At 34.2% G+C, this 144,179-nt stretch overlaps 8 protein-coding genes across 13 annotated transcripts; 1 reads left to right on the plus strand and 7 right to left on the minus strand.

The window, feature by feature from the left end:
* Positions 1-767: 767 nt before the first annotated feature.
* LOC138318144 (protein FAM133-like) lies at positions 768-15,098 on the minus strand. 3 transcript variants are annotated; one of them, XM_069260275.1, is made up of 10 exons: positions 15,027-15,098; positions 13,590-13,677; positions 12,371-12,469; positions 11,950-12,003; positions 11,577-11,634; positions 10,492-10,553; positions 9,914-9,957; positions 8,566-8,631; positions 2,727-2,822; positions 768-962 (listed from the first exon to the last, which is right to left on the minus strand). In XM_069260275.1, exons 1-10 carry the CDS (start codon positions 15,042-15,044, stop codon positions 912-914), a joined length of 636 nt encoding a protein of 211 aa, XP_069116376.1. In that variant the 5' UTR covers positions 15,045-15,098; the 3' UTR covers positions 768-911. The 3 variants fall into 3 exon arrangements, with proteins under 3 accessions (XP_069116376.1, XP_069116375.1, XP_069116377.1); XM_069260274.1 differs by lacking the exon at positions 15,027-15,098 and adding an exon at positions 14,867-14,888; XM_069260276.1 differs by lacking the exons at positions 11,577-11,634; positions 15,027-15,098 and adding an exon at positions 14,867-14,889 and having other exon boundaries at positions 10,492-10,554.
* Positions 15,099-22,092: 6,994 nt separating this feature from the next.
* LOC138319614 (uncharacterized protein PF3D7_1205000-like) lies at positions 22,093-23,367 on the minus strand. The gene has a single exon (XM_069262762.1). The coding sequence runs from the start codon at positions 23,365-23,367 to the stop codon at positions 22,093-22,095; it is 1,275 nt and encodes a 424-aa protein (XP_069118863.1).
* Positions 23,368-24,719: 1,352 nt separating this feature from the next.
* On the minus strand, positions 24,720-32,143 carry LOC138318147 (mitochondrial amidoxime-reducing component 1-like). 2 transcript variants are annotated; one of them, XM_069260281.1, is made up of 7 exons: positions 31,829-32,141; positions 29,260-29,439; positions 28,147-28,321; positions 27,522-27,662; positions 27,365-27,426; positions 26,330-26,404; positions 24,720-25,544 (listed from the first exon to the last, which is right to left on the minus strand). In XM_069260281.1, exons 1-7 carry the CDS (start codon positions 32,056-32,058, stop codon positions 25,427-25,429), a joined length of 981 nt encoding a protein of 326 aa, XP_069116382.1. In that variant the 5' UTR covers positions 32,059-32,141; the 3' UTR covers positions 24,720-25,426. The 2 variants fall into 2 exon arrangements, with proteins under 2 accessions (XP_069116382.1, XP_069116383.1); XM_069260282.1 differs by lacking the exon at positions 29,260-29,439 and having other exon boundaries at positions 31,829-32,143.
* A 1,244-nt stretch (positions 32,144-33,387) lies between these two features.
* LOC138318146 (coiled-coil domain-containing protein 175-like) lies at positions 33,388-50,919 on the plus strand. 3 transcript variants are annotated; one of them, XM_069260278.1, is made up of 26 exons: positions 33,388-33,545; positions 33,811-33,896; positions 34,230-34,341; positions 34,517-34,652; positions 35,118-35,195; positions 35,460-35,514; positions 35,651-35,749; positions 35,864-35,919; positions 36,148-36,211; positions 36,477-36,586; positions 37,051-37,132; positions 37,431-37,503; positions 37,638-37,701; positions 38,063-38,173; positions 38,434-38,505; positions 39,544-39,777; positions 40,998-41,133; positions 41,426-41,557; positions 41,967-42,105; positions 43,378-43,457; positions 43,719-43,871; positions 45,059-45,161; positions 45,265-45,308; positions 47,183-47,345; positions 48,131-48,155; positions 50,598-50,790. In XM_069260278.1, the coding sequence occupies exons 1-26, from the start codon at positions 33,485-33,487 to the stop codon at positions 50,656-50,658; spliced, it is 2,529 nt and encodes an 842-aa protein (XP_069116379.1). In that variant the 5' UTR covers positions 33,388-33,484; the 3' UTR covers positions 50,659-50,790. The 3 variants fall into 3 exon arrangements, with proteins under 3 accessions (XP_069116379.1, XP_069116378.1, XP_069116380.1); XM_069260277.1 differs by lacking the exon at positions 48,131-48,155 and having other exon boundaries at positions 50,598-50,919; XM_069260279.1 differs by lacking the exons at positions 39,544-39,777; positions 48,131-48,155 and having other exon boundaries at positions 50,598-50,916.
* A 1,781-nt stretch (positions 50,920-52,700) lies between these two features.
* Positions 52,701-68,782, minus strand: LOC138318148 (sorting nexin-6-like). Its single transcript, XM_069260283.1, has 14 exons — positions 68,754-68,782; positions 68,607-68,657; positions 66,717-66,821; positions 66,288-66,398; positions 65,884-66,005; positions 64,997-65,120; positions 63,463-63,558; positions 63,054-63,159; positions 61,430-61,505; positions 59,628-59,667; positions 59,277-59,459; positions 58,727-58,790; positions 55,281-55,366; positions 52,701-54,995 (listed from the first exon to the last, which is right to left on the minus strand). The coding sequence occupies exons 1-14, from the start codon at positions 68,757-68,759 to the stop codon at positions 54,942-54,944; spliced, it is 1,224 nt and encodes a 407-aa protein (XP_069116384.1). The 5' UTR covers positions 68,760-68,782; the 3' UTR covers positions 52,701-54,941.
* Positions 68,783-87,561: 18,779 nt separating this feature from the next.
* LOC138318149 (NPC intracellular cholesterol transporter 2-like) lies at positions 87,562-89,542 on the minus strand. Its single transcript, XM_069260284.1, has 4 exons — positions 89,334-89,542; positions 88,682-88,789; positions 88,094-88,269; positions 87,562-87,788 (listed from the first exon to the last, which is right to left on the minus strand). Exons 1-4 carry the CDS (start codon positions 89,419-89,421, stop codon positions 87,702-87,704), a joined length of 459 nt encoding a protein of 152 aa, XP_069116385.1. The 5' UTR covers positions 89,422-89,542; the 3' UTR covers positions 87,562-87,701.
* An 11,909-nt stretch (positions 89,543-101,451) lies between these two features.
* LOC138318151 (NPC intracellular cholesterol transporter 2-like) lies at positions 101,452-106,452 on the minus strand. Its single transcript, XM_069260286.1, has 4 exons — positions 106,320-106,452; positions 105,486-105,593; positions 102,861-103,030; positions 101,452-101,706 (listed from the first exon to the last, which is right to left on the minus strand). Exons 1-4 carry the CDS (start codon positions 106,393-106,395, stop codon positions 101,599-101,601), a joined length of 462 nt encoding a protein of 153 aa, XP_069116387.1. The 5' UTR covers positions 106,396-106,452; the 3' UTR covers positions 101,452-101,598.
* A 1,949-nt stretch (positions 106,453-108,401) lies between these two features.
* Positions 108,402-135,057, minus strand: LOC138318150 (uncharacterized). Its single transcript, XM_069260285.1, has 6 exons — positions 134,928-135,057; positions 117,713-117,758; positions 117,067-117,256; positions 110,310-110,554; positions 109,593-109,904; positions 108,402-109,391 (listed from the first exon to the last, which is right to left on the minus strand). The coding sequence occupies exons 1-6, from the start codon at positions 134,958-134,960 to the stop codon at positions 108,535-108,537; spliced, it is 1,683 nt and encodes a 560-aa protein (XP_069116386.1). The 5' UTR covers positions 134,961-135,057; the 3' UTR covers positions 108,402-108,534.
* Between the last annotated feature and the right edge of the window lie 9,122 nt (positions 135,058-144,179).

The following is a 144,179-nucleotide window of genomic DNA, read 5'->3' on the forward strand; positions in this document are numbered from 1 at the left end:
AACCATGTATATATGTGTTATGTTTATTTTGTTTGTATCACTTGTATAAGTAGAAGACTAATATAGGCAATCTTGGTGTCCAATCCTATTGACATTTAACATTTTTTGTCAATACAATGTTGGGATATTGAAAAAACCCATTGTTGTTGACCTATAAACTCACCAATATAGTATTAATATTTTCGTTCAAGCTGTTACTTATATAGCTAGATATTGTATTTACCAATCAATTATAATTTCTACTATGTGTTTGTCAAAATATCGAGGAGATATCAAGTTCATAAAAAATATTTGTATCAGTTTCTTAGCAAGCACTGGATTGGATCTGCTGAAATGAGTCAAATCCAGAAGCAAAAACTCGATTTTTAATTACTGTTATTTCTTTTGATATGTTTGATTTAAATGTTCCATGGAACAAATAAGTAAATGGTTTTGGAATAATTCAATAATCACTGTTTTTTTGATACTTTGTTCTACGTTTATAATAATATTTTTTTTATTATCTCACATCTATAAATACTTAATATGTATTCTAATGATTTTCAGTATTCTAGAATATTGAGGTTCATAGTGTTTAATGAAAAACTATGACATTAATGTCTGTCTCGCGTACATGTACTACAAAACGCTCAACCTTTAGGAGTTCCTAGTCATAGCCATCTTTTGCATAACTGTCTGTATCCTTATATACTTCTATGTTTAGCACACATTAACCCCTCGTTTTAAAACATGAACTGTTAAATAATAAATTAATCAAGCAAATCCACTTCAAATAAAATCATTTTTTTATTTTAAAGTGTTTTTAATATCTGTAACAATAAAATTCTGCAACAATCATATTCTTCTCATAATAATAGTATGCCGTTACACCGTTGGTATCCCGATGTAGCCACTTGCAAGGGAGATGTTCGCTACAACACTGCATTTAGAAAGTCTAACTTCTGAGCACGGTTTTTGGCCATCTGTAAAAAGAAAATGTGTAAACAGGCAAGTCGAATATCACTGGTTCTGCCGAAATTGCTGAACAATATTGTCGTATGAAGGATCATTATCTAGTGTTAATATCCAAGGTACCATGAAAGAAACACGTTATATTTATGTAATACAATATGGATAAAAATCGCTTATTGATTAAATGCGAAAGTTTCACATATTTCCAAAATTTTCGAATTTATGTATTCAGCATGACTGATACCGCGGAAATTTCCACATCGCGAACTGTTTGAAGTTTGAATTGACAATTCCACGCCCGAAAAATCCATTTTTTAAGTAAATATATTTAGTGCATTAAAATCAATCTGTAAAATAAATTTAAATCGCTCAAATGTTACACACCGAGAATTCTCACTTACGAAATGCAATAAAAATACATTGCACATTTTACTGGACAATTAAAATGCTGTGTTAGTGTGTAGGAGGGAGAATGAAACAGATCACATCCGACTACCCTACAGATGAACCTAACATATTGATACACAGATGTAAGTCTTTTTACCTATTATGGATATATAAAAAAATATTTACATATATGAATCATTATAATCTGGTATCTTCTACTGTATACGTGGGTTTAGAAAATAGGTAAAAGCGTATTAAACTTCAACATTTACGTGTGTATTGATTCCATAAGTAACTACTATATCTAGTTTACAGATTATACCGAAAAGATTTCAAAACAAACTTTAATATTCTATACTATAAGATCCAAAAACACATTCCCGAGATATTAAATTTATGACATAGATGCATTTTACGAGTTTTCGCGAGATATCATGAGGCTCAAAATAAAATTTTGAAACGAATTTCATCACAACATTGAATTTGAATTAAAAAGAATTTGGGACAAGTTAAATATATACCGTCTAAAACATTCAATTTACAGGTCCTGGAGTTAAATAAGAAATACGGTTGACGAATTCGAGAATTCTACAATATTTTTCATAGTTATATGTGCCGTATTTTTCATACTCACTAAGATCAGCCTTTTATGTTATTCGTCACCAAAGGTTACCAATATTTTGAGAATTACAATACTTTTAATGCTGCATTGGTTTTAATTTTACAAATACAAATATGAGCAGAAAATGATTTTGCATTATTGCCAAAAATCATCTTTACATCTTAAATGAAGTGAAATGAGTACAGATATTTTAGGTCAGACCATGAAGCCAAATCGTGGTATATGATTTCAACAAACCTTATGGTTTCCAATAGATTAATGAAGAGAAAATAACATGTCAAAATGTTCGCCCAGTTAGGGCACATATAACTTTGATTTATAACTAAATATCAGAGTCTATACAATACACGTAACTTATTTGTAGGGATCTATTCACAAATCACGTTATAAGTTAATATTTATCATTTCATAGAAATACTGCGTTCATCAAGTCTACTGCGTCTTTGTTACTGTATATTCATTCGTTTCCTCTTCTTACCAATTTTCATGAAACCAATGAAAAGGCTGACGACACTTTCTATTATTGGATCATATACTGCAAGTGCTTTGATGTTATTCTTTCATAAATTTTGATAAAAATAACTGATGCACTTTAATACGAATGATTAATACCTATGCATTGTAGGTATTGTTACCCTCAAAATTTTTGCAACTTTTGATTGTCCGTATGAAAATTACGGCACGTATAACTTTATAAAGTTACTGTTCAATAGACAAAGCAATATTGATACTGTAAATTAAATTCATGATACACTTGAATACTTACAGCTATGTCTTTCTTTGATTTCTTTACTTTCATCTTTATCTTTTTTCCAGAAATCGCGCTCCTATTTCCGTCCTTGCTGTGTGATCGTTTTATGAACTGCAGCAAAAGATGATAATGATACTGATTTCCGAGCACTAATACTTGTTCACATTATCGAATATAAAAATAATTTCTTTACGAACATATGTAATGAAGATTATGTATCACGTGAAGCATCTGGTATATTAAGTTACCCAATGCTAGCATTAACATTTACGATATCATGTTTTAGGACATTCTCACTTGTCAAAACGTGAATATAACTAAAAATGAAGCAGTGAAGTACTGTATTGAAATGATTGCTAGCAAAAGCATTTGTTTCAAATTTAGTTTTAGCTGTCAGTAGTCCTTAAATGACACTTTCAAGTCTCAGTACCATGTCCTATCAGTATTATGGTGCGATCGACTCCGATATATACGTATTCTATTTCTTAAATGTGTATTTATATTGCATGATTATGTTGGGCTTATTCATTCTTTGAGTACCGCTTAAGGGACCACAAATATGATTAAGTTTTCCCATATGTAAGCTGGTCTTGAGAAGTTCTCCCCTTCTGTCAAATGTTTTTGAGAAGACTTTTTTGTGCCTGAATGTAGGACCATCTTCTGCCATTATCTTACACTAATCGATCGTCCAGTGTATCATACTGAAGAAATTTATTGACTAGTCACCTTTTAATGAGTTATTCGACTATTTTTCTGACGTGTAATTTTTAAGTATTATGTACATTTCATATCCAAACACCCTTTCGGTCATTGATGCCTTTTGGTAATACCTAATATTAGTCATCGTTTGTGTTGAAGATTCTAAAAAAATATTTCATAGATAACATTAAAATTCGTCGGACTTTTTTTCTATTTTCTTGTTTGTTACATATTTCATACAACATCGCCCTTTTCAATGAGTCTTATAAAATGACAATATTTTATACTGTGATAACGTCAGGATAGGAGAAAGGGAGATAACACGGACAATTGCTTGTCCTTCTTAATCATCGATTTGGTCAGATGGTTGGAAACTTGGGAGGTAATTAAGTGTGTAATTCAATGTCATTAAGAACTTTATTCTCTGTTTTTATTGGTAATGCAATGTATGGAAGTATGAAATTTCATACACGTAGTCTTTCCTTGGTAGTAAAAAATAGTTTTATGGAATCATATTTTAGTTATAAAGTTACTTCACATAGACACTTAGCCACCAAGCAAATCCCTTATCTTAAATCAAGACATTGTATTGAATATTCTGTATTTAACAAACGAAGCTAGAAAATATTTCAAAAGCAATTAGATAGTCAGTTAAAAAGGATACTGTTTACGAGATATTTGTGATAATCATATTTCGGTGCTAATTATAAGATCACCTTTAGGTAACAATCATAGTTTGGTGCTAACAACACAAACATGAATTATGGAAAACACTGTCTAATATGTGCTATAGCATTTTCTCCAAATACATTGAGTAAACACTGTTTTTTATGATGATTTAGAGGAGTGAATCAATTGATATCACATATAAGGGTATTACATATCAATAATTTCCTTTGACAACTGTACATGGCCACTATTTAACAATCCTTACCTTTGACCACTGTACAGGGCCACTATATAACAATCCTTACCTTTGACAACTGTACAGGGCAACTTTATAATAATCCTTACCTTTGACTACTGTACAGGGCCACACTATCTAACCATCCTTACCTTTGACAACTGTACAGGGCCACCACTATATAACAATCCTTACCTTTGACAACTGTACAGGGCCACACTATATAACAATCCTCACCTTTGACCACCGTACAGGGCCACACTATATAACAATCCTTACCTTTGACTACTGTACAGGGCCACTATATAACAATCCTTACCTTTGACTACTGTACTGGGCCACTATATAACAATCCTTACCTTTGACAACTGTACTGGGCACTATAACAATCACACATATAACAATCCTTACCTTTGACAACTGTACTGGGCCACTATATAACAATCCTTACCTTTGACAACTGTACATGGCCACACTATATAACAATCCTTACCTTTGACAACTGTACAGGGCCACTATATAACAATCCTTACCTTTGACAACTGTACATGGCCACACTATATAACAATCCTTACCTTTGACCACTGTACAGGGCACTTATAACAATCCTTACCTTGACAACTGTACAGGGCCACTATATAACAATCCTTACCTTTGACACTGTACAGGGCCACTATATAACAATCCTTACCTTTGACACTGTACAGGGCCACTATATAACAATCCTTACCTTTGACACTGTACAGGGCAACTTTATAACAATCCTTACCTTGACAACTGTACAGGGCCACTATATAACAATCCTTACCTTTGACCACTGTACAGGGCCACTATATAACAATCCTTACCTTTGACAACTGTACAGGGCCACTATATAACAATCCTTACCTTTGACAACTGTACAGGGCCACTATATAACAATCCTTACCTTTGACAACTGTACAGGGCCACTATATAACAATCCTTACCTTTGACCACTGTACAGGGCCACTATATAACAATCCTTACCTTTGACAACTGTACAGGGCCACTATATAACAATCCTTACCTTTGACAACTGTACAGGGCCACTATATAACAATCCTTACCTTTGACAACTGTACAGGGCCCACTATATAACAATCCTTACCTTTGACAACTGTACAGGGCCACTATATAACAATCCTTACCTTTGACAACTGTACAGGGCCACTATATAACAATCCTTACCTTTGACAACTGTACAGGGCCACTATATAACAATCCTTACCTTTGACAACTGTACTGGGCCACTATACAACAATCCTTACCTTTGACCACTGTACAGGGCCACTATATAACAATCCTTACCTTTGACAACTGTACAGGGCCACTATATAACAATCCTTACCTTTGACCACTGTACAGGGCCACTATATAACAATCCTTACCTTTGACAACTGTATGACAGGGCCACTATATAACAATCCTTACCTTGACACTGTACGGCCTATAACAATCCTTACCTTTGACAACTGTACAGGGCCACTATATAACAATCCTTACCTTTGACAACTGTACAGGGCCACTATATAACAATCCTTACCTTTGACAACTGTACAGGGCCACTATATAACAATCCTTACCTTTGACAACTGGACAGGGCCACTATATAAAACAATCCTTACCTTTGACAACTGTACAGGGCCACTATATAACAATCCTTACCTTTGACAACTGTACTGGGCCACTATATAACAATCCTTACCTTTGACAACTGTACAGGGCCACTATATAACAATCCTTACCTTTGACAACTGTACAGGGCCACTATATAACAATCCTTACCTTTGACAACTGTACAGGGCCACTATATAACAATCCTTACCTTTGACAACTGTACTGGGCCACTATATAACAATCCTTACCTTTGACAACTGTACAGGGCCACTATATAACAATCCTTACCTTTGACAACTGTACAGGGCCACTATATATAACAATCCTTACCTTTGACAACTGTACAGGGCCACTATATAACAATCCTTACCTTTGACAACTGTACTGGGCCACTATATAACAATCCTTACCTTTGACAACTGTACATGGCCACACTATATAACAATCCTTACCTTTGACAACTGTACAGGGCCACACTATATAACAATCCTTACCTTTGACAACTGTACAGGGCCACTATATAACAATCCTTACCTTTGACAACTGTACTGGGCCACTATATAACAATCCTTACCTTTGACAACTGTACATGGCCACACTATATAACAATCCTTACCTTTGACAACTGTACAGGGCCTCTATATAACAATCCTTACCTTTGACAACTGTACAGGGCCACACTATATAACAATCCTTACCTTTGACAACTGTACTGGTATCACACTATATAACAATCCTTACCTTTGACAACTGTACAGGGCCACTATATAACAATCCTTACCTTTGACAACTGTACATGGCCACACTATATAACAATCCTTACCTTTGACAACTGTACAGGGCCACTATATAACAATCCTTACCTTTGACAACTGTACTGGGCCACTATATAACAATCCTTACCTTTGACAACTGTACAGGGCCACTATATAACAATCCTTACCTTTGACAACTGTACAGGGCCACTATATAACAATCCTTACCTTTGACAACTGTACAGGGCCACTATATAACAATCCTTACCTTTGACAACTGTACAGGGCCACACTATATAACAATCCTTACCTTTGACAACTGTACAGGGCCACACTATATAACAATCCTTACCTTTGACAACTGTACAGGGCCACTATATAACAATCCTTACCTTTGACAACTGTACAGGGCCACACTATATAACAATCCTTACCTTTGACAACTGTACAGGGCCACTATATAACAATCCTTACCTTTGACAACTGTACAGGGCCACACTATATAACAATCCTTACCTTTGACAACTGTACATGGCCACACTATATAACAATCCTTACCTTTGACAACTGTACAGGGCCACTATATAACAATCCTTACCTTTGACAACTGTACAGGGCCACTATATATAACAATCCTTACCTTTGACAACTGTACAGGGCCACTATATAACAATCCTTACCTTTGACAACTGTACGGGCCACACTATATAACAATCCTTACCTTTGACAACTGTACAGGGCCACTATATAACAATCCTTACCTTTGACAACTGTACAGGGCCACACTATATAACAATCCTTACCTTTGACAACTGTACAGGGCCACTATATAACAATCCTTACCTTTGACAACTGTACAGGGCCACTATATAACAATCCTTACCTTTGACAACTGTACAGGGCCACTATATAACAATCCTTACCTTTGACAACTGTACAGGGCCACTATATAACAATCCTTACCTTTGACAACTGTACAGGGCACACTATATAACAATCCTTACCTTTGACAACTGTACAGGGCCACTATATAACAATCCTTACCTTTGACAACTGTACTGGGCCACACTATATATAACAATCCTTACCTTTGACAACTGTACAGCCCACTATATAACAATCCTTACCTTTGACAACTGTACGGGCCACACTATATAACAATCCTTACCTTTGACAACTGTACGGGCCACTATATAACATCCTTACCTTTGACAACTGTACAGGGCCACACTATATAACAATCCTTACCTTTGAACTGTACAGGGCCACTATATAACAATCCTTACCTTTGACAACTGTACAGGGCCACTATATATAACAATCCTTACCTTTGACAACTGTACAGGGCCCCACTATATAACAAGTCTTACCTTTGACAACTGTACAGGGCCACTATATAACAATCCTTACCTTTGACAACTGTACAGGGCCACTATATAACAATCCTTACCTTTGACAACTGTACTGGGCCACTATATAACAATCCTTACCTTTGACAACTGTACAGGGCCACTATATAACAATCCTTACCTTTGACAACTGTACAGGGCCACTATATAACAATCCTTACCTTTGACAACTGTACAGGGCCACACTATATAACAATCCTTACCTTTGACAACTGTACAGGGCCACTATATAACAATCCTTACCTTTGACAACTGTACAGGGCCACACTATATAACAATCCTTACCTTTGACAACTGTACAGGGCCACTATATAACAATCCTTACCTTTGACAACTGTACATGGCCACACTATATAACAATCCTTACCTTTGACAACTGTACAGGGCCACACTATATAACAATTCTTACCTTTGACAACTGTACAGGGCCACTATATAACAATCCTTACCTTTGACAACTGTACTGGTCCATCTTTCTCATCTCTGGAATGTCTGTGGTGTTTCTTTGATTTTTTCTTTGGAGTCAAATATGTTCACACATGGAGTTGTTCATGGTTAGTTTTACACAAAGCCACATTTCATCACCAGGTCAAAGGTCAAGGTTGCCATGGTTTATGCAACAGAGACAAAAACTAATAACAACTTAATTAATTCATAAGTATGAATACAAAATACAGAATGAAACAAAAACATATAAACACATTAGGTTCTTGATGATATCAATTTAACCTTTTAATCTATATTTTGTATGAAGAGTATTTGGCTCCATTACATCTGTTACATTTCCTATGAAAATTAAGCAAATAATACTTATAAATGTGTTTTCCTATATAAACTAAATATAGCAAATTTGACCCCTCCAAGGGGAAAACTGATACCCCAGGCCATGAAATTCACAGTTTTGGCACAGGGGGCCAACTCAATGAAAATGGATGTTGTCATACATTTTTTGTATTTGGAGGATGGACTGATGAGTATATAAGACAGTCATGTGATTTTTTTTTCAAAAAATACAAGATTTGAAAAATTATTAATAAATCGGGATATTTACTATAAATTTATACTAGTAAATATCCCGATTTTTTAAGAATTTTTCAAATCTCATATTTTTTGAAAAAAAATCACATGACTGTCATATATACTCATCAGTCCATCCTCCAAATACAAAAAATGTATGACAACACCCATTTTCATTGAGTTGGCCCCCTGTGAGTTTTGGTAGTGGTCCTTAAGACCTTTCAATTTATGAAGAGTATTTGGTTCTACCTCATCTGCAGGTTGAGAAGAAGATTTTTTTTAAAATTTTAGCCATTTTGACCCTTTTTGATCCCGTCCGTCTGGCCCCTGGGGGTCAGCAAGAACCTTTATGGATATGAAGTTAAAATGCTATCTCAGACTTATAATTCTAACCAAGTTTGACTCATTTCTTATGAAAATTCAGCAAATTATACTCATAAATGGTTTTTTCCTCTTTAAACTAGTTAATTTTACCCCTTTCCCAGGGAAAAATCTGAGACCCAAGGTCATGACATTCACAATTTTGGTAGACGGCCTTGAGACCTTTCAATCTTTGAAGAGTATTTGATTCTACCATATCTATCAATGGTGAAGGGGTGGGAACCATATAATTCACAATTTTGATTGGCCTTATGCCTTAGAAGGTTTGTGAAAAATTTCATTGAATTTACTTTAGCAGTTTTGGAGAAGAAGTCGAAAATGTAAATTGTTTAAGAACACACGAGGTCACTTGAGACTTTGCCTCAGGTGACCTAAAAACGATTTCAATATATTAAATACCTTATGTTTGTGACCATGCTTCTTCTTTCGCTTCTTCTCATTTTCTGTATTTAAAAATTCATATAAATCTACTCAAAACACGTCTGTTTTCAAATGATGTTTATACATTTACTTCAAATGATAAATAAAATGGTATTACTTATCATCATGTGTTTGAAACTGCTTTATTGGAGTAACTTTTATATGCATTTAAAATTATTGTAATATATAAACTGTTGCTAATGGGAAATTATGTAAGATAAGCTATTATCATATATTGATACAACAAAATTGGAATTTGAGTTTATTTATGTATTTGTTATATCATCATCTGGTTTATCAGACAATAAAACGTTTTCCTTTTTTCAATTGTTTCAAGCAATCTCAGCTACTGTCATACTCTCAAAATTTACTGTCAATCAAAACACAATCAAAGTAACTTATCACTGATTCACCTATCGCTCTATAAAATTTAGTGGAGAATTCTGAATTGATTGAAAAATATATCCCCTATCCTGCACATCTATCAGCACCAAAATCACAGTTTGATAAGATATTGAAAACAAGTCCTGTAAAAACTAGATCTATTATATACTGACCTGATGAACTTGAACTAGAAGATCTGCTTCTTTTGTGCATTTTCTTCTTTGAAGGTCGATATTCTGGTTAAAACAAAAAAATCAAATGTTGATTAGATTTGTCAGAAATAACTTGCAGCAAGGAAATAATCTGAGTTTTTATAAGGTTTTCTAGGGGGAAATTCTTCAGTGCATTTTAGCACAGCCGATACATGTCAAGATCTCTAAATTAGAAACAAGAGGCCCATTGGGCCATGTATCGCTAACATGTTCCAGGCTAAGAACACAAGCTACCAACTTGTAGGCATTAGATTTGAACTTTATCTATTTCTACAGAAGGATTTTAAAGAATTTGCTACATTTTCCATATTTGGCCCTACCTCTCAGGCTTCAGACTAAATTAGAACTAAATCCCTTCATTCCTACAGAAGAAGGATTACAAAGAAATTGCTACATTTTCCATATTTGGCCCTACCTCTCAGGCTTCAGACTAAATTAGAACTAAATCCCTTCATTCCTACAGAAGAAGGATTACAAAGAATTTGCTATATTTTCCATATTGGACCCTGCTCTTCAGTCCCTTGGGGGACCAGACCCAACGTTTATACAGAATCGGTTCCTGTTTTTTAAGGGAAGCTTCAGATCAAATTAGAACTAATCTCTTTATTCCTACAGAAGAAGAAGGATTTTAAAGAATTTGCTATATTTTCCCTATTGGGTCCCGCCCCTCAGGCCCCTGGGGGACCAGACACACCGTTTATACAAAATTGATTCCCTTCACCCAAGGAAGCTTCAGACCTGGTTAAAATCCATTCAGCCATTTATGATTAGTAGAGATTTTTGTATAAAGTTGACGGACGACGGAGGGACGCAACACCATTTTATTAGCTCAATGAGCCAGGTGAGCTAAAAATCAAATGTGACTACAAATTTTGCATAGATTTTGTATAGATTTTTGGTAATTGCAGCACCAGACCAGAACAAACGTGATAGTAGGTGTGCTTCCTGCTGGTAAATTAGAAAAAGAAAACATGTTCATTTTGCTCATCCAAAGGGTAGCAGCTCTTATCGGCAGCAAAAATTTCTTTATACATATTTGATTTATATCTGATTTTGAACTGTGGGATCGCTTGCGAGATTTGTTCTTTCTGTCTGGTGATGAATCTGATAAAAAGCAGAAATCACAACAATGAACAATATGCAGAGTGAGAAATCTATAGCTGATTGGTGGATTTTAAATAGATTCAAATTTGTTCCTGTCAATGGGCAAAGAATTGGATAGGGAAACGGGAGTGAACATTACAAAGAAATTCACTTAAATTGAGACAAAATCAGCAAAAGGTGGACAGTTGGTGGGGGATGCCCCTCTTCCTTTCAAATTGACTGGATCCATTTTCAAATTACTGCAATCTAATATAAGACTATAGTACAGCTAAAACCACACTAGTTTCTTACATGTCAGACATATAGCACACTGACCTGAACTGGAACTTCTGGAACGTTTGTGGGACTTTCTTCTTTCTCTTGATGAATCTAAAAATATGAAACAAAGAAAAATACATGTGTAACTGTCGCATATTTATAATTTGTTTCTCATTTTGTGTAGCTACATTGAAATTGAAATCTACCTGGTACTCAGGTTATTTAGTAAAATTGCTTGGTACATTTTTGCATATTCTCTAAATAAAAAATAAATACAAGATTTAATCTCGTTTTCTAATTCTAGCAAATCATTAATTAATCTTAAATGTTGTTATGCTGTTTAACATATTATTCAAACTTAATGCTCTTAATGTACTTTTATTTTCCCCAATACCAGAAATGCTAGCTTTCAAAAAAAGTTGTTTACCTCAAATGTATCATAACGTTATGGGGAATAATAACATTATCAAAATAATACCTGAATCAGAAGAGCTACTGGATGAGTCACTTTCTGAGGATGATGATGATGATGATGAAGATGAAGAACTGTCTCGCTTATGTCTTCTTTTATAACCATCTGAAAAATAATATAATTTATGAATAGACTAGACTTTCATTGACTGATCTGAGGTACAAATATCCAAAGTGATTAAAAATATGATAAATGAAATATATGACTTATTCAGTCCATTCATAGATAAATCTTTTGGTTTGTTTTCTCTGTTATTTAAAAAAAATATGTAAGATAAATCAAAGTACTGCAAATACAACGCAGCAGAAACAGAAAAATAGAATGATATCAAATGAATTTCCAAAATCAAATATATATAGACCATTTTATAAAGACTTTAATATCAATTATTTCAAGAACATTAAACTGATCACAGAAAATATACATATGTTTTGATATTTTTCTTAATTAAAGTTCCTACATGAAAATTACAAAGAAAACAAAAGTCTTCATTAAAATGAGTTTTTATCCTTAATATACTCTTGTTTCTTATGTTGCACACACTTATTTTGGTAAAACCATGCACATATGAGGGCAGCCTTATAAGTTATTTTGCCTTTACCTCAGATCTGTGTTTAACATTCATTTAAAAACATTATTTTAAAGTACACAAAAAGGGCATATGATTAGTTTACTTTAAAACTCTTATGTCTATAAGCCTTAGATAGTAAGTCCAATTTGAATTATCATTAATAGAGATTATGTAAGTTGGACAGAGGAGTCACCAGCAGGCAACAGTTGACTTAGATGGGCTGTGTATTATATAACACTCTGTGTATTCTATACACACTCTGTGTATTCTACCAATCAGAATGCAGTCTTCCCATGACTACTGATTGGTCCAAAGGAATATTATTCAATGAATAGGGAATTCATGAATGGAAGTTTGTGAATGAAATGGTTCAAGAGGTCACCACTAGATGTCATTGTAGGGCAAGTCCTACTCAGTCCTACACATTAATAGTAAACCAGATAGCATTAATACAAATGCTAGTCGCGTTGTATTAAAATATGAAAACCAATGATTTCTTTACCTGTAGTAATGTTGTATGGCTTACTTTGTGCAATAACTTTGTGAAAGGGTAGTCACAGTTCGGTCCTATAAGTGACTTCTTATTTCTGTCAATTATTGAGGCATATTGGATTGAATATGGTAATAGAATTAAGGTGCTTTTCATTATCTTACCTTTTTTCTCACCGCCCATGATTACTGTTTGAATCAGAGTTGTCAACAATAAACAGACTGGCTCCGTAATCACACCTTTAGTAGAGACCTACAAGATAATATCAAATATGAAATGATAATTCACATGAAAAGGGATGAAAAAATAATGCATTTATTTTTGTTGTTATTGTGGCTCTTAGTAATTTCATGGAGCAATTACATTCAATTAAATTAATAGAAAGAAATCATAAACAATGAGTAAATGTTTTTTTTAATGTATGAACCAGTATGAACCTGAATGGCAAAATGATTCCCACCTACGCTGTTAATGATACCTGCTTGTTATTTAGCATTGATGTGTAAAAGGAGCGGGTCGGTGTGGTTTGTAAATAGTGTTAAATACGGTCTCTGTCACTCAGCTGACGGAGCATGCTTCTTTGGCTCAGTCGGTAGAGCCGTAGATTTCCACGTCGGGGACACGGGTTCAATTCTTGGTCGGGGCACTCGACAGGAATGTGTATTTTTCCTGTTCTTCTACATTGGCGCCCAACTAAATAACCCATGGTAGGTGGTTAAAGAGTCACGGGTTGAGATTTAGGAAATCTCAAGAAAAATAGGGGGAGTAGTGTAAAAGGAGCGGGTCGGTGTGGTTTGTAAATAGTGTTAAATACGGTCTCTGTCACTCAGCTGACGGAGCATGCTTCTTTGGCTCAGTCAGTAGAGCCGTAGATTTCCACGCCGGAGACCCGGGTTCGATTCCTGGTCGGGGCACTCGACATAATGTGTATTTTCCCTGTTCTTCTACAGATGCATGCATCTCCTGTACACATGTAAATCCATCGTAACTAATGGAAATGAAATTAGTAATGACTGCATGCATGTGCATGGGAATACACAAATGTATTGAATAAACAATGTTCATTTTTGACAAATACATGTATATTACTTAGTAGATTTATATACGGTATTACTACGCACCTATTCTTTTACTGAAACTATACTTATATTAAATGTTCTACATGTATAAAATAAGTTATTACATTAAAAAACGTTGTACATAATTTGGCCTACATTTATAAACATTGTACAAAATGTACACATAGCTAAAATGTTACACTATTGTACTTTGTTGTAACTAGTGAGGATATTACTCAACAAAAGAAAACAAAGCAATGACTTAAGCATAATGTCATCTCAAATTAGTGATATTTTGTTTTCAATTTCTGAAAAATAAACAAATAAACAACTACCTATATTCTATATCATGTTATCATAAGCAATATGCTAGAATGACCTACTTTCATTTTCCACAAGTTCGTGAAAACATTCAGCAATATATTAGACATGGAGTTCCTAGGAAGCTCTTCCTCGAATATTCGCAAATATCAAATACTTACCAAGCAACTATATGTCAATCAATGCATAAACACATGATGGTATTAATAAAACAACACATACCTCGAACAATACTTTCATTTGTGCATGTTATGACCCTGTGTTGTGGCAGTATTAGAAGGGAAGCAACTCCTGTCAAAATGTAAGAAATGGCATCACGCCATAAAGTCTCAGTTCTTGGTTCTCTATGCAGGGGCGTAGGAAGCGGGGGCAGGGGGGGGGCCCCCCCCCCCCAAATACACATTGAAAGAAAAAAATGGTCCTGCTGCACATTTTTGTACTTCAATTTAGAAACTTTTCCGCTGCGCGGCGCGTTTCTTTAGCACGTAATATTCAAATCTTTAATAATGAAAATTCAATATACACGAACTAGACTTAAAATGTCTATTAAGGGATTATACTATTTCAAAAAACACTTAATAAAAGATTAATTTGTTTATATACCTTGGAAAGAAAATCAAATCATTATTATTTTGAGTTACACAACAATGTGCCGATGGTGTGGATCCGGTATGTTCAGATGGAGCTGGGTTGCATAATGGTATAACGACACTCGCAATTATCATTTCTAAATGCAGGTAACTTTAAATCGAAAAAGTGCCGTGTTAAGAATGCTTTAAAATCATCAAAATATAAAATCGTTATATTTTTTCTCAGGGGGAGACCCCCGTACCCCACAAAAAAAAAAAAAAAAAAAAAAAAATCTCGCGGCTACGGCGCTCGCAAATTCAACAAAATGCATCGTAAAAATCATCTCAGCCATTCTAAATTGTGAGACCCCCGGACCCCAAAAACACCAAAATCTCGCGCCATCGGCGCTCGAAAAACACCAAAGCTTTCTAAATCGTAATATTTTTCCAGGGGATACCCCAGACTCCCCAAACTAATTTGCTAATTAACAAATACCACGCTGAAATTGCAAGACAGATTCTTAATTTTAACATGCTTTATTCGATTGTAGTAAGATTTTGCCAGTAAATCAATAAAAACAGTGATTTTCAGCAAATAAAACTGAAATAGCACTGTTATTTAATTTAATTATTTTATAAAAAAAATATATATAGCCGTCATCAGTTTCCATAATTGAAAAACAAGTATAAAAATATATAAAAAAAACCCTGACAGAGTATTAAAATATATCATCAAAAAGAAACATTAATCTCGCTTTAAAAAGAAAGCTTCATTGTTGTGGAACTCAATAATATCATTACGTACAATTTCTGTATGACTAGAATCTAGCTGTAATTTTTTCGACTTTACACAATGATCAAACTCATTTTTATTAAATATGCCAAATTTAAGATCAGAATTCGTTTCGGAAAAAATAGTGGACCTTTAAATAACCCTCATTCTGCAGTGGTGTCGTCTGCTCGGCAATGAATAGTCATCTGGTGGTTGTAGTAGTTCTATAAATAGACCGGTTACTATAATCCGACGTTTCCGATAATACTACAGAACGCATGCGTCAATGTATCATAAACCGGAAGAGAAACACAAGTGTACGAACAATGTACACAAAATTTAAGACAACTCAGCGATGTGCACTCTTATATGGAGTGTTGGCATAAACGTGATTGATAGCACGAACTCTTGGAATACGGTATGGAATACCCAAGTGCATTGACAGCCTCGGTAAGTCACCACTGACTAAAAGTCCAACGTTCGTGAGTTAGCCTACCGGTCAAACGAATTTGACAGACATCGATAAGTAGAGCTGTATATGTGTAGGCAGTCACAAGCTATTTCACAAAATTGTCTTTTCATTGGCGGGAATCATTCACAACAATGGATACTGACATTGCGTCAGAATCGTTTTCATCAGACACTGCCGACAACGACACAAATACAGCGACCACTGTAAATAGCGACCAGAAACCACCCACAGGTCTTGTTGAACGCGAACTTCGGAAGAAATTGACGTCTGCGATGAATAAAGTCAACAAAGAAGTGCGAATGGGAACTTTTGAGTCATCGAATACAACTGCTGTGAAACCTATTATGGGGAAACGTAATAGGGTGGAGATCACTGCCAAACATAAACGTGAAATTTGTGTATATAAACAATACCATCCAAAAATCACATATGACCAGTTAGCCAAGCACTGTCTGGGTAAGTGGAACTTAAAGATTGGACGTTCAACTCTAAGTGACATATTTAGACAAAAAGAAAAATGGCTTAATATTACACCAGATCAAGAGGACTTGCTCAGAAGTAGAGGTGGCCGCCACCGGAAACTAGAGGTTGAACTTGTAAAATGGCTGGCGAATCTGCGGAAATCACACCCTAGACTTGCCTTAACAGATAAGTTTATTCTACATAATGCTAAAAAGATAGGGTCGATACTAAACATTGACCAGTCGTTTTCCTATTCAAAAGGCTGGCTGGTGAAATTCAAGAAACGTCAAGGATTAAATACCAAAGATGGCAAAGAATTGGGTCGCCGTCTGTCCATGATGGAGTTTGACACCGGAAGTAGTATGGAGCTTAGTTTATTGGAAGAAAATGAACTTGCTGAACTTGACATTAAACCTAACGTAACCGATTCAACCAAAGAGCAATCTTCTGCCGACGAATCTTTTGAACCATCCATCACACATGCATGGTCATTATTGGGAGACGTGCAAAACACAACGACTCAAACATCCTACACGTCGGATTCGAACCCGAGTTCCCCACAACCAGACAGTGTGGTCATTAAACAGGAAGTGTGTAGTAACGACGGTGACTTTGATGACTATAACAACTCGGAGTGCTTGGGAAACATGGAAGTTGACCCGGAAGGTCAAGTTCATAATGACTGGGGGTCAGAACCCCACATTCCTAATTCGCTTTGTGTCAAATCTGACGAAAACGAAGCGGTGTATCAAAGTAACCTAAATCCAGATACATCCATTGTTGATGATCAGAAAGTGACGCCATTACCGGTGAATACTTCGAACTTTGTATCCGTTCAAGAAGCGAAACATTGTGCTATCAGATGCATTCGATTTTTTGAAAATCATTCAGATTTAGGAGGAGACCATCTCGACGCTCTGTGGAACGTGTTTCATACTATAGATTCCATGCCGACACTGGAGAGTCCAAGACAGACTTCCATTAAACACTTTTTCAATAAAAAGTAAAGGTCAAAGTACTGCTGTCATTTTTGGTATGACGTGTAAACCATACTGTTTAAATATCAATCTATTGGGATTTATATATCATGGTATTTGTCAATGACGTAAATCACGAAACATTTTTTAACCAATAAATGGAACAGTTTTATAACGTTTTTCTGTTACTTAGTCGCTGATATTCCAATCATCTAAAGTCTAGGTTTTGTGAGAAACTATCCTTTTTCAAAATTGGGGGAAAAGTTTGGCGAAATATAGAGGAATGTGAATCTTCTTATTTTGGTCCAAAATTATATTCATTTTGACGAAAAAGTACCGTGAAACAATTTTATTTTTAGATTTAGTAAACCAAGATTTTAAGCTCAATAATGAAAAATTTGAGTTTATCATAAAATATGCAGTAGCTGTGTATGATAAATATGAAGAAATTTGCAAACAAAACAAAAACGGTCATTTTAAACTTCAAATGGGGAATTTCTAAATCTTAAGTGGAAATTTAGGCCGGAGGGGAATTCATTCCTTGTGGGGAAATTTACCAATAAACGATAATTAATCAGAGCTAGATTGGTCCCTGAGTCTTGATTGTTGTAAATGAAAAAACACAGCCACTTTACAATAAGACATCCATGTATATACAAACCATTGCATTGCCTCTGTGCCTTAATCATCAATAGTTTTGAATATTCTGATGGAAGATTTCTTTGTATCTACTATATAACCCAACAATGTTTTTTTTTTTGTTTGATAAGTTTAATGTCATGTTAAAAACAAAGGTTATTTTTGGACGTGTTAGGTTTAGTGGGTGGACGGTAGTACTCAAAGAAAATCACCGACCAGCGATCAGTACTTGACAATTGCCTCACATGGGATATCTTGACCACTTGGCCACCTCGGTAACAATGCGTATATTTTGTAACGTAGAATATATAGAGCTAAATAGTCTAACATGCTTTACTAAACGAATTTACGTTACCTTCAATGTAGACGTACTTCAGTGAATCATGTGCACAATATAGGGTAAGTGTAGAGGTTATCGTTGAACCCTTCGATCAAAAAAAAAAAAAATATATGTCTGTTCAGGGTTACCCGACCGACCCTAATTTTTTTTCCACTCTTATACGAAAAACAATATAAAAGTCTGGATTTCGATCTCAGACTCCGGTTCCGGCCATTATTTTAGAGTGAAAATCACTTTAAAAATATCCTCCGATCTACCGATGTTTTGCCAATGTAACCCTAAACAGACATTTTTTAGTCTTATGACTTCACTTGGCAACATCTTTTGATTCGAAGTACATTGACCTTATCATAAACAAACCACACCGTTGTCAACGTGGAATTATAATTTAACCGGGTGGGATGTGCTTGTTTGTGATATGCTTTGACACAGTGGGAGCACTGTAAAAAACAAAAGTTTTCATTGTGCTATCTTACGGAAACATGTCACCAAAGATACCGAACTGCACATCCCATCCAGTCACATTATACTGAAACGGTCAAACTAGTCAGCCCACTTCCTTTTCGCTGAACGTTAAGCAGGAGAAGAAACTATCACCTTTAAAGACTAGGGTGGGGCAGAACCCAGAGTCTTTCTCACATGGACGAGCGCTTAACCTATTTTGTGTGACATACAAGTGTAATTATTAAGTTATTACCCTTAAATTATTTTTTTTTATTTCTGCTAAACTGTGATAGCTGTTTCCAACTATATATCATGTATCTATTACATGCTTGTTATAGTTAAATTGTTTCCTGTCTATATATATATTACCTGTTTGTACTGTGATATTTTTACATATGTTTGTCGCAAGAATAGCACTATGGTAATGTTATTATGTTCCTCATGTATGCGACTCTAAATAAAACTTCTTGTCTCTTGACTTTACTAAATTCGAGGACAAAAGATGGGAAGCATCAAGTGAGACGTTAAGAAGACGAAAGTAAGTTAGAAAGAGAAAAGATAATATCCTAAATTTAGTCGCCTTTTATGATTATGCAATGAGGACAACAGATACAATGCTATTGCCCTACCTTCAGGGTACATTAAAATTATTTTCAAAAATACTTAAAAGCACACCCCATTCACTCACATTATACGGACAACTCAACTATCATTTCTTATGGTGTGTCTTGGCCAGACGGGCAAACACTCTTTACAACGCCAAAAGTGATGCGGTGTCGAGGAAGACGTTAAAGCCAGCTCGGAAGGATGAACATGACTAGATCCAAACATGTTAAGTCACCTTTATGAGCATGTATTGAGGGCAACAGTAGGTATAATTTTAACTCATTACCTACAAGACAGAGCGCCGCGAAAACGACACAAATTGTCATGTACCTAACCTAGATAATATTTGCAGACTGATAACAAGTGTTCTAATACCTAGTGTTAACAACGGCCATCCCGGTATCCTTGATTCATAAATATGGACTGGTAGACAAAAGAACTAAGAGGTATTAAGTGAATATGTATATACAGAAAAAACAAAAGCGAAGTAATATATTGAAATCTATTCCCTACATTGAAAAACAACATTTTTATTCTCTATATATTAAAATGAAAACATGTAATGATGTCGGATATGCAATATATAGATACACAGGTTCTAACCAGTGATGGGTAAGTATACATTGTATTGTGAAAGAGATTGGTAAAATTTATTATCATCAAGACTCCTTTAGTAAATTTTAAACATTATACAAACACCATAATGGCGAGATCTTTTTATTTTGTAAACAGACATTTAAAGTCGCCCCTATAAAGCACTAAGTTGAGGAAAAGTGTGAATGCATGATGTCTATTCTTGGGTTTTAATGGTGACTCGTAGCTGGATATTTTGCTTGTATTTGGACAAAATATACGAAAAAAATGTTTTAGAAAAAGAACAACCATCCGGTTCAGAACATATTTCTGTCGCCTAATAACCAAGCCATCTACTGTTAATTATTACGCAAAAACAATATAAAATGTAGGAAGGCATTTCAATTATCAAAAAAGTTGTTATTACATACTTTTAGGAACACTGAACATGAAGGCAGACAGACTTTAAGAAAAAATGTTAATTTCAATTACTGTATTTGGAGCAAAAAAAGTCTTCTCACTAAAGTCTTATGTCATTATATCATCGATTATGTCTATTGCTATCAATTGAGACGCCTCCATATATGACATATATTTTGTCAAGCTATAAAGAAATTAAGATTCAACAATAACATTAAGGTTAGTCATGATGCATATTGAAATACACCTAAGAATTGATATATGCTGCACCGCCGACAGAGCATAAATGATATTCATCATTTGAACAATAATTGGTGTTTAATCGTGTATATATATGCCTAATTAACACAAAAATAGCATAAGATAATTAATTTCGCCTTTGGTGCATGCGCAATCATTACTTCATTCCATTTAGGATATAGTGCCACGGAATTTTTTCGGGATGCAATTAATTATTTTTCATATTTTTAACTTGAAGTAAAAGTAGAAGCTCAAACTTATCAATGGTGGTAATGATGTAAAGTTAGTAACTTTTATAACGGAAGAAAAATACTAAATAGTCTGCTCCTGTTTTTGATAGTGAAAAATACCATTTGTCAGCGGTGGAGCATCTTTAATAGGAGATGATATATTTAAACTGATTGTACTTTTGGTTCTCAAGTCAGTAACTCAGAAAATACTAATCACAGTATGTGTAAATTTTCTTCTATTTTTTGTTGTGTGTTTTTTTTTGTAAGAGAATAGTTTCACAAGGAAAATGCTTGTTTAAGATTTAGTCATTTTTATTTATTGCATTTATGATAATAAAAAAATACAATGTGATTAAATATAGTACATATGAAACGTAGTCTTTGTAGTGAGAAAAAAATAGTGTTCGATTATCTGCACAGCACAGAATGATGTATATCAAAAATGGTCATTACTGCATGCGGGAATATCAAGTTCAATAGCTACCATTAATTAAGTTGCAAAATCACAATATTAAAACATATTGTTAGAAAGTCATCGGTTCTGTCAGAAATAGTCTGTGATGGTCTTTTGTCTGGGACTTTCCCTTTGATCATGTGACTCTATATCGTCATGTACTTCCCACAAAGCATCAAGATGTTCCCCCAACTCTGGGTGTTGTTCTATATAACGGATACACATTAGAATGCCATGTTTGGCTTCGGATGCTGAAATTATACGCTTTGTTGACACTAGATGATGTGATGCATTGGAATTCGTCTTACGATTTTTGCTTTCTGACATGCCTTCAGTTCTATTATCAGTGACAAACTGTCGCGTTAAAGTTTGATGTATCTCATTTTCACACTCTAAATGCAGCGGAGGGAAATGCGAGATGTTGGTATGAACGGAGTTAATGTTTTCATCGACATCATTGGTTTCGTTTGAATCGTTGTTGTTTTCGTTGTCGCTGATATATTCCTCCTTAATAATCATTTCACCTGAGGCTGGAAATATGGTGTCATTATTCGGTTGGCAGTTGCTAATAATGTGTTTTTGTTCAGCAGTGTTTTCACTATGGGAAGGATAAAGCTGAGATTGGTCCATGGCGGCCATAATACTATTACCAAGATCATTGCTGAAAATGTTTAGATGGCCTTGAACATTTGCTATGGAGTCTGACCCAGAACAGTCCATGGAATTACTTTCAAATGATACAGAAGGGTTGTGTACTTCCATTGATGAGAGACAACTTTCTAACATCTGAAAGCGTCCAGTTGTACCTTTACTTTTGATTCCATGACGTTTCTTAAATTTGAATAGCCATCCATTGGAATACGAAAACGATGGATCAATATTTAATTCTTCTCCAATACTTTTGGCTTTATCAATTATCATTTGGTCCGATAGAGTGGTATGAAGTTTTCTTTGGGCACATATCCATGTAAACAGATCTACCTCTAATTTATTATGCCGCCCACCTCTGCTCCTTCTTCTCTCCTCCTGGCCGGGGATGATGTTCAGCCATTTGTCCTTTTGTCTCAGTACTTCTCCCAGGGTTGTTCTTCCCGCTGGTAAATTCCATCTATCTTTACACAGCTGGACAAGATTTTCTTGAGTTGCTTTCGGATTGAATTGTTTATATAAACAGATTTCTCGTTTGTGTTTAGCTGTGAGACCGACGCGGGTACGTTTGGTTTTCCCTACAGCTCCACCGGGCGAGCTGATCACATTTGAGTCATTGCATGGAGTATTGCGAGTCTCGTCCACCATTGTCCTTATATCGGAATGTGACCTAGTTTTATCTTCAGTCAAACTCGTTTCGCCTCCGATATTTGCCATAGTGTTAAATCGATCGAACAAATACGTACCAGAGTCACTGAAATAAGTATTGGCCGTTGTTTATGGATGATCTCGGTGTTGTAAACCACATAATGTCAACATACTTCTACATCGACACACAACGTTAACAACGACTACCGGCAGTTTACAGCGTGTGCTGTTATAGCGCATGCGTGTATACGTACAAGCGTGTGTATAGAGTATGCGTGTGTGAAGGCAGGAAAGTGTGTGTACATATACACTATATACGCATGTCTATTCGCACGAATAAAATGAATTGTAAATATCCATTTCTTTACTAATAGTCTTACAAAGCAAGTCTCTACGTAGGTCATTCAGTCATTCATTGAAGGGATGCCTTTGTGTAGAATGTCTGCTCGGTAATGCTGTTTAAAATAGTTCTATATGTAGTGACTACATACTGTTGTAGGCCTTTTTTTCATTCGGAATATTAATTGTATGTATTCATTTACCACTTCAAGAAAAAGTAGTCCAACATATTACCGTCATTTTGCGTTGTCGGACCATCTATCTAAAATACAATAATCATGAAAATGCTGCATTTTGCAAATTATCACTAACAAAATAAATAATAAACCTTATGTCACAAAACCTTGTTACAGTCATGTAGTACACGGATAAATGGTGTTGATATTGTGATAAGCTATAGAAATTAAACACATAAATAATAGCATTGTGTAAACTTGTATGGTTTCGGCATTTAAGTAACTCAATATACTTACCTTACTGTCAATGCACTTCGGCTGATCAAGTTTTAACTTGATTATGATAGCTTTTTCATTCACAATTAAGTGTAAATGTATATCGAATCAGGTACATCAGTATCAGTACATTTTTATTAGTTTACACTCGTTCAACTTGGAAATAAAGTTAAAATAGTGATTCGAAGTTCAGTAACTTCTTATTAGTTCTAAACAACCACGTTCCACTAGTTACCAGATAAAGAGGCTCGAATTAAATTGGTCCCACATTTTACGTATTGTATTTTGTACAAAATCTAAATCTTAGTGTAAATGTATAGCAAATCAGGTACATCAGTGTCAGTACATTTTTACTAGTTTACACTCGTATAACTTGAAATAAATTTTGATTCGACATGTGTATTGCATTACGTACAAAATCATAATCTTAAAGTTTGTGACGCCATGCGCCAAAGCGCCCACTGAAGACACATTTGGTAACATTTGCAAACAGAAGTTTATAACAAGAGCGTTTTTGTAACTTGGGCAAATTCCATTACCTACAAAGTCTTTTCTATTGCATCCTAGACCTGTACGTGAAAGACCAAAATTATATATAGGGCATTATTATCACAATGTAACAAGCAAAAGAACAAAACGAAAATTTATTCCTTTCGTAAATATATTGATTTAATTATTTCATCCTATTAATTTGCTATATATAATATCACATTTGGTTTACTGTATCAGATCCATAGGCAGCACAGTAATCAGTAATGATATGTATGTTGTAGATTCTTCATTATGACTGATGCATGGCAATGCTAATTAATTGCATTAAAAGTCTTCACAATGAGTGGGTCTGACACAGATCTTCATGAACGAATGCCCAGCAGAAGTATGTTTCATAAACTTGACCTTATTGATGTATACTGGTCACAACATATAGACATAATTATATATGGCACTTGACAAATTTATCTACGTAAATACATGTATATAATACATAATGTAGAAAAAATAGCAAAAATTAATGTTATTTATGTTATTAAACACCAAGTTTAATTTGAACAATTTATTTAAGAAAGTGCCAGGTTTATAGGTGGGGTAAGTCTGGGTACCTGAAGTAAAAACACTACACCACGGTCAGTATCTGACTGTCAAGATTAACCATTTAAAATGTAAGGTGTAAATTAATCAGCATTACGATAAATAACACCCCCTCTGTTATGTTATAATTTAAATAACAATACAAAACAATATGATCAAAATCACAATGAAACTGAATAATTATAGATGTATCAGTGATCTGTTTTCTCATTTCAACAAATCATCATTTCCGTTTCCATTCCGTATATTTAGTTCCGCTTCCTCCTGGCATACACGACATCCCCAACATTGATAACGTCTTTATCATCATTGGCAAGATGGATCCCCAGACAAGGTTTTGGTCCGTATGGAGGCTTCAGACGAAATCTGTTGATAAATAGCAGAACAGCATCTCAGTTTACTGCTCATTTTTTCAACTTTTATCATAAATGTGGTAAAGGCTGGAGAAAACATTCTCTTATTCCGGAGAGGGATATCCACAATTTCACTGGTGTGTGATTTTTCTATCTCTTTCTACGATAAAGGCAAGCTACACTAGACAAAAAGTGGTACACAGGGTAAGGCAAAAAGAATCATTCATCCTCTTAGGGTGAGAAGGAGATTTCAACACTCGGGATATAAGATTCTTCTACTGCGAAACACGCAGCACAGTCTCGTGTTTGACAACTTAAGAATCTTACCCTCCGGTTAAGATTCTCCTGTCTCATCCCAAGGGGTTGAAATATTCTATTATACCCCATCTAAACACATGGACTACCCTCTAAAGGTAATAACATACAATACATTTATCAATATTCCATATACACTTTGTTTTATTAGCGGGTGATCAGATAAACTCAGGAATCATTAAAGAATTTGTAACCTTTAGACTTTGTCTACTTATATACAAGAATATTTCAGAATAAAGTTGATTAGATACAGTCAAACCCGCCCTAATTATTCGCCGCATCAGTATAAAGACCACCTGCTTATGAGAGCACTTTCAATGTTCAAAATGGTCAATTTCAACACAATTGGACCGGTTAACATAATTCTTATTCGTGTCTGGTATAGTCTTTATATATAGGTTTATACGTGAATCTTAACAAAATAATCTTTGATTGATCACAACAAATACATTGTAACAGTCATGAAATAAGTAAAACATTTACTTCTTCAGTGTAGTAAGTGGTTCCTCGTCCTTGCTCTTCACTCCTTTGAATGGATCCACTGTCACCAAGATACACCTGTATACAGGGAATCACATGTGTTTGGATTATAAAACCCATTCACACTGGTATACATGGATACGACAAATGAACAGTAACTCAAATGTATTTTCACCAAAGTATCATTTCCTAACATTCTCTGTCCTTTGCAACTGATGTGGTATATTGATCTTAGTTTGTAGCAATAGTCACTTACACTTTTTGTACGTACATGTTTACAATCTTTTTTACCTAACCTAAACACAGGGTTCATGCTGTCTTTACAGTTAACACGAAGTGGACTTAGTAACCAAGAACAAAACCAAGTTAGGGAAGTATAGGAGAATCTTTTTTACCTAACCTAAACACAGGGTTCATGCTGTCTTTACAGTTAACACGAAGTGGACTTAGTAACCAAGAACAAAACCAAGTTAGGGAAGTATAGGAGAATCTTTTTTACCTAACCTAAACACAGGGTTCATGCTGTCTTTACAGCTAACACGAAGTGGACTTAGTAACCAAGAACAAAACCAAGTTAGGGAAGTATAGGAGAATCTTTTTTACCTAACCTAAACACAGGGTTCATGCTGTCTTTACAGCTAACACGAAGTGGACTTAGTAACCAAGAACAAAACCAAGTTAGGGAAGTATAGGAGAATCTTTTTTACCTAACCTAAACACAGGGTTCATGCTGTCTTTACAGCTAACACGAAGTGGACTTAGTAACCAAGAACAAAACCAAGTTAGGGAAGTATAGGAGAATCTTGTTTACCTAACCTAAACACAGGGTTCATGCTGTCTTTACAGTTAACACGAAGTGGACTTAGTAACCAAGAACAAAACCAAGTTAGGGAAGTATAGGAGAATCTTTTTTACCTAACCTAAACACAGGGTTCATGCTGTCTTTACAGTTAACACGAAGTGGACTTAGTAACCAAGAACAAAACCAAGTTAGGGAAGTATAGGAGAATAAAAGTTTGTATAGAATGAATGCCATACCTTGTGCAAGCGTCAATGTTTCTGAATGTTGCCTTTCCTATCTTTATTTCATCCCAGCTGTCCTGAAAAAGCAATGTAAGAAATGCAAGTCAACAGTGTAAATCGTGAAGTTAAGTTCTTAATAGATTTGACGTACACTAAGAAATCCGCCATTTACCTCATCAAACGCTGGACATCCGTCCACAACAATGTTGGCCCTAAAGTTCAGCATAGTCACGGGTTCAGCTAGACGTTTGTTTAGCTCGGCGAGGCTTGTAGCGGACATCAACATATACCCACAGTAATCTGAGAACGCCAGCTATATAGTAAAGAAAACAACGCAGAAATACTTATTTAGATTCAAAATAAATCAGCACCTTGTTAACATCTTTAAAAGTTAACAATTATGACGATACCTTCTATAACAGCAAAATTGTAATAAAGTATTCCAGCTAGTATCGGGGTAAAAGCTGTTTCATACCTTTGAAAAGAAATACGTCAAATGTGTGAAAGGTTTTAGAGCTACATCCACACATTACTTTATTCATCCTAAGGTTCAAGCACACTCCATGATAATTTACATTATCTTAACTGTTAGGTTACTCAATATGGGCTAGAAACAAGAATGTTTATCCTTCACCGCTCGAACAACCGTTGGCCTAGCAAGAAAGTGCAATTGTCGTCATACAAGTTGACGTAAGAATAAAGCAGGAAAATGCCTAAAAGGATGTTCAATATCACTCCATCATTAAATCTTAATTCAAAAGTGGTTGTTACCCAAGCAAAGATGTCATTGCAATTACTTTGTCTCCCTTTTTGGCGTAGTGCTGCCATAGTTTAGTGACGTTGGAAGCGTCTCGCTTGCCCATTTCCGGTGACGAAAAGTGGACACGAAGACCATTCTTGTCGAGAAACTTGTCCATCCAGCTGGCTGCTTCGTCTCCTAGGTCCAAAGATGTCGACCATTCCTCCTTGATCCTAAAGGTCGAATCAAGACAATTTAAAAGGAGTAATTCCAACGCCAAATCGCTGTGATAGGAGTGAAAACAGTGTAATATTCAAGACATCAGCGACCTAGTATTCTTAATTATATCTGACGGGGTTGTAACCACAACGGTATCAATCAAAATACTTAACAATGTCGTGAAATTTGTCAATATTTCTTGGTCTATGTTTCATAAGGAATGTAGAACAATTCATTTACGTTTTGCGCCATGGACTCGTGGTTATGTAACAGAATTTGCCTCACTGAATTGTCCCTTTAAAGTGAATAGTCGGGCAAAGAAAGGCTTAAGTCGGTTAAAATGGTGTTAATATATCCAGTATAATTTCTTATGAAATAGAAAAATAAAAGATCCTGTCAAAATCGCTCTGCACGAGAGGAAATTAATTTATAGTAAAGGAATCCTAAAACGTCCTCCCGGCTGCCATTATCCGTGTTGACATTCCCACACAGCCTCGCTTTCAGAATTATTTTTAGAACAGTGGTAAATTTATATGGGGCTTTCCATAATTTCAATGGTCTAAACTGGACAAAGTAGGCACAATTTGATCGTCATTTTGATATGCAAGGACTTTTGGAAAGCCAATGAACGCATTTATACTGGTTTTCATTGCCCGACGATGCACTTTAAGCATTTTTATCATATTCAAACAATTAAAAAAAAACAACCTTGAATTTCTCTGATAGCACTCTCGAAGGAAATATGGACATACATGTATAATAATTATCAAAATAAACCTCTTCTACATGAAAATTGAAGAACGTCATTATCAAACCCAATCCTTCGGTTAGCATTGTCAGCGTTTGTATTGTAACATCAAACATCAGGAGAACATAATAAAGCAATGTCTTCAGTCTGTATTACCAAATCACAATCATCATGATATCATGCTCAAATTAAATCATTCCGTACTTGATTTTAGAGACCCATGTCTTCGGTCCCTGTTTTGGATTGACAGGGATGTTGAGTGTAGGCATCCCTGGAGCGTCCAGAAGCATGGTGTCTCCGTTGAGACTGGTGGAGATGAGAGCCATCCTTGGGATCTGTCGCTGGGTAACGTACACGCCATTACTAGCTGCTACGGCCCAGTGCCTGGAAACCGGGAGATACGACATGAAAATGGTAAAAGGAGTATTTATATAACTAAGTATGAAAATGTCAATTCTGTTGTGGTAAAATGTTATTTGGTGCGGTACGGTGTATATCGAATATGACATGATTGTAACGTATTGATACTGTACATTCCATGACTGAACTTGACAAGAGCTCGAATTGTTGTTTTTTCTGTTGTTTCGCAAATACGCTCTGGTAAATGGTTTCCTAAAATGTATTTAAAGTGAATAGTCGGGCAAAGAAAACCAGTCTAAATGCGTTCATTGGCCTTCCAAAAGTTCTCACATATTAATACGACGGTCTAGTTCTGCTTAGTTTCCCAGTTCTGACCATTAAAGTAAAGAAAAGTTGAAAGCATTGAAAGCGAGGCTGTGTGGAAATGTAACCACGGACATAGTGAGCCGGGAGGACGTTTTAGAATTCCCATACTTTAAATTAATTTCTTCGTACGCAGACAAATTTTGACGAGAGATTTTATTTTTCCATTTCATAAGAAATTATACTGGATACATTCACACCATTTTTACCGACTTTAGCCATCCTTGCCCGACTGTTCACTTTAAGTATTTATTTCCGATGGAACATATAAAACAGTTTTGACTCTTCAACTTTGTCCGTTTTGATTAACTTCAACAAAGTGTGGATAATTTGGCAAATGTGAGGGGGAATTATATACAAAGAACATTTGTAACACGCAATGAAAGATACAACTATCTGATAAGTATATGCAAAATGATGTCTGTTCAACTGTTACGTGTTGTACGTATAATTGACAAACTGGATGGGGAGATAGACAACTACATTTATTCAGTTTTAAGAACGCTGTTCAGTTTCTTTTCAATTTCCGAGTGTATTCTTTTAGTTATCATTAGATAAAGAACTGTACTAGTTCTTCCAAACCGCACGAATTAAGAGATATAGCTGACTTAATTTATGACTGTTTGACTTGGCGTGACCCAGCATGAGTGTTAAATCCGTATTGTCGTAAACCATACGTAGTGCAGAAATGAAAAGAAGTAAACCCGGGTAAAAGCAATACATGTTTGATAAGTGGTTGAAATCTGGTTCATTCAGAGAAAATATTGTCACAACTAAAAGGAATAAATACCTGTAAATGCAAGTTGAAAGCTGGTGTGTGGTAAATATTTTACGAGATTAATATCGAAAATATAATTTTATGTATCTCGAACACGTGACCTGACGATCTTGATTTACAAAATTATTTTGTTCAATTAATATGTTAAAGGTAGGTTTCGCCCAACCAAATAAATATTTTTTTGTGAAATGCGATAAGCGGAAGAAAAGATGAAAAAACATATTAAAATATCTCAATTTAATTTCTTTATGTGTTTGAGTTTGAACAAATGTGTCTTGAATACAAAATTGAAGGAAATCCTTTATTTATTACGGTGTCCGTCAGACAAAATAATATGCAAATGAAGCTGCGATGGATTGCGTTGTCGAAGTTTGGCGCATGCGCATTGTCACGCACTAAAAGTAAACAAAATGGCTGAACGAAAGTGTGTGAGATGAAAAAAATATATCTGAATCGGCAATAAAGTGGAGGAAATTATAATGGATTCGGTAGCACCCTAAGGATATCTATAGGGAATTAAATTCAGAGATGGCATGTAGCAATAGAAGAAACAGAAGCCACATCTCAAGCGGAACTTTTCGGGATCTGTTGGGACTCGTGTAACGGCATTGCACGTGGTGAGTTAAATTTCAACACATATGCCAGCGCACAAACAGCCGCAGACTAACTACATGTATATTTGGTGTACAAAGTTAGCGAGCGTATGTAAGTAACATGAGTTGTTTTAGATTATATGATATGTATAAACAGTCCCTTGCACTTCGATTTTTTGTTGTTGTTTTTTAACTAAACATGCCGTGGCAAGACTGTCACTTCTATCTGTCATTTTGTTGCTCGCTTCCGTTTGTTGCTGCGGCCTCGTTTTGGAAAAAATACGTCATGTTCTATGTAAAGCTTAACTTCGCTCTATTTTTAGAGGAGTATTTTCCTGGTCAAGCTAGGCAACTGACCACCCATATTGTTCGCTGTATGCATTGAAAATGATCTGAAGATTATATCTATGTATAGGATAAATTTCAATTTCGTAGTCTTTATATTTCATTGGGCGAAACCTACCTTTAATAATTCATGGTGATGCAAATGTATATCATCATGTCTGAAAAGTTTATTTATACATAAACATGTACTTGATAACTAGCCTAATTTAGTGATTTATGAATTTTATAAACTGTACATGTATAAAGACTACTGCATATATTTGTTTACGTTTTTGTAATATAAATAAGTAGCTTACCCAATTAGGACTGTTACGATTAAATATGCCTAGCTCACCTGTCTGTTACACCTTGATACGTCAAACCAGTGGTTGTGCACTCCGCTGAGTTTACTCGGAGGCCCCCGAGCGATTTTGTAGGGAACACATACAGTTCCGTTACGGCCCCGACCTTTTCGTACGGCCTGGTTCGATATTTGTTTTCCATCCATGCTAAACACGTATATTTGATGACAGCCGCTCCTGCCAATGTTGCAGCCAGCGTAACGCCATCCGGACTATCCGACATTATAGGCCTGTTTAGCAATGTAAAACTGTATCCACGGATACCTTATCACACTGACTGGTTTAGTTAACAAGCGGTGTTGCATAAGAAAATATGGGGGGTTTAAAAAGTTCCGGCGTCTTGGTCGGGTCTATAAATAAGTCAGACGTACATTGTACATATTAGAGATGTAGGAAGCGGGCATATCGTAATATTTTTTCTCAGGGGAGACCAACGGACACTCCCCCACCCCCTCCCACACACACACACGCCAGCATCAAACACCAAATACATCGTAAATCTCATCTCAGCCATTCTAAATCGTATTTTTTTCCCCGGGGGAGACCTCTGAACCCCCAAACACCATAATTTCTCGCCTTCGGCGCTCACACGCCAATATGAAGAAAGTATAAGGTTTACAGAATATTGAGGACATTTGCCCTTCCTTCGTCACTGCATATATAACGTACCGTTACTTCTTCTTTTTCTTCTTCTTCCAGATCTAGAGTCAGACTCAAAGGGGTGAGTGCATTTGACTCTGGGAGGTGGCATAAAATTGAATGTTGGTTACATGATTTTTTATACATATATGATGAAAACTTGTTCTTTTGTGGGTGGTAATGGCAAGGGCGGACCTGAAGGGGTTCAGGTTTGTTATGCTTGCTACTGAAGATGGTAGGGAATTCCAGTCTAAAATGGTAGAACTACTGAAAAAAAAAACCGAATATTTGTAAACAGGTCAAAATTAGGCAAATTATTTTTTTTTCAATTTATTTAATCTTTGACACATACAACTGAAAATTATCATAAGTCGTTCAAAAGGATAAAAAATAATGGAAAAAATACACACATGTACATACATGTAGATCTAGTTCAAGCTCCTGGCAGCATCTGGTGGCAAAATAGATACATGTGCGGATATGTAAACTTATCTCTCTCTGTCCCTCGAAACTGTTGATAAACTACATGATAACTTATACTATCTATATGTACATTTAAGTAATAGGGTCGTTGGGAAAATTTCGAAATGTGCTATATATGCATATACAGTAAACTCCTGGTAGAACGACTGATCAACCATGATTACCCTTCTTTAACTAATTCATGCGCTCTAGCACTGATTTTGGACATTTTGGAACTAGACTCATATTAGATTTATCACTGAAAAATCGAGGTTTGCCATCGTGCACTTTGTGTGATTTTTGTTCTTTTGTTTGAAAAAAAAACACGGCAGTAGATCTACTATCCAATGCTATACTATGAAATCATTTGAAATCTATATGTATTGTGCAATCCTTGTTGTTGGTTTTACATGTTTTGTACTCGATTATCTCCCCTGCTTGGTACTCTTTAATATGGGAGATTTAAAACGATTGACAACAAGTTTGTTTCAAGATGGCGTAGGGAACCTGTCGATAGACCGTTAGTAGCAAGAATCAAATCAGCAAATATGTCTGGAAAAAGAGAAAGCACCGAAGTTAATGCAGCAGTCGAACGACTGTTGGAATTAGGTAATGTTTAATGTCATCATTCGGTATGTAATTCTGGATACACACTTTCTCCAGTATTTTTTTGCTAGGTCAGTTTGTTTATATTGTTTAAGCCTATATAAAAAGAATGCTATCTAAGTAAATGAGATCTGAAAGTAAGATTTAGTATGAAAACAAAGAAAAATAAATTATTACATAGTAAAGAATTTAAACAGATTTATTTTATAAGTTCATATTTACACACGTGTGTACATTTATTGTATTTTTAATGTCTTTTTGTTTTCAGCTGATCGTATGAGGGGTGAGGATTTCGGCTTCAATGAAAAAGACATTCAAAACATAGACAAAGTTATAGAAGCAGTTCAGGCATTAGTAGGTTTTTTTTATTTTAAATTAAATTTCATTCACATTTCTTCATTTTTCGTTTAAAATAAGCATTTTCTTGGATCATTTCTATAAATGTATAATATTGTCTAAATCAAAAGGGACCATGTCATGTACATTGTACACACAATGTAACAAAATATTTGTAAAAAAAAATGATTATATTGTGTAAAGAATTTTTGATTTTTGAAATAGGACATTTTATTCATTTGCCTAATAGTTCTGGAATAATTTGTTGTTCCTACAAAACTGAGTCATAAGAATATCATAGAGATAATAGGTGAACACATTCCAATTTGGTTTTTTCTTTTAATATCCTAGGAGGGTGAACGTACCAGAGTCCATGATAAACTCGAAACAGAAACAATTCATGCCAGCATCTTACGCCACAAACTTCAATTCTTGCCAGGAGAAATTAAAAAAGAAATCAAAGGTAAGATATGATGTTACATAATTTACTACCTGTTTCTGAAAAGGTATTGTGATTTGACATACAATGCCAGTATACGAGAAACACTTTTCATATTTAATATTAAATTGTCATTATAACAAATGGTTTACTGGGTATTCAATATGGTGATTTTAACTTTTATGGTACATGTACTTAGCTGCTGTTGAGTCTGCCAGGCAGTCCAATGCTGATGTTCTGAGGAAGTTACAGGAACAGTTGGATGAAATCAACCGGAACACAGTCTATCTGGAGACAAGGCAGCAAGAACTGGACAAAGAAAATGCTGTTTTACAGTGAGTTGGCTGGCTTATCCTAACTTTTCAAATCTATACTAGTTGCTGATGATGTGTTTTTGTACATGCCAGCCTGTGTATTTAGAAAATACTTTATTGGTTTAGTTACTGGGTAGCTTAATCTGAATAGGCATATACATTTGTAGTTAAGTTGAGCAAGAATTGACAGTTTTTAGCATGGTATGACAGTCATATGCTTTCTATGATGTTGAAAAGGCTTTATCCAGTACAGAAAGCTCAGTAAGTTTAGATGATAGTGTCCTAAACTTGGTTATGACTGGAACAAGGATGTTCCACTTGAATTAATCATTTAATGATGTATTTTGTGAACTGTTTTCATTATTACTTAATAGTTCTGAGAATATGCAAAACAATTACAACTCTATTAAACCTGACAGATTATCTTTAATCAGTAATTCAAATTTATCATCCAGTTCATCAGCTTAACTTTGCTGTATATTCTAGTCCACAGAGGGAGCTTGTCAAAGAGCAGCATGAACAGATTATTTCACAACTTAATCAGCGCATGGCTGAAAAGGCCAGGTATTTCATACATTTTTATATGAACTATGTTTTAGATAAAAATGGTCATCTTAATATCTTGATACTATTAAACTGATTTATGTAGTAACTAATACTATGTATTTATTGTATGCATTTATAATGATGCCATTAAGAATGTTATGCCATCTTCAGATAATAATTAAATTCTGATCATTTTATTGTACAGGCACTGAGATTAATCATGTTCTATATTGTAATCATATTTAAAATGAAATTTTACAAATCTGATTTTTTTTTGTAAAGCCTACAGATCACCTTAAACGAGACAAGAGACAAAGTCCGACAGACCAACCAGGATGTAAGTTACTTTTTTGTGTACACTGTATTTCCCATTATATGGTCTTGTCTATTTCCCTACAGCTGTTCTTGTCTATTTTCCTTATTTTGATCAATTCAAAATTTCATACAGGGAAAAAAATTATTATATTTTGTAGATTGTTGACCTTGAAGATGGAATTTTACAACTGAAGGAAGACCTGATTGTGGAGAGAAAAGAAGCAAGGACAGAGAAAAAGAAACTGAAAAGGGCTGTGGTTAGTAGCATTTGTTCCTTATTTGTGTTTGAATGCTTTTCTATGATCCTACATGAAGAGAACAAAATCTGTGACTAACACCAAAACACTTCATGATGTTTTTGTATTTTACAGACTGACACTGCAGAAAAAACAAAAGACCAAAAAGTACTGAATATTGTGAAGAAAAAGTAAGTAAACCGAATCAGGATTCAAATGTGTAACACACCATCACAGTATATGTATTAAAGCTGTAAAATATCAAACAAATGTTCAAAAGTTGTTTAAACTATTTTCATATGTATTTTTGTCATTCTTGGCTTTTATTTTATGTTGATAAGAGAGAGAGAAAGAAAGAGTTTAGCAATTAGAATATCCAATAAAACTCATTATTTTACACTTAAATAATCTCTTTCTAGAGAACTGGATGTTGTCCATGAACAGCTGATGGACAGTGAGGGAAAACTTGAAGCAATAAGAAAGGTAAGTAAGATTTAATGTTCTGATCTATATATATACAACTAAAAAAAATTGAAATAATGCTATATAGGCTTTATAGTTTGTTTAAAATTCATGTATAGATATGTATCCACTCCCTCCCCCACCAACCAAAAACATTTACAAAAGAGAGAACAAAATTACTGAGCCAATATTTTGATAATAATACATTTTGGTAACTGAAAACAATATTATACTTTAATGCTATTTTCTGATTTTTTTTTATATTTTTGATCATTGATTTGTTTAGGATCTCAGAAAATATGAGACTTCAAAAGCCAAATTAGAGGGCCAAGAAAGGGCATTAAATGCTCAGCTGCAGAAACAACTCAAACTGAATGGGGAACTCCGAAACAAAGGGTAGGGAACCTGTGATATAGAGATGGACAAGAACTGTTAAGTTAAGCAATTCTTATCTTTAATCATCAGCCCATTTCATATATACTGTATATGATTTGACCTATTAAATGCCATAGGTGACCCAATGAGCTCTGGTATTTTTATCAAACTCAGAAACAGTGGGTAAGGAATCTATGATATAGAACTAGAGAATGATGCTTCAGTTTACATACAAGTTACACTACATGTATAAACATTAGCATCAACAGTTACATCATTAATCAAAGGTTCATTGCATATATTTTATTTGACTCATGATATTAGATGTCCTAGGTGACTACATGAGCCTTAATTATCTTTTATTGTTTTCTGAATTTTGGAAATAATACTTTTTTATCCTCGGTAATCCAGAAACTTTGTACGCTATAGTTAATATTTCCAACACTATGTTTCTGAGACTGATCCAAGTTTTATTTTGAATTAAGAAATGCAATAATCAAGGAAGATATGCAATCTCAACAAGATTTTGAAGAAAATGAAAAATTGTTAAGGAACAAAGTGGAAAAGGTAAGTGTAATCCCCATATTTGATGTAGTATTTTGATAATTTGATAATAGGCTTACTAGTCAGTACTGTATTAATAACATAGACATGCAAATTCAATACTATTTACTACAGAACAGAAAATACTACATTTAAGGCATGTAATTAATGATGAAATTATACTCACTTGAGAAAGTAAGTGTGCTGTTCAGTTAGCATCACAGGACATTTTCAATCTTTTTGTTGTTGTTTTTAATTTATTTTGCAATATGCTTTATTAATAACATTTACTAGGTTTAATTGACCTATTTTGATTTGATAGATGAAATATGAAATAGAAAGAGAAGATCATAAGAGTATGGAGCTACAGGGTCAGAAGATGGATTTACATTTGGGTAAGTCTTTTCATTTAGGTGCTGAACTACTGTATATAACCACAATATATAATACAATATGGTGTGTAAGGAAAAACAAGACAGAGAATAGTATTGCATTGCTGCTGTTATAACTCGTGTGTGTTACCTTTCAGATCTGGAACAGAAGATGAAAGTAAGACAGGCAGATGCTGAACGTGTAAATGACCTCAATGATGAGTAAGTACATATTTGTATATATACAGTATGTATTGTGTATATACACTGTACATGTATTTAACGAATATATAATGAAAATAAACAATACAACTGTGTTGGTATAAATTGCTACTATTATACAATGTATATTCATATCTGTTCACATGAAATATACAGGGATTTGCTGAATAAATCATAATAAGGCTAATGTAACTCCGTTATACATTGTACATTAAAAATGAGATTACCAGCCTAATATTATAGTACAATAAGACCTGACATCAATGAGAGTACAAAAGGAGAAGTTACAAGTTTCACACCACATATAGAGTCATATAGAGTAGTTTGTTCAACATGTTACTTAAACATCCTGACATTTTAGACTTCAGGCAGAGAAGCGGGCCCTGGCCATGAAGGCGGAGGAGATGGGAAGGATGCAGGCTGAGAATGTAGAGATGCACGACCAGATAGAAAACCTTGATGAGTCGCACAAGTAAGTAGGATCTGTAAGGCAGGTACAAAGATGGTTAAACAGTGGGAAAAATTAACAAAATATTGTTATTAGTACTCCACATTATGTGAAAAACTTCAGAACCAGACTTTCAGAAACTGAAATAATATACCGTGCAGCACTTATTTCAATATAAACTGGACTTTCAGGGAAATAAAAAGTATACTGTGCACTTATTTCAATATAAAAGATATATTTTATTGGAAAACATTGATCAGTTTTACATTTCTCACCTGTTTTAGGGCAGTGATGGCACAACTCAACAAGCAGATAGAGGACTATAGAGAACAGCTAGGCAAAGAGCGTAAGGAAAGGTAGACATTTAGTAAATTATTTTATTATTTCTTCACACTTTTCCTTATCTTTATGATTTAAATTTATTTTTCTTTTCTACATAGAAATATAACGGAGGAACAATGCATATGGATGTTTTGCCTTTTTCAGCGAATTTTGATTCTAGCCAGCAAGTGGTGCTTTATTGGTGAATTCCTTAACTTTTAAATTTACATCTGTTATCAAATGATGCATGATTTGTCATATAGTGGCAAAATAAAATAGCCCGAGAGAGGAGTAAAGAAGTGTAATAGATGACATAGAAGTGGAAGAGGCAATAAAAATCAATGCATATTAATGGATGTGTAAATTCTAAAATCAAAATAGCGATAAGATAGGAAAATATTGCTATAGTGAATATGTTTTGCCAGGATATAAGTAACAAAATGATGTACAACAAAGCTTCATTTTCATTTTCTCAAACTTGCGAAAGTGTGAAGACTGTTTTATTTTGATTGGTACGTTCAATTCATACAAAAACATAAAAATTATTATCAAAGACACTATTTTCATGAATATTCATGACATCTCAAAGGCTGTTAATAGTCTGAGTGAAATAGCAGTTCTACATGTTAACTCAGCATTTGAAATGATTATCTTTGAGCCCATTAGTAAAATTTATAATTTAGAAAAATATCTAACAATGACCCTTTGCAACATTTCCTAATTACCTCCATTGTAACAATTACATTTTCCCATTTTATTTCACTTTTGTTGTAGATTTTTAATAATTTGAGGATCACCAACTGCACATAAACATTTGAGCTCTGATGTTTGTTATTATGCGCAACTGTTCATGTATACTTAGTTAATATTTTGGTAGAATCTACAAAAATAAACTTCAGTGATCTCAATATTGAAGTGATGATCTGAGGAAGAATTTCATTGTTACATATATGTAGTTACAAAATATGTTTCTGTGCATTTGGTTCATTCCATGATTTCCTTTACACTTAAATGTAGGTCACTTGTAACATTGATTTCATTCTTTTTTTGTTTTGCACTTTTCTTTCACGTAGCCCTATTCCAGAACCCCCACCAGTGGTTCAACCACCCACTCCCTCCCCATCCCCTCCTCCGCCCCCACCCCCTAAACCCAAGAAACCTAAAAAGAACAAATTAGCCAATTACTACCTTCAGACTGGGAATGATCCTAAGTTTGGTCCACCTGCTGCCCCGCCCCTAATTAATGTACCCTCCCGACCCCAGCCTCCCTCTTCCTCTGATGACGACTACACTGATGATGAGGATGGGTAATTATAACATGTCACATGGTTTGACCTGAGTGTGATTAATTAATATAACTAATTGATTTGTCGGTGGTTTATAGAGAAAGTAATCAGATTGGTAATAGGGAGTGTGGTTACTGTCTATAGAACAGTGTAGACACATTATATGCTTCATGTTTACAATATAGTATTGTGTTGAATAATACATGTAAGTACATAACTACAATATATACATCATAAATAAACAGCGAGTGTTGTATTGAATTTGCCCTAGTATTACTTTTGATGAAATACACTTACAGTATTCTGTATTTGCACATTACAGAGTTATCTGCCTTTCAGGGTAGGAATTGATTGTGACGTCTTGTATTACAAGCGTAACGTCATAGTTTTCAGAGAAAATTACATGATTTGCGCTTACAAAATGATGACGTAACAATTGATTCCTACCCGCAAGGAAGCCAACTATGTGATATGGAAAGAAGGAATATTTACATATGATTGGTTTGCATGTCATTTAATAATACTATAATCATGACTGCATGACGTTTTTTATGTACAGTGAGCATAAGTGAGGTATATATGATACTTACATGTAACTTCTGAAGCTTAACATATATGTTTCTTTAGTACTTTTATAAACATACATATTATTCGCAGCGGAAAATATGCATATTATGATTATTAATTTTAACAGACCAGAACAATATGAGTTATCACGAAACTCAATCAAAATATACATGAACGCCATCAAATATTTACATGTATTTTGATTTGATAGTTCAAACATACAAAACATATGTGATGTTGAACAAACTAACATCTTAGCCCGTAGACAACTCTAACAGCATGCTGTTTGATAATGGTGTAATGTAAAATTGTATTCAAGAAACTTAGTTTTCCTTAAATGATTCTACTAAAAAAGTTTATCAGAATATTTAGTAAGCCGTTTGTGCAATCAATACCATGTGTGTATTTGTGGTTTTAAATGATAAATTGACAAAAACAAATGTTTTAATGATGATGTAAGGACACTTTTGAACAACATGCACATTTCCATTATTAAGATATATTTTTTAAAAGATTTGATTCATATATTTGAAATATATGGAGTGTAGGCTGTAATACATATTTAATTCAGAACGAGCAAATGTTTTTGTGAAAATGTTACAGTTACAGAGAGTATATTACTAGTGACATGTTTATGAACATAAAAACAATATGTCACCTGATTCTGATTGAAGGATCATGGTACAGGAACAAAAGAACAGTGTTTCAAAGAAGGTGGAGGACTTTAAGGTGGATAACCAGAAATATCTCAGTGACATGAACAAGAAGATACAAGAGGGCAAAGTTCGTCACGTGGATCTCTCTAACGAGGTAAGAGAGTAATAACCTTATTATTGAACTTGTGTAGGACAGAAAAATATTGATATGGTCTAAAGTTTTGATTTCAGAAAGTGACTTGAAATGTTAAGATACAAAATCACATTTCAGATTTAGGATTTTTTGAACTGAATTAAATGTACTACAGCAAGCATAAATATAAAGCAGGAATATATACGTTTAAGTTCGTATATTATTTAGGGTAATTTCAAACGCATATTTGTAAAATAGTTACAGGGTACTTGATGATACTTAGGTATAACAATATTTTATCTTAACCTTCTAGGGTGCAAACCTACAACGGGAGCTGAAGCTGGATGAGACAGAAATCTCCAATCTGTCCAGTGACCTCGGCGATGTGCAAAGTCGTTATGAAACAATGTACAGTAGCATGCAGGGTCGCTTAGAAATGATGGAGGTACGTTGCTGCAGTTATTAGTGATATTAGTATAAGAATATTTTATCATTTTATAATAAGAAGTATAGTAGGTGTTATGCAACAATTATCTTCTTAAAAATAGTGATGAATTATATGATTTATATCATGTCAAATACTGTGATTAATTACAGTTTATTTTAGGTTTGGACTTTGAACTTGAAATTTCAACATTAATGCACTCCCTTCCTCTGTTCATATTATTTCAAGCCATTTTAGACACTTCATTTTGAGATTCCATTTTTCCGTTTAAGTTTCCCAATTTTAACTTTGGAAAGTCTTGTAAATTCGACTACTAACATTTGGACATTAGAGTACACTTGTATTACAATTGTTTTGTTTTTTGAAGAAGAAGAACGAATAGAAATGTTTGTATTATTATCTTTTACAGTGGCAAATCGTGGAGTATGAACGTGCAATCGTTGAGAAGAAGAAGAAAATTGAAGAACAGACTCCAATATTTCATGATTTAGAAAAAGTGTTTGAAGACAGAACTAATGCTTATGATGAACTCAAAAGGGGCATAGCTAGTATGTGAAACGCTTTCTGTTCCCTGTCACATTTGTGACTGTGCACGGCCAAAAATTCATGGCACACGTTCTCAGAGAGTTTTTGAAATTTGTTTTTTATTTCATGTTTTCACACTGCATGTCTTTTTTTTTGTTGGTTTGCTAGGTTTAATATTTTACTATCAGGCAAATGCAGCAAAAAATATCTTAAAATGTTCACTTTAATCTGAACTATATCAGTTATGCATGTGGGTTTTTTTCAAATCAAATTGCATTTATTTTAAGACAAATGCTTGCATTTTTTTAAGACAAATGAAAGTTTTAAGTTCTGTGCTAAATATCTAAATTATCTTTAACACCGAAATCTCGCCAAGTCTGTGTTTTGTCATTAATCTGAACATCAAAGCTAGGGCCAGGCAAAGATGTAAATGTTGTTTTTGTGTGCATGCTCTACAGTGCTTAACATTTTGTGACGCTATTGTTATTTTGTAATTCAAAAGAAAACTCTGAGAACAGAAAGAGTATTTACTTTGCAAAATACCCAGAAATTTTTTAAATGGTTCGGGTAAATTTGCATCACAGATAGGGGGATGGTCAGCGCATCACATACAAGTCATGTTCTTCTCTATCTAATATTCCGCCTTACCCAGTTTCACAAATTAGCATAAAATTGATAAAATGTTCCAACTATCCAACTACTTTCTGTAGCAGGTGGTTAATAATATGTACCCTGTTGATGAATACTATTATTAACTCATTGATGTCTTCCCTTACGGCACAAAAATAATTCCGTTATATCTTCTATTAACTACTGATGAATCAAATTGCAGTACGGTTAATAACAGTATTCTGATGAAAGTTTACAAGAAAATACCTAAATCAGGTCATTTCAGATAATCATGAGAAATTCAGAAATCTAACCACTTTGTGATGTCATCTAAGGGAATCAGTTGTAACTTTTCATAAAAAACCAATAAGTAATGTTTGTGTTATACCTGGTTAAATCTGGTCATCAACAGGATATATATAATAGATATAAATGTGTCACACACTGATATTGTGTCTACATTAAAGTAACTGGTGTACGGTAGAGTTTGTGTGTGTGTTCTATGAATTGACTAAAACGTACGTGCGGTTTGATGAACATTGATTTTTTTGAAGAGGAGGGGGGAAACTACATAAATATGATGCTTTCAGTTTCACTGACACTTTGTGGACACTTTGTGAGGCACAAAGTGCATGTAGCTACAAAATCTCGACTTTAGTATTAAATAATATCCTCTTGTGCTATAGAGATGCGCCAGAAGAAGAGTGCTCTTGATGAACAGATACGGAAAACCTTGGATGCAAAGGATAACCTTGTCAGACCACGGGTAATTATTCTTTTTTAAAATGTCAATCCAAATTAGTTTTAACAATAATTGGTCTTTACTTTTTTCTAATTTATGTGACAATTAACAAAACACAGTAAAAATTTGTATCGTTAAGAAATTTCATTAACTGTTAGTAAAATGAGTGCTCTTTTTCAGTGTGAAGACATATGAATTATGAGTTCTTTGTTTGGAACATATTTCTTCATTTATATGAAAAACCTTGATGTATAGATGTGTAGAATTTAAAATTCATTTTTGAAGGAAAAACTGAAGGAGTCTTTGAAGACCAAACGGGCAGAATCTATAGAACAGCTCAAAAAGCATGGCGAGGAACGTCAAAAAATGGAGAGAGAAATATACCAGGCGGGATGTAAACTGAAAACAATTATCGAAGAAAACAAGAAAATTGAAGATGTGCGTATTCGATCAAACTTATTTTTGTAAGACTGGTAACTATAGGCGCACGAAAATAAAAATGGTCGCCCAGCTTCCGAAGAAAGTCAGGCCGATATACGGGTGTCAGCTGTAAACCATTTACAAGTGGGTTTTTATCTCAACACGAATGAATTTATCTCTAAACAAAGACACCACCAGACAGTTTATGAACTTACTTCTATACATTATTATTTCTTGCAGTGGCGTAGAAAGATGAAACGAAATGGGGGGACTAAAGGTCCTTAATATTTTGTAAACACCCACCCACCCCCGTGCCCACACGAGGAGATTAATTCAACACACCACCATATATATTTTATATATACTTTTTTCATATATCATTACATATAATCCTTGTACATTCTATATACAGTGGTGCGCTAACATGAAATTAATGAATACGCAAATTGGCTAAATTGTTGTGCGAGTGCCGCAGGCGAGATATTTTGGTGTTTGGGCGGCCGCGGGTCTCCCCCGGAAAAAAAGCGGTTAAGAATGACTGAGATGAGTTTTACGATGTATTTTGATGAATATGCAAGCGCCGAAGGCCCTAGATTTTGGTGGTTTTTCTACGGGTTTCCCCCAGCAAAAATATTACGATTTCGAATGGCTAAGATGAGTTTTACGATGCATTTTGATGAATTAAAGTGTTCTTAACATAATAATTTTTTCAATTTAAAGTTACCTGCATTTAGAAATGATAATTGTGAACGTTGTCATATCATTGGCACATTGGTGCGTAACTTTAAACAATAATGAATTAGACATATAAACAAATTAATCTTTTAAGAGACATTTTTTGAAATAGTAGAATCCCTTGATGGACACTTTTTAGTCAAGTTCATGTATGTTGATTGTTTACCCCCTGCGAAACGTGTTTGCAGTGGATATTGTTTTGGGCTCTGTCCGTCCGTGATCCTTTTCCGGGCTATAACTCAAAAACCATTCAACACAACTCCTTGAAACTTTCTGTATACATCAGACAAGTGCCTTAGTTGTTCCTTTTGCTATTGCGGACCTTCCCTTTTGGGAATTTTTTCCGTTACCATTGAAACTTAGTCAAAAATACGAAATTACTGTTTCCTTTTGTTTCCTGACTATAACTCCAAAACCGTTTAACTTTTTTAAATTTCATAGTTTACACGTTACTAATATACTTCTTGTAGGGATGCAAAAAATACCAAGATGACATGGACGAGCTTCAGAAACAGATGGATGAGGATGAACGTGTAAAAGAAAGGCTACAGGATACACTTGGTGAAGGAAAAGGTGAAATAACATTGCAAAGATGAAATCCTGTTTTAGGGCTGTTAGATTTCTTAGGGTACATGTCTTTAAAAATTGTTAAATGTGACATATTTTTATATTACAGTGGGCTTAATAGAGAGTTGGCAGAGCGACAGAGATATGGAGGAAGTAAGTAGAACTCACGTGTTGATTCTGTACCAATAGTACGACCCTGTTTTAACTAGTGATGTTTTGTATGACTCTATATCACTTCTCAGGTATACTTCAACATAACTAAATTGATAAGAAGTGTGTAGGGATCAGGCCTAAGCTTACTCGATGGTTGTTATATTGTTTACAAAAATACAACAAGACGGATGCATAGACACTTTTAGCAACCAGGGTTTTTGCCAGCTATTTTGGGAAAAGGACCCTGAGCAAAAATTGGGAAAATATTATCGGTGTTTTTAAAAAATTGGGAAATTATCATCATCATTTTAATTTAAGTCTGACTCAAAATATTCATTAACTATTGAGTCAGTGTTCAGTAGTAATAAAAAATGATGAATTTATCATTTTAATTATTTTTGATGCTGTATGTAATTTATATTGCATGTAAAAGATATTCCACCGCTGACAAACAGTATTTTTTCTCTATCAAAAAAAAGAGCAGATGAACTAGTATTTTTTGTACAGTTACAAAAGTTGTTTTCTGTACACCATTACCGCCATTAAAAGGTTTGAGCTTCTTCTTTTATTTTAAGATAAAAATATGAAAATAATTAATTGCATTCCAAAAAATATCTTTGGCACTATGTCATATCGAATGAAGTACTGATAGTGCATGCACCAAAAGCAAAATAAATTATTTTCTATATTATTTTTTGTGATAATTAGACATATCCATACACGATAAAAACAAATTATAGTTCAAATGATGAGTATTGTTTATGCTCTGTCGACGATGTCCAGAGCGTTCAAAATAAAATACTTGGAACGTACAAATGTAACTGATCAATGCAGAGATTAAGGCAAAATGCAAGTACATGAGGCCTATGTAAATTGTCAAAGACATTTGAAAACGAAATATACTACATGTATACATAAACCACAATATATGGATTCAAACAAAATTTTATTTACAACTGATACTTAACCAATTGAATTGCAGACGAAACCTCTGGCTCATTCCTACTGTCACTTACCACACTGAAAGTGGGCCACGTCCCAAAAATACCATATGACAGGACCCAAGATATTGTGCCTGAGGTGTTGATTAATTGGTGATTGCCATTTATAATCCTATTTTTATGTCTGGTTGATGTTTTGCGTCCGTACCCCAGTTAGTTTACCTGCGCTCTCGGCCAGCCGACTCACCTGTCATGGCCGCCATTTTTCGGGTGCGTTTGATTGCAAAGTCCAAAAAGTTGTGGGACTTCGCCACTGAAATCGGGACGCTTCCGCGAACGTAAACTATTAAGAAATGATGTTTCCCATGTGAAATGGGCTTGTACAGGACATTAGATATTGATAACTGTTACCGGAGGTATATTGAGACATCATTTGCGGTTTTAACTTCATGCTATGATTGGGAAAATAGTGACTGAATTTGGGAAAATACAGTGCTATTTTTCAATTGGGAATGGGTCCGTTTACCGGACCCTATAAAGGCCTGGCAAAAACCCTGGCAACTAAGTTATATTCAAGTACACCACAGAAGTGATATATAGACATACAAAAAGTCACTAGTTAACAACAAGATTTTAAACGATGACAGGCGTTTGTCCAATTTGAACAGCATTGAAGATCATATACCTTGTGTAAATAATCATTCGCTGAATGTTATGAAATAATTTGTATCTTCTAAAGATGCCTACCTTATTTTGAACAAACCTAAAGTATTAAACTGAGACTGAGGTAGATTCTTAATAAGGTAAGGATCCAGAAGCATTGATAAATAAGTGTATTTGATATGATCATCGAGGTATTTTAATTCAAATAAAAATCATTGATGGCCCATGGTTCTATTGTTTAATTTTCTCTTTTCTTTTGAATCATCACAGAGGTATACAGAGCGGGATCAGCTAATCGTGGATGACCTTGGAAAACTCATGCATAAGACAGAAAAGCGAAGCGAAAAGATAACAGAAATTTCAGATAATCTTGAAGGGGAGTTGGCAATGCTGGCTGGCTTTCTGGAAAATCTGGCTACACGTAGACCAAGAGGTAGGTGTTCCTATTATTGAAGTGTCGAACATACTTATATCTATGATAAAAGCAATACATTCAGATTATTTAAATGTAGTTTTTCTTACCTAGTAGTATAATTTTATGCCTTGAAAATATCACAATTTTCTTTATAGACTTTAATTCTGTGATTCTGAGGACTTCCATAGATATTTGAAGATGTTTTGTTTGATATACATATATACATGTCCAGTATATAGTTATCACCATATACATGTAGAATATAAAATGTCAAGAAAAAATGGCTTATTTCTTCAACCCGAAATGTATCTTTTTTTCTTTCATTTGAATGCAGATAAATAGTTCCTGGTAGTGATTACATTTACTTTTAATTACAAATATGAAACTATGAATTAATCTATGTATGGTTATGATAATTATCCTGAAATCATAAGTATACTTTTGGTACGAATGTGTGTATGCTTACAAATAGATAAATATTATTTATCTTCATGAACTTTCGATTCCTAAACGCAGATTACTCTCCTTTCTTTAGAATCTGTACACCTTGTCCCCTTCTAAATGTTGCACAATTCTAAATGTTGCACAACTTGTAGAATATAGTTTTCACACTATATCATACGTAAATTAATGTCATTTCTTACAATGTATTAGTGGCATATATCATGTTAACTTTCCAAGTTAAAGCTGAGTGCAATAGGTCATGGTTGGAATATATATATAATATTGTGTATATTTGTTTGTCATTGTACTAACATATAAATATACTCATCTTCATTATAACTATGATCACAACTTTATAGGCAAGAAAAAGCCAACGGAGAAGAGGTAACGTTCATCTTCGCACGTTCATTAATTTCTGTTGTTATTTTGTCAATCCACATGTCAAGGTTGACTGAGATTATTCCCGTCCCTTACTTCATGGTATAGACTGCAATGATCATATAAACTGCTACCACCAAACGCTTTATATCACTGGCCCGAAGAACCCCCAAGCTAGACACCTAATGAATGTTCGCTTATGTTTTATGTTGTCATCGTCATGATATAAAAGCATGAATCATTAGTATCACAAATATTCTAATAATAATGTGTGAATTAATAAAAAAGTAAAATGATATAGATGAAATCTATAAATTTGTAAGAAGAATAGATGATAATTGTGTTTCAAGAAATATATTTTGCTAGAATGTAAGAGATCTGCATACTGTTGGTTACAACAAAATATGCTAGTTGTTATGGGGACATTTAAACGTACAAATAAATATTATTTAACTTCTAAAGTACATGTAATCTTATTGAAGACATTACATGATAGGGTGAGTGAGCACAAAATACCTTCTGAAAATAAATTAATAAATACAAACTTGATGGCGTAAGATCACCAGACTCATCGTATTATTGAGCAATTTTATCTTGATAAGTAATAACCTACCATCAAATGGAAATTCATACCATTATTAATTATAAATTCAGCTTTGTATTTGAAATTCAGATTCGCGTATGGCAAAACCTTGATGTGTGGTTTTATTATACTTTTTCATTGATCATTTTTTACTATCTTTGTTGCGTTTTCATATATGGAAATACCTTTTGATACCTTGGTATTGGATTATAGTACATGTATTACATTGATTAATGATTTTTGTCCAAAATGACACCAATGATGATATATTCGTCCTTTTTATATTCTTATTTTATGCACGAATACATTCACTATATTTACTTATTAAGTAACATGAGTTCTAAAGAAAACACGAATATTTTTATCATTTCCTCAACTGAAGTATATATGTATTCCTTTATTTCCACTCCTAGATTGGTGATGGTCTCCTTTTGAGGGAAATCATAATTTCATATATAATGTTATTTGAGCATCTTTGTCGCAAACAATATGTGTATGTATTGTATCTGTGTGTAAATTTTGTGTAAATCCTTCCCAACCCTATCAACAAATTCAGTTATGCGGAGTCTCATTGAGAATGTATGTATATCGTGTAGATAGTTACAAGATATATTTCTTTTTTACCTTCACGTAAGTTGTAACCAGAATTTGGTGGAGGAGGCATTAAGTAAAATTCTATATAACCAAGAATCATCTTCAAAAGCAGTGTGAATATGTACGGATAGTATTGGAATTAACCAGAAATTACAACTGTATGTAATATACTATGAACTATTTTTGTTATCATATTCAATTCATCCTCTAGCAAAATAGTTTGATATTTGCATTTGTTTGTTACATGTAAATGTTTAAGTTACTCTAATTGTGCAAATAAACCATGTAGCATGTAAATATAATTTCTAAATCATCGATTTGTCGAAACGATCTTTCAACCAGAGTATAGTTCAATGCTATAAGATGGTGGCATTTATTTTAATTTTTTTTTCATTTTATGTTTCATTTGTTTTGCTTTTAATATTTTTAAAAACAGGTTGAGCATACATTCCATTCCACGTCTTTAAGTATATTGAAATACAAAGGAGAAAGGTTAAATTTGCTCGCGATCATATAGATATTATTGCACTGACACAAATAACTCATGCTAGTTGAAAAAAGCGTCACAATGCTTGTAACCTTCACTGATAATGGTGGCAATGTTGCATAGTGTAATATCGACTTACTAGTATCGTTTTGCATGCTAGTGTCATCCAACGAAGCAGTGGGCGTTTCATTGACATGAGTTTGCTCTTTAAATTTGTTGACATCGAATTCCGTCAACCAACAATGATGAAAAAATTCATTTTACGGATAGTGGTAATGCTATTTTTATTAGTGTTATTTTCGGGTTCAGCTAGTATTATTGATCTATGCTATAAATGATTTTAGGTTGAGTAGTTTTTTGTTTTTGTTTTGTCAAAGTTAATAATGCCAGGTAAGATATACATACACTAAAATGTGTATATTTTTATTGATATTATACGTGTACCATTATTCTGGGGTTTTTCTACGTATTCATTTATAAAGATACATTGTAGGAAAAAATAATTTTATCAGCTTATAAATGAGATATGGATGCAAGGTAAGCTTATTTCAATGAGAAAAAGCCCCTATAAGTTGTGATGTGAATTTTCGATATTTGAATAGATTTTTTGTCTTTAATTGTATTGACATTTGTTTCTTTTTCAGTTTCATTTAAACAAAGGCGTGTTATTTATGCACTTCCAATATGTAAATATGATATGGCTTTTTTGAAGTTAGACATCACCACTTTTGTTCATCTGTTTTGGATACTTTCAAACAGTAGATATAATTCTATATTATTCCAGACACCCCCGTAAGCAGAACAAGGTCTTCTCGTTCAATCCATCTAGCAAGGCAAGGAACTGAAATATCCACTCAACTCAATACACCAATACCCCCTATTCCGATGTCAGCGAAGAAGAAACGAGACTTACAATCACCAAGGAAATATATTCAAGATGGCCGTGTATCACAGCAAGACGTCAAAAGTGGACGAGTCTCGCGACAAGTCAGCGCTCGAAGCGTCGTTGTGATTGATGGGTGACAATCTCAATTTTACAAAACAAGCTGTGTAAATAATTTACATTGATTCACTGTGATATATATTTATTATAAATTAAAAATATTTTGAAATGATAATTCCCTTTGTTATGTTTATAGGTCATAAAAGTTGATAACGCAGCACGTTGTAACATGCTAATAGACGTATATTATAGTCCATAGATCAGTGAACTCACTGCTACTTCAATTTCTCTACTAGTCAATATCGGTCCCTGTAAAAGCAAGATAACAAAAAAATGACACGATAGCATATATTCTACGGAAAACATCAGCATCATCACGAATCGCAACAGTATAAACTTTTGAAAATACACCAATTTTACTCTAAACAAAGCAACAACATACTATGGTATGGGGTAACTTATTATTATGCGATGCATTCAACTCTATCAACTAGATCTATATGTGTGATAAAACAACAAGGACCTAAATATAGTTTCTGTAGACTTGCGCCTTTTGAGAACTAACATAATTTTTTTAATGATGTTGCCTTCAAATTACGACAAATTGACATTTTAAAACATTGTACTCTTGGTAAGTTGTCAGGAACAGAGCTAAACGTTCTCTCGATAAACAATTGCTAAATGATATCAACTCGTTTGCAGGTACACATTTTTCAATTCTTCATTTGTAAATGTATAATATCCATATTTAGTGTTATCTAATAGTTTTAGTGTTTTATATATATGTAGAAATAAGGGAGTATCTACCTAATAGTTTTAGTGTTTTATATATATGTAGAAAAAAGTGATAACTTCGGTTGTTTTAGTGTTTTATATATATGTAGAAATAAGGGATTACTTACCTTATAGTTTTAGTGTTTTATATATATGTAGAAATAAGGGATTACTTACCTTATAGTTTCAGTGTTTTATATATATGTAGAAATAAGGGATTACTTACGATTGTTTCCTTCTTGAAATATAATACCACCGACAAAATATTGCCAGGGCTGTCTTTCCTTTTCGATTGCGCGCATAGTCTAATCACCGCCCGTCTCTTTTTATGTTGCTTCTCGAACTTCAGCTCATCCAGCTTTTGATATATAATTGCGACAGGAATACGTGTCATTCGCCATATTGAGCTTGGTAATCTTCCTAAAGCATAATTTTAGTAGCTTAGTATATTGATGGTTGTGTCGCCGTTAGTTGGCTGTCGACATCATTACCTAACAACTTTCAACATTATATGGTGAAACTGTCCTTGCATCTTGATGAAGAAGCCAAATTTATGATTATACGTATAACGTAATGTCATACAACAAAGGGGCTTTTCTCAGTTGTTTTATTGAATAACATGACCTTTGTCGAGCACCGTTTTTGGTGTTGAATGATTCTAATAGATTATTTTATAAAATAAGCTGGTCCTTATAACTTTGGAATAAGCCAGTGTTATATTCACCTGCAGTTCCGAATTATTATGTCTAAAACGCTTCAGGCTACTTTTTCCTGAATACACTCGACGTAAAGACACGAAAACCAGTCTTGGCACCTGTATACGTCTGATTTACTAGTCTTCGTTCCAGTATGTATATGATTGATTGGTTGTGTGTATTTGGAAAACTCACGAGGCACTCCTTTTTACTCCTTTGTTTTAACTGGTGTTTTGTCCTGCTCTGTTTGGTACAAAATTTTCAAAGTCGTTTCAAGATGGAACATCACAATATCGTTTAGATCACTTAAGGTGGTTATGTCATGTCCAAAGTGATTTTGTTGGGGGTTTCCCATATATTCTATCTGTTTTGCTATATTATAGTACAGATGTGGACATTAAGACAGTGATAGTAACCCCTAGAATATCGAGGATATCCATTTTATAACTGGATATACAAATCACAAACAATTGAATACGATTCATGATCTCTCATTTAATCACCCATTCATACATTACTGATATTATACCGTGCACATCCTTGTGTATATTATGTATATATATATTAATATAATATGTGATCCTTTCAAAACAAAAGAGGAAGTATCTAACAGAAAAAGACTAGATATCTATAGGGATAAAACCTTATAAATACTTTGAGGAACGTCTAGCTGTAACATAAATCCGATTAATCATTTCAAGAAATGAAGGAATATATCTTCATGTGTATGCAATAACTGGTCTTTGACCTTTTTCTCTCTTCTAGATATGGTGGAAATAAAAAATGCACTAGTAGCATAGCAAATAAAAGCTTGTTAACTAATTTAAGGCATTTAAGATTTGTTCTCAGGATATAATTCTAAATAAAATATCAAAGCTATTATACAATGTTCCAATACATAATCAATATGATCTTAAAATAACAGCAATTTATCTGGCTACTACGAAATTACATACAAACCTTCAGTAATGGTATACTTGTACACAACCAAAATCTCTTATACCGAGTGTACAGATGCAAAGAGAAAGTTATTGATATATATATATACAATGTATATATATACCCGGGTAGCTCTGACACATTTAACAAATATTACTTAATGTACAAATATTTATATGTAAATCATAGCTTAATGATTGATTAAAAAAGATAGTATACTTCCACTAGTTATAAATAGTTTTTGATGAGTATATGCTATGATTATGACTTAGTGGTACAATTTACCTGATAATTCTCAGTCAATATATGGAGGGAAAATAATTCAAGACAGTCTTTGTACAAAGAAACAAATTATTATGTAAGCAACCAAAAAAAAGAGAATGATATATTTCCAACACATAGTCAAGTTATTAAAAATAATGTTACATGTACATCTATCAAATATAAATGGAATGGACACAGAAATCATACAATTTATGTACTTATGTACGCATACACAATTGTCATGAAACAAAGAGTATTTCACAAACGTATCTTATCTACACGCTAAATCTACTCTAACCAAGCCACAGTACAAAGTCATAAGGCCTTCTTAGGAGGTTAATGGTTAATGAGCACAAAACAAAAGGCCTACAGGGCCTGGATTTGCTGATTTTATTTCTTATTTTTCAAACCTGCAGCTCACACTTCTCAGCAAACGTATGCAGTGGTAATGATAGCAAAATAAAGATGAACATTTGATTAAATTTTCAATGTTGATATATTCACTGGTCCCTGTGTTATCAGCAAGTTTAACTTTCATTTCAATTTCTCACGCATATTCACAAAAGAAAATAGAAAAAAAGATAATTGAAAATAAACCAGTAGTTATAAATCATATGTAGAAAATAATAAATATAAAACAATATAAGTGAGGGTGTAATCTTAACATAGCTGAAATGTGTGAATGTAAAAAATTTTCAACCAGTGTTTTTTTCTGTTACAAAATGAAACTTAATCTGAAAATTCTGAATACTTAAAAATGTTATTGATGCCGGAGGCGAGTTGGTATTTCTATTTCTTTTTCTAAACATTACTAAAGTAATGGAATAAATTTGAATTGCATGCCACACAACTCTACATCCAGGAACTTTTAGAGTAGACCTCACTTTGTTTTTAGCTTATTAATGATATCAACTGAATATCATCTGATAAAATGTTTTATTCATTTCTTTGAACTTATTAGCCTATCCGCAACTATTTCAATAAATGTCCATCAATATGTAAGCTCAGTAACACAGATATTGAGGTGTTTTATTTTAACCAACTTCAAGTTTATTTGATCAGTTAAAAATCCATTGAATGAATCTAACCAATAATTGCACATCAAAAAAGAACACTAATATGTTGTTTTACAAACATTAAAGTGTGACACCAATATTAGACAAACGCAATGTAGAAAATAAACTTCTGTAATTTATGCAGAAGAGTGTTTGTAAACAGTTGTATATATCATTTTAACATACAAACTGTGCATCAAAATAAACACACAGAAATTTTCACCTACTTAATCATTAATTCTAAAAGCAGTGGTTTTAATACAAATGAATTTTAAGACACCTGCAAACTTGTTCTTCCATCATACATTGCGATAGCACTATATTCCTCAATGAAATGTTAGTAACATTCCTGCGACGTTTGACAGCCATGATTGGGGATGGTTGCCAGGCAACGTCACCCGTATATCACATTCACAACATCACACTGCGCAGACACGTCATCACACAGCAAAGACATGTTACGCTTCTTCTTTCATAGCTGATATACAGTTCTTTAAAAGTTGCACTTGTGCCTGTGTGAAAGTAAATTATAATCTATAACAAAGTTCAAGAGTAAACACAAAACAGCAAAAGTCTTCATCGGCCATCAGTAAATATCAGTAGTAGCTTTCATGCGATTAAGATGAATTCTTTGATTTTTTTAGCTTCAAATGATTAATCTATTACAAATAAGTATTTCCAATATAAACATGTTCAACTGCTAAAAATTTTATATATCTGTTTATAAACTTACATTTACCTGACAGATGCCTGATTCTGCTTCTCATGGTTTTCAGCAAGGGATATATTTCACTTACCTTTGCATGTTTTAGTTCTAGTTCAACTAAGTCCACCAAATTTTTGCGAAAGTACTGTATCCTACGTCCCTTAAACTCAGTTAATTCTGTAAATAATTAAATCAGGAGACATGCTTTTATCACAGAAAGACAGATTTTCGTATGCAAGATAATAAACTTCAAAGCAAACATTTTCAGCATCTCATCCACAAAAAAGTTCTTCTTTTTCTATTCAAGTATTACAATAGTGATAAAAGTTCACATGCGTTAGATTTTAACAGAGAACTGTGTTTCAGACATTTTCAAATTTTACAAGGTAGCAAGGTTGAATTAAAACAAGAGATCCCAGAGAAATCTTGATGCCCACCAAAGAATGATCTATGTCTGACAATGGAAAGAGGGATCTTTTCTCTTGGCGCCCACCAAAGAATGATCTATGTCTGACAATGGAAAGAGGGATCTTTTCTCTGCTTTTCAAACTTTTTGAAACATACTACATATAAAATTTGAGACAGATCGCTTCAGTACTTTCTGAGAAATAGCAGTAAGAAACTTCCAATTATCAAAATCCAAGATGGCTCCTTGGCGGCCATCTTGTTGATCAATCGGTCCCAAATTAAATCACAATATGCAGAACAAGGGCCATAGGGAAACCTATAAAATTTGAGACAGATCCCTTCAGTACTTTCTTAGAAATAGCGATAACAAGCTTTAACTATCAAAATCCAAGATGGCTGCCTGGTGGCCATCTTGATGACCAATAACTCCCAAAACGCAATATGCACAACTAGGGCCCTAGGGGAACCTATATATGAAATTTGAGGCAAATCCCTTCAGTACTTTCTTAGAAATAGTGATAACAAACTTTAACTATCAAAATCCAAGATGGCTACCTGGCAGCCTTCATGTTGACCGATTGGTCCCAAAATGTACTATATGCACAACTAGGGCCCTAGGGGAACTTATGCATGAAATTTGAGACAGATCCCTTCAGCACTTTCTGAGAAATAGCGATAACAAGAATTGTTAACGGACGGACAGACAGAAGGACGGAAGGACGGACGAAAGGCGATTTGAATAGCCCACCATCTGATGATGGTGGGCTAAAAAACAATTTTAGTTACTTTAAAAGCTTTGACCAGGCAGGTGATGAGAAATGTTATACGTAATTTAGATATAATATTATTTACCTTTTTGTTATACGTAATTTAGATATAATATTATTTACCTTTTGACCAGGCAGGTGATGAGAAATGTTATACGTAATTTAGATATAATATTATTTACCTTTTGACCAGGCAGGTGATGAGAAATGTTATACGTAATTTAGATATAATATTATTTACCTTTTTGTGATATGTAATTTAGATATAATATTATTTACCTTTTTGTTATACGTAATTGAGATATAATATTATTTACCTTTTTGTGATACGTAATTGAGATATATTATTTACCTTTTTGTGATACGTAACTTAGATATAATATTATTTACCTTTTCTTGATACGTTATTTAGATATTATTTACCTTTTTGTGAAACGTAATTTTGATATAACATTATTTACCTTTTTGTTTTACATAATTTAGATATAATATTCTTTCATACCTACCGGTGTAATACTGGCTGGTCTAGGGCAATACACTCATGTCGCCCCTAGGCTTTATTGCATGGATACCCATGTCGACGTCACAGCGTCGACAAAATCTCTATTTCCTCGGTAAAATTTTAACATTTTTTTCACAAAATTGACTGGTTTTACTATAAAAGATGCAAGCAACGGAATTTGTGTTGAAAATATCACGTAATTTTTCATGTATGGAAATTGACTTCCAGTCGTGGATTTCTTCTAATTTATTTCAAAATGGCGGGATATTATAGTTGTAAAATTGCAGTAAAACGTCAAGGTATGAAAGAAAAATACAGAGGACTCCACATAATCGAATAACGGTTATTCGAATATTTCGGTTATTTGCATAAAATTCTGCGGTCCCGATTTTTTCCTTCTTTATCTTTGTTTTTCAACTCCGTGTATTTGCATGGACTTTTACATGACCTCCGGTTATTTGAATAAAATATTTGGGAAATTCTAAAAATATAATCGAATATTTTTCAATTCTGCAATATATTTTTAGCGAAATTCGCCGATATATGTTTCAATTTTACTAGAAATCATCATGGTAACAGATTAACGTTAAAGTATGGCTTGTTATTTTATGCATGAATCTGCAAAGGTATTCGACGCTGTTACGATTTACATCAGCAGCGGTTGATCATAACTTTAGTATATTCACTGGCTCAAACATCTAATTAAAGCATTTGCACTTTCAAATATGTTTATTTATTAACGTAACGTACCTTAGTTCGCGATCGGTTGGAGAAACCATGCTTCCTTATAACAATCGCCATGCATGATCAGTAGTCTCGTTCAACCAGAGTCTTGTTGACTACGACAGACATGTGCGTATCAAGCGTCTCGTTGAACGAGACATAAAAGCATGCAAAGTCGGCGTGCAATGACTACCGCAAGTTTCGTACAGTATGTAAGCTTAGGATAAAAAAGATACTTGCTACGTTGTTTCATTGCTACTTGAATATGCATTAATTTCTGAAATGTTATCAAGCTATTCGCCGTATAGATCAACAAACAGGGAGAATTCTCAAAACACATTTAGGTCGAGTGAACGCATGGCTTCATCACCTGCCGCCATTTTCGAATTCATATGTGTAAAAACAACACTACTAGTTGATCGGCACTTTGAAGTTTAATCACGATCGTAAGTTCATTTTGCCAGGCAAATGTACGTAAATTTGTTTATTATTTAGGTTCAGAATTGTAGACACAAATCCAATCCTGTTTTGTAGAATCTAATAGCATTTGATATCGATCGTTTAGCTGTTTCTCAAATATTCACGTGTCGATCTAACGTAAACAAGAATCTAATATTGGAATTTTTTTTGTTATTAAACAATTAAAATCGATTCACAACTTCGAAAATAATTACTTGTTGTTCGTTTTAAGTGTAAATAATTAACATATTTATCAAGTAAACGAAACGAAACCTATTTGCCTATTCACACATATGTGTGGGGTCAAACGGAGGTGCAAAATGTCATCTCCGCCTATTCGAATACTCCGGTTATTTGCATATTTTCTTCTGGAAAATGACCTATGCAAATAAGCGGAATCCTCTGTACTCTTTCATAAGTGGATATGAAGGATAGGGATATTCTACCCTCGGGATCACAAAATGTTGCAAAACCCTCGGCAAGCCTCGGGTTTTACTACATTTTGTGACCCTCGGGTAGAATATCCCTATCCTTCATATCCACATATGAAAGAGTCTTATATTATTTACCTTTTTGTTATACGTAATTGAGATATAACATTATTTACCTTTTCTTGATACGTAATTTAGATATTATTTACCTTTTTGTTATACGTAATATAGATATAATATTATTTACCTTTTTTGGCTACCTCTGATATCTTTTCAAACTTCTCACAACATTGTGTTTGGTGTTTTTCAGCCTACAAACAAGGCAAAAAATATCTGATATTGAAAACAAATTAAAGTATAAATATTTGTATGAATATCAAATTAACTAATGTTACTCAAATTTATCACTCCTTGTAGCAGATTGTGGCTAAAAAATTTTAATAGAACAAGTGAACACACCAACATCAGCACAGACCTTGTAATTTCTCAACTAGAAGAAAAACACAAGTTTCTATGGTTAAGAGACACGGAGCCACATTCCAGTTTACCTGACAAACCTTCCCAAGGACACTTCTATAACAGTCATCAAAAGATCATTTACATCTTTTTCCTCATTATAGTTATTTGCCCTTGCTGAATAGGTATCCATATGATGTCATGAATTTGTGAGGAAAAATTGTTTGTTTTATCAGCAAATCATGATGCTCTGCAAAGCTATGCTTATAAATACTTTCGTGACATTGTCTTAACAGCTTTATCAAAAAATCAATAACTTATATAACAGTACATGACATTACCTGTGCAACTTCTTTGTTTTTAGTTCTAGCTTTTTCTAAGGCTTTGTTAGCTGACTCATAGTCAGCTAGTGATCGGGTTCGTCTGTAGAGGAGGTCCTTGGCAGCAGCTGAGTCTCGCATGTAGTACCGGAGGGTATCACTTAACTTAAGGTCTTCATCTGATGACACACGTCCTTCCAATTTCTGTAGGAAATAATGGTAGTCATTCAATAATCCTCATTACACTAATGTGACAATACTTATGAATCTTACATATCAGATCAACAAATTGTTGTGTAAAATAAAGGATCGCCAAAATCACAATTTTTCCAATATGAAGAGAAAATTAAACTGTAAACAAGGAAAACTTACCCTTGCTTTTTCTAAAGTTTCTGCTACTTTTGTAAACACCCTAAAATGGAAAATATAAATTTTAAAACTATTACACTGTATAAGAATTTACCCTTTATCACATCGAAAAGGGTGGAACTTCATTTATAGCATATATATGATGAGTAGTAAAATAAATTGCAAAACAAGAGGCCCAGAGGGCCTGTATCGCTCACCTGGTTTGTAATGCCAAGTAATGTTCTGAATACAGGTTCATTGTTTCCTCTCTGAAGGAATTTTAATATTAACCTCTAAATCCCCTATTGGGCCCCACCCTTCCCGCCCCCAGGGGGTCAGAGCCAAAATTTATACAAGTTCTGTTCCCCTTCCCCCAAGGATGTTTATGGCCAAATTTGGTCACAATCCAAGCAAAACTCTAGGACAAGAAGTGATTTATAGGATTTACCTCTATTTCCCCTATTGGGCCCCATCCGTCCTGCCCTCGGGGGGGCCAGAGTCAAAATTTATACAAGTTCTGTTCCCCTTCCCCCAAGGATGTTTGTGGCCAAATTTGGTTACAATCCATGCAGAACTCTATGACTAGTAGTGATTTAAAGGATTTACCTCTATTTCCCCTATTGGGCCCCGCCCCTCCTGGCCCCAGGGGACCAGAGCCAAAATTTATACAAGTTCTGTTCCCCTTACCCCAAGGATGTTTGTGGCCAAATTTGGTTACAATCCATGCAGAACTCTATGACTAGTAGTGATTTAAAGGATTTACCTCTATTTCCCCTATTGGGCCCCGCCCCTCCTGGCCCCAGGGGACCAGAGCCAAAATTTATACAAGTTCTGTTCCCCTTACCCCAAGGATGTTTGTGGCCAAATTTGGTTACAATCCATGCAGAACTCTAGGACAAGTAGAGATATAAAGGATTTACCTCTATTTCCCCTATTGGGCCCCGCCCCTCCTGCCCCCGGGGGGTCAGAGCCAAAATTTATACAAGGTCTGTTCCCCCTCCCCCAAGGATGTTTGTGGCCAAATTTGGTTACATTCCATTCAGAACTCTATGACTAGTAGCGATTTAAAGGATTTACCTCTATTTCCCCTATTGGGCCCCGCTCCTCCTGCCCCCGGAGGACCAGAGCCAAAATTTAAAACAAGTTCTGTTCCCCTTCCCCAAAGAATGTTTGTGGCCAAATTTGGTTACATTCCATTCAGAGCTCTATGACGAGAAGCGATTTAAAGGATTTACCTTTATTACCCCTATTGGGCCCCGCCCCTCCTGCCCCCGGGGGGTCAGAGCCAAAATTTATACAAGTTCTGTTTCCCCTCCCCCAAGGATGTTTGTGGTCAAATTTGGTTACAATCCATGCAGAACTCTAGGACAAGTAGCGATTTATAGGATTTACCTCTATTTCCCCTATTGGGCCCCGCCCCTCCTGCCCCGGGGGGGACAGAGCCAAAATTTATACAAGTTCTGTTCCCCCTCCCCCAAGGATGTTTGTGGCCAAATTTGGTTACAATCCATGCAGAACTCTATGACTAGTAGCGATTTAAAGGAAATGTTGACGGACGGACGGACGGACGGACGACGACGGACGGACGGACGGACGGACGGACGACGGACGCCGCGCCATGACATAAGCTCACCGGCCCTTCGGGCCAGGTGAGCTAAAAATCATTAAAGTGCTGGTTTCTAATAAAGCATTGCCATTCTTACAGATTAAAAAAGTAAAATGATATCATAACAATGTTCAAAATTTCCTTATAAATTTGCACTCTATGTGCAATATATAACTAATTATAATTCTACACAGAAGTTATGACTCGAAAAACCACTTACTTGTCTAGTTCTGTGTTCTCTATAGTAGCCATCTGTACAAATCCTGATGATATCTGAATGTAATTATCTGCTACAGCTGAAAGCCAACAAAATCATTTTCCAATACTTTTCTATACTTGAAAATCACATTTTTGACATTATAAAGGCCAATTACTGGCGTTTAGAATACTTTCACTGATTTTTTTTTTTAGTTTACAGCCGTGCTACCCCAACTGAGAACGATGCGTGTGTATAAACCCCTACCGCTGACTTGTATCGATGTGTTGAATGAGTGTACTGTAGCCGTGTTATTTATAGACTCCAGTACTGTCGCCAAATCCACAGGTAAATTGGTACTTGATGCTACGCTCGGGCCTCTCATCCAGCTTAACGAAACTGAATGGCTAGTTAGCTTAACCGATCTATATATCATCAACAATGCGTCTGTATCTACTTAAAAACAAAACAAATATTCTTCAAATTGCATAAAAATTCACTTGACTAGCATTTCTATATTTTAGATATTTTAACAAATCTTCATATTTCTAGTAAAATTGCATATGAAACTCATTATAGATCTAGTAATTAATGCTCATATTACGTAGGGAACCGCCATAACATGTCCCGGTTGCAGGCCGTGTGCAAAAAGTCAAAACACACGTGGGATTTATAAGATGAGTCCTAACCTCTCCTATATTTAGGATTTTCAATAAGTGGTTTGTTATATTATTACAGCAAAACTGACAAGCTAGAAGGTTAGTGGCATTTTAACCGTACTGTAATATATAATTAGCCATCAGCTTGCATGGATCTGGTGCCGTAGAGGTAGTGAGTTTACTCACAATGTGATTAATGCAAACCAATGTAAATGCTATCGGATTGCTCTCTAAAGTTTGTTAATAATCTCAAACACACTTATAACAATTTTAAAGTAACTAAATTATAATATTTTCAAATAGTTATGATAACTATTCATGTGTAATATCTCCAGACATTGACATTTACGGATCGAGTACGGCGGACTGCCAATGTTTTTGACATGTTCTGCAAGATATATTTCACTGTTTCAGTTACGGTGGCCAATAAAAGAAAACAAACACAGTGCAATTATATTATGTTATTTCTTCTAAATACAACACTTTTTGTGCAAGTTGTCAAGCATTTATTGTGAATGTTTTGCAATGAAATTACCACCTTTATAACACTGAATTTGTGGTTCCCCGGACATCGTTTTCCCCAAAATTGCAAAATATACCGATACTAGTAGATAGTAGATTTTTTCAGCATTTGAAGCCATAAGAAAAAATACATGTGCAAAGTACACTGGTGTGTAAGTAACACAAGATTTTACGGTATTTGTAACATTTACGATTGTGTTTGGTACAGCTGATGTAGCCAGAGTGCCCGCGATTTACCTGTGGATTGGCGACGGTACTCGAGTCTAAAAATAACTAGCTTCACTCATTCAATACACCGATACAAGTCAGCGGCAGAGCGGTAGGGGTTTATATACACGCATCGTTCTCAGTTGGGGTAGCACGGCTGTAAACGTCTTTGTTTGGATGTATGTATTCTAACAAAGCATTCTTTAGTTTTTCAATTGTCCTAACATTTAATAATGTAACAGGAAGGACAGAATACTTACTTTTATGTGCTCGTGTCATTTTGTCCGATTTCATTGTAGCGTCCTTAATTTTAACATGGTATTCCACCAAAAATCCTTTTTCTTTTTCGAAAAAATCATCAACATCCTATACAAAAACAAAAAAATCCAAATTAATAAACATTTATTAAACATTTACCTATTTCAAATTATTCATTCTTGGCCTACAACATGATGTGAGTGTTAATATGACTTTAATGAATAATTGGGTGTAAATTTCAATGATCATACAAACAGACAGAAATTTATTCTTACTGAATGACATAAGGCTATGTAATTGTCTACCTCTATTTTGTTTTAACTATCACATGACTTCTATATTACGAAATGAAAACTTTTCAATTCAAATTTTACATTATTATCTAAAAAACAATACCCAGTCGTTGTATACCTTTTGTGAAGACAGTAAGACTTCATCAGCTGTTTTGGTAAGACCTTTGAAGAAACCTCCAATCTTCTCCTTTTTGTTCTTCCCTCGGACACTTAACTGTAGAGAGAAAGAATTTCATTGAACATATTCTATAACAGTTAAGAGTAGATAAAAAATTTTAATGAAAGGTGTAGCTGTGTTTAAAAACTACTTCACATATTTTCTATGAACAAAAGTATATGTCTTCCCTTTCATAAATGAAGTCACTGCATTGGCCTAAAGCTTTAATTAGATATTGAAACCCATTTTTTCATCTCTGATGTCGACCTTTTCAGGTGAAAGACAAGATAACCTTAATATTTCACACTTTATATCATTTTACATTGATTCAGGTATACACTGCAGATTTTATCACAATAAGAGATCCCAGAGGGATCTTGGCGCCCACCAAAGAATGATCTATGTCTGACAAACGAAAGAGGGATCTTTTATCTGCTTTTCCAACTTTTACTACATATTACTACATATGAAATTTGAGAAAGATCCTTTGAGAACTATCTGAGATATATAACCGTAACAAATATCAATTATCAAATTCCAAGATGGTGGCCTATCGGCCATCTTGTTGACCGATTGGTCCTAAAATTCAAGACAAATTGGAGACAGATCCCTTCAGTACTTTTGAGAAATATTGGTAACAAGCTTCAACTAACAAAATCCAAGATGGAGGCCTGTCGGCCATCTTGTTCATCAATCGGTCTCAAAATGCAATATGCACAACTAGACCCCTAGGGGATAATGGACATGCAATTTGAGACAGATCCCATCAGTACTTTCTGAGAAATAGTGGTAACAAACTTCAATTGTCTAAATCCAAGATGGCGGCCTGTCGGCCATCTTGATCACCAATCGGTCCGAAAATGTGATATGCACAGCTAGACCCCAAGGGGAACCTGCACATGCAATTTGACACAGATCCTTAAAGTACTTTCTGAGATAAAGCGGTAACAAACATCAATTGTCAAAATCCAAGATGGCGTCCTGTCGGCCATCTTGTTCATCGATCGGTCCCAAAATGCATAATGCATAACCAGGGAATTAGGGGACCATGCACATGAAATTTGATACAGCTACCTTCAGTGCTTTCTGAGAAAAAGAGGTAACAAACTTCAATTGTTTAAATCAAAGATGGCGGCCTGTCGGCCATCTTGTTCATCGATCAGTCCCAAAATGCAATATGCACAACTAGGGCCCTAGGGGAACCTACATGTGAAATTTGAGAACAGCACTGATGATGGTGGGCTAAAAATCTAAAGGGATTACCAGCCATAAACTTTTGAAAATAGCACATGGATGTCAAGATTGTTGTCCAACTAAGTGGAGAATACCGACGTCAGCTTTAGGTAATGCAGGTACATTGTATACTGTAGGTTTCGTCAAATTATCAAAGACAAGTATGTACAGGTTTATGTGTTTTATAAATAGTTTTAAGAAATTCATTACTTTACACTGAGTATTCAAATACCGTCAGAAAACCTGATTCAATAAAACTTACATCTTGATCATATTCTAGGAAAACTTCAAAGTTGACATCGGTTCTTAGTAATGGGTGGATAGCTATTCGTTGGAGAAATACTTCATGCATGGCAACAGTTTTCTTGAATGTGGCAAGATATTCACTGAAAAACAAGGATATAGCACAGTGCTGTATATAATATTTAACTATAAATTACTTAAAGGGCCACTACCTTTCCGAAACGGCTTTTAATTTTTAAAATAGGGATGTAAAACGAGATCAATAATTTTGTAGAGTCGCAGAAGTTATTAACTATACGTTTACTAGCACACTTATCATCACCTTCAGAACTGTTTAATAAGAATAAATAAAATGTTAATTTTCATAACACGGGTCGTTTTATGTTTCCCGCCGTCGTCCTAAATGCTGCGCGGTAGTTGACTATCACTGCGCCAGACGGCGAAACAGCGAAATGAATCTCCACTGTTATCGTGTATTAGACAGGAAATCTCGCATATGTTTGGTGTTGTAACCTCATCTTAAGCCATCGATATATATTTTCTTTTGTTATTAATGTTTTTAAGAAACCTTTAGATTTTGCTCCGGAAAGGTAGTGGGCCTTTAACCTACATAGATACCAGTATATAGCCATAAAAGGTATAATGACATTTTTTTGTGTACTATTTCAGGTCGAATAAAGGCAACTTCCTTTGAAGAAATTTTTAGGATTTGATTTGAATAGTTCCCCAAATTAAGAAAAAACTCTTTTAGATTTATACACTGCATCGGTACCTTTCCCTTGATTCTAAAGGTACAGGTTTCTTGCACTGTCAAATTATCTAGTATGAAGGTAGCTATAGTATAACTAACATTTAGTTCACTTCATAATTAAAACTAAATATTTTAAATCTAACATTAATACTTACGCCTCTAACTCTTGTTTCATTTTAGTGAATTCCTCCTTGGTCATTGTGCCTTCTCCTTCTCCCAGTCGCTGTAATTTTTCTCTTGATGCATCAAAGTCTGGTCGTGGTGGAGCTGGGGGAATCTGGTTCAGGGAAATTACACAAAATTTAGTAGGTAACTGAGAAATTAGGATATGAGAAAAAAACATACAATGGAGTTTCAAAATCTTATGAACATATTTATGTATTTAGATATACAAATTCAACATAATCCTAACTCAGTGTATCAACATAATCCTAACTCAATGTATCAACATAATTCTAACTCAATGTATCAACATAATCCTAACTCAGTGTATCAACATAATCCTAACTCAGTGTATCAACATAATCCTAACTCAGTGTATCAACAACAATTTACGTACAATAACACCAGCATACTCCTCATTCTCCACATAGCGATCGTGTAACCAAATAAACTCCTCATGTTGTCGTACCACAGAAAACTCTCCTTCTTTAAACTTTTGCAAAGAAGTCTATAAATAAATGTAGAAACAGAAAATATATATGTACAGCAAATATACATCATTATGAAATGTCACTAGTTAAAAGTATAAAGACATTGCATTAATAGCTGGCTTATTATTAAAATGATACTTAAAATTCAGAAATAATTTTACATCACTAATTTTATATCACTATATTTGCAGAGAATTGCATTTTTTTTAAATTTACATATGCATACATAATGTAATTGTGAACATATCAATCATAGCAGCTTTCAATGATTGTTGATTCAAATTATAAATTGATTACACTGAAAAATACAAGATAGGACACTTTGTAATGATTACCTTTGTGTGAACAGTGAACTTGACTTTGTCTCTTTCACTTAAAGCATCAGAAATATCAACTTGTAGGGATGTATCAGTTGATAAATCTACAGTCTCAGATCTTGGCTGAAAAAAAAGTAAAAAGAATATTATAGTACATGTAATGATTATAATAGTTTCAGTCTCTATTAGGATGAAAGTTTTACACATTCCTTTTCAAAGACATTTAAGTGTTAGATAGATGAGTTCAAAGGAGACAAAATGAATATACTGTATCTATTTAAGGAATAGATGTTTATTTTGTTGAGGTTATGAGGGTATAATGATAATGGAGCACGTGTAAATTATGTATTCCTTATATTTACAGTTTTTCAAGTAAATTAATATTATTTATTCCTGCAGCAGTTGCATATTTTTTATCAAAATACACATATTTTTTCTCTCCCGTCATCGTCAACAAATTCGATTGAACAGTTAATTGGAATAGAGTCATTCATACGTTCCCACCAAAAGTGGGGTCATGATCCCACGTTGCTACGCCATCGACTATTCACGTAACAATCGAATCGCCGCACATGTTGTGCTAACATTATACACTGGTAATGATAATACTAGAAAGCATGGTTATTGAGTCCATGTCAGTGCAAACTGTAAAAATACATGTATATGCATATTTTTTTTTTTAAGTTGTTTTGGTATATTTTTGAAGTTGTTTTGGTATAAATTTATGACAAAAAAATATAATGCAAGTCGTAAATGCATCATTTCATGACTGGCAATAATTAATAAGTTATTCAACAGTAGAGAAGAAATTGTAGCGGCCAGATTGGGGTTCAAATCAGGGACACTGATCATGATCACTAGCCGGATATATACCATTTTTTTTTTTTTTGCTTGCTTTGTTAATATATAGTTACATTGAGAGACCAAAAAGTAAGCCCTAAAATGTCAAACTGAGAGGAAGAGGTTACTGGTTACAGTTACCGATTATAATTCATTAATTGCCTAAGCTTTAAATGGGACAATTCAGTTAATTGAGAACATTAAAATTTGTACATATTTCGGTAAAATAAAAAAAAAAACAGTTCTAATGGACAATTATTATTATTCGGTTTTACTGTGAATATGCCTGAAAAAGCCTATGGTTGTGACATGTGTTGTGTAGATGTTCAAACTCGCTCGCTGCTCGCCATTACAGAACATTGTGGTTCGAATTCTTTTGTATGCCTCGACCCTGTCCCTTGCTCGTAGAGTAATGCGAAACTTTTGTTATAGAACTGTCTCAAATCTCGCTCTGACAGTAGTGTTTTACCTTATTAGGGTGAATTGTCTTGCCTATTAAAAACCATTTATCACCTTCTCGGTGGTTATGTTAGTTTATTAGTGCTTAACGTGCGTGACTTTGGCTCAGCGACATGGGTACAGCTTAAATAACATGATTACCTAAAAAATCGTATATAAATGAACAACGTGGGATTTGATTTTTTGTTTTATTTATTGAAATGTTAAACAATATGTTACATTTGTTCAATAAAAAAGTGATGTTTCCTAAGAAATGTAGAATAAACATATTGAGGAAGATTTTTGCTTCTTGTTAATGTAAACCGATTAGTTAATGAGAGCGAATTGCCTCCCTTTAACTGCTGTGGAGATTATCTGATTATGTCCCCTCCCCCTTTTCCAAGCGACATTAATTTCAGCGGAATCATCTTTGCATTTATGGAAATATGATTATTATAATTAATGCATCCGAATATCGACTGATGTTACGATATGACTGATGATAGGTGACTCTTTGTATGGCCAGTGATACTAAGTTGACTCATTCGCGAACAGGTAAAAAGGCTGGTGAAGTCACCGACTGTTTTGGAAGTTTGGGGGATGTCAAACTCATAATATTGTGACATTTACCTTGTTTTCCTGGTCCCCTTCCAAAAGGTCGGGTCCGTCATCCAAACCGTCCTAGAATAAAGTTAAATTTTTTTTATTAAAACACATATCAGATAATTAATTTCATATTTACATATCGGCAAACAGGAAACATCAATGTACACCCACCATCATGGCTGCAGCTAATCACGTGATTATATTTAATTCGGAACCCATCGGATGTTTTCATATTTCTCATGCACATGTCTGAAATGTTTGCTAAAAGTATGGCTTACTTCCCTTTGACCAAAGGATTTGTAATATGATTTTTTTTTTGTAAACATTTCAAAAATGAATAATTAGTCCGTAGTACGGAAGCCGTCTGGCGCCACACCAAAAAATATATTTATTGTGTTCCCTCACAATAACATTCTGAGGCCACACAATACTATTGTGAGGGAACACAATCTTATTGTGAGGCCACACAATAATTATTGTGAGGGAACACAATATTATTGTGAGACCACACAATCTTATTGTGAGGGAACACAATATTATTGTGAGGCCACACAATATTATTGTGAGGGAACACAATCTTATTGTGAGGGAACACAATATTATTGTGAGGGAACACAATATTATTGTGAGGCTACACAATAAGATCGTTAGAGATGGACGTTATTCCAGGTCAAGATGGACGCTACCTAATTGGCCACTCTCTACTTTGATTTGGGGCTGCTACAAAGGGAAATACTTTCTACGTTGGTTTCAGAACATGGTTTTAATCAGAGAACGAACTCTTCAAATAGTTTTGAAACAAATGACATTGTCGCGACTTTGGAGATGTACTTTTTGTAATAATGTTCGACATTCACCAGCAGGATTTAAATGGTACTGGAAAATTAAACGGAAATAGATGGATTTATCAGAAATGTCCTTACTACAGAGTTAAAGTACCAGAATGATAATGCCTGTCTTAGCCATCAGAATAAGAAGGAGGAGGATACACAGACGAGAATATTTTTTCAAATGGACAAACTTCATCTCATCGTCAAAATGACAAAAACGTGAGAGGTTCGTTGTTGACATTTACAATGGAAATATTATCATCGTTTTTAGTTTAGCAAATGAGACAATATTGTTATTTGTTCAGCTATTCACACCATTTTCACCTGAATAAAGATATCATAGGATGGACATTTTAGACCATAACAAACATTAGTGCTTAGATTTTCGTGCATTTATGGAATTTAATTTAAAGGGTAAATATTCATTTTTTGGCAATACCGTGTTCTTAACTTGATTTTAGATATGTAGTGTGCTAAAAATTGGAATTATTAATTAAGTTAAAAGTCTCGTTTCAGGTATTCTGCATAACCCCTTATACAACTGACATTATCGAGTCTAATAGCCCTTAAACTTATGAAACTGAATAATTGCAATGCTTTTTATGTCTGATTTCAGGATCAGCTGGATGATTTTTAGCGATTGTGGTACAATCACGTGTTCCGTCGTCCCAGGAATGATAAGGTACTTTATCATTCCCATCTTTACGGTACCCAATATTTTCTTCAACTGCTGAGCGACGAACAGTGTTTTGTTAAGACGCCTGTCAGGAAAGGAAGAGAAGACGGAACTATGCGACAACTTTTAAACTTTGCAAGCGTTGTACATTGGCCAAATAATGATCGCGAGTCTGCTCAACTACATTTGTATACATGTATACATACTTTTAAGAGAGAGCTTTGTAGAATTGCTTACAAACCCATTGAGTGCATAAATTAAACACCGACTACTACGAACTCAACAATATGTTCCGGTACGAACATCTTCGATATTCCAGGCAGGGGCGTAGGAAGCGGGGGGCAGGGGGGGGGGGGGGGGGGGGGCAACTGCCCACCCGTTCCCCAGGACGGGGGGGGGGCAAACATGTCTTTTTGCCCCCCCCCCCCCCCCCATTTTCGCCGACTGAAATTTTCTAAAAATGCTTATTTGAAAGAAAAAAGGGTCCTCCTGCATATTTTTCGTACTTCATTCTAGAAAATTTTCCGCTGCGCGGCGCATTTCTTAAAACGTTCAAGCACATAATGTCAAACCTTAAATAGTAAAAATTCAATACACACAAACTAGACTAAAAATGTCCATCAAGGGATTCTATGTACTATTTTAAAAAATGTCTCTTAAAAGATCAATTTGTTTATATGTCTTAGCGAGACAATTAATTCATTTTTTTATGTTACACAACAATGTGCCGATGGTGTGAACCCGGTATATTCAGATCGAGTAGGGTTGCATAATGCAAGGACGTACATGTATATAGCTCACTTATAAATCCTTGCATAATGTTATGATGACACAATCATCATTTCTAAATGCAGGTAGCTTTAAATCGAAAAATTACCATGTTAAGAACGCTTTATAATCATTAAAATTTATCGTAAAACTCATCTCAGCCATTCTAAATCGTAATTTTTTTCCCGGGGGAGACCCCCGGACCCCCCTAACACCAAATTCTCGCGCCTTTGGGCGCTCGCAAATACATCAAAATGCATCGTAAAACTCATCTAAGCCATTCTAAATCGTAATTTTTTCCCAGGGGAGACCCCCCGGACCCCCAAAACACCAAAATCTCGCGCTTTCGGGCGATCGCAAAATTATCAAAATACATAAAACTCATCCCGGGGGTCACCCTCAGACTCCTAATAAAACACCAAAATCTCGCACCTTCGACGCTCACACGCTAATTTGGCCAATTTTCGTATTCGTTAATTTCCTTTTAGCGAGTCCATTGTCTATAAATGTGTACAAGGATTAAATTTAGTGATATATGAAAAATGTATATAAAGCATACATGGTTGGGAGTTGAATTAATCTCCTCCTGTAGGTGTGGCGGGGGGGGGGGGGGGTGTTGTTACAAAATATTGAGGATCTTTGCCCCCCCCCCCCCCATGACGTTTCATCTTCCTACGCCACTGCCAGGGGTTACTATCATTGTCGTAATATTCACGTGGATATTACGAAAGTTGTTACAGGCATATCTAATACCAATCCGAATGTCTTTATCTTAGATTATGATGCGCTTCAGTGGTTGTAATTTAAAAACATAAATGTTAACAAAACATTAGTTTTCATATTAAAATGATGAAATAAATTCAGAATTGTGTTGTCTGTTTTCCATGCCATGATATATATCATGACCCTCCAATCATGCTGGTATAAATTCGTCATGTGACGTGCACACGCAGTATGCATTTTTGTAAGACGTATCGAACCGTTTTATTTAGTATTGAATTGAATATCTGTCTAATCTGATACATCGACGATTCTGCCATAGTGAGTTAGAGACTAGCGTAGTTATAAATAAAATAAATTTTCATAAAATAAAGTTATAAAGAATTGGGGCTTATTTTACACCGTATACCCTTTCAGATTTTCACCTATCGGAGGATAAAGCTATTAGTCAGATCAATTAGATTGAATTAGATTGATTAAATTGAGGATTGAATTTCGCTTTAGTCGATTCTATAGTATGACATCATCGATTCTCAATGGGTTACCATCACTGACATTATATCCACCCATGGGCTATCTCATAGTAAAACTGGAGGCAAAACACACACAGGTAGTTTGATCCTTTGATGTACATCAAAGGAAAGAATTGGATAACGGTATACAGTTGGTGACTGTGTGGTTTTTAAGTTGGGCTCGCTCTTTCTGTAGTCTTCAAAGAAATTTTTGCAGGCTTGTGATAGGTTCAAATTTGTTCCCCTGAGCTGCCTTCATTTTTACTATGATAAAGTCCAAGGGTGTAGAGATCGTATGTGATTAGAACCCCTGGAGTATCGAGAATGACATTACTATTACACAATGATATATCATTGCGTTCATACGTTAATGATAGATTTCTGGTACAGGATAACATTACTCCAGAATTTATGATAATATATGATTTTATTTCTTGTAACGTCTTCAAACATTAACTGGCATTGAAGTTCATTTTTGAAATAATTCAACTTTCTAGCACAAGCAATACTACACGTATCTGGTAAAGAATTGGATATTTAAGTTAAAATAATTTGTGTCTGGTCCTGTTGTACAATAAAGTATGTTTCAAGCCGAAGTGATTCCACACCTATATGCAAGGAATTGCTTCTATTTCTGGTCTTAGGTGAAACATCCATACTCAGCTTAAATGATAACAATAATTATAAAGTGTTTCCAAGTTCACAAGTCCCTTCCGTTCTGACTTAAAGGATTGGATTTATGTTTTCTGCAGGTGTATGTGTGTAATGAGATTATTTAACTCTCACTGTACGAGTTATTCCCCTTGGGCGACGCTCATCATCTTTGATTATCTTAGAGATTAATTAAACAAAGACTTGGAGCCGAATAGAGATGCGGTTTTTTTGTGTGTTTTTGTTTTGTAAAGAATCAAGACATGTATAGAGCGAGTTCCCCAACCCAACCTCACGTCCATGACATGTATACTGTTAGTACACACCATATTTCATATACACGGTTTAGTATGTATGCTATACTTCATTCTTTTCCTTTCCGGTTGCCCTTTTCTCAAATTGACTGTATTCAAAAAAGAAAAAAAAAAAAAAAAAAAAAACGGGGAGGGAGAGTGAACACAACGTGCAATTATGAATCGTAAACAGTACCACATGGGTTAAAGGCCCACTACCTTTCCGAAACGGCTTTTAATTTTAGAATGGGAATGTAAAACGAGATCGATAATTTTGTAGAGTCAAAAATGTTATTAACTTACCGTTAATACTACATTTATCATCACCTTCTGATCAATTTTATTAAAATAAATAAAATATTAAACAGCGAAATTACTCTCCACTGTTTTCATGTATTACGCAGGAAACTTGCATATTTTTGGTGTATATATTTTCTGATGTCATTAATACGGTGGCTGATTTGTGCCATTTCGTCTTTTCGTCTTTTCGTGAAAATTAAGAAACCTTAATTTTCGTCTTTTCGTCTTTTCGCCCCGAAAAGACGAAATTTAACAAATTTAAATTTCGTCTTTTCGCGGCGAAAAGACGAAAAGTCAAACACGAAAAGACGAAAGTGATACACGCTAATTAGCGACTTTGATTCTTCTCGTCTTTTCGCCTTCAAAATTCTCGTCTTTTCGTCTTTTCGTCTTTTCGCCCCGAAAAGACGAAAATTAACAAACCTTTATTTTCGTCTTTTCGTGAAAATTAAACAAACCTTAATTTTCGTCTTTTCGTCTTTTCGCCTTCCGGTCCGGTGTGGAAGTCATTTTGAAATCTTTTTATCTTAATATTGACTTAATTGTTCAATATGAAAGCATCAAAGTAGTTTATGATAACAATCGAGTTATTAAATTGATAGTATTACAAGTATCGTCATCAATATCTAAGATTAGAAGTTTTAAAACAGAAGTCAACATGTTTGTTTACAGCAGATACGTAGATTTCTCACACGTTGCATATGCCACGTGCCACTAACAGATTCAGCATTCCGCAAATCCTTTAGCGTGATTGATACATTTTTTAAAATTCATTTATATCTTATTTTTTGTGTTCTAATCGCCCTCTTTAGCAATTACGCTTATCAAAACATTGCCGTGTATATATGTTAGGACCATAATGAACTTAAGATGCTAAACATAGCACTTACAGGAGTTGCCTCCCCTACACAACTTGAAAAAAAAGTTGTCGGCGGGTAATATTTGAAAGCGTTTGAACCACGGATAAACTTGTTAACAAAATAATTTATGAAAGACAACTCGTGAAGACTTTGAGTTTAAAGGAAGGACTTGTACCAAGAAATTGCTCAAATACAGTTAATTATAACAGTCAATCAGTAGGTACAATGTACTGTGTATTATTTGAAAAGACATTTTGACTACATACATGACATGGTCTTCATCATAATTGTACATTAGAAATATTACATTATAATCTCCGTCGTATATGATAGATGACAAAGTATATCTACGGTGGCTGATTTATGCCATTTCGTCTTTTCGTCTTACGAAAATTAAATATCTTAATTCTCGTCTTTTCGTCTTTTCGCCCCGAAAAGACGAAAATTAACAAATTTAAATTTCGTCTTTTCGCGCGCGAAAAGACGAAAAGTCAAAACACGAAAAGACGAAAGTGAAGCACGCTAATTAGCGCCTTTAATTTTCGTCTTTTCGCCTTCAAAATCTCGTCTTTTCGTTTTTTTCGTCTTTTCGCCCCGAAAAGACGAAAATTACAAACCTTAAATTTCGTCTTTTCGTCTTTTCGGGGCGAAAAGACGAAAATTAACAAACTTTTTAAATTTCGTCTTTTCGTCTTTTCGGGGCGAAAAAGACGAAAATTAACAAACCTTAAATTTTCGTCTTTTCGTCTTTTCGGGGGCGATAAGACGAAAATTAACAAACCTTAATTTTCGTCTTTTCGTCTTTTCGTCTTTTCGACCCGAAAAAAAATACAAATTACAAATATACTTTGTCATCTATCATATACGACGGAGATTATAATGTAATTTCTAATGTACAATTATGATGAAGACCATGTCATGTATGTAGTCAAAATGTCTTTTCAAATAATACACAGTACATTGTACCTTCTGATTGACTGTTATAATTAACTGTATTTGAGCAATTTCTTGGTACAAGTCCTTCCTTTAACTCAAAGTCTTCACGAGTTGTCTTTCATAAATTATTTTGTTAACAAGTTTATCCGTGGTTCAAACGCTTTCAAATTAATACAGGCCGACAACTTTTTTTCTTCAAGTTGTGTAGGGGAGGCAACTCCTGTAAGTGCTATGTTTTAGCATCTTAAGTTCATTATGGTCCCTACATATACACGGCAATGTTTTGATAAGCGTAATTGCTAAAGAGGGCGATTAGAACACAAAAAATAAGATATAAATGAATTTTAAAAAAATGTATCAATCACGCTAAAGGATTTGCGGAATGATGAATCTGTTAGTGGCACGTGGCATATGCCCACGTGTGAGAAATCTACGTAACTGCTGTAAAACAAACATGTTGACTTCTGTTTTAAAACTTCTAATCTTAGTTATTGATGAAGATACTTGTAATACTATCAATTTAATAACTCGATTGTTATAATAAACTACTTTGATGCTTCCATATTGAACAATTAAGTCAATATTAAGATAAAAAGATTTCAAAAAGACTTCCACACCAGACCGGAAGGCGAAAAGACGAAAATTAAGGTTTGTTAATTTTCGTCTTTTCGGGGCGAAAAGACGAAAGATGAAATTTAAGGTTTGTTAATTTTCGTCTTTTCCGGGCGAAAAGACGAAAATTAAGGTATGTTAAATTTCGTCTTTTCGGGGCGAAAAGACGAAAAAGACGAAAAGACGAAAATTAAGGTTTGTTAATTTTCTTCTTTTCGGGGCGGAAATAAAAGACGAAAAGACGAAATTTAAGGTTTGTTAATTTTCGTCTTTTCGGGGCGAAAAGACGAAAAGACGAAAATTAAGGTTTGTTAAATTTCGTCTTTTCGGGGCGAAAAGACGAAAAGACGAAATTTAAGGTTTGTGTTAAAGCCGCATGATCCGTATCTTTCAGGGTCCGTAAAACAAACAATGACAAGATATGGTGTAATAGCCCTAAAAAGTTATGAACTTTCCCCAAATTACAAGTCTAGAAAGTTAAGAGGTCCAAAGATATAAATATATACAAAATTTTATTTTTAGACTTATGCGCGGTCCGACGGAAAGTCAAAAGTGAACCCCCCAAAGCTTAGAAATGCTACTTTGCGCATGTCCGGAAATAAAAGTTGTTTACCGCAATGGAGCGAGCTTTGCAGTGAAAGCTCGCCGGCTTAGAATCAACTGCTGATTCGAAGTGAATAAGGAAAATTATTTAAACTAAGAAATGTTGTGAATTGCTGAGAATATTATATGGAAACGAATTCGAGTTATATCAGTATTGCCAACCTCTGATGAGGTCAAATCGGGTGATCACCCTTGAAAAAAACGGGGTGAAAGGGTAAAAAAAAGGGTCATGTGCGAAACAACATTTTAGTGTAATTTTTAACACTTTTTAAAAGCCTTAAATATGCATGTATTTATTATTTTTCATATTGTTATTCAATAATATTATGATGTTTTTTGTAATAATATAATTAATATCTGATAATTAATAAAAATATCGTAAATATATTTTTTTAATAAAATCCGGATTTTTTGTTCTACACGTGTCCGGTTTCATTATCATCTTTGACTAAACAAAATGGCGGCCATTATGATTGGCTTGCCTGCATGCCTTCTGCAACAGGATACCATTCACGTTGACTATGTTTTATTCATGTGAGTAAATCTTTGTCTGAGATCACAAGCGTTTGTGCTTTTGTAGAATTTTGAAAATATTATTTTTGATTTTGAACAGTATTAATTGGCCATGTCTAATTTTGCTAACAGGCTTTGGCTAAAAACGATCATGGACATCGTGATGCATCACTGAATAGAGTAATTGCTACAATTTCACACCTTTATTTAAGTTTGTGTAAACACAAACATAGCTACCTGCATTATACAAGGAGCTGATATGAGTCTTAAGCCCTGAGTAAAATTGTGCTAATGGCTTGATCTGGCGTAAATTTTGTGAGTTTTTTTGACACTTTGGTCAAAGTGCTGAAAACCGGGTTATTTGATGACCCGTCGCCGCAGTGATACGTCTGCGCATATCCGGCTACATACTCGTGTGTTGTGAAGCACTTGTAAATCTGCCGATGTAAGTCCAGCCTTTTTGGTTCGGAATGAAAGTATTTCAAATTCATTAAAATCAATGCCAAAAGTGTGCGATATTACGTACCCCCACTCTATTCTATAAGTGTTTGGTCGCTTTTTGGAATTGGTACCATAGTAAAATAAAGATTAGAAATCAGGAAAAGTGTTGATAAATTGGGGAACATATTACAGATTTAATCTTGGATTACAACAGAAGCATTATAAGCGTTTCCTTAAAAGATGATCGCATTCTTCAGTGTTATACATGTACGATATATACATGTATATGTAGCTACATGTACTGTTACAGGCTTACAGCGTCAGGAGTGTGATATCTTTTCCGATATCTATTTGTGTATTTATGTATATCAGTGATATATATCCTTTTACTGTATGCTACGGATATTACTGTATTAAAGAAGCCACTTTCAAACTTACAAATGTACTTCATCAGTGCTCGCGTGTGTAAGATTGTAATTTTTTAGACTTACATGTACAGTCACTTAGTCACGTATTCGTTATCCTATCTGCTGGTCTTAATTATATAAAATTCACACCAATACATCATAAGTGGTGTTAGTAAAGAATAGTAATTGACTTTTAATATATGTATTATTATATTATGTCCAATACATTTAGGCTTCATAAATTCTGGCACCAATTAGTACCATTATTCTTCACATGAAAATGCCTAGACCCCTGTAATTCAAGAAATGACTAACTTGTTAGTATCTAAGCTTAGTGAGGTTTGATTTTGATAAACGTGTTCAAAAGATGTGTAATTGTTATAAATTTTGTGTTTGACAGAAAACAATTGGAACTAGTTTGTTTTACATGTAGGCTTACACTGAAAGATTATGTACATGCATGTATACAGTATTTATCTATGTACATAACTGACATTTACTTCATGTTTTCTTTATAGAATGTATGGGACCTTCAACCGGATGACAGAAGTGCAAGATGTGATGGCAGCTCCCCCAAAAATAAAAGGGGAAAACAACTACATGTATCTCTGAGATCAAAACTGACAGTAAAAAATAAAGTCTGTTTGTAATGTACCATTATGAACCAGAAAGAAATTATTTTCAAGAAGGAAGGACAGAACAAACCTAGCATAGTTCTTTACTATTATCACCAGGATATTTTCAAATTAATTTCTTCTTCACACAAATGAAAAAAAGGAGTAATAATGATTATTGCATGTTTACATACCTAGTATGTATAACTTTTGATTAATTTATATGGGACAAGGATGTAATTCCAATTTATGAACAGTAAACCAATTAAAATAATAAATGTCATTTGTCTGAGTTGTTTAATTATGTAGTGTTCATTTTAGAAATGTTCAAATACAGAAAATAAATAGCAAACAAGACTGGAGCTAGATCAAAGGTTATTTGGGTCAAAAGTCAGTGTCAAATCTCAAGATTTTGGTTCTATATATATATAGATATACATATATCCCTATGTGTAATAAAAAAAATCTTGTTGTTGTGTAATACACAGATTGCACATATATATAAGAATATCCATCATATCTGTAGAGACAATAGCCTGTGATGCATGTTGTTAAATTGCATTATTCATTATTGACTATTTTAAGTTGCAAAGTTTTGATTGAATTAGAAAGGAATAGACTGACAATAACTTCTAATTAGTCCAGGTCAATCAAGGTCTACATGTATAAGCTCTTAGCAACTTCACTTAGTGTTTGGAGCAAGATCACACTAAAGGAATTAGGATTGCTTGAATATATAAAAATAAACTAACAATATACAACTAAAAAAGTTAGATTTTCCACCAGGTTAGACTATATACATACTAAAAAATGAATTTTACTGCAATTACTCTGATGACATGAGAATCACACGCTATGGTCAGCTTATTTACTACTGGATACTATTTTGAACTCCAGTCATTTTTTTATTGACTTAAAATTCAATGCACAATATGTGTACATGTACACTATACAATGTACATTGTATGAATATGATTGTATAAGAAACACATAGGTCTTTCATTATACATGTTTCTGATTCATTTGATTCAGAGGCAAATTCACGGCTGGACATCATATTATATGGTAGCTGTATGGTTCATTGGCAAGCTATCATATACATGTACATGTACATCACAAATTTAAAGCGAATAGTCGAGCAAGTGACTGTAAAATCGGTAAAAATGGTATTAATATATCCGGTATAATTTCTTATGAATTAGAAAAATAAAACTTTCCGTCAAAATCGCTGTACATGCGAAGAAAATAATAATATCTATGGGAATCCTAAAAGTCCTCCCGACCGGCTATGAGTGCAGTTCAACCTTAACGCATGCGCAACACCCACCACTCTCCGTAGTAAACAAAACATGGCTACCGTAGTTTTGAACCAAAATGTTTCCGCCAAAACAACCAACTGACTCACCTAAAATGCGAAAGGAAAGGCAATGGAGCAGCGACAATCCCAACAACTGACTCGGTAAACATTACAACGCATGGACAGTGTTAATACAACTTGTTATAGTGAAGAGAACAGTTCAAACGAGCACGCGGCTCCGGACCGCTACTGACTACTACTGTATTAATCCCTATTGAGATTCCTCCTCTAGACTCTTTTATATTCGGACGTCTGATAGATGTCTCTCGCCGACGAGAGACATCTATCAGACGTCCGAATATAAAAGAGTCTAGAGGAGGAATCTCAATAGGGATTACTACTGTATATATGTACGTACCTAGGCCTACTACCCGGTACTCCCTGCTCAGCTGATAGTGAGTGAGTCTTCGTATTTTGATCATTATGTAAATAGTCCCTAGCAGTATTTTTTCATAAATGAGTGGTCACATATGGTCACATGTTTCATTCCTGTTCCCCAATCGCGTAAAAAAACGTAACCCAGGGGTAATAGCGGTTCTTTAGTGGGGGCCTCTTTAGGGGTAATGAATGCCCTGTATATTTATAAAATGTACCGTTGTAATGCATGTACAGTTAGAATGTAACCGCTAGTGCATTATCAAGCTAAGATTTGTTTCAATTAATCTATAATATTATACAGTTCTGATGTATATATTTATAGATTTTTAATTTGTAAATTTTTGTTCTGTACATGTTCTGGTAGTGTTATACACATACATTGTATATAGGATTTACATTGTAGGTTAATTGGTAAAATTGTATTGTATTATGTTCTGATTATACACATATACATATGTACATGTAGATTTTAGCTTGTTCTTTAGATATATTTGGAGGACACATACAGTATCATTTCTGGTCATAATAATAAATAGTGTTTGTACATGTGTATATGACAAACTTTACAGAGTTGAAATGTACTGCAGCATGTATCATTTATAATTATTCTGAATTTTTGTTGGAACCTATAGATAATGAATTTTGTATCTTTTTTGAAACAACATTGATTCTATCAAATGTCATCAGTGACACATTCACAACTTATAAAATGTTTTCTCTAAAATAAAAAAAAAAACCTGTAGAATGAACCTACATTTATTCATTTAGACCTATATATATATTGAAATTGATCATTTCAATTTTTGTCACATTCAACAGATATAAAAAAATTGTTGGTTCTTTTTTTCAGGCACCAATGCATGCATAGTGACATGAATACAGAAAGTTCATCCCTTGGACCTGTATACAAGTGTATGTACATGTATACATATACATACAATTAGCATCATATGAAGACTGAAGAATGTTGATTTGAGTGCTCTTGAAAGTAAACTTTTCCAATATGGACCTAGAAGATCATGAACAGAACATTTAAACAGTATTAATTTATTAAATGTTCCTTTCAACTGTAATCATTAAATAAAATTATGATGCAATACTTTTTCATTGTTTAACTTTGTAGAAATATTTGTTTATATTAGTCCTCTAGATCCAGTGATTATAATTCTTGTCCATCCATATGCCTGCCCATTTGTTTGTCAGGGCTTGTGAGATAGCTTTTCAATTACTTTTAGAATATAAGGATTTTTTTTACATATAGCAATATAGATACCATTGTCTTAGGATTTCTAAATTCTACTTTACAAGAGAGTAGACTCAACATATAAATAAACCATAAAACTAGCAAATTATCTGAAATGTTAAAAATCTTTTTGTCTGAACCAAATTTCACATTTATTGTCTATGTGTAACTTGTACATAGACCATTTATGTATTAATACTGTAGTAACAGTGATTACAAACACATAGACTAAAATGTAGTATGTAGTACTACATTTTTTTGTATGTACACCTGTCTTTGATTTGAGTTCTAAACAAAAAAGTGGTACCTATTGGGAAGTTGTGACTTGGGCGAAGGGTTGTGAAATACAGAAGAAATAGCTACACATGGAAAAAGAAGAAAGATATACAGTACCATATGGATTCAAAGTTGCTTCAAAATCAATGAGACTAAATAACCAAAAAAAAAGCCATGTAAACCCCAAACATGCAATGACCAGATCAATGATAAAGCACCCTTCCACTTCCAGTTATCTGTAGCTATTCTATATTTCAAACCCCCACTCAAGTTACAACTTCGCCCAACCTCATGATTCTTCTGTCTTTTAGCCCCTCACCCTCCCCCCCCCACCCCCCAACACTCACACATACCTGATTGATTGTCATGTTATTTCAGGTTCCTATTCAGGTATTATTCCTAAAAAACCAAAAAGGGTATACACACTGTGTACTCTCAAAGGAGGGGAACCACTTCATTCAAAAATGGAATTTACAATTTCATCTTAATTTTGAAATTTTCAATTTAATTATTAATTACTGGACTATTAAAACAGTATAGAATCCCCTCGGCTACAGACAAAGTACTGTGGTACACATTTCTCTTTAATTAATTACTTTTCTTCAACTCAATCATCTTTTTCTCCAGAGCACAAAAAAGAACAGGAAACAACAGAAAAGGAAAGTAACATACATGTAGGCCTATATGTTTTTCTGGAAATATATATGATGTGTTAATTCTCACAGCATAAGCCTACATGAATGTAAAGAATTAAATATTATCAATGTTTGAGAGAACTTTCCTAGTTGTAATTACTATATAGCAGTACATGGAATGTACGTTTACATATATACATTGTACGATACATATACATCATAAAGTTTCTTTCCTTCCAGCTGGACATTCCATGTCATCTCTCCTCCAGAACTCAAATTATTGTTTACAAAAAAAAAAACAACCAGAGACTATAGATAATTTAATTAAATCTCTACAAAAAAACTACACATTGAACACATATATTGTACTTGTAAAATATCTATGTATGAGCTAATTTTATTTTCACATCTTTTGACAAGCTACATGCATGGGACGTTCTATGGAACGTTTTCGTGTTGGCGGTCATGATTCGATGCAGAATTTGTGTCGATTTCCATGTACAAGTTGCTATTTATCGAAAAATCAAAAAGTGAACGCCCCAAAGCTTAGAAATCCTACTTTGCCGCATCTGTCCGGAAATAAAAGTTGGTTTACCGCAATGGAGCGAGATTTGCAGTGAAAGCTCGCCGGGCTTAGAATCAACTGCATGATTCGGAAGTGAATAAGGAAAATTATTTAAACTAAGAAATGTTGTGAATTGCTGAGAATTATTATATATGGAAACGAATTCGAGATTCTATTGACAACAACTATGATTTTATGAATGATCTAACCAAAACCACATAAACTGAGCTTCTCTTCGTCTCTATACGGTGAGTGGGCCCCGAAAAGGGTAACATTTATATTCTATAAGTGTTTGGTTCGCATTTTTGGAATTGGTACCAATAGTAAAAATAAAGATTAGAAATCAGGAAAAGTGTTGACTAAATTGGGGAACATATTACAGATTTTAATCTTGGATTACAACAGAAGCATTAATATAGGTCGTGATTATACGCGTTTCCTTAAAAGATGATCGCATTCTCAGTGTTATACATGTACGATATATTACATGTATGTAGCCTACTACTGTTACAGAGGCTTACAGCGTCAGGAGTGTGATATCTTTTCCGATATCTAATTTGTGTATTTATGTATATCACATGATATAAATCCTTTTACTGTATGCTATGGATATTACTGTATTAAAGAAGCCACTTTTCAAACTTACAAATGTACTTCATCAGTGCTCGCGTGTGTAAGATTGTATTTTTTAGACTTTACAGTCCACTTAGTCACGTATTCGTTATCCTATCTGCTGGTCTTAATTATATAAAATTCACCACCAATACATCATAAGTGGTGTAAGTAAAGAATAGTAATTTTCTTTTAATATATGTATTATATATTATGTCCAATACATTTAGCCTTCATAAATTCTGGCACCAATTAGTACCATTATTCTTCACATGAAAAATGCACGTAGACCCTGTAATTCAAGAAATGACTAACTTGTTAGTATCTAGTGAGGTTTTGATTTGATAAACGTGTTCAAAAGATGTGTAATTGTTATAAATTTGTGTTTGACAGAAAACAAAACAATTGGAACTAGTTTGTTTTACATGTAGGCTTACACTGAAAGATTATGTACATGCATGTATACAGTATTTTTTCTATGCACATAACTGACATTTACTCCATGTTTTCTTTATAGAATGTATGGGACCTTCAACTGGATGACAGAAGTGTAAGATGTGATGGCAGCTCGCCCAAAAATAAAAGGGAAAAAAACAACTACATGTATCTCTGAGATCAAAAAACTGACAGTAAAAAATTAAGTCTGTTTGTAATGTACCCATTATGAACCAGAAAGAAATTATTTTTAAGAAGGAAGGACAGAACAAACCTAGCATAGTTCTTTACTAATTAATTTCTTCTTCACACACAAATGAAAAAAGGAATAATAATGATATATTGCATTTTTACATACCTACCTAGTATGTATAACTAATTTATATGGGACAAGGATGTGATTCCAATTATGAACAGTAAACCAATTAAAATAATAAATGTCATTTGTCTTGAGTTGTTTAATTATGTAGTGTTCATTTTAGAAATGTTCAAATACAGAAAAATAAATAGCAAACAAGACTGGAGCTAGATCAAAGGTTATTTGGGTCAAAAGTCAGTGTCAAATCTCAAGATTTTGGCTCTATAGAGATAACATATATCCCTATGTGTAATAAAAAAAAATTTTGTTGTTGTGTAATAAACAGATTGCACATATATATAAGAATATCCATATATCTGTAGAGACAATAGCCTGTGATGCATGTTGCTAAATTGCATTATTCATTATTGACTATTTTAAGTTGCAAAGTTTTGATTGAATTAGAAAGGAATAGACTGACAATAACTTCTAATTAGTCCAGGTCAATCAAGGTCTACATGTATAAGCTCTTAGCAACTTCACTTAGTGTTTGGAGCAAGATCACATTAAAGGAATTAGTATTGCTTGAATATATAAAAAATAAACTAACAATATACAACTAATAAAGTTAGATTTTCCACCAGGTTAGACATATATACATACTAAAAAATGAATTTTACTGCAATTACTCTGATGACATGAGAATCACACGCTATGGTCAGCTTATTTACTACTGGATACTATTTTGAACTCCAGTCATTTTTTTATTGACTTAAAATTCAATGCACAATATGTGTACATGTACACTATACAATGTACATTGTATATCTCAGAATGTGCTATTTGTGCATGAACATGATTGTATAAGAAACACATAGGTCTTTCATTATACATGTTTCTGATTCATTTGATTCAGAGGCAAATTCACGGCTGGACATCATATTATATGGTAGCTGTATGGTTCATTGGCAAGCTATCATATACATGTACATGTACATCACAAATTTAACCAAGGGAGTTGTATTCATTATCTACATTATCAGAAAATATACATAGACATTGCATGTTAGACATTCAGAACTTTTAAACACACATTAAACCGCCTTATTGCAACCTCAACCCCATTCTTTCTTTTATTTTTTTTTTAATTTTCTGTAATCCCTGAAATCATATAACCAAATGTTTATAGTCTCACCAGAAAATTTATCATCATGTTTTTAACGAACATGGAGCTTTTCCAACATAAATATCAGAAATATACATACAATAACATGCATGTATTAAAGTTTTATACTCGTTTATGGCGGTACATGGTGATTTTTTAACTAATAGATATGTATGTATACATGTACATGTATACACATATGACATTGAACAAAAATGCATATTATGTCAAGTTTGCTCTCCGTGCTTATTTTACTTGATTTATTATTTTATTTTATTTGGACCTTTATAAAACAAGTTATATGGTTATCCAAGGCAAGTCAAATATCGTCTGAGATATTTATTTTAAAAAATATCACCAGAGATTTACATGTAGATAACCATTTTCGTCTCTATATAGTACGATGTGTCTTGTCTATTTCATCATTTATCAATTCCATTATTATTTATCTGGTATATGTTTGTACAATTTATTATCTTGTCTAGTACGATGTATGGTATCGCAACACGTATTTTATACGAAGTTTAAATACCGTTCCCACAAAAATCCCTCCGATGGCCCCCGGAAATTAGGCAAAGCATAGTCAACCGATCGCCGTATTGTAAACACTCAAAATGACCGAATGTAAGTATCGTTCACACGACGATAATGTATATATATATTGTTCTGGGGGATTCTTTAACTTCATTACATAACAAAACATTCACTTGTTCATGAAAAGTAATAAGTTCTTCCGTAGAAGTTCCTGCTAACATGAACGACACACTTTTGACTGGGCACGCCATTTCGTTTGGGTCTGGAAAGTCACGTGATCGTCTACGATTAAAAATGCATATTCAAACACTCTCGATATCGAATTTTTAATCATTAATTTCTTTTGAACTCGGGACTTTTTGGGTGTGTAATTAGGGGAAAGTTGATAACTTTTTATAATATATGTACCCTAATTTTCTTTTGTTGATTTACGGACCCTGAAAGATACGGATAATGCGGCTTAAATTTCCGATATCGGCAATAGAATTTCCGATGTCGGGAAATAGAATTCCCCATATCGGAATATTAGAATTTTCGATATCGGAAATTAAGAATAAAAAGTAACCTGGCTTGCCATAGTTTAAAACTAACCTTGGGTCATTTTTCAACGTTGAAAAATGACCCCGAATGCCGTTGATAAATGAACTTTAAGCGCACTTTTCACACCAACCCGTTGAAAATAGGTGACCTCAGAAGAACTCGTTTATCATTACGTAACCTAACGTTACAAACACTTCCCCAAACGACTCAATCTATCGATCTAACTTTGGAAAAATGAATGTCACAATTCAAGGTCATTATTTTCAACGTTGAAAAATGACCCGAGGTCAATTTTCAACGGAGACTTCACCGGCAGCTCTTGAACAAACACATACAAAGGTGAACATGACGAGGTATATTACAAAAAAGATACCAAACAAGGACTGATTGAGAAAAGCAAAGCTCGCCTCTGGAATCTTGTTGATTTAATTCAGTACGGGGGAAGGCAATGTTATCAGCCTTGAGGATAATTGGTGAAGCTGCTGAGAAAGCATCTTGCTGGTTATGGCACCATTGGGGGAGTCAGGATCCATTGAGTAGTGGATTGGCCACTAGTGACCCACCAACTGGAGGATATCGTGGTTAAGGGTTTAAACAGGAGGATAGTTGGCGACAACTTAATGACGATGGAGACCGACAATTGGGCACGAGAGACAGAAAACCAGGCATTTGAACTACAGATACTGCGTATAACAATAATATAACACTTGCACCAAAACCTTAACTTGGTCATTTCGAACGCCAACGCTAGGGTGATTCCATAAGCCCCCCTCTTCGAGAAGCGAGATAAAAATGATGCTAGTGAACTATCCAATATTATTTTGACCAATAGGTGGTTTCAATCAAATGACGTCATTCTTTATCATATCTGAAATAATCATCGTTTCACAAAGGATCCGACATCCCGTTAGGTGTCACTGTTCTGGTGTCAGCTTTCAAACTGATCCATCAAAATTTCAGGGGACGAAATAAGTTGCAGAGCTGTTATAGAAAATTTCGTACATGTTGTCATTTCGCATATAGAGTACAGCATATCTACATGCACATGCATACATGCTGTGACGAAATATCGTTTTCAGGCAAGTACAACTGTACACCGAGTATGAAGGTCCCCTGATGGGATGTTTCCAGATACTCTATGAAACGAAATAGGAATACGGATATGCATCTTAAGCATTTTGATCAAGGAATAATGAAAAAAAGACTTGTTAAATAGGAAAATATTTAATAATGATAACATCTGTACATGTACATAATGAAAATAGGTCTATAGATATTTGTGATGGATCCTTGAGTTGATGGTCGCGCGTATTCAGTATAATGGTTAATAATGGTGTTGTTGGGACTAGCCGACTATCATCATCGGGAAAACAAAACAGAACTCATATTTGCCGTTTTCGTCCTTTAGGTCCCACTGTACATCTAAACTGATCTGCAAGGAGAATGAACAAAATACGACTTTATTAGACGTACTGGTCAACTGTGTTGTTGTCAAGAATCGTCTTTAAGCGAAAATGGATACTTTCTGGTAAATAAGTATCAAACTGATTTTTTCTTCGTATGAGACGTTTAGAGAATGCTTAAGATACCATTTGAGTTCTTATGAATTTCAGTTTTAAATTATTATCGTCACCGAATCCCACCTCAATCTTTGACATTCATATTGCTGTTATTACGTTATCCGATATGCACAATACACAATTATTGTATCATATGAAAATCAGGACTATTAATTACCAGTGGGTATGAAGGGATGACTGCGAAGAACTGGACATAGGAGTACGGTTTTGAGCTGGCTAGTGGACACTGCAGACCGGAATCTTTACATCCGTTAGAATTTGGCATGGCGAACTTTACTGGTATTCCCAACACTATTCCGAAAATCTCTGACGTCACTTGTGATGAAGCCGTGGCTAAAAAAGGTAAGTAAACTGTTAGTCACAAAAACACATTAAATGTGATCGTGTCTGGTTATTACCGTCATACCATGCATGTCAAGGTTTCTTTTGGCGAACACCCCACAATGTTGATATAAGTTTGAGTCTAGCTTGTGTTTGAATAGACAATATGGGACTGGAATCGCTGAATACTCAGGCGTAAACTATCAGACCTGCCAGACCTGATAGCCGACTGACGTTTGAAACACCTTTTCTATAAAAAATGCAATTACATCAGAAGTTCGTGTTTGATTTGTAGAAGGCCTTTATAACACTCCCTCTCCCTTTATTCTCCAACCACAACATCCTCAACCCCGCCCCCGCCCCCGCCCCCCTCCAAAAATAAATGAAAATGAAACAATATTATTAATTACTCTCAGTAACTTACGTGCTGTAAAGTTGACTGTTACTGTGACATTCATTCCATGTTTGAACTCGCATGGCTGTTTCGGACAAGGGTTTATATCAACGCTGTCAATAGTCTTATCAGCATTGGCTGAAAAAAGAGACATTATAAAAAAAATGTATTATTTTCAAATCATCCAAATATGAATTGGCGAACTAAAGTAGCAATATAGACCTTTTGTGGAATAGGGCCCCGTCTCTTCTATTACTTGAAATAACATTTTTTTCTTTAACTAGGGATTTAAAGTCTAAACACACCCAAATGCAATGGCATTACACAACTTATGACGAATGAAAAGTTTATAATTAAAATCAAAACCAGTAAAATTATCGGCTGTTAAACTGACAATGCTTTTTCTCATGATGGATATACATACTACATGTATATCCGGGTACGTTTTTATGGGTGAATTATATTTACCCTTTAAAAGGTCTCTTAGTATATAATAATAACATGTTATTTTTTTAAATCATTATATGTTCAGTAATATTCATACTTATATATATATATTCATTACCACAAAAACAGCAGAAGATAATATCTGTTATGTAAAATTGCGTGAGCATTTTTGTGAGCGATAAGCACGCTGATTTAGCTCCTAGCAATCACACGATAGCAGCTAATGAACACTTACCACACGTTTTAAACTCGATGGGTTCGGCCGTACAGATGGCCAGTACAGTCACAGCAATCACCGCACATGTTAATACTGTCAGAGACATCCTGTCTGTGTCAGCTGTGTAGCGAATTATCCTCAAAACCCCTCCCCATCGTCCGTTATATACACGAGAGCCTCGACCTACTTCTTAACCTGTGGACCGTGATGGTGTTCACACTGCGCACGACCTTTTCGCAGTGATATCCGGTTGAACCACTGTGAAGTATTTTTTTGTATATATATAACTAACCCTGTTGACAGTTACAAATCCAGGTCATTTGAAGAAAAATGATTTACACAAAACAAAATGAACACAATAAATCACTGATCCTTAGGAATGTGTTGTAAAAAGGCGATGCTTTATTAATTGTCTCAGTACTTTTTATTAAAACGGGAACTTTTTATTAAAAGGGGAATATCCAATATATGGATATGGATTATTAATAGAAGGCATGTATATGAACTCTTGCGTGGTTTATAGAGAACTGCAAAACAGAGACTTTCAGTAATTTATATTTATATATATATTTAAAATATCAAAATTACATGCATTATCAAATGGCAATGGGTTATTGTAATTTTACCACACGTGAATTTTAGATATAATTCGTGATCGACAGCTAAATTTCATTTTTATTGCCTACAATACATATATAATCCGTTTCGATTTAATGGATTTGGAGGTTATATATACCAGTTATAGAAAGAGGACACCACGCTCGAGTGTTTATTTCCGGTAGCCTTCCGAGTTTCTAAATTTATCCTATACTCGAGCTATCTTTGTTGACAATAGATAATGTAATAAGTGATTTTACAGGGGTGCGACGTTCATTTCGGGTTATTGGTAGTTGAATCGGATGCTGAATCACTAATGCGAATAAAAAAGGGTAAATAAATTTTAAAAAAGTAAAACAAGAATGAAAAAATTAGAGCATGTGTAAGTAAAACCACCTTATGGGTTCAGAGATTTGTTTAAACGCTCATATAAACAAATCTTTAAAACAAAATATAAATATCTTTCTATATTTTTTCATGATTTAGAAGAATGTTGAAAAAAAATCCTGTTGTAAGTCATGCAGAGATTGGACTAAATCGAAGTCAAGATGAGCGATTATGATTTGGAATATTTTGATAAAAATCATAAATAAATATTAAACATCGCTTAGGTGGGTCCCACTTAGTCAAACAAGCCGAAGTTAGCCGAACATGGTTAACGTCGTTGCCGACGAACGTCATGTGACTACCGTAACTTACGTAACGTCCGTGCTAACTCTTCGAAAACGGGTATCATGAAACTTTCCGACTTCCGTTCGGCAATAATCGTAACTTCTATGGCGACCAGTTTAAAAATGAAGGCATGTTTACATGTATCGACTTTCAACAACTGCGTGTACCAAAGTTATTAAAAAAAACCATTATAAATATTCTTTAATATATCTTAATTTCAACTACATCTACAAATACTAACAACATCGGAGTCGAATTTAACTTGAATTTTTTTTTTGTCGATAGTTACGTATAGTGTGGCTTTAAAAAAAAATATTTAAGGATTAAAGTCTCTTTCTGGTGGTTCTATCGAAGTAATAAAGTTTGAGTAGGGTATCGAATATTTGAATGGACCGCGCGAAGCGGTCCATGAAACAAATATCGATACCCTACTCAACTTTATCCTTCGATAGAACCACCAGGAAAGAGACTTTAATCCTTATATTTTACAGTCTTAACTATTAGTTTTTCATAGCTCAAAAATTACCCAAAATAGTGTTTATGGCAGTTTATAAGACTAAAAATTGAATTATATCGTTTGGTTTCCGACAGGCATACTTCGAACAGCCACTTGAAGTGGCGGAAATTTCCCGCCTAATCTATCAATGAACATACCTATTAAAATGAGTTCTCCGTCTGATGGACCGCATATATCTGAGTTTTCGCGGTGTATGGAACTATTAAGTCAATTTTATTTATTCTGTTGTTCAAAAACACCATGGTGCAAAGCAGTTTGGTTTATAATATTTTGCTTCGTATGATTTCCCACGCTTACCACAATTCATAACGTGGCAGGATATTTAACGTATGTTGTGTGACGCTCGGCGTCCCGATTCAAACCGCCTGATGTCAAGGATGGGTGATGACAAACAGAGAGGATTTCTTCAATTTTGTGATCACTTGAGTTCTACTTATTCAGTCACGTTTTGAAATTTCGGTGGATTACACGGATTGTTTACATAGTTTCCATGTCATTCTCATTCTCCGGATTTTAGAGATTTTTCAAATTGGTATGGACGTCGTTTCCGTGGAACATGTACAAAAACATAGGTTATGCCCACTATTCTGTAGAACGTTTATAACTGTAACCGGGCTCTCAAAATGTTACGCTATATTTATATTTTGTTGTTGTAAACACTTCTATAAATATTAGAGGTATCTAATTACAAGTATTGTAAAGGCTACAATTGAAGGATTCCCGTTTCACATTGTTATATATCGAACACCCCAAATGCAAACGTACATTGTTGTATGTAAGTCCTACTCTCGCCGTATTCGACAGTATATTCTAGATAAAGTACACGGATCTTGTCTGTCCTGCCGAGGTGACACAAAAAAGCTGTGTCGTGCACAGTTCGTGTTTGGTTACATCATTATCCTACCTCAAATAGGACTTGTTGTTCTGACATATCTTAATCCATTCGCGTACAACCCAAGATGTTAAAAAATACGAATATAATGTAGATCTATATAAAAATGCGACGTAGAGCCTTAGTAAACAATACTACAAACCTGACGAACGTACCGTCCGGTTACTGAAAACACCAAAAGTTTCTGATTTGGACCCATCATAAATTCATCCGCGCGGCTCCAAATTGCGCGTTGACATACTCAATTTATCGAGAAATAAAGTTGAGTAGCCTTTGGTTGAAATCAACAGGGTTTATACTATCAATTCACCACTGACTGTAAATATAATAATATAGAGCCTAGGTTTACTACAAACCTCTTTCTATTAGGTGCAAATTTCCACATGATTTTATTTGAGGGCTCAAAGGCCAATTCAAATGAATCGAGATTAATTGTAAAATTACACGACTATCAGAGAGAACTCTTGATCTTAAACTTAAAGTAGTTTACAGTGGTTTGATCGAGAATAAAAACAATGTAATGAATTATTCAACAAATGTTTGAAACTTTCATTTGTACGGATCAGAATTATTTTAAAGATGAATTAAAAAATGCTCCACCGCTGACAATTGGTATTTTTCTCTATCAAAAACAGGCACGATTTAGTATTTTTCTTCAGTTCCAAAAGTTACTTACTTTACACCATTACCGCCATTGAAAAGTTTGAGCTTCTCATTTTTCTTCAAGATAATATCAAAAATAATTAATTGCATCCCGAAAAAATTCCGTGGCACTCTGTCCTATATGGAATGCAGTTCTGGTTCACCGAAAGCAAAATGAATTATTTTAAATTATTTTTTTTGTGTGTGTTAATTAGACACATATGCACGATTAAACACCAATTATTGTTCAAATGATGGGTATCATTTATGCTCTGTCGGCGGTGAAGCATCTTTAAACATACAGGAAACTTATTGGAAGTAAAATGATCATGAAATGACACAAGTGTATCATTCTCGATATTTCAAGGGAATTATTCTGCATTGTCGTAATGAATGACGTGTATGAACTCTTGGAAACGAGGAACTGTATAATATTAATATCACCAAGATCTGAAATATGATAATAATAAATAAAAAAATAATGATAATAGATAATATGCTTAAAGAAAAGGTCGCACTTCGCAATTAAAAACACAACACAACGTTTACTTATTAATCTAATACAGCAGTCAGTGTTCAAACTAACAGGTATATTTAAAGTCACACAAATGTACTACATGTTATAGATCCTTCTCAATCGTGACATACGAAACAAAACAAATTCATGTTACCACATTCAAACACATACTTGCCAACTTTTTGAAATTCCAATGAGGTAATTTCACGTGTTTAAATTTTTACCCCAAAAAAATCTACTTAGTAACTCCCTATGAAAATATTAAAGGTTGATTTTTGCATATTTTGACTTGTTCTTCTTTCTGATGGTTGTCAGATTTTTGACATTTTGAATATTAAAGAATTTGGACATGCTAAAATGGCCTAAAATGGGGATTCAAAATCGGGAGTCTCCCTCCAAAATAGGGAGGTTTGGCAAATATGCAAACAAGTTTGACACGTTAGACTTCAAGCTTGAACTACAGAATGATTTGGCATTTCATGTGAATATTTTGATATACTTCATGTGGATACCATTCTGTATAGTAAACTTAAAAAATATAGAATGATCCCTAGAATATAGTTATGTAGATTAAGCAAGAAGAATGTATTGCTGAAATCTTCCCTTTTTTAAATGAAAAAGTAGAAGCAACGTAATATGTTTTTCTTTACTAAACAAAATACATGCAAGCCTTGTATCAAATGACCCTCAGCGCATTTTTTGTTTGTCGCATTGGCTAGGTGAATGGTAGGATGAAGAAATCTTTATGTCTAACTTCAGTCACTGTGTCCATTGTTGAACGATTGGTGTCACTTTTGTTCCTTCATAACACCAGGCGAGAGGACCATTTTTACTGCACAGATTTTATTTTCATTTTGCGTTTTCCTCGTTGATTCCTGTATGAGAAGAAAATCGATGCGACATTGTCACTGTCGTATAGCAATAAACCATATACACAGGTTTCTTGTCGTTTCCTAACGATTATTAGGAGTTAAGAAAAGTACAGCAAATTGTATGGTATATCAAGAATTAGGCAGATTACCGATGGCTATTGTGAGAAAATTAAGAACCTTTAAATAATGGATTAAATAAAAGACTTCAAATAACTCTATTTTAAATGCTATATCAAGAAATGCTTGAGAAGGGGAGTGATTGGTCGGATAGTGTCAGAGATGAATGATACAGAATGGGGTTAGGTTATATTTGGCATAGTGATAAAATAATTGACAAAAATATTGATATCATCAAACGTAGAATGTATGATATATTCCAACAAGACTGCAGTGAACAGATAGAGTTATCTTCTAAGTGTTCATTGTACAAATATATTCGCGAAGGTTTTGGTCTACAGAAATCTATAGGGACTCAAAATTTGAAAGAAATATCAAAAATTCGTATGTCGTCACATAAGCTAAATATCGAGAGAGGTCGTTATAACAATACAGATAGAAGTCGTCGAATTTGTACATCATGCAATAGCGGGGATATCGAGGATGAATATCATTTTATTATTAAATGCGAAAGTTATAAAGATATAAGAAGTAAGTGTATCAAGAGATATTATTTTCAAAACCCTAGTATGTTTAAATTTGTGCAATTAATGAAAACAGATAATATAAAAGATCTGTCAAATTTAGCCAAATTTATCAGATTGAGTAGCAAAAAGAGAGAAAGTTTAGCATGAATAATGGCATACCGTATTAATACTAACGTACATGTACTATCAATACCGTGATTGAAGGTTTTACTTGAATGATTGAATTAATGTGTTAATAATATAGAATGTAAAGTTACATTTATATGTGAAAATACTGATAACGTAATTTGAGTAACGTAAATATAATATTATGCGAACAAGATCATGTATACGTAATGTAACGTAACATGAAATAATATTAATGTAATGTGCTAGTAACGTCTAATGTATTATAATATATAGTTAATACAATGTAACGTATCAATGTAATGTGCGATGGTTAATGAATGTAAGATGAGTAACGTGTAGATGTAATGTAAGAACATTATTGGATATAAATCGAGTAACGATCAAATGTAACATAGGATTATAAATGAATGTTTGTGAGTAAAATAGAGATATAATATGAGCACAATAATTTTCTATAAGTAATGTATAAATGTAATATGACAGTGTTAAAACATGTTGTGTGACAATAACATATTAATGGTATATGTTAATAATGGATGAAAATATAATATGAAAGTTAGAAAATAAATGTGACGAACGTAAATATATCGTAATGTGAGATATCTCTCTACACTACATACGTGTACGCTGCGAGTGTTTTGTGTGTCTGTACATATTGTATTGTTTTTCCTGTCTGCACTGTATATATATATATATGCACTGTACTGATAAACCAATTGGTTTAAAGTAATAAAGAACTGAACTGAGCTTGTCACACGTCCCTCTTCATTCAGGGGTATCTTAGTTTGCGGAAATTAAATCGCTTACGAATTCAAACCCGCCAACAAAAGCGATAGAACTAAACTATAATAGCATCATGCCAGGACTAGGACGATATTTAGATATGTTGCAACCTTCTCCAATCCCCAGTCTTATACCTAATGAACTTTTTTTTATAGACACAGAGAAATTTCAATACAATTAATAGTATTTTCGATGATTTGCATTACATACATATAATGTTTTATTTGATATTGAGAATTATAATATACAGGTAGATTCTAAAACCTGAATGGTATCGAATTATAAAATGCTAGCTTTTATTAGAAATGATCTCACCGACGTCTTTAGCTCTATGTATTGGCCTTTCGTTATCAGTCCTGATTCCCTATATAGCTTCAATCAAGATATTTTATATCCATATTTAGACGTTTATCAAATACCTCCTCTGCTAACTTACCATTTTTGTTCAAGTGGTTCTATACCTAGACACTGTAGTCCTGACACACAAGTACATTCCACTATAGGATTGTATTTCCGTCACGATAATGTTGTTATAATGTCTTAATAATAATAATTTGACACTTATTATATATCTTTTAAGGAAAATAAAGAAAGAATTAATGAAAAAAATGTAATACTAGGTATATTGTTTCATTTGAATAATATTTCAAATATGTATTTATGTATGAATTATAATGTGACACTCCAATAAACAAATTTGAATTTGACTTTTGTGTATTCAAAAACTAAAAAAAGTGAATTGGGTCATCTTATTCATCAGTCAGGTAAATATTAAAGATGCTCCACCGCCGACAGAGCATAAATGATATCCATCATTTTAACAATAATTGATGTTTAATCGTGTATATATATGTCTAATTAACACAAAAATAATATAAAATAATCTATTTTGCCTTTGGTGCATACGCAATCAGTACATCATTGCATATAGGATATAGTGCCACGGAATTTTTTCGGGATGCAATTAATTTTTTTTTTACTTGAAGTAAAATTAGAAGCTCAAACTTTTCAACGATGGTAATGGTGTAAAGTAAGTAACTTTTGTAACTGAAGAAAAATACTAAATCCCCTGCTGCTGTTTATCATAGTGAAAAAATACTATTTGTCAGCGGTGGAGCATCTTTAATTTACTTTAATGCAAAAGTGGCGAAAATAAATTGAAGTTGATTTTCAGTAATGCTTATGGTAAAAGAAATTACAATGTCATATGTTGTTTTATTTGTAACGTATTTCTATTATTTATTTTCGTCTATTTATCATATCGTTTGTTTAAACATTGCCAATGATATATAGTCTTTTTGTGCCAAAGTAAAATCTAATACAGTAGCATACTTGATTAGACTTTTTTATGTAATGTGCGATATAATGTCGTTTTATTAAGATTCATAGTAATGACAATGTAGTTTGTAATTACCCATTTGATCCACTGTGGGACCCAAATATTTCCGGATAAGATATATACATGTTTGAAGAAAAGATATATCTGATGGAGAACGTTGAGTTACAACTCACAACGTCCACTTTATGCCTCATCTGTAACGCTGCGGTAGAGCATTTTACAGTTTTATGAGCGTAACTATGCAAAGATGGCATAAGACAGTGTGCCTATATGTACTTGTAAGTGCTAATGTTTTACCCCTGACACTTTCTGCGATTGCGTGGTCAATATTGGAACAATTGTAACTTCAGAGTGTTTATTTGAAGTGTGTTAAACGTCTATTGTTTTATCTTTTATGAACATATCTTATAGTTGATACAGTGTACTTATAATAATGGAACCTTTTTAAGTGAATATGTTGTTATACTAACCTGACAAAATCAAATATTGACCTGGGGCATAGCCTGATGTCATTATTTTATATTCTTTCAGGTTGATAGAACATTATATTAACAGAAACCATTTGTTTCTTTATGTTAGATATTTTGTTTTAATTTCTATTTCATCACTCGATTTGCATGTTCGTAATGTCCATGGAGAACCGCCCTTTGGACATTGTGTCTCTGAAATTGAAAGCATCGTGTAGACACATTCGGTATAAGATTTTGCATTATTTTCATTGACGGTCAACTGACATTCGCTATATAGCATATCGACTCGGTGTTTCCATTTTTAACTCACCTTGGGCCGAAGGATACCTTATGCAATATCCCGTCGTCCGTCGTCCGTCCGTTAACAATCGACATCTTCTCCATAACCTCTGGTCGGAATTTAACAAAACATGACTGATAGTATTCTTATAGGGTACTGACTGAAAATTGTACAAATGATCGGGCTGATCCCCTGGTGGCCTGAGGGGCGGACCCAAAAGGGGTCAATATGTTGACATTCATTTAAAAAATTGTCTGTGAAATTTAGCTTTGAATAACTGAATAACACTCATATCATATGTTATTGATAGCATCGTTTCATGGTTGGGATCCAAAATGAAACAAATCGTGGGATCATTTTTTGCTATTTCTAATTGTAATAATTGTAAGAGTTTGTGATAATTAATAAATTTACCCCCCCCCAAAAAAAAAAACAAAAAAAAAAAAAACAACAAAAAAAAAAAAAAAAAAAAAAAAAAAAAAAAACAGGTGAGCTGTACAGGCCTTCTGTCCCTCTTGTTATAGAGTCAATATTCCTTTCTCGACTTCATTAAGCAAACGCTGAGTTCTTCAGGGTGGCGTCCTATTGCCAACGCTTGTAATTAACATGTACATTAACGATTTTTTTTTTGACATTTGCCAAAGAAACTACATATCAAATTTAAAAATTAAGGACCTTTGTTTCGGTCCACCTGGTGTTAGTTATACCGCCCTGGTAGAATTTCAAATAATGACCTAGAGCTGCGCACACGGTCTTTTTTATTCTACCAGGGCGGTATAACACCATAATATTCATTTCTACATACATGTACTTCTTATTATCTTATTAATGTTTAACGGGGGTATTAAATTGGGCTCCATCCGTCCGTCCAAATTACTGTTTCTCTTTGTTTCTGGGCTATTACTCCAAAACTGTTCAATGTAGCACCATGAAACTTTCTGTATATATCAGATTAGTGTTTCGTTTTGTTACCTGCTGTTATTTTTTTCTGTTTTACAATACTCATATTCGTGTGTACTTCATATCCTTTCTAACTTATATAGCAAACACTTTCTTAATCGATATTTTGTGCCACTTGAAAATACTGTCTAAAATAAAGGTAGATTGCTCTATAATAATAATTCATTAGCATATATTTTATTTATCAGTAAAAGTTTACCTGTATACATATACACGCCATAATTGATTGGTATCATTATCTTACGATTTTGTGTGACCATGATTCGCCTTTTCAACATTATAATTATTTGCCTACATTGTCTACATAAGATTAGAATGTAATTTGTTTTTCTATCAAATTGCTTGCAGGACCAAGGAATGCGGAATAAACGTATTGAGTAAAATAGCATAACTCAGTTTTTATTAGAAAGACACTCGCGTCAGTGGAGACATTGTACATTATATAAAACTTGTGAAGGTAACGAGGAAATGAAAGTGTAAGGGTAGTGTTAGGCAAACAAAAACACCTACTAGTAACATATACTTATAGTATACTACTACCTACTACTGGTATATATACCCATCCATAAAATGAAAAATGACGAGGAAATTGTACTTCGACATCTTGCTTTAAAGGTAATAATATAATTAGACTACAGTGATTCAGTGATAAGGAATATTTTCTTACGAACTTGTTCTATATACAATGTATTATAGTTCAATAGAACAACAGACTATGATTTTGTTACAAAAATCCCGACGACATGTAAACAATCAATCTATTAAATAGATCATAGATGCTTTAGTCATATCTACCACACGTATAACTTTTTTATCAGTTGGCATAATGACTGGTTTATCTTAAGTAGATCATAAATAGAGAGAAAAATCCTCAAATATAAGTTTAATATCTACAAGAAGAATATGGATTATGTATTCATATCTACTATCAGAAACATATATACAAAACGATTGGAAACTCCTTCTTTGTCTATGCTGACGGCAAAGGGACCCACGGTTTATAGGCATTTTCCCTTGGCTAACTTATTTTCGTGTAAAAATGATATTTTTGCATAATCATCAAGATTTTATATGGTTTTTGAAAGCACGAAAATAAGAAATTTTACCTGTTTTTTTCCGAAAATTCTAAGTGCAATTGTTTTATTGCTATAGTTTACATATCAATGTTTTCTTTCCAAATTCGTACTCAAACCATCAAAAAACACCTGAACTTTTGTAACATATTAAAGTTATCTTGCGGTATTTGACTATGTAAATTATATATCTAAAATTCCATAGGCACATAAGAGAGGTACATCTGCCGATCGTAGAAATGGCGAAGTTGCTAACCTCTCTAATATAATTATGTTTCTGCTACAACCTATTGTTATTTTACCGCTTGGCATAATAACTGTTTTGTTTTGAAATTTCAAGTCGATCAATTTTTCTTGCTAAAGCTGTAATTAAGGACACGACCATATTTGTAAATTCGACCTTTGCCTAAAACATAATTAAACGAAAATCTTAAGAAGCAAAAACTGTATGATAAGCTAGATGATTTTAATTTCACACTTTTTAGCTTACCATTTCTTAACTGTAATTTCCGATATAACTTACACCCGAACCAAATATTATAATATACTTATCCTAATTGACTCGATATTTCAGGATTGGTTTCCATTGCCATGAATTTTGCTATGACCATCCCTGTGTCATGACGTCATGTCCCATGACCATCCCTGTGTCATGATGTCATGGCCCATGACCATCCTTGTGTCATGATGTCATGGCCCATGACCATCATTGTGTCATGATGTCATGTCCCATGACCATCCCTGTGTCATGACTTCATGGCCCATAACCATCCCGGTGTCATGATGTCATGGCCCATGACCATCATTGTGTCATGATGTTATGGCCCATGACAATCATTGTGTCATAATGTCATGGCCCATGACCATCCTTGTGTCATGATGTCATGGCCCATGACCATCATTGTGTCATGATGTCATGGCCCATAACCATCCCTGTGTCATGATGTCATGGCCCATGACCATCCTTGTGTCATGATGTCATGGCCCATGACCATCCCTGTGTCATGATGTCATGGCCCATGACCATCCTTGTGTCATGATGTCATGGCCCATGACCATCATTGTGTCATGTCATGGCCCATGACCATCATTGTGTCATAATGTCATGGCCCATGACCATCCTTGTGTCATGATGTCATGGCCCATGACCATCATTGTGTCATAATGTCATGGCCCATGACCATCATTGTGTCATGATGTCATGGCCCATGACCATCATTGTGTCATGATGTCATGGCCCATAACCATCCCTGTGTCATGATGTCATGGCCCATGACCATCCTTGTGTTATGATGTCGTAGTCTCGGCACATCCCTGTGCCATAATGTCTTGGTCTCTGACCATCATTGTGACATAATGTCATGGCCCATGACCATCATTGTGTCATGATGTCATCGTTCACGACCATCATTGTGACTTTATGTCATGATTGACGACCATCATTGTGACTTAATGTCATGAATTATGTTTAAAAGTACCTGTACTGTAAACCCATCACATTTTCGTGTTTACCATATTTAACATATTCGTTAATTTCAACGTACGTTAATCGCGATCAAGGGCTGTTATTTATACATGTATTTCTTATTTACAATTTATGAAATTATTTATTGAACGTTTGAATTATCTCACTTTCTCCGACTTGTCGAAAAAATTCTCGCGATAACCAACTTGTTTACAGTAATGAAATAACTTTGGTTTTTTAAAATGTATTTAAACAAAAACACATCCAATCAAAAACAAAAACGGTTCTAGTGTATAAAACCTATTTACTAAATCAACCGTTTTACCAATTATCCAATATTTGCATCTCAATCTATAACATGTTAATATTTTATTTCACCAGTATACATTATTTCAATCCATTAAACTCTTATAACATTTCCATATATCTGTTTAACCGATAGCTTGGTGAGAAGGATCGAGTATAGTTGCTGGCATTACAAAACACACCAGGTCTCTGTCATGTTCGTCTTTCAGCTCCCATTTAACCAAAAGACTTATCTGAAAATTGAATGAATTCTTATTTAAGAATCTTTTTTGTACAGTTCACTACTTATACATGGGCAATATTACAATAGATACTGGTGTTGAAGAATGTACATCGAAAGGTGAATAATATGCCATTTAAACTAAAGCACTGGAACTTAATAATAACTGAAACTTGAAGTATAGTTGCAGACAATGCTAGGAAATCATTTTAATATGTGGGTTTCGAGATACCACAACAAAAATGGGTAACGTACTATTTACAGTCAATTAGTGCCACCTCCCGGTGTTAGCGACGTCACAAATATCACGTAAACGTCATAATTACACGAAGGTAGAACTAGTCGACGGTAAATCGTACTTTGCCTTCGTCGTTTTGATATCACAAACCTCAATATTAAAACGACTTATCAAACAGGTAAGTAATCAATTTTGCATTTTCTTAAAATAATTGTGTGGTATAATAGATTAATGATAAGAATTTTAGAGTTAGAACTTTGGACTGATATATAGTTATCTACATTTACATGTGCGGATTCAAGTATGTTAATTTTATAATTTATTATATCAAATTATCTTATTTGATATAATGTATAATATGGCGACGAATGTGGTATAATATAATAATAAGAATTTTAGAGTTAGAACTTTGGACTGATATATAATTATCTACATTTACATGTGCGGCTTTCAAACACATGTGTTTATTTTTTACAATGGCATGTGTACGTACATGTAAAGCCTAATTGGAAACCACCGTCTGTTAGGGTCATTGTATAACTACTAATTACATATCCATGTTTCTCTATGTTATTTTTCAGGTATTGGGTATCATACCCAAATATTGACGTTTGTTATCCCGGTGTAATGCTATATAACTCGCCAGTAACCTTTGTAGATTGTCAACTCAAAAGACTCAATAAGCGTATCATCTACCAGTCTGCGTTTGAGGTCTACATTTCCACAAGATACACAACCACAAGACACACACTATTACAATTGTTTGTTTGATTAAATTAACGTCCTATTAACAGTCATGGTCTTAAAAAAATTGATTTTATATTCCATCTCTGGATCGTGTTTCGGAAAGTTTGGCCTTCCTTTACAAAATAATTATTATAATAATAAAAATTGACAACACATTGTGATAGGGGATGATTGGTACCTACCTCTGGGTATATTGTGAGCACGGGGATGTAGTTTGTGTAGATACTATGAGTTTGCGTGGCAAGGGGACACTGCACATTCCCAGCTGTACAACTATCTGTCGACATAAATGGGACTGGAATTCCGGCTATGATTCCATGAACGGACGTGGTCACTTTTCCCGAATGTTCATCTGTCAAAAAAAAAAAAAAAAAAAAAAAAAAAAAAAAAAACTTTGTCAATAGGAATTTGCTAGTTAAAACATAGACAAATTATTCATCTGAACCATTGCATAAACACAGGCAAACATTTTTTAAGCGTTTATTTCTTTTCAAATTTTCTTGTTTTACATCTAACCTTACCAATGCGCGACACAAAGTTAATTGATACTATAGTTATCTAATGTTGGACTTGCCACTTTTAGTCCCCTGCCGGTAATACCGAAGGAAAGTATAGTTTCTGTCCTGATGTTGGTATTCAGAAGATAATTTGAGAAGGGATTGGTGGATTTTATTTAAACTTCACAATGGTAAGATATGCTGTAACATAGCAAAGATCGGATTTGGAATAAAAACGTCAATTACAAAGGTCATTGTTTCTAAAAATAGGTTGTTTTGGCAAATGTTGGTTTCCAGACTTCCAGAACGGATTGATGAATTTTGTTGAAACTTTATACAATGGTAGAATATGTATAACACAGCTTATGATTGCATTTGTGTCAAAAGGACAAAGGTCGCTGTTACTAAAATAGATTATTGTCAGAGTAATAGCTTGTGAGTATCGGCAGGGGACATGTATTGCTTCAGCAATACTCAGAATGATTGTTGTATTCTGTATTTGGATATTACAGAGTTACCTTCCCTTGAGGTAGGTATTGATTGGAACGTCATGTGTTTGAGCGCGTAATGTTATAATTTCGGAGAAAACGTCGTAGATTGGGCCCATGAATTAATGACGTCACAATGGATACCTACCCTCAAGGGAGCTAACTCTGCAATATGCAAAGATGGTATATCGAATTCATTTTTGTAAGTTTTCTCGCCGATAAAGGCGACATGTGTGATCTTTGCGCTATTATGGTATAACCCTGCGGCTTGTATCGCCCTGTAAAATAAAATACCAGCGTTTTAAATACTGTTGACTTCCCACCTCCACCCTGTTCAACCGTAAAAGGAGGAAATGCTTCCCTTTCGGTAGGCATTGGATAGTTAGAAGTTGATGTTACATTTGCTTCTGCGTACATGCAGCAGTAAAATGTCTGGTTGACCCTTGGGTAGCACAATGGAATACGGCTGTTATTCTTCTTATCTAATACTGTATTCATAAATCGGACAAAAATTAGTTTATAGAATCGTAACATGCTACAATTTTATAAAATATGTTTGAATAACTAGAACTGCATCAACAAGGTACGCTAAAGTATCCAGTGATATATAGCACAAAAACGTCAGGATACAGGTAATGCTCAATGTTTCAGCAATCTTTGACACACAGATATTACGACTGGTACATTCAGCGACACACGGAGAGGCTGCGGTGAAGTTTCTTAATTCTTCAACAACATTTAACAAAAGGATTGGTCATACCGAAGTCTTCAGTGACAAATGATACAAAGTTAGTTTAAAGTTGTATTGCTGCTAATTTCACTGTAACGATATGTAACTTAAACATTTGATATTTAAACATTGAAATGTAACTTGATGATTTAGCTCCCCAAAAGCATATGTCGGCCTATAAGAGAGCCGAAATCTAGGAATCATATATTCCTGGTTTTGAATAAAGCGCCTTCAATCACCGCCATGTTCAGTGACTTCGGATTCCGAATCGTATCACGTGACTGACGTTCGACACGACCTGCACGTGGTGAGCCAGATAACTAGCGTAAGCGCACATGTGTTTGTTTACGTTTTGTTTTCCTTCTGGCTTATATGAGCAAATTATGCTGGTATATGTCCACAGATAGAGTATTTGAAACATCCAATTTACACATAACCGTAAAATATTGTGTTTATCAAATATAGTAATGTGCGAGCATTATTTTCTTTGTAGATAGAGTCTGATGAGGTCGACCAAATGTTTTGTTTCTGAAAAATTGTTGATGTTTTCTCTTGGTTTCACAACTCTCGTTTTACTTCGAGATTGTCGCGACGATGTTCGGAAGAGTTCGGAATGATTCGGCATCTTTCGAGCCTATTTTTCACGTGTACACGTTCAAAAGATTTTTTTTGCTTTTATAATTAAAGATACTTCCAGTGCTGCAACTTTATAAAAAGTGGTAAAATTAGAAAGTTTAAAACTCAGGCAGACGGAGAAAAAAATATGCATAACATTTTTAAACAGTTTTCACTATGACAAAAAGAGCGAAAGTTATAGACCATACAATTTTAACTGAAGTTTTCAACGCCCGTGATAAAGTCTTCTTAATTCTTCAACAACATTTTACAGATGATTGGCATAACTAAAGCCATGAAAGTTGATCTAAACTTTTAGTGATAAGGACATGAAGTTAATTTGGCTGTGAACAGTAGACATTGAAAGTTTCAGTAACGTGTCACCCTATCTAAAACAGCGACACAAGAGGCGGTTACTGCAAACCAACTGTTGTTCGCGGCGAGTAAATTTCCATCCATAGGCGTACATGTACTTACTTGCTGTAAAGTCAATCTCTACCGACACATTGGTGCCACGGATCAAAGCGCATGGTTCGGACGGGCAGGGGGTCACTGTTATAGAGTTAATGTGTCCTGTCACTGAGCCTAAACAATATACAAAATATCACCAAACAATTAATGTAAAATTATGATATATTTATATATATAACAGTTAAAAGTAAAGGTAAATAATAAGTGAACATGAAGCAAAACTATATTAAAATAGTTTAATCGTGTAAGAAGGAAAATGGTTGAAGGGAATGCAAGGTTATAAACCTATATTCACATACTCCAAAATCTATAAAAACTCTAAAAAGAGGCCGTTATTGAAAGTAAACCTTGAATTTCTTACAGTCAAAGTATCTCGAAAACATGCCGGCTTTGAAAAGAGGCTGCACTTGTTAGTAAGCCTTGGATTACTTGCAGGAAAAATATCTCGTGAATAATCTGAATACGTCTGAAGCGCGATCAATACAAATTAAAATTTCATACTTATCGGTCATGGCCAAAATTGACACCCCTCCAAATATACTTACATGATAAACTTACTTATGGTTTTTAATAAACCTGGGATTTTCTACCAATAATGATATAAGCCATGGCTTATTATCCAGATTTTAGGGTATTCAATTATAGTTTATTATTTTAAAGCGGGTTTTTTTACATAAATATATAATTTGAAGAAAGATAGACTATCATAGGTTTAGTAGCCAACCCTTCTGTATTTCATTTGCTAAATCGTAGGCTTCAAAATAACAAATAAAACGAAATCTTGTTTAAAACGCTAAATATCATAATGCCATGACTATATTTAAGAAGATGATGACTTACCACAATCTTTGAACGTGTTTATAGCGTTAATAGTAGACAGAGTACCAAAAACAACCAAAACCTTCAATGCATTCATGTTGACCACCGGCTGATAAGTAACTCCCTACCAGAAACATTTATTTTATAGATACTGGAAATGGTGTGATGTCTGGAACTAGACGTGGTGTGATGTTTTAGGGGTTAGTTTCGACGATTCCTATTTGTTTGCCACAGTGGCGCGATTTGTCGCCCTAGAAATGTTAATACTGCAGATTAACCTTATCTGTAGTGGTGTCTCCTTATCCCACCACCGAGCGGTCGGGGCCAGGGTGCTGGGTTGATCGGGGTCTGTAAACAACATCAAAACTAGCCATGATAAGGTGTTAGGATATCTAAGTTCCCTATCTTTACCTGAACTCATATATCACCATTCCTGTCGTGTTCTGATTCTACTCTTAATTTATCATTATATAAGACTCATCGTCAACAGTACGCTGTGGACTTTGACCTGGATGTCCCACAGGACAAGGTTATTCCAAATGGTTCCGTTCACGTGCATGTCGTGTTATCATGTTTTTATTCTGCTGACCTATCGGTACCTGAACTACATTTACTCTGTAGTATTGATTAGGAACTAATACACTTCAAGAGTGTTTGAACGCTATGTCTTCTAAAACCTGGTAATGTCAATTATTTTAAATCGTTCGCTATTGACCGCTATATACATGTATGTACCAAAACGATATGTGACAACCCAAGAACCCTATCTACCGAGACCCACTTATGCTATGATGACGACCCGTACCTCGCCCATTGGTGTTAAAACATATTACGTCAGCTCATTAAAGTTTTATTTTCATTTCAGAATATGTAATTGTGTAGAATATGGAGATATAAGCTACAAGGTGAATTAGACAGCAAACATTGCATTATATACGCTAATCCAATATGTCTACCAAGACCCTTTATAATGATACTGGCCTAAATTATCTTGACCTGGAAAGCTACGTATACCAAAGAAGCATATATTTGTTAAACTGTTATATTTACCAAGTCCTCTGAAACTTATATATTGATACAATAGTTATAATTTTGTCTTTTGCACAATTATCCTGTTTCATTATTCTAACTGACTGTCAAATAAAGCTTTTTAATGTGTTTTCATGAGGAACAAACTCATTTGTTAAAATAAAAGTAAAACTTGTACGTAAAAAAAAATCCGACAAAGAAATATTGGCAATAAGCAAACTGAAATCGATTAAGCAAAGACAATTAAAACACAACTCAGTTTGCAATTTATACCATACCATGATGATAGAACCACGGTTCCAGCAGGAGGAGTATCAGCTTTCAAAATAAGCTAGGTCATATCATCTCATCGGCGGAATTCAAAGGCATATTTTTTAGATATTCTCAATGCAAACATAATTTTCCAATGGAATCATAATGGTTTACCACTTTTCGTATCTAACCAGTGAGTTGATAAGTGGACATCTATGTCTTTTTAACACTCATAAATACTGATAAATAATAATGCATTCATAAAAGTGTATTATGGTTGATTATTTAAATTGTTTAATAGTTCATCACCAATCGGCATCTCTCGAATATCTGTGTAATTACTTTCTCAGTCAGCAATGGACACTCATTGCGAAAGTTATGATGAAAAGAATACGTCCCAGAATATCGAATCCACCGAGGTTATGTAAGTAGATGGGTCACATTCCACATATGTCATATATGAGATCTGCAATATCAAAATTGCAATGCTTTGTTTTTATGTAATTTTGATTTTTTTTTGTTCCTGATTAACATCAATATACATGCACATGATAGTAGTAAGTATGTTGTTGAAAGATGACTAAAATCAAACGTAAAAAATAAATCCTGTTAATGATGTTAAAGAATGAGCTTATTCTGAAGTGTTTCGTTATTGTTCTATTTCATTCATATTAATGTCGTTTCACTGAATCACAAATACTTCTATACACAGTGACAAAATCCGCTAGCAGAATTAGAACTGCTACACCAACAAGTATCCCTACGCCTAATGTAGCGCCCATTGTTGTGGCGCTAACACGGTCATCTGTTGCGCTGGTTACAGAACGTATATAAGACGATGTCTGTTTCTTGTCCACGGTGAGTTGCTTCTTTAGCTCTTTTATTTTTTCTTCTATTGTCACTGTGTCATTTGAAATGACTAAACACCGACAATGACAGTTTGCTATAGGTAAGGTTATAGTCGGTGATGAAGTTGTTGTTGGGGTTGCTGATGGTGCTGTGGTATTTGATGACGTTGATGGTATATTAGTTGTAGTAGTTGTTGGAGGTATCGTAGATGTAGACGTTGTTGTTGGCGGTACCGTAGATGTAGACGTTGTTGTTGGCGGTACCGTAGATGTAGACGTTGTTGTTGGCGGTACCGTAGATGTAGACGTTGTTGTTGGCGGTACCGTAGATGTAGACGTTGTTGTTGGCGGTACCGTAGATGTAGACGTTGTTGTTGGCGGTACCGTAGATGTAGACGTTGTTGTTGGAGGTACCGTAGATGTAGACGTTGTTGTTGGCGGTACCGTAGATGTAGACGTTGTTGTTGGCGGTACCGTAGATGTAGAAGTTGTTGTTGGAGGAACCGTAGATGTAGCGTTGTTGTTGGGGTACGTAGATGTAGACGTTGTTGTTGGCGGTACCGTAGATGTAGACGTTGTTGTTGCGGTACCGTAGATGTAGACGTTGTTGTTGGGGGTACCGTAGATGTAGACGTTGTTGTTGGAGGAACCGTAGATGTAGACGTTGTTGTTGGAGGTACCGTAGATGTAGACGTTGTTGTTGGCGGTACCGTAGATGTAGACGTTGTTGTTGGCGGTACCGTAGATGTAGACGTTGTTGTTGGCGGTACCGTAGATGTAGACGTTGTTGTTGGCGGTAATGTAGTTGTAGACGTTGCTGTTGATGTTGTCGGTATTGTAGATGTTGCTGTAGTAGTTGTTGATGTTTCCGTGGCGGTTGCCGTTGTCGTAGTAGTTGTTGTTAATGGAAAACAGGTAGGTGCATCTTCATTTGCACTTGGGATAGAGCCTACTACTTCGGGCTCTGAAATGTATAAATACGAAAGAGAGATTCGTATGAGGGTACTTACTAGAAAATCTCTAAATCTCGAAGAATTGCTTCGAATTCATATCTAACGCAGTTTCAAAGCAGCAAATAAATAGTTGCAGGTGTGAAAGTAATACATGGATTGCTTTGTATACTAAATCTACATATTATGATTCGAGAGAAACTCAATGGTCTTACCATCATAACATCTTTTCCAGCTCACAAACGAGTCCAGGCCTCTATCTGTTACTAAGTTTTCGGAACACGAGACGTGGTATTCACCTGTACTCGCTTCAAACCTCAATGGCTCCTCGTGGACAGACGGAAGACACGTTTGACTACTATTGATGTACGTGACCGCCCAACATTCACCTTTCTCCACACTCCTAGCCATCATTTGACGACAGTATTCTTCACACTCATCGCGTGTAGTTGTCGTTACAATCCACGATTCATCACTCCCTTTTGTGCATGCTCCTTGATGTGTATCTCGTTCGAAGAAACATGGTCCTTGAAAAGACAGAAAGATTTGAGCCGTGAGCTCGGTAGGACCTATATAACACTTGGTCGACACAAAGAATATTAAATCGCACAGACATTGTCCTTTGATGTTCTTGTGTATTAATAGTACTTTAATGGTACTGAATAACGAGGAATGTGCAGAATAAATGTAGATAAAATGGTTATTTTACGTCTTAAATGATATGGATATTACTTCAAAAGGAAATTAACCCATAAAGATCTTTGCCATTCGTTATTTGAGCCAAGTCGTATTGTTCGTGTTTCCAGTCTATTTCACGGTGATTCTCTCAATAAATATATAAATGTTAAAACTTTGTTTACTGTTTCTTTGCCTAGCGCTAGTTTGATTGTATTGATATGTAAAGTACAACACAAGGAAGTCATTTGAATTACCCGTGTTTTCTTGGCACACTGATGTGAAGGTGTTAGCTAATGCACAGTCGTCCCAATCCCACTTACTATCCCCTTTCTGCGCAAAACCACATCTTTTTGTGATATCAAGATCAGAAGCATCTACAGGGATACCGTCTTTAAATCGTTCAAACAATGTAGCATTGATAATCTCACAGCTTCCTTCCCAGATGTATTCTAGTGTGTGGGGATCCGTCAGATACATACCAAACCAGTAGTCACTATTGCTAAAATACAATTATACAAAACTGGTGGTTAGTATCACTAACATACAATTATACAAAACTAGTGGTAAGTATTACTAACATACAATTATACAAAACTAGTGGTTAGTATCACTAACATACAATTATACAAAACTAGTGGTTAGTATCACTAACATACAATTATACAAAACTAGTGGTTAGTATCACTGACATACAATTGTACAAAACTAGTGGTTAGTATCACTAACATACAATTGTACAAAACTAGTGGTTAGTATCACTAACATACAATTATACAAAACTAGTGGTTAGTATCACTGACATACAATTATACAAAACTAGTGGTTAGTATCACTAACATACAATTGTACAAAACTAGTGGTTAGTATCACTAACATACAATTGTACAAAACTAGTGGTTAGTATTACTAACATACAATTTACAAAACTAGTGGTTAGTATCACTGACATACAATTATACAAAACTAGTGGTTAGTATCACTTACATACAATTATACAAAACTAGTGTTAGTTCAGAAACATTATCACTGACATACAATTATACAAAACTAGTGTTAGTATCACTAACATACAATATACAAAACTAGTGGTTAGTATCACTAACATACAATTATACAAAACTAGTGGTTAGTATCACTAACATACAATTGTACAAAACTAGTGGTTAGTATCACTGACATACAATTATACAAAACTAGTGGTTAGTATCACTGACATACAATTATACAAAACTAGTGGTTAGTATCACTAACATACAATTGTACAAAACTAGTGGTTAGTATCACTAACATACAATTGTACAAAACTAGTGGTTAGTATTACTAACATACAATTTACAAAACTAGTGGTTAGTATCACTGACATACAATTATACAAAACTAGTGGTTAGTATCACTTACATACAATTATACAAAACTAGTGGTTAGTATCACGAACATACAATTGTACAAAACTAGTGGTTAGTATCACTGACATACAATTATACAAAACTAGTGGTTAGTATCACAAACATACAATTCGTACAAAACTAGTGGTTAGTATCACTAACATACAATTATACAAAACTAGTGGTTAGTATTATTGTACAAAACTAGTGGTTAGTATCACTGACATACAATTGTACAAAACTAGTGGTTAGTATCACTAACATACAATTGTACAAAACTAGTGGTTAGTATCACTAACATACAATTGTACAAAACTAGTGGTTAGTATCATGACACATACAATTATACCAAACCAGTAGTCATTTTCACTAACATACAATTATACAAAACTAGTGGTTAGTATCACTGACACACAATTATACAAAACTAGTGGTTAGTATCACTAACATACAATTGTACAAAACTAGTGGTTAGTATCACTGACATACAATTGTACAAAACTAGTGGTTAGTATCACTGACATACAATTATACAAAACTAGTGGTTAGTATCACTAACATACAATTATACAAAACTAGTGGTTTGTATCACTAACATACAATTGTACAAAACTAGTGGGCTAGTATCACTGACATACAATTATACAAAACTAGTGGTTAGTATCACTTACATACAATTATACAAAACTAGTGGTTAATATCATTGACATACAATTATACCAAACCAGTAGTCAGTTTCACTAACATAACATACAATTATACAAAACTAGTGGTTAGTATCACTAACATACAATTGTACAAAACTAGTGGTTAGTATCACTGACATACAATTATACAAAACTAGTGGTTAGTATCACTAACATACAATTATACCAAACCACTAGTCAGTTTCACTAACATACAATTATACAAAACTAATGGTTAGTATTACTAACATCCAATTGTACAAAACTAGTGGTTAGTATCACTTACATACAATTATACAAAACTAGTGGTTAGTATCACTGACATACAATTGTACAAAACTAGTGGTTAGTATCACTAACATACATTATACAAACAATATATACAAAACAAAACTAGTGGTTAGTATCACTAACATACAATTATACAAAACTAGTGGTTAGTATCACTAACATACAATTGTACAAAACTAGTGGTTAGTATCACTGACATACAATTGTACAAAACTAGTGGTTAGTATCACTACATACAATTGTACAAAACTAGTGGTTAGTACACTACATACAATTGTAGTGGTTAGTATCACTAACAAACAATTATACAAAACTAGTGGTTTGTATCACTAACATACAATTGTACAAAACTAGTGGTTAGTATCACTGACATACAATTATACAAAACTAGTGGTTAGTATCACTGACATACATATATACAAAACTAGTGGTTAGTATCACTTACATACAATTATACAAAACTAGTGGTTAGTCATACACTGACATACAATTATACAACAAACAGTAGTTAGTATCACTAACATACAATTATACAAAACTAGTGGTTAGTATCACTAACATACAATTGTACAAAACTAGTGGTTAGTATCACTGACATACAATTATACAAAACTAGTGGTTAGTATCACTGACATACAATTATACAAACAAAACTAGTGGTTAGTATCACTAACATACAATTGTACAAAACTAGTGGTTAGTATCACTAACATACAATTATACCAAACCACTAGTCAGTTTCACTAACATACAATTATACAAAACTAATGGTTAGTATTACTAACATACAATTGTACAAAACTAGTGGTTAGTATCACTTACATACAATTATACAAAACTAGTGGTTAGTATCACTGACATACAATTGTACAAAACTAGTGGTTAGTATCACTAACATACAATTATACAAAACTAGTGGTTAGTATCACTAACATACAATTATACAAAACTAGTGGTTAGTATCACTAACATACAATTGTACAAAACTAGTGGTTAGTATCACTGACATACAATTGTACAAAACTAGTGGTTAGTATCACTAACCTACAATTGTACAAAACTAGTGGTTAGTGTCACTGACATACAATTATACAAAACTAGTGGTTAGTATCACTAACATACCATTGTACAAAACTAGTGGTTAGTATCACTAACATACAATTGTACAAAACTAGTGGTTAGTATCACTGACACACAATTATACAAAACTAGTGGTTAGTATCACTGACATACAATTGTACAAAACTAGTGGTTAGTATCACTGACATACCTTTGTACAAAACTAGTGGTTAGTATCACTAACATACAATCATACATAACCAGTGGTTAGTATCACTGACATACAATTGTACCAAATTAGTGGTTAGTATCACTAACATACAATTATACAAAACTTGTGGTTTGTATTACTAACATACAATTATCCAAAACTAGTGGATATTATCACTAACATACAATTGTATAAAACTAGTGGTTAGTATCACTAACATACACAGTGTTATCACTACATATACAAAACTAGTGGTTAGTATCACTGACATACAATTGTACAAAACTAGTGGTTAGTATAACTAACATACAATTATACAAAACTAGTGGTTAGTATCACTAACATACAATTGTACAAAACTAGTGGTTAGTATCACTAACATACAATTGTACAAAACTAGTGGTTAGTATCACTAACATACAATTGTACAAAACTAGTGGTTAGTATCACTGACATACAATTATACAAAACTAGTGGTTAGTATCACTAACATACAATTGTACAAAACTAGTGGTTAGTATCACTAACATACAATTATACAAAACTAGTGGTTAGTATCACTAACATACAATTATACAAAACTAGTGGTTAGTATCACTGACATACAATTGTACAAAACTAGTGGTTAGTATCACTGACATACAATTATACAAAACTAGTGGTTAGTATCACTGACATACAATTATACAAAACTAGTGGTTAGTATCACTGACATACAATTGTACAAAACTAGTGGTTAGTATCACTAACATACAATTATACAAAACTAGTGGTTTGTATTACTAACATACAATTATACAAAACTAGTGGTTAGTATCACTGACATACAATTGTACAAAACTAGTGGTTAGTATCACTAACATACAATTATACAAAACTAGTGGTTAGTATCACTGACATACAATTATACAAAACTAGTGGTTAGTATCACTAACATACAATTATACAAAACTAGTGGTTAGTATCACTGACATACAATTATACAAAACTAGTGGTTAGTATCACTAACATACAATTATACAAAACTATAGTGGTTAGTATCACTAACATACAATTGTACAAAACTAGTGGTTAGTATCACTGACATACAATTATACAAAACTAGTGGTTAGTATCACTAACATACAATTGTACAAAACTAGTGGTTAGTATCACTGACATACAATTATACAAAACTAGTGGTTAGTATCACTAACATACAATTATACCAAACCACTAGTCAGTTTCACTAACATACAATTATACAAAACTAATGGTTAGTATTACTAACATACAATTGTACAAAACTAGTGGTTAGTATCACTTACATACAATTATACAAAACTAGTGGTTAGTATCACTGACATACAATTGTACAAAACTAGTGGTTAGTATAACTAACATACAATTATACAAAACTAGTGGTTAGTATCACTAACATACAATTGTACAAAACTAGTGGTTAGTATCACTAACATACAATTGTACAAAACTAGTGGTTAGTATCACTGACATACAATTGTACAAAACTAGTGGTTAGTATCACTAACATACAATTGTACAAAACTAGTGGTTAGTATCACTAACATACAATTGTACAAAACTAGTGGTTAGTATCACTAACATACAATTGTACAAAACTAGTGGTTAGTATCACTGACATACAATTGTACAAAACTAGTGGTTAGTATCACTAACATACAATTGTACAAAACTAGTGGTTATACAATTATACAAAACTAGTGGTTAGTGTCACTGACATACAATTATACAAAACTAGTGGTTAGTATCACTAACATACCATTGTACAAAACTAGTGGTTAGTATCACTAACATACAATTGTACAAAACTAGTGGTTAGTATCACTGACACACAATTATACAAAACTAGTGGTTAGTATCACTGACATACAATTGTACAAAACTAGTGATTAGTATCACTGACATACATTTGTACAAAACTAGTGGTTAGTATCACTAACAAACAATTATACATAACCAGTGGTTAGTATCACTGACATACAATTGTACAAAACTAGTGGTTAGTATCACTAACATACAATTGTACAAAACTAGTGGTTTGTATTACTAACATACAATTATCCAAAACTAGTGGTTATTATCACTGACATACAATTGTACAAAACTAGTGGTTAGTATCACTAACATACAATTGTACAAAACTAGTGGTTAGCATCACTGACATACAATTGTACAAAACTAGTGGTTAGTATAACTAACATACAATTATACAAAACTAGTGGTTAGTATTACTAACATACAATTATACAAAACTAGTGGTTAGTATCACTAACATACAATTGTACAAAACTAGTGGTTAGTATCACTAACATACAATTGTACAAAACTAGTGGTTAGTATCACTAACATACAATTGTACAAAACTAGTGGTTAGTATCACTGACATACAATTGTACAAAACTAGTGGTTAGTATCACACTGACATACAATTATACAAAACTAGTGTTAGTATCACTGACATACACAAAACTAGTGGTTAGTATCACTGACATACAATTATACAAAACTAGTGGTTAGTATCACTGACATACAATTATACAAAACTAGTGGTTAGTATCACTAACATACAATTATACAAAACTAGTGGTAGTAGTATCACTGACATACAATTATACAAAACTAGTGGTTAGTATAACTAACATACAATTATACAAAACTAGTGGTTAGTATCACTAACATACAATTATACAAAACTAGTGGTTAGTATCACTAACATACAATTATACAAAACTAGTGGTTAGTATACTAACATACAATTATACAAAACTAGTGGTTAGTATCACTAACATACAATTGTACAAAACTAGTGGTTTGTATCACTAACATACAATTATACAAAACTAGTGGTTAGTATCACTAACATACAATTATACAAAACTAGTGGTTAGTATCACTGACATACAATTATACAAAACTAGTGGTTTGTATAACTAACATACAATTATACAAAACTAGTGGTTAGTATCACTAACATACAATTATACAAAACTAGTGGTTAGTATCACTAACATACAATTATACAAAACTAGTGGTTAGTATCACTAACATACAATCGTACAAAACTAGTGGTTAGTATCACTGACATACAATTGTACAAAACTAGTGGTTATTATCACTAACATACAATTATACAAAACTAGTGGTTAGTATCACTAACATACAATTATACCAAACCAGTAGTCAGTATCACTAACATACAATTATACAAAACTAGTTATCATTATCATTAAATACAATCAATCATACAAAAAAATGACATACAAGGGCATTGGTTGTTTAGAGGATGTAAAACAAACGCTGGAAACAATATCTTAAAACTTTACAATGTAAAGCAAGCAATTTTCAGAAATTAACATACAAGTCATGGGGTTTCCAGTGTAAATCGCTGTCTTTATAGAATTTGATCATCTCCTTAGTCGCTTCAGACGTGTCGTCCATGAGACCAGAATGGTTTGAGTGACAGTAATGAGACGCATCATACCAGGATGTCCTCACAGACACAAATATCAACTTCCTCTTCCAAATCGTTGGCGGGTACGGATTTTGTGCTATGAATGTATAACAAAAATAAATAGTAAAAAAGACATGTTGTTCTTATTATACGCTTTTTTGGAACAGACTTTAAGGTTTAAGGATTGAATAAGACAAATTAATTTTTCGGCAGGAATTTTTTTTTTCTTTAAGTTTTGATCTCTTGATTTAAGACATTTATTTATCATTGATAATGTTGAAAATGAATACCGATGTGGCATTCGACGATAATGATAATGATGATGGATAATAATGATAATGATCACGAAGATAATGATAAGTAGGAGGAGGAGAATGAGGAGGATAATGATGATGATGATGATGATGATGAAGATCATGATGAGGTGGAGAGGATTGACGATGATATTCATGATGAAGATGATGATAAGGATTATGATGATGATGAAGATGATGAAGATTATGATGATTATGAAGCTTATGATGATTATGATGATGAAGATGATATCAGTTACCTGAAACATTCACAAAACACAGGAAGACTACCACAGCCAGAAAAACCTGAAAAGGAAAAACATCACAATCTAGACATAGATAAAAAATAGAAAAATGTATGAAACATATGAAGTCCTTATTGATATCCCGAATGGTCTAACATAACATTCGGGTAAGCCAGCGTACTCAAACTACCGAATGATCTTAAGTCAAATAAGCTTACATGAAAAAAACCACACGCATGAAAACTTGAATACGAATGAACGTATTGACTGAATTGAATTTAATTGGCATTGATACACGTGAATTGACTGTTAACATGAAGCTAATTTTGGCACATTTTCTGCTTTTTTTTTGTTTATGTTTTTCCAAGAGGATATTTGAAATCTGTCTCTCTACAACACGATAGTAATCTCCGTGAATCATATCATAATAATTTGGTTTGTGTAGCTTATCCGAATCACATTTAAAGTTACGATAAGACTTTGTTTTGCAATGGAATCATATACCTCAGTAAAATGTGTTATACACGTGATATAATGTGGAAAAAATAAAAGAATTGTTGATTTCTCCACTATCTGTGAAACAAACATGTTCGAGCTCAAATTGCCGATCGCATAATCTTTTAACAGAATGGTGTCCATATTTAAAAAAAAAAAATATGATTTCGGATACGAAATTTGAAAGTTAAACATATACCAATATAGAAATGGTGATAGGCTATAAATTACAAGGATTGAGTGGTAATATGAGCTGTGCTGTCTGGAAAAATATGTTTGAAGTGACATAATGTATCGCCATCTTTCCATGAAACATATATCACTTTGAGTCTCGTGATCCTCTATCCTGAATACTGCTTTCAAAGTGCTATTTCACTTTACTGCATTGAGATCGTGGTCTTGTTAGGATTTGCATGGATAACGGAATACATCGCTGTTGATGTCTTGACGATTGCTTTCATTGTCAATGTAAGCGGCTTAAGTGGAAATAAATACAATTAGTGTTTCAGTATGTCAGTTATAGCCATGATAGATGATATGTGGTGAATAATGAAAGAACACCAGTAAAATTAATGAAAAAAATTAATCGAACCGAACTTTTCCATTTCCAAATGGAAACTAATCAATTATATTCATATTGATTTTACATACTGAAAAATAATGAAGTAAAGAAGCATATGTGTCATTCATTTTGCTATAGAAGTTATTCAAAATCCAACGTCAAGATGCATATCGAGAAAAATATCTGCATTTTATCAAATTACCATTTTAATGTTAATAACGTTTTCAAGTATATCAAATAACAATAATAGTGTTAGATCATTTGTATCTGCGGACAAAAATGTAGTTACAATACCATATTGAGAATCCGGGTGTAAATCTACGTTAACAATGTAGGATCATGTTCTTTGATGTGTAGCGTAGTGATTGTCAGCTACGCACTGCTTAGTATTTAGTGCGCCGCCTGGAAACACGTGACGACTAGCATTATAAAATAACATTTAAACGATCTATTTTAAATTGTCCGGGGAGTGATAACAAGTGTAATATAACTGTAAGCTAATACGTTTGGGGCAAAATTATATCGCTTTACAGTTACTAACTTATTCACAATTTGTTGTGTCTTCCCTATATTTTTGTAAACAATATATATCTAAATGTGTAAAGTATCGCATTACGAAATTGGTTTATTTGGAAAATGCAATTTCTTCATATATGTCAGTAATTAAATTCAAAGGGTGAAAGAGAAATGGAAAACAAATGTCGTGTTTTAATTGATTTTGAACCAATTGTCTATGACAAACACCAATCAATAAACGAATTCAAACACGTATACTTTTTTTAGAAAAATGTTTCGGATTGTTTCTGGATGACAGCACAAATCAATTTCATCAACTGTTATCAATCAAATGTGTGCCTATGATAAATCAATTATGAAATGCTTCCAACGGATGCAGGAATAGGCTACAAAATTAGAACCCCGATAGCTGATTTAATGACTGTACGTATTTTTTTACAGGTAAAGTTAATTTGTACCTGCTGTGTATTCGTCCTGGTCAAAAGATAAAAATGATTATTATAACTGTGTAATATAGAATTCACTGGAATAGAGCAGGTAAAATATTAAATCTTAAATGAATTTAGTTGCTAAAAATAATACAGTTTAACAATAAGCAAAAACAAAATATCAATCGTAAAAACGACAAAATCAGTGGAAATGCAAACTATATGTATATTTGGAAAAATTGCTATAAGGCAAAGGAAATAGAAACAGGTTCCCTTGGCGTGGCAATGTGTGATATTAAAGTAAAATACTGTTGTATGTACCATTTCGTATCATTAGGTAATTTGGTTGTGTCAATCAATCTTCTATATGAACAGGTTACTTGTAGTTTGGCTGAATAATGCTGCATATCCGGATAGAATTATTACACTTTGCATACATGTAGTACTTTATGTCCTCAACATTTCACGATATAGTGTTTTGAAAAAAATAGTGTTTTGAAAAAAATCCTAGGACGACTGCCATCTTGAAATACGAAATGTCCGTCATTAAAAGTTTTTCATACAGCGATACTTCTCATTGTAAGAAATGTTGACGAAAAGGATAATAATACCCAGGTATTGGTGAGATGAAATGAAGGTGTACCAAAAATAGGTATAACATAAGTCAACGTCAATACCCCCCACCCCCTACCCTCATGTCCGTATGTTTTGTGTTTGTAATGGTTGTGTGTGGATGTCCGTATGTTTTGTGTTTGTAATGGTTGTGTGTGGATGTCCGTATGTTTTGTGTTTGTAGTGGTTGTGTGTGGATGTCCGTATGTTTTGTGTTTGTAGTGGTTGTGTGTGGATGTCCGTATGTTTTGTGTTTGTAATGGTTGTGTGTGGATGTCCGTATGTTTTGTGTTTGTAATGGTTTGTGGATGTATGTTTTGTGTTTGTAATGGTTGTGTGTGGATGTCCGTATGTTTTGTGTTTGTAATGGTTGTGTGTGGATGTCCGTATGTTTTGTGTTTGTAATGGTTGTGTGTGGATGTCCGTATGTTTTGTGTTTGTAATGGTTGTGTGTGGATGTCCGTATGTTTTGTGTTTGTAATGGTTGTGTGTGGATGTCCGTATGTTTTGTGTTTGTAATGGTTGTGTGTGGATGTCCGTATGTTTTGTGTTTGTAATGGTTGTGTGTGGATGTCCGTATGTTTTGTGTTTGTAATGGTTGTGTGTGGATGTCCGTATGTTTTGTGTTTGTAATGGTTGTGTGTGGATGTCCGTATGTTTTGTGTTTGTTGTGTAATGGTTGTGTGTGGATGTCCGTATGTTTTGTGTTTGTAATGGTTGTGTGTGGATGTCCGTATGTTTTGTGTTTGTAATGGTTGTGTGTGGATGTCCGTATGTTTTGTGTTTGTAATGGTTGTGTGTGGATGTCCGTATGTTTTGTGTTTGTAATGGTTGTGTGTGGATGTCCGTATGTTTTGTGTTTGTAATGGTTGTGTGTGGATGTCCGTATGTTTTGTGTTTGTAATGGTTGTGTGTGGATGTCCGTATGTTTTGTGTTTGTAATGGTTGTGTGTGGATGTCCGTATGTTTTGTGTTTGTAATGGTTGTGTGTGGATGTCCGTATGTTTTGTGTTTGTAATGGTTGTGTGTGGATGTCCGTATGTGTTTTGTGTTTGTAATGTTTGTGTGTGGATGTCCGTATGTTTTGTGTTTGTAATGGTTGTGTGTGGATGTCCGTATGTTTTGTGTTTGTAATGGTTGTGTGTGGATGTCCGTATGTTTTGTGTTTGTAATGGTTGTGTGTGGATGTCCGTATGTTTTGTTTGTGTTTGTATCGGTTTGTGGTTGTGTGTGGATGTCCGTATGTTTTGTGTTTGTAATGGTTTGTGTGTGGATGTCCGTATGTTTTGTGTTTGTAATGGTTGTGTGTGGATGTCCGTATGTTTTGTGTTTGTAATGGTTGTGTGTGGATGTCCGTATGTTTTGTGTTTGTAATGGTTGTGTGTGGATGTCCGTATGTTTTGTGTTTGTGTAATGGTTGTGTGTGGATGTCCGTATGTTTTGTGTTTGTAATGGTTGTGTGTGGATGTCCGTATGTTTTGTGTTTGTAGTGGTTGTGTGTGGATGTCCGTATGTTTTGTGTTTGTAAGTGGTTGTGTGTGGATGTCCGTATGTTTTGTGTTTGTAATGGTTGTGTGTGGATGTCCGTATGTTTTGTGTTTGTAATGGTTGTGTGTGGATGTCCGTATGTTTGTGTTTGTAATGGTTGTGTGTGGATGTCCGTATGTTTTGTGTTTGTAATGGTTGTGTGTGGATGTCCGTATGTTTTGTGTTTGTAATGGTTGTGTGTGGATGTCCGTATGTTTTGTGTTTGTAATGGTTGTGTGTGGATGTCCGTATGTTTTGTGTTTGTAGTGGTTGTGTGTGGATGTCCGTATGTTTTGTGTTTGTAATGGTTGTGTGTGGATGTCCGTATGTTTTGTGTTTGTAATGGTTGTGTGTGGATGTCCGTATGTTTTGTGTTTGTAATGGTTGTGTGTGGATGTCCGTATGTTTTGTGTTTGTAGTGGTTGTGTGTGGATGTCCGTATGTTTTGTGTTTGTAATGGTTGTGTGTGGATGTCCGTATGTTTTGTGTTTGTAATGGTTGTGTGTGGATGTCCGTATGTTTTGTGTTTGTAGTGGTTGTGTGTGGATGTCCGTATGTTTTGTGTTTGTAGTGGTTGTGTGTGGATGTCCGTATGTTTTGTGTTTGTAATGGTTGTGTGTGGATGTCCGTATGTTTTGTGTTTGTAATGGTTGTGTGTGGATGTCCGTATGTTTTGTGTTTGTAATGGTTGTGTGTGGATGTCCGTATGTTTTGTGTTTGTAATGGTTGTGTGTGGATGTCCGTATGTTTTGTGTTTGTAATGGTTGTGTGTGGATGTCCGTATGTTTTGTGTTTGTAATGGTTGTGTGTGGATGTCCGTATGTTTTGTGTTTGTAATGGTTGTGTGTGGATGTCCGTATGTTTTGTGTTTGTAATGGTTGTGTGTGGATGTCCGTATGTTTTGTGTTTGTAATGGTTGTGTGTGGATGTCCGTATGTTTTGTGTTTGTAATGGTTGTGTGTGGATGTCCGTATGTTTTGTGTTTGTAATGGTTGTGTGTGGATGTCCGTATGTTTTGTGTTTGTAATGGTTGTGTGTGGATGTCCGTATGTTTTGTGTTTGTAATGGTTGTGTGTGGATGTCCGTATGTTTTTTGTGTTTGTAATGGTTGTGTGTGGATGTCCGTATGTTTTGTGTTTGTAATGGTTGTGTGTGGATGTCCGTATGTTTTGTGTTTGTAATGGTTGTGTGTGGATGTCCGTATGTGTTTGTGTTTGTGTATGTGATCCGTTGTTTGTGTGTGTGTGTGGATGTCCGTATGTTTTGTGTTTGTAATGGTTGTGTGTGGATGTCCGTATGTTTTGTGTTTGTAATGGTTGTGTGTGGATGTCCGTATGTTTTGTGTTTGTAAATGGTTGTGTGTGGATGTCCGTATGTTTTGTGTTTGTAATGTGGTGTGGATGTCCGTATGTTTTGTGTTTGTAATGGTTGTGTGTGGATGTCCGTTATGTTTTGTGTTTGTAATGGTTTGTGTGTGGATGTCCGTATGTTTTGTGTTTGTAATGGTTGTGTGTGGCTGTCGTATGTCATTTGTATTTGTGTTTGTAATGGTTGTGTGTGGATGTCCGTATGATTTGTGTTTGTAATGGTTGTGTGTGGATGTCCACTCATGTTTCCGATAATGTTTTGTGTTGGTCAGTCATTTTGTTTTGTGTGGAGGATGACCGTAATGTAATAAGTGTTTTGTAATCGGATTGTATGTGGATTCCGACGTCCGGAATGAGTTTTGTGTGTTTTGTAACAATTGGTTGTGTTATGTGGATGTCCGTATGTTTTGTGTGTTTGTAATGGGTCGGATTCGTGTGTGTAGTTTGTAGAGGTAGGTGTGTAGATCGATGTGCCTGTGTTGTTTGCGTGTATCCGGCGCTGAGAGGATCGTAGGGAGGGTATCACCCTAGCTGTCTAAGGGGTAGCGAGTGGATGACGGTGGGGAGGGGTGGGTGGAGTATAGTTGTGAGAGGAAGTAATGCACGTATGTTTCATAGTTCTCACTAATGGGGTCGTTAGTCTAACGCTGGGAACACAACGCTTGGAGGCTTATTTGCTTTAGGAATGTCCGGATATGGGGGCGGGGGGGTTGACGGGGTGTGTGGCCTCGCATGAAATGTTTTGTAGTGTTTGTAATTGTGGTTAGGTGTGAGTGGTTGTCCGAAAGTTGTAATGTTTCTTGTTGTTTTGTATATATGGTTCTAGTTGATTGTAGGGTTGTCTGTGGATTGTCCATGTTTGAATGTATTTTGTGTTCTAGTACTATGGTTAGTGTTAAGTGGACGGTCAGTATGGTTTTGTGATTTGTCATTGGGTCTGATTGTAAATGTGGGTATGTTTTTGTGTCTGTAAGTTGTCGGTTTATGTTTTCTGTGTATTTTTGTGTAGTGGATTTCCGTTTATGTTTGTGTTTGTCATGGCTGTGTGTGGATGTCCGTATGTTTTGTGACGTTTGTAATGGCTTGTGTGTGGTAGTGTCCCGTATGTTTTGTTGTTTGTAATGGTTTTTCTTGTGTTATGTAATCGGATTGTCGCGTTTGATTTATCATATAGTACTTTTATTAAGTTTCTGTAATTGTGTTACGTGTTACAGTGGACTATGTGACGATAGTGATTTTTGTTTTGTAGTTGGATTGTGTAGTGGGCATATCCGTATGGTTTTTTGTTTGTTTGTAATGGTTGTGTGTGGATGTCCGTATGTTTTGTGTTTGTAATGGTTTGTGTGGATGTCCGTATGTTTTGTGTTTGTAATGGTTGTGTGTGGATAATGTATGTTTTGTGTTTGTATGTGATTGTTTGTGAAAAGATGACATGTTGTTGTGTGGATGTCCGTATGTTTTGTGTTTGTAATGGTTGTGTGTGTGTCCGTATAAGTTTTGTGTTTGTAATGAATGGCCTTGTGTAAGTTGTGTGTGTTTTGATGTCCGTATGTTTTGTGTTTGTAATGGTTGTGTGTGGATGTCCGTATGACATTTGTGCGGTATAGTATGTGTTTTGTCTCTTTGTAAAATGACACTATTGAAACACTTTCAATTATAACAGTCATTAAAATAATATGCAGAACTGTTGGTCAATCATAAATATATTATGGTTGTAAATAATGGTAAATTGTAAATACATTGCTTAACCTGTTGGTTAACATATACTATCATTGAAAAGGTTGCATTTTATGTTTGAATACAGCATTGCCGATTTCAAAATGTTACAGTACCTTGGTACAGATATTTACCCTGCGTGAAGAATGACGATACAAAATACCGGTATGTGATGAAATGTAGACGTGGAATGATCTCCATTGGTAATAAACCGGGTACAGATGTTACATTAAATTTCAATTAAGCATAAATACCGGTATGGTAAACTTCAATAATGTGCCTATCGCCTAATGAACGTTATGTGCTGTGGCCATAAGGGTCGTGTTAAAGTATGGGTAAAGAAGACATTCAATATTATGTTCTTGAAATAAACGGTAATACTTTCAAGAAAAACGTGTAAGATTGATATTTAAATACCGGGTTAAATATGTCATTTTGAACCCGGTAAAGCTGACTAAATTCCGTAAGCTGTACATACATGTAAATGGTAAGATGTTGCATTAAATACCGGGTTTGATGTGGCATTTAATTGTTTTTAAGATGACATTAAAAACCGGGTAAATTGTCATTTTTACAACCGGATAAGATGACATTAAATACCGGATAGGATGTCCATTAAATACCTAGGGTAAGATGACCATTAAATACCGGGTAAGATGTCATTAAATACCGGGTAAGATGTCATTAAATACCGGGTAGATGTCATTAAATACCCTGGTAAGATGGACATTAAATACCGGGTAAGATGGCATTAAATACCGGGTAAGATGACATTTAAATACCGGGTAAGATGGACGTTAAATACCGGGTAAGATGTCATTAAATACCGGGTAAGATGAACATTTAAATTACTGGGTAAGATGGCATTAAATACCGGGTAAGATGACATTAAATACCGTGTAAGATGTCATTAAATACCGGGTAAGATGACATTACAATACAGGGTAGTAAGATGTCATTAAATACGGTCATTAAGATGTCATTAAATACGGTTAAGATGTCATTAAATACCGGGTAAGATGTCATTAAATACCTGGATAAGATTGTCATTAAATAACTGGGTAAGATGTCCATTTTAAATACCGGGTAAGATGACATTAAATACCGTCGGTAAGATGTCGTTGAATACCGGACAAAAGGACATTAAATACCGCGGTAAGATGATGACATTAAATACCGGGTAAGATGTCATTCAAATACCGGGCAGCAAAAGATGACATTAAATACCGGGTAAAGATGTAATTTAAATACCGGGTAAGATGACATTAAAATACCGGTAAGATGTCATTAAATACCGGGTAAGATGACATTAAATACCGGGTAAGATTGACATTAAATACCGGGAGAAAGATGACATTAAATACCGGGTAAGATGTCATTAAATACCGGGTAAGATGTCATTAAATACCGGATAAGATGAACATTAAATACCGGGTAAGATGACAAGTTAAATACCGGGTAAGATGACATTTAAATACCGGGTAAGATGTCATTAAATACTCAGGTCGGTAAGATTGACATTTAATACCTGGGTAAGATGACATTGAAATACCCCGGGTCAGATGACACGTTAAATACCGGGTAAGATGGTCATTAAATACCGGGTAAGATGACATTAAATACTCCGGTTAAAGATTGGCATTAAATACTGGGTTAAGATGACATTAAATACCGGGATAAGATGTCATTAAATACCGGATAAGATGTCATTAAATACTCGGATAAGATGTCAATTAAATACGCGGGTAAGATGTCAATAAATTACCTGGGTAAGATGTCATTAAATAACGGGGTAAGATGTCATTAAATACTCGGATCAAGATGTCATTAAAATTAACTGGCGTAAGATGTCATTAAATACCGGGTAAGATGACATTAAATACCGGGTAAGATGTCATTAAATACCGGGTAAGATGTCATTAAATACCGGGTAAGATGTCATTAAATACCCGGGTAAGATGTCCATTAAATACTGGTAAGATGACATTAAATACCGGGTTAAGATGACATTAAATACCGGGTAAGATGTCATTAAATACCGGGTAAGATGTCATTAAATACCGGGTAAGATGACATTAAATACCGGGTAAGATGTCATTAAATACCGGGTAAGATGTCATTAAATACCGGGTAAGATGACATTAAATACCGGGTAAGATGACATTAAATACCGGGTAAGATGACATTAAATACCGGGTAAGATGTCATTAAATACCTGGTAAGATGGCATTAAATACCGGGTAAGATGGCAATTAAATACCGGGTACAAGATGGCATTAAATACCGGGTAAGATGACATTAAATACAGGGTAAGATGTCATTAATTACCGGGTAAGATGTCATTAAATACCGGGTAAGATGGTCATTAAATATCGTATAAGATGACATTAAATACCGGGTAAGATGGCATTAAATACAAGGGTAAGAGATGCGTCATTAATACCGGGCTAAGATGTCATTAAATACCGGGTAAGATGGCATTAAATACCGGGTAAGATGTCATTAAATACCGGGTAAGATGACATTAAATACCGGGTAAGATGACATTAAATACCGGGTAAGATGTCATTAAATACCGGGTAAGATGACATTAAATACCGGGTAAGATGTCATTAAATACCGGGTAAGATGGCATTAAATACAGGGTAAGATGACATTAAATACCGGGTAAGATGTCATTAAATACCGGGTAAGATTGCATTAAATACCGGGTAAGATGGCATTAAATACCGGGTAAGATGTCATTTAAATACCGGGTAAGATGTCATTAAATACCGGGTAAGATGTACATTAAATACCGGGTAAGATGTCATTAAATACCGGGTAAAGATGCACATTAAATACCGGGTAAGATGGTCATTAAATACAGGGTAAGATGGCATTAAATAACAGGGTAAGATGGCATCATTAAATACAGGGGTAAGATGGACATTAAATACCGGGTAAGGATGGCCATTAAATACAAGGGTAAAGATGGCATTAAATACCGGGTAAGATGCATTAAATACAGGGTATGAAGATTGGCATTAAATACCGGGTAAGATGGCATTAAATACCGGGTAAGAAGACATTAAATACCGGGTAAGATGGCATTAAATACAGGGGTAAGATGACATTAAATACCGGTAAGATGGTACATTAAATACCGGGTAAGATGACATTAAATACCGGGTAAGATGGTCATTAAATCAAATACAGGGTAGGTAAGATGGCATTAAATACGGGTAAGATGTACATTAAATACCGGTAAGATGACATTAAATACCGGGTAAGATGGCATTAAATACAGGGTAAGATGGCATTAAATACCTGGTAAGATGCATTAATCTACCGGGTAAGATGTCATTAAATACCGGGTAAAGATGACATTAAATACCGGGTAAGATGACATTAAATACCGGGTAAGATGACATTAAATACCGGGTAAGATGTCATTAAATACAGGGTAAGATGTCATTAAATACCGGGTAAGATGTCATTAAATACCGGGTAAGATGACATTAAATACCGGGTAAGATGTCATTAAATACCGGGTAAGATGACATTAAATACCGGGTAAGATGACATTAAATACCTGTTAGATGTCATTAAATACCGGGTAATGACATTAAAAAAAAAATTCATTAAAAATACCGGGTAAGATGTCATTAAATATTCCCGGGTAAGATGTCATTAAATACCGGGTAAGATGACATTAAATACTCGCGGTAAGATGACATTAAATATCGATAAGCTGTTCATGTAATTACCGGTAAGATGTCATTAAATACCGGGTAAGATGACATTAAATACCGGGTAAGATGTCATTAAATACCGGGTAAGATGACATTAAATACCGGGTAAGATGTCATTAAATACCGGGTAAGATGGCATTAAATACCGGGTAAGATGACATTAAATACCGGGTAAGATGTCATTAAATACCGGGTAAGATGTCATTAAATACCGGGTAAGATGACATTAAATACCGGGTAAGATGTCATTAAATACCGGGTAAGATGTCATTAAATACCGGGTAAGATGGCATTAAATACCGGGTAAGATGTCATTAAATACCGGGTAAGATGTCATTAAATACCGGGTAAGATGTCATTAAATACCGGGTAAGATGACATTAAATACTGGGTAAGATTGACATTAAATACCTGGGTAAGATGTCATAGAAAAATACCGGGTAAGATGTCATTAAATACGGGGGGTAAGGGATGACCAACATTAAATACCGGGTAAGATGTCATTAAATACCGGGTAAGATGACATTAAATATCGGGTAAGATTGACATTAAATACCGGGTAAGATGACATTAAATACCGGGTAAGATGTCATTAAATACCGGGTAAGATGTCATTAAATACCGGGTAAGATGTCATTAAATACCGGGTAAGATGTCATTAAATACCGGGTAAGATGTCATTAAATACCGGGTAAGATGACATTAAATACCGGGTAAGATGTCATTAAATACCGGGTAAGATGTCATTAAATACCGGGTAAGATGACATTAAATACCGGGTAAGATGTCATTAAATACCGGGTAAGATGTCATTAAATACCGGGTAAGATGACATTAAATACCGGGTAAGATGTCATTAAATACCGGGTAAGATGGCATTAAATACCGGGTAAGATGTCATTAAATACCGGGTAAGATGTCATTAAATACCGGGTAAGATGTCATTAAATACCGGGTAAGATGTCATTAAATACAGGGTAAGATGTACAGGGTTGACATTAAATACCGGGTAAGATGTCATTAAATACCGGGTAAGATGTCATTAAATACCGGGTAAGATGTCATTAAATACCGGGTAAGATGTCATTAAATACCGGGTAAGATGTCATTAAATACCGGGTAAGATGACATTAAATACCGGGTAAGATGGCATTAAGATAAATACAGGGTAAGATGGCATTAAATACAGGGTAAGATGACATTAAATACCGGGTAAGATGTTCATTAAATACCGGGTAAAGATGACATTAAATACCAGGGGTAAGATGGTCATTAAATACCGGTAAGATGTCATTAAATACCGGGTAAGATGACATTAAATACCGGGTAAGATGTCATTAAATACCGGGTAAGATGTCATTAAATACCGGGTAAGATGACATTAAATACCGGGTAAGATGTCATTAAATACCGGGTAAGATGACATTAAATACCGGGTAAGATGTCATTAAATACCGGGTAAGATGTCATTAAATACAGGGTAAGATGACATTAAATACCGGGTAAGATGTCATTAAATACCGGGTAAGATGTCATTAAATACCGGGTAAGATGTCATTAAATACCGGGTAAGATGGCATTAAATACCGGGTAAGATTGCATTAAATACCGGGTAAGATGTCATTAAATACCGGGTAAGATGACATTAAATACCGGAGTTAGATGTCATTAAATACCGGGTAAGATGTCATTAAATACCGGGTAAGATGTACATTAATTAACCGGGTAAGATGATCATTAAATACCGGTAAGATGTCATTAAATACCGGGTAAGATGGCATTAAATACGGGATAAGATGTCATTAAATACCGGGTAAGATGTCGTTAAATACCGGGTAAGATGACATTAAATACCGGTGTAAGATGGCATTAAATACCTGGTAAGATGTCATTAAATACCGGGTAAGATGACATTAAATACCGGGTAAGATGGCATTAAATACCAGTGGTAAGATGTCATTAAATACCGGGTAAGATGTCATTAAATACCGGGTAAGATGACATTAAATACCGGGTAAGATGTCATTAAATACAGGGTAAGATATCATTAAATACCGGGTAAGATGACATTAAATACCAGGGTAAGATGTCATTAAATACCGGGTAAGATGTCATTAAATACCGGGTAAGATGTCATTAAATACCGGGTAAGATGACATTAAATACCGGGTAAGATGTCATTAAATACCGGGTAAGATGTCATTAAATACCGGGTAAGATGTCATTAAATACCGGGTAAGATGGCATTAAATACCGGGTAAGATGGCCATTAAATACCGGGAAAGATGTACAATTAAATACCGGGTAAGATGACATTAAAATACCGGGTAAGGATGCAATTAAATACCGGGTAAGATGACATTAAATACCGGGTAAGATGTCATTAAATACCGGGTAAGATGTCATTAAATACCGGGTAAGATGACATTAAATACCGGGTAAGATGTCATTAAATACCGGGTAAGATGTCATTAAATACCGGGTAAGATGTCATTAAATACCGGGTAAGATGTCATTAAATACCGGGTAAGATGTCATTAAATACCGGGTAAGATGTCATTAAATACCGGGTAAGATGTCATTAAATACCGGGTAAGAAGTCATTAAATACCTGGTAAGATGTCATTAAATACCGGGTAAGATGGTCATTAAATACCGGGTAAGATGTCATTAAATACCGGGTAAGATGTCATTAAATACCGGGTAAGATGTCATTAAATACCGGGTAAGATGACATTAAATACCGGGTAAGATGTCATTAAATACCGGGTAAGATGTCATTAAATACCGGGTAAGATGTCATTAAATACCGGGTAAGATGTCATTAAATACCGGGTAAGTATGATTGGCCATTAAATACAGGGTAAAGATGTCATTAAATACCGGGTAAGATCACATTAAATACCGGGTAAGAGGTGTCATTAAATACCGGGTAAGATGGCATTAAATACAGGGTAAGATGACATTAAATACCGGGTAAGATGTCATTAAATACCGGGTAAGATGGCATTAAATACCCGGTAAGGACATTAAAATAACAGGGTAAGATGTCATTAGATTATCCGGTTAAGACCGGGTAAGATGACATTAAATACCGGGTAAGATGTCATTAAATACCGGGTAAGATGACATTAAATACCGGGTAAGATGACATTAAATACCGGGTAAGATGTCATTAAATACCGGGTAAGATGACATTAAATACCGGGTAAGATGGCATTAAATACCGGGTAAGATGTCATTAAATACCGGGTAAGATGACATTAAATACCGGGTAAGATGTCATTAAATACCGGGTAAGATGTCATTAAATACCGGGTAAGATGTCATTAAATACCGGGTAAGATGTCATTAAATACCGGGTAAGATGTCATTAAATACCGGGTAAGATGTCATTAAATACCGGGTAAGATGTCATTAAATACCGGGTAAGATGACATTAAATACCGGGTAAGATGTCATTAAATACCGGGTAAGATGTCATTAAATACCGGGTAAGATGACATTAAATACCGGGTAAGATGACATTAAATACCGGGTACGTGGGATGTGCAGACATTAAATACCGGGTAAGATGGCATTAAATACCGGGTAAGATGTCATTAAATACCGGGTAAGATGACATTAAATACAGGGTAAGATGACATTAAATACGGGTAAGATGTCATTAAATACCGGGTAAGATGTCATTAAATACCGGGTAAGATGTCATTAAATACCGGGTAAGATGTCATTAAATACCGGGTAAGATGTCATTAAATACAGGGTAAGATGACATTAAATACCGGGTAAGATGTCATTAAATACCGGGTAAGATGTCATTAAATACCGGGTAAGATGTCATTAAATACCGGGTAAGATGTCATTAAATACCGGGTAAGATGTCATTAAATACCGGGTAAGATGTCATTAAATACCGGGTAAGATGTCATTAAATACCGGGTAAGATGTCATTAAATACCGGGTAAGATGACATTAAATACCGGGTAAGATGTCATTAAATACCGGGTAAGATGACATTAAATACCGGGTAAGATGACATTAAATACAGCGGTAAGATGACATTAAATAGTCGGGTAAGATGTACATTAATACCTGGTAAGATGACATTAAATACCGGGTAAGATGACATTAAATACAGGGTAAGATGTCATTAAATACCGGGTAAGATGTCATTAAATACCGGGTAAGATGACATTAAATACCGGGTAAGATGACATTAAATACCGGGTAAGATGTCATTAAATACCGGGTAAGATGGCATTAAATACCGGGTAAGATGACATTAAATACCGGGGTAAGATGTCATTAAATACCGGGTAAGATGACATTAAATACCGGTTAAGATGTTACATTAAATACCGGGTAAGATGTAAATACATGGCAAATACCGGGTAAGATGACATTAAATATCGGGTAAGATGTCATTAAATACCGGGTAAGATGTCATTAAATACCGGGTAAGATGACATTTAATACAGGGTAAGATGACATTAAATACCGGGTAAGATGTCATTAAATACCGGGTAAGATGACATTAAATACCGGGTAAGATGTCATTAAATACCGGGTAAGATGACATTAAATACCGGGTAAGATGTCATTAAATACCGGGTAAGATGTCATTAAATACCGGGTAAGATGACATTAAATACCGGGTAAGATGTCATTAAATACCGGGTAAGATGTCATTAAATACCGGTAAGATGTCATTAAATACGGGTAAGATGTCATTAAATACCGGTATAAGATGGCATTAAATACCGTGAAAGATGTCATTAAATACCGGGGTTAAGATTGTCATTAAATACCGGTAAGATGTCCATTAAATACCGGGTAAGATGTCATTCAAAATACCGGGTAAGATAGGACATTAAATACCGGTAAGATGTCATTAAATACCGGGTGATGTCGAAGATGATTACATTAAATACCGGGTAAGATGTCATTAAATACCGGGTAAGATGTCATTAGATACCGGGTAAGATGTCATTAAATACCGGTAAGATGTCATTAAATACCTGGTAAGTAAGTCATTAAGTTTTTTTTTGATGTAATATGTATATGTAATGGTAAATGTTTTGTAGTTTTTGTGTATTAATATAATTGTATGTTGTATAGACAAGCTGCTTATGAACAGTTAATAAATGCATAGTTATTAACTGTTATTTTGTGTCTGGTGGTTTTTAAACTGCATAATGTTGGATCATTGGTGTTTTGGCCTAACATTTTGAAAATTACAAGAGCCAAAGGGGTCAAATAGTACTTTACAATTGACAGTTATATTGATATATAATTGCATATGTTGCTATCGGTAAACAGAGCACAACAGGATTTTGAGAATTTTAAGAGGCCTAATGGGCAAAAATAAACTTGCATTGTTTAAGATGCTCCATCGCCGACAGAGCATAAACGATACTCTTCACTTGAACTATAATTGGGTGTTTAATAATGTATATATAAATATACATTTGTATAATATATCTAATTAACAAAAAATAATATCAAATGATTTATTTTGCTTTTGGTGCATGTGTAATCAGTATTTCATTTCAAATAGGACATAGTGCTAGAGATATAGAAGCTCAAAATTGTCAATGGTGGTAATTGTGTAAAGTAGGTAACTTTTGTAACTGAAGAAAAGTACGAATTCGTCTGTTCCTGTTTTTGAAAGAGAAAAACATATCATTCGTCGGCGGTGGAGTATCATTAAACATTGTGTTTTTATAGTTATAACCAATTTATAAACAGACAAAGTACAGTAGAACGTTGTTGCCAGTATTAGTTATAAATCAAATTATTTTGGAAATAAACATGTTTTGTTGTCAGCATTTCAACTTTGACTTAAGTAGATATTCGTTTACATTAACTGACACTGTTCAATAATTATATATAGTATAATTGTTACCCATAAAACAAATTAATTTTGCGAGAAATTGTCCGTTTAAATTTTATCAGATATTTTTTTTTTTAAATTTGTAATATTCACAGTTAAATTACTTTTCTTTGAAAATTTTCGTCATAATTTATAACATGCGAAAACTAATATAGACAAAGGCACTACTTCTTAAGAACTTAAGTTGTCCGAGCGAACATGCGAAAACTAATATAGACAAAGGCACTACTTCTTAAGTTGTCCGAGCGATTTCATTGAAACGCAAGACAAATCATATTCTAATTCTAAATAAATAAACCATTAGATACGGAAAAAACATATTTTTTACTGGTAGTTAAAATTCAAATAAACTAAAATTAATCAAAAGTTTTACTTACCTTTTTCATTTCACAGATCATTTCCAGTATCATCAGACACAGGATACACTTTGTGGACTAAACGTTGCTGGTGTTGTAACAAGAACTCGATATTCTACACTGAATGTCGCATGAAGTCAATAGAACTACCTAGACTGGTACAGACCATTATAATGTAACCGGCATGTGGAGTTGTTTGCTTCTCAGTAGGTATTGATTTATTCAGCAGCCATTTCTGAGTTCGGTCAATGCAGGATATATGTGCAAACTTTCCTAAAAAAATCCAAAAACAGTTCCAGTTGTAAACATTTTAATTATAGATGATGATCAGAATGACATAACGGAAGTGCCAGAACATTTGTATATATTATTAATGTTTTATGCTAATTAAAAGGGTCTGGACCAAAGATTTTTACGGCGGCGTATTAGGGCCACTATATAATTTAATTTATCTTGTACGTACAAGTTAGTATCTTGTACGTACAAGATAGTATTTGTACGTACAAGTTAGTATCTTGTACGTACAAGTTAGTATCTTGTACGTACAAGATAGAATCTTGTACGTACAAGTTAGTATCTTGTACGTACAAGTTAGTATCTTGTACGTACAAGATATATCTTGTACGTACAACTTAGTATCTTGTACGTACAAGTTAGTATCTTGTACGTACAAGTTACTATCTTGTACGTACAACTTATAGTATCTTGTACGTACAAGATAGTATCGTGTACGTACAAGATAGTATCTTGTACGTACAACTTAGTATTTTGTACATACAAGTTGAGTTGAACTGCTGTTTATCACCGCAGAATTGAGTCACCCGCCTGATATTTTTCGTAATTAAAGATAGTCGGTCTACTTTGCATTGCTTAGTACGATCACAGGTTTATTAAATTATTTGACAATATTAAAAATATAGATATATATTAATGAGGACAATATCATTTTCCCAATCGTAGTTTGAAATTGCCGAATTATGAGTTGAAACTGTATAGTCACTTGCATTATTTTGAAACTGACACTGTATAGTTCCTTTCGAGGGAAACTGTATAGTCGCTTGTTTTATAGATAAGATACATTTAGTGATAAAATGGATATGATACATTTCCGATGAATGATAAGTTTTATCTATTAAAAAGAGGAGCAAACAAATTCGTAATTTTTCTTCAGTAATAAAAGTTAAATACTTCACACTTGTGCCATTATTGGAAAAGTTTGAGAATTTATTTTACTTCAGATAGTAGTATTGAAAATGATTAACTGCCTCCGAAAACAATCTGAGGCATTATGCCCTAATTCGAATGATTTACTGATTGCACAGAAAACAAAAGCAAAACAAATTATTTCATATATGTTTTTGTGTTTATTAGACATATATACACGCATCAATTATTGTCAAATAATAGTTAATACTCTGTTATAAACATTTACATATATATGTTCGGAAACTTATCACAGCATTACAACTCCACAACATGTCGCAAGATATTCTTTTTTCCCTTTGGCTTAAACAAAGGATACGTAATACACGTATAGCTTCATGCGATACCATGGTGACGTAAACCAGCCACAGCCTTTAATACCGAGAGTTTCAACATTATACTATCTTGTACGTACAAGATACTAACTTGTACGTACAAGATACTAACTTGTACTTGTACGTACAGATACTAACTTGTACGTACAAGATACTATCTTGTACGTACAAGATACTAAGTTGTACGTACAAGATACTAACTTGTACGTACAAGATACTATCTTGTACATACAAGATACTATCTTGTACGTACAAGATACTAACTTGTACGTACAAGATACTAACTTGTACGTACAAGATACTATCTTGTTCGTACAAGATACTAAGTTGTACGTACAAGATACTAAGTTGTACGTACAAGATACTAACTTGTACGTACAAGATACTAACTTGTACGTACAAGATACTATCTTGTACGTACAATATACTAAGTTGTACGTACAAGATACTAAGTTGTACGTACAAGATACTAACTTGTACGTACAAGATACTAAGTTGTACGTACAAGATACTAACTTGTACGTACAAGATAATATCTTGTACGTACAAGATACTAACTTGTACGTACAAGATACTAACTTGTACGCACAAGATAAATAAAATTTTGTAGTGGCCCTAATACGCCGCCGTAGATTTTCAATAGATGCACACATAATTTTTTTTTTATAATTTCACTACCATTCGTCATTATTTTTATTGCAAGTTGTATATACCTTGTACACATACATATCTGGTACCCAACATACACACACACACACACACACACACACCCTCACACAGTGACACACATGTACATATAGACATATGATACAAATAAACACAGAAAGACAAACACAGAGACAGATAGAAACAGACAAAGACATAGGTGGACAGAGATATATCATACTAACATAAATGTAGTAAATAAAATATTAAATATAAATTGTTTGAAGTATCGTAATAGCAGAGTGCGTAAATGTTGTTCATCGCTGTTTAAATATAACAACATGCATATTCCCAGAGTTCATTATCATTAGTCGAAATATTTCCTATGAATGTGTACCAAGCAAGGAAGACCAATGATATTTAGCGTACTGAATAGAACTGTACAGAAGTTTGAGAAACAGGATTTTCTATATGGCTTTCCCAAAATAAGATAATTATGCTTAATTTTTAATTTCTGTACACTTATGTGCTATTTTTGTGTCTGATAATCAACTTAAATGTGGAATAAAACAAAAAAAGATATGCGTGATATCTTTTGCATTGCTTACCCCTTGTTGCCAAGAGAGAAGTCTAGAGTTTGTTGAATTATATTTTACCTGGATATATATGTCATTAATGAAGGTATAACCACTTGGTCTTTTGCACTGCATGGTTCTATTATGCCCAGTCCCTTATACACATTAAAACGTTCTCGGTATTATCAAAGTAGCGATGTAAATATTTAAAGTAAAATATTCTACAACCATTTGTAATACCCTTTCGCTTTTTAGGGGTAACGTGTTTTAACATATTCATCTAAATATTTTATAATTAAATTTGTTATAAAGCTAAAAACCTAAAATAGAACACAAAGCTTTACTTTACAGATATTTTATCGTTGTATGTTAATTAAGGAGTAGACACTTGGTCTTCTGCACTGCATGGTTCCATTATTCGTCTTCTTACATACACATCAAATTGTTCTCGGTATCGGCAACATGACCATATCAATATTAACTTTTCAGTAAAAGATTCTGCAACTATTGATCTTGTATCGCTCTTTCACTTTTTAGGGGGTAATGTGTTTTAAAATATCCAAATATTTGAATATTTGTTTGGCTTATCCAAAGTGCAGGATAAACCACGAGTTGGTATAGAATAGTCATGAGAAAACACATATATCGAGGGCCGAAGGCCCGAAAAACGGAGTTTTCTCTGGCCTATTCTACATCAACGAGAGGTTTATCCAACTTAAAATATTTTTGAACCCCCACCAAACATTGCAACAATTCAACTATCCAAGTGTTGGATCATAAATAGAACTTAATTGGCTACACAGGTACATCATACTTATTTTATGGTCTAATGAACAGGTGAACAGGTGAGGGTTTTATAAAGATACACATGCATTCCATTTGCCATATCATAGTTGCATGGCAATTGGATTAGAACGAATTTGACTTGCAGTTACAGCGATAACTAATCATTAGTTACAAGCAACGGTCCCAAAAAAGTTTCCTTGAATTTTATTCTTGTGGAATATCAAATGAAGATTTTAATATTGAAATACCCTATATTCAGATGATATTTATGATGAGGGAATTATAAATTCTAAAGAAGCAAAAGAGTTCTTTTAATCCAATTCATAACAGATAATGAAACACACCTTTAAAGAAGTGTTGCAAAAGATAACTCTGAAATGGGATGTGATTTGACACCTAGACAATTCACTTGGAGAGGTGTCATGGAGACACAAAGGAAAATGATTCTAAAACCTTTGTTATTCTAAATAGAAATCGAAGTTAACTTCATATTGAAATAATTTGATACTCCAAACAAAAAACATCCGGATTTGTACTTAGTGTTATACATATACAGGTCGAAGAGATATTCATTATTAATTTATTTTTTAATTTTTTGCAAATTAAAAGTTATTTTTGAGATTTTCTTTTCTGGCGTACAATATCTTTACATGTACAAGTATTGTTTGTTTTAGGTATATGTCTACCAAAGTAAAATGAACCTTTTCAGCGTCGATCAATGTTCTATATTTATCACTATATTGGAACTGTTTGATATTTGACTATCCAACGGTAATACTGTAGGATAGTAAACTAGCATTCAATAGTGAAACACAATGTATGACGCTACAGGATTTTTTTAACATCTCATACGTTATATTGAACACGTAGTTGTAAACATGCTGTCTTGTTAATTTGTCTGGTGACGATTTCAGTACATACAGATCACTGAAATCTGAAGCACAAACCTTCATCTTCTCACCATCCTGTGTTACACGGCCTTGTAATTCCAGACACCTTAAAAAGACGATCGATTCTGCAATCGATTGTGGAGCTGTGCAGGTGTTCTCTCTTTAAAATTTCCAGAAATTATGTTTAGGTGGATAATATCGCATGAATCACATAACATTTATACAAGACTATTCACTTAACAATTAAAGCACTTTATAAAAGGTTAAAAGCCCTTATTTCAATGGTAGGTTTACTTGAAGCCTTACAACTATCTGTAATGCATGCCTTTATATCACAACGGAAATGATACAAGTAAGGAAAGGGGAATAACAGAAAACCAAAGTAACGTACATGGAAGGTTTTCTATTAGCGGTTGGAACAACTTCTCAATCCTATTAACAGTGATCAAATGTTTTATGATAAATAAATTGACTTGGAATTATTATTATAAGATCTCGCAATTGCAATCTTTTACATTTTTTCTTTCTAATAGCTTTTGATTTCCTAAATATTGAACAGTGGATAGAGAATACCTCGGTATACAAATGTGTATGTTGGTTGTGTTAAGCTGATATGAAGACTAAAGCTTCGCTTCAAGAAACAACCATGAGTGAGAAATTCCTTATATCTAGTATATATACTTCATGTAAAAGTTAAAGCTTTCAGAAACCAAGCTTGCATTCACCTTATATTTTATTCAATTTCAGTGATATTGGAGCAATGTGCAAAGAAAATCACAAATCATGGTAATGCTTTTTTATAGTTGGCCCAGAACATTCTGTCGATATGATTATTAAGATATATCACTACACATATAGAGCATTACCAATATGTAACATGAGCAGTGTTACACTCGTATAACTTTTAATTTGTTTTATCTATAGATCAATTTTATACATGGGATTGAACATTTTTTTATTGCATTAAAGGTGCTATGAACGCAATGAAAGACATATTCAATGTAGTGCGTTAGTCCCACAGTTGGTATTGGGGCATCATGGTGAAGTGCTAGTACATCATTTTGAACTGAAATGGTTAGGATTTGTATGGCCACTTACTCTTGCCCGTATCCTTTCACTATCAGAAGTTTCCGTCTTCATAGGTACTTTTGTATTTTTCAATTAAATGCAGATTATTGATGGATCATCATATACAATATAATTATGACATTATTGTATTTCTAGAACTGTCGCCCCAATAGACATTACCATCAACTAAGCGGACGTGAGAATCAGATGTGATTGTGAATTCTAGCGGGGATTTTCTCAAAAGTTAATTTGAAATAGCATGATTTGAAATTACTCTATATCCATCATGCTTACAATGGTTGAAAATAATGTTACTTTCTTAAAGTCACCTGTCCAAAGGGAGCCGATGAGCGTATGTCATGGCACGGCGTCCTTCGTATGTCCACCCTTCCGTCAACATTTCCTTTAAATCACTACTAGTCAGAGTTCTGCAATGTAACCAAATATGGTCAGGAACACCCACGGGGAAGGGGAACAGAGCTGGTAAACATTTTTGCATTGACCTCCTTTTGGGACAGGAGGGCCCAATAGTTAAATCCTATAAATAGCTACAAGTCATAAAGTTTTGCATGGATTGGAACCAATTTCAATTTTGGACAAAGGGGGGGACAGAATTTGTATTTCGCCCCTCCCCCTCCCTCTGATTAGGAGTGGAGGGGACTAATAGGGAAATCATGGATAAATTTGCCGAGAAAAGAAACGATAAACCTGTATTCAGAAAATTACTTTGCATAACATACTAGATTGTAACTGCGGTGCGCTTCGTTGCTATATTTTCCGGAAATTATATTAATTGGGACTTTGGCGGGAATTTGCTGGGCACGAGATCTCGGGACTGCGCCGAGACTTTCAGTTTTCTACCGGGCCTTGAGAGGTGAGGGTTGTGTTTTTGAATCCTATGTAATTTTTATATATTTGTCGCCCATCCTTTCCCTAATTTGCTGTTATCGTATAGTATGGAAATGCATTAACATTACTGTGTGTGTATTTTTCGCTGTCAGTCGATATTTTTGCTATATTTTTTAGTTTAAAGATGCTCCACCCGCCGACAGAACATAAATCATATTCATCATTTGAACAATAATTGGTGTTTAATCGTGTATATATATGCCTAATTAACACAAAAAATAATATAAAATAGTTTGTTTTCGCCTTTGGTGCGTGCTCATTCAGTACTTCGTTCCATATAGGATATAGTGCTGCGGAATTTTTTCGGGATGCAATTAATTATTTTTCATATTTTTATCTTGAAGTAAAATAAGAAGCTCAAACTTTTCAATGGTGGTAATGGTGTAAAGTAAGTAACTTTTGTAACTGAAGAAAAATACTAAATCGTCAGCTCCTGTTTTTTGATAGTGAAAAAATAACCATTTGTCAGCGGTGGAGCATCTTTAAAATACTTGTGAAATTGTGCAATGTCGGACTTGGCATGTTTCGCTTTTAGACGGGTTTCGATAGTAATTAAAAGTCTTCACTCTTGTGTTGAGAGCCGTTGGTAGGCTGGAAAAGAGTGGGAGCCTCCTGTGTTGAGTTTCGGGGTTAACCGTTAAGGAGATATTTTGAGAATCTTCGCTGGAGAACGGTGTTTGTGAAATTGGGGGTTAAACTATCGATAATCGGCCCGGTGTGTAGCGCCACGTGCTCGGTCTTTCATTGATGGGTAGGAGTTAATTCTGATAGCGAAAACGTGAGAATATTAGCAGCAAAACTGTCCATTACACACTGCTTCCCACTGAGCCACGCGGGTATTTTCTTGTTGTCGCCTTTACACATGTTAAATATTAATAAACTGTAAAATGAATTTGATGTCGTCCATTGTCCATACTCACTAGTACCTTTGAATATTGTAGCGAGACATAGGAATCTGCAAGCTAACGCGGCAGTCGAACCCAGGGCAAAACAAATTAATTGTATCATTCTTACTCTACGCTAATGACTACGGTCGTAGCGAAACAAGTCGTTACAATTTGGAACCTCCGGCGGGACCCTAATTAACTAATCAATTTGAATTTCTGATCGTTGACTTATTTACTCGTTTATCTACTAGGCGGGTTGACGAGTCCCTGTGGTTGTGAAATTTATGCAGGTGTACTGTTTACGTTTCGGTTGAGTGGTTACGCTTGTGTGTATAATTTCTCAGGTGTGAGCTATTTATAGCTTGCACTGTGTTTCTCTTATATTCTGGACCTAGTCTTGTTAGCTTGATTAACGAAACTTGTGTCGGCGTTTTACATTAGTACTGGTGAGAATAGGAGATTTCAGAAAAGATGGCGATGACGTCACACAAAGGTACATCCGGGCGCTCAAAGGTACAACTCCGTATATCTACACATAAACATAGAGGGAACACAGCCACTTGGGATGTTTGTTTACATTTTATTGCAATAAATAGTACGACAATCCGAGAACTCTTGCGTTATTTTAATTAATAAAAACGGTAAATAAATATATTTATCAAAAATATTTATATATAAACATCTGGTATGCATATATTTTACTTTGTTTATACTCCATTTTCGACCGCCGCGAGAAAAAAAACACGGTCGCCATTAGACTGACGTATACATTGACAGAAGTTACAAAATTGACAGAAACTACAAATTAAATTCCAAATTCCCCCAAATATTATACTGACATTTTAATATGCGATTACTGTTTTCTAAGTCTAACTTGTTAAAACACCTTACGATGTGTGATTATGACCAAAATTTGCCTTCGTAGATCACCCCAAGCGCACGGCAGCCATGACGTACGGTACTGCCGAGATCCCGAATTTCGTCATTTTTCAGAGTCACAAAATTATGTGTTCTGGTTAACTTTTTTCGTCAGAAATTTTGGAATTTAGTTTATGACATTCAAATGAGTCATTTTATAGTTACTTTTTATCACATTTTAAAAACAAAACTTCGAGTATTTTAGGATCGAAGCCGTGCGCAATGTGTCCTGGTCGGCATTTATAGTAATTACTATCTAGCTATATTCATAAATGTAAATGTAGTCCTATCTAACATGTATTCAAATTATTTAAAAGTAATATCATCTCAATTTGGGACTTCACATAACGACACATGGAATAAAAGTGGCTAAAAAATAAAAAGTAAACTCATGAAATTGAACGATTTCACTATTTTATTTTTCGAGATATCGGCAGCCATACTGTACGTGTGCGTACATGTACACATACATCTTCATTTATGTGTAACAGTGGTTTTATATACCATTCATTTAAAATAATATATACATGGGAAATAACGAAATATAATATCTTTTAACAAGTACTTATTGAGATATGTGTTGGTAATTACGTATTAATAGTATTAATTTCCCAATTATGGCTGTTACCCGAGGTGATCTACCAGCGAAGCCATGCACGAGCGGCCGTGGTCTGGCCAGGTGGTTCACATTTCGTTATATTTATATTAATTAGTGTTATGAACAGATTTTTCGTGTATAACAGAAATATGATACATTAAAATCAATTATATATTCATAACTTTTTCACAACATGGATTTCTACGTGTGAACAAAAAGCGGGTACGTGTGACGGCCCGGCACCGCTTCGCAAGCTGGCTTCAACACTAAATCTACACAAATATATTTTAGCAATGAACAATTGTAAATATAAATGTCTGTAACCTCTGAAACAATAAGAAACTATTTTAAAATCAGAATTTGCAAGAATGAAAGTGTATACTTTTGCCAACATATCGATTGTGTTGCAGGGATGTACGTATCTGTTTATTGTTTTTATTAGTCGCCATACTGTGTTTG

The sequence above is a fragment of the Argopecten irradians genome, chromosome 3 (genome assembly GCF_041381155.1).
Source record: "Argopecten irradians isolate NY chromosome 3, Ai_NY, whole genome shotgun sequence".
In the NCBI taxonomy this organism is placed as follows: domain Eukaryota; kingdom Metazoa; phylum Mollusca; class Bivalvia; order Pectinida; family Pectinidae; genus Argopecten; species Argopecten irradians.

What these genes read in the sequence shown, in the direction of transcription:
- LOC138318149 (XM_069260284.1), bottom strand. Translation starts at nt 89,421, where the DNA reads ATGTCTCTGACAGTATTAACATGTGCGGTGATTGCTGTGACTGTACTG. An exon ending in CATCGAGTTTAAAACGTGTG is followed by an intron (nt 88,790 to 89,333) that starts GTAAGTGTTCAT and finishes CTCTTTTTTCAG; the next exon opens with CCAATGCTGATAAGACTATT. An exon ending in AACAGTCAACTTTACAGCAC is followed by an intron (nt 88,270 to 88,681) that starts GTAAGTTACTGA and finishes TACCTTTTTTAG; the next exon opens with CCACGGCTTCATCACAAGTG.
- LOC138318146 (XM_069260277.1), top strand. Translation starts at nt 33,485, where the DNA reads ATGTCTGGAAAAAGAGAAAGCACCGAAGTTAATGCAGCAGTCGAACGA. An exon ending in TAGAAGCAGTTCAGGCATTA is followed by an intron (nt 33,897 to 34,229) that starts GTAGGTTTTTTT and finishes TTAATATCCTAG; the next exon opens with GAGGGTGAACGTACCAGAGT. An exon ending in GAAGATGGATTTACATTTGG is followed by an intron (nt 37,504 to 37,637) that starts GTAAGTCTTTTC and finishes GTTACCTTTCAG; the next exon opens with ATCTGGAACAGAAGATGAAA.
- LOC138318144 (XM_069260275.1), bottom strand. An exon ending in CAGTAGCTCTTCTGATTCAG is followed by an intron (nt 12,004 to 12,370) that starts GTATTATTTTGA and finishes TCATATTTTTAG; the next exon opens with ATTCATCAAGAGAAAGAAGA. An exon ending in TTCCAGAAGTTCCAGTTCAG is followed by an intron (nt 11,635 to 11,949) that starts GTCAGTGTGCTA and finishes GCTTTTTATCAG; the next exon opens with ATTCATCACCAGACAGAAAG.
- LOC138319614 (XM_069262762.1), bottom strand. Translation starts at nt 23,367, where the DNA reads ATGGCAAATATCGGAGGCGAAACGAGTTTGACTGAAGATAAAACTAGG.
- LOC138318147 (XM_069260281.1), bottom strand. Translation starts at nt 32,058, where the DNA reads ATGTCGGATAGTCCGGATGGCGTTACGCTGGCTGCAACATTGGCAGGA. An exon ending in ACATGGGTCTCTAAAATCAA is followed by an intron (nt 28,322 to 29,259) that starts GTACGGAATGAT and finishes TTCGACCTTTAG; the next exon opens with GATCAAGGAGGAATGGTCGA. An exon ending in AACATTGACGCTTGCACAAG is followed by an intron (nt 26,405 to 27,364) that starts GTATGGCATTCA and finishes CCCTGTATACAG; the next exon opens with GTGTATCTTGGTGACAGTGG.
- LOC138318151 (XM_069260286.1), bottom strand. Translation starts at nt 106,395, where the DNA reads ATGAATGCATTGAAGGTTTTGGTTGTTTTTGGTACTCTGTCTACTATT. An exon ending in AAACACGTTCAAAGATTGTG is followed by an intron (nt 105,594 to 106,319) that starts GTAAGTCATCAT and finishes TATATTGTTTAG; the next exon opens with GCTCAGTGACAGGACACATT. An exon ending in AGAGATTGACTTTACAGCAA is followed by an intron (nt 103,031 to 105,485) that starts GTAAGTACATGT and finishes TTTTTTTGACAG; the next exon opens with ATGAACATTCGGGAAAAGTG.
- LOC138318150 (XM_069260285.1), bottom strand. Translation starts at nt 134,960, where the DNA reads ATGATACTGGAAATGATCTGTGAAATGAAAAAG. An exon ending in GTGTTTTGTGAATGTTTCAG is followed by an intron (nt 117,257 to 117,712) that starts GTAACTGATATC and finishes ATACATTCATAG; the next exon opens with CACAAAATCCGTACCCGCCA. An exon ending in CACTGGAAACCCCATGACTT is followed by an intron (nt 110,555 to 117,066) that starts GTATGTTAATTT and finishes ATTGTATTTTAG; the next exon opens with CAATAGTGACTACTGGTTTG.
- LOC138318148 (XM_069260283.1), bottom strand. An exon ending in GAGAACACAGAACTAGACAA is followed by an intron (nt 59,668 to 61,429) that starts GTAAGTGGTTTT and finishes TTTCCATTTTAG; the next exon opens with GGTGTTTACAAAAGTAGCAG. An exon ending in TAGAACTAAAACATGCAAAG is followed by an intron (nt 54,996 to 55,280) that starts GTAAGTGAAATA and finishes ACTTTCACACAG; the next exon opens with GCACAAGTGCAACTTTTAAA.